The sequence below is a fragment of the Sus scrofa genome, chromosome 1 (assembly GCF_000003025.6).
Source record: "Sus scrofa isolate TJ Tabasco breed Duroc chromosome 1, Sscrofa11.1, whole genome shotgun sequence".
NCBI lineage: Eukaryota > Metazoa > Chordata > Mammalia > Artiodactyla > Suidae > Sus > Sus scrofa.
In genome coordinates, this window is record NC_010443.5 from 66,599,281 (window position 1) to 66,743,459 (window position 144,179).

Below are 144,179 nucleotides of genomic sequence, written 5' to 3' on the forward strand. Positions count from 1 at the left end.
TGTCCTTTGCCTTGATGGTATCCACCAGCTGATATCCAGCTGTTTTTCCAAAGGGCATGATTTAGTTCTTTAGGTGGAGCTGAGCTATAACAGAGGTCTTAGGTGTCCTTCCCCCTAGCTGCCCACCTTTGTGCAGAGAGTAAAGACTGGTACCCGTGTGGCAAGTTTGACCCTCAGAAACAAAGCTATTGCCCTTCCAGGAGGAAGCCTGGGAGCATTTTGCATCAATCCTCTTTCCTACTTTTTGATGAAAATAATGAGCAGTAGAGGGCTATGCTCTTAAGGAGACACTTCCTTTCTAAGTATGGTCTTTTTGTATCTTTACTGTCTCTCTTGTGTGTGTACAATGGAGAGAATAGCTCAGGAGACCCTTTGCTCAGCCTTTTATGCTGTTATTCCATCTGTCTGTGGAAAACTAGAAAAAAAAAAAACCAAAACAACAACAACAAAACCAAACCGTGTTAGGTCTTGCCTTATGGCCAATTCTGATCCACAGTTGCTGTTTTCCCACACTTACTTAAGCTTCTTTGCACATCTACTGGCACAAAAGCCTGAGGGCTTCCTTCTGAATGTGAGATACTTTTATACATCCGGGCCCTCTGGCCTTGCCTCTGGCAGATGCAAACAAACAAACAAAAGGCTGCTTGGAGCTGACTTCCAACAGTAGAAACTGGTTCCTGGCCAGAGCGGGAGAGGCCATATTAGAACTGCAAGTGTGTGCAGCTACTCGTCTGGAGATTTGCAACATTTTGTAAATTTGGGGGTGATATATCTATTTTTATGTAATCTTTTTGAAATGAATTAGCAATAAAGAAAGATCCTCATTGGGAAAAATGACTGATTTTTTAAAATTAAAACCTGCTTACAAATGTAATGTGATTTGAAAATGGAAGAATAGTTCCAATAAATTTGGAGGAGGTACTTGAAAGATGAGTATTGGGCATAAGTATATACGATACTTATAGAATGCAAAAAAATTAAGGTTCCTGTCTTACAATGTTTTAAGTTACACTGAGTTTAATTTTGGCCTCCACCGATGTAGTGTTGTAATCATCTCACTTCCTGTATCAGTGATCAGATTGGACCTGGAGAATAACTTTGTGGACAATTGAAACTTTACGAAAAACGGAGCATATATACGATTTTGGGTTATCCATTGACTTCTGTTTCTTTTGGCTGTTCATCTTTCACTCAAACATAGGATGGGCAGGCAGCTTCTATTTTGAAGCTTGGTAAAGAATAGAAGATTGACATCAATGGTTACATCTGAAACTTTTGGGAAATTGAGTTTGAAAATTTTTTCTGTTTTTTGAGTAAATAGGAACCGTATGATGCAAGAACGTCCCTCTCCCCCATGGATAAAAGTTGTTAAATGCTGTCTCTTTCCACAACCTCCAGTTTTTAAGTTATGAACTCCTTATTTAAAGAGAATGAGGACACTGGGAATTTAGTTATGAAAGTAGCATTAACTGAATTTCACCAACATTTTGAATAGTGGAAATCAATAGATGTAGTTGAGAATCGCTAGACTTTGAAGAGAAATAAAATAGATTAGAATAGTATGATTAAGTAAATATTTTTTCTATATTCTTTCAGTTTGTGTAACTTCTCTCAAGGCATTGCTATCAAGACGGTGGGATTTGCCATACGAAAGATGAGAAGGCAAAGGGGTCTTAGCTTTCCCACCCTGGCCTGTCCTCACTGTGGCTGGTCTATAGATGGCCACCTTTGGATTTAGCTCCATCCTTGGTCCATTTAGCTGTGGCCTGTGTGGTAAGGTCACTTGCCCTACAGTGTGAGGCAACATCTGTGTTGCTTTTCTTACAAGGGGGCTATTTGTACAGCAGGACTCAGAAAATCAGTAAAATCCACTGTGATTTGTTTCTCACAGTTTTACCTCCAGCTCCTGTCGGCTGACTTTCCAAGCTGTGCTGCAAATTGCTGCAATTGTTCTAGTGCTGCTGTTTTTTCTTATTTCTTCTTCTTTTTTTTCTTTTTTGTCTTTCTTTGCCTTTTCTGGGGCCGCTCCCGCGGCATATGGAGGTTCCCAGGCTAGAGGTCTAATCTGTGACCTACACCACAGCTCATGGCAACGCTGGATCCTTAACCCACTGAGCAAGGCCAGGGATCGAACCTGAAACCTCATGGTTCCTAGTCAGATTCGTTAACCACTGAGCCATGACGGGAACTCCTCTTCTTTATTTTTCTAAATTAATTCATAGGCTCCTAAGTTTTAGAAGAATTTCCTTAGAGCACTTTTGATCCATAATTTCACTTTAATTCCATTTGGAATAAAACTAGACAAACTGTTTAAAATTCTGGTGCAGTCTCACTTTCCTCTGATATTTTACTCTATCAAAAGATATGTGACCAGATAATAGCTAGCTGTTAAAATTTCCTTGGGAATGTTGCCACATTTGTGTGTTTGATTTACGCTGCTTAACTTCTCATTTCTCCTGCCCACTGAGGCAGGTTGCTTGATTGCAGCTGTTTCATCTTGGCATCCGCCACTTCTTTGTGGGGGGTTTCTGGGAAGCTGCAAGCAGACCACGCCCAGGGTTGTTGTGTCTTATAAGGGGATAAGTAGCTCTGAAGCCAGCTTAAGATTTCAGGGACTGATATCTACCTCTTCTTTCACAGACTGCTAGCTACTGACCAGCTGATTGGTTCAGGAATATCCAGTCACTTTTCAGAAAATTTAACATAGGCTTCCCAAACTATGAAAAACCATGAAAAAGCACTTTCAAATGTGTAGGTAAAATACTGCACAGATACTCCTAGGAATTTATAGTGAGTGCATGTTAACTTAGTAAAGACTCTGAGAAGTCTTGCAGGAGAGAAGCCTGTCTGTCTATATATTTTTTAAATTAAAGTATAGTTGATTTACAATGTTGTGCCAATATCAGCTGTCCAACAAAGTGACCCAGTCATATTTATATATGCCATCTTTTTCTCATATCATTATCTATATTTAATTTAGCATTTCTGAAATTTATTTGATCTCAGAACACTATAGATTACCCTCATTTATTAACATCTTCATAAATTTGTATTCAAAAGAATATATTAAAATTATGACAGCTATCTCTTTTCTTGCTATTTAAAAATTATTTAAAATGCCTTTTGCGAAGCAAATGTTCTCTCTCTTGTTATGATGAACCTCTGGACTGCATACTAATTAACCAACAAAAAAGAGATTCATAGTCATGGAGGTTATGTAAGTTGTGTGTTATTTCTGACTTAATGGAGATATTTTAAAGTAATATATATATATATATATATATATATATATATTTTCTTTTTTTTGGTCTTTTTGCTGTTTCTTGGGCTGCTCCCATGGCATATGGAGGTTCCCAGGCTAGGGGTCTAATCAGAGCTGTAGCCACCGGCCTACGCCAGAGCCACAGCAACGTGGGATCTGAGCCGCATCTGCAACCTACACCACAGCTCACGTCAATGCCTGATCCTTAACCCACTGAGCAAGGCCAGGGACTGAACCTGCAACCTCATGGTTCCTAGTCGGATTCGTTAACCACTGCGCCACGACAGGAACTCCTAAAATAATATTTTAAAGTATAGTTGATTTATGATGTTCTTTCAATTTCTGCTATACAGCAAAGTGACCCAGTCATATATATATGTGTGTGTGTGTAATATATATATTATATATATATAAGAATGTAATGTATATTATATATATACACACATTCTTTTTTTTTTAATACTGTATTCCATAATGTTCTAACTCAAGAGATTGGACATAATTCTCTGTGCTGTACATTAGGGTCCCTGATTTAATGGAGCTTTTAATGCTTAATGCTTTGAACCCTTTCCAAACTTTATTCTGCCTCTTTTATACATGACCATGACGTTGAATAAAGGTAGTGGTGGAGAAGTAAAAAATGAGATACTCTTGACCTTTCCTGCTAAGCCAGGCCTTTCAAATGGAAAGTCTCCCAGTTAGTAACAAGAGTGCCATTAGCAGCAAAACGTGCTTCAAGATTCAAATCCCACAGTGTTTTATGATGGCCCATCCAGTCCAGGGGTTTCTTGGGGGAGAATGTATCCTTTTTGACAAGTCAGTTGTATAATCTGAGTGACCATTTTGTCCCATCCTAGCCTCTTGTTAACCTCTTGTCATTCATTCATTTCTCTGAATTGGTTTATATTTTCAGTCTGTTTAATTTCTTTTCTTTTTCTTTCTTTCTTTTTTTTTTTTTTTTTTTTTTGGTCTTTTTGTCTTTTTAAGGCCACACCCATGGCATATGGAGGTTCCCAGGCTAGGGGTCCAATCGGAGCTGTAGCCATTGGCCTACACCACAGCCACAGCAACGCCAAATCTGAGCCACGTCTTCGACCTATACCACAGCTCATGACAATGCCTGATCCTTAACCCACTGAGTGAGGCCAGGGATCAAACCCCAACCTTCCTGGTCAGATTCGTTTCCCCTGCGCCACAATGGGAACTCCATCAGTCTGATTGATTTCTTAATTTGCTGGAGTGAACTCATACCTTCAATGGATGGAAGGATCAGGACCATTGTCCTCTGTGCTCTTCCTCCCTCTCTTCAGAATCCCACTGCCCCCCCACCCCCCACCACCCGGGGGGCCTTCAGAACATTTCTGGCCTTGCCCCACCTCATTCTGCTTTCACTGTTAACCATGCACTGCTGCGTCTTTAGACAAGTGTTAAGTGTATTGTCCAGGGATGCGCTCCTGCCTTCCCATATCTGTGCCTTCCCAAGCAAGGGTTATGGGCTGTTCAAGTCATTACCCATTTATTGAGCACTTACTCTTGACCAGTGTCATGTTAGGAGCTGAGGAAATTAAGAAGAGTAAGACACAATGCCTGCACATTCAGAGCTAGTCATCTAGGGGAGATAGGTAAATACTTCATTTTAATATAATGTTAGGTGATGAAGAGATAGCATAGTATTCTATGGGAGGTATAGGGAGGGTTGCCATACTTAGCCTAGGGTAGTCAGGGAAAGCTTCTTGGAGGAAGTGACCTGAACTGAAACTTGAAGGACAGGCAGGAAAGAACTAGATGGAGAGGGACATGGTACTGAGGGTGGGTTTTCCAGGCAGAGGAAAGATTATGGACATAGGCATGGAGGTGTAAACTATAGGTACTTTAGTAATGCTAAAGTATAAACTTTGAGGCCAAAGAAAGGCCGAGGATGTGTCTCTGTGTCCTGTTCACACATAGACTCACCTCAGCTGGATGACTTCCTGAAAGGCAGAAGGAACAACTTATCTTTGTCAAGACACAAGGGTGACAAGGAGGAAAATGATCTTGATCACAATATAGCAAGTTGAGGGGATGTAGGTGAGGGTCTCCATTTCCTTGGAATTTTCATGGTTTTTCACTAAACTTGTTTATCTTATTTTATTTTATTGGAGTATCGTTGACGTACAGTATTGTATTAGTTTCAGGTGTACAGCAAACTGAATCAGTTATAGATACACATATATCAATTCTTTTTTTCCTGTGTAGGTTATTACAGACTATTGAGTAGATTTCCCTGTGCTATACAGTAGGTCCTTGCAATTATCTATTTTATTAATTTTTTTAAAGATAAGGGATTTTTATTATTTTTTTTTGTCTTTTTAGGACCACGCACTGTGGCATATGGAGGTTCCCAAGCTAGGGGTCAAATTGGAGCTGCAGCTGCCTGCCACAGCCCCAGCCACAGCAACCAGTGATCTGAGCTGTGTCTGTGACCTACACCACAGCTCACAGGTGGATCCTTAACCCACTGAACGAAGCCAGGGATTGAACCTGTATCCTCATGGATGCTAGTCAGATTTGTTTCTGCTGAGCCATGATGGGAACTCCTAAACTTTTTTTATTTAAAAAATTTTAAAATTATTATTATTTTTTTTGGCTGCACCTGCATACATGGACATTCCCAGGCCAGGGATTGAACCCTTTCCATGGCAGTGGCCCACGCCACTGCAGTGACAACACTGGATCCTTAACCTGTGTACCATAGGAGAACTCCTAATTATCTATTATATACACAATAGTGTGTATATGTTATTCTCTTCCTCCTAATTTATCACCCCCCCCCATAGTTGAATGAGGTATATTTCCTGGTGATAATTTGTCCTACTAGATATTAGGCTAAGGAACACCTCAGAAGGCATTATCTTATATCCACATGCTGGACACAGATATCCTGATGATGGAAAATGAGAATTGAGGTTAATACATCATTTACTTGGTTTAACCATTTACTCGATGAATATCTCTTTTCAGAGGTAGGTATTATCTCTGGTGCTGTGCATATGTTGGAGAACAAAAGAGGTGATTCTTGTCCCATTTCCCCCTTGGAGCTTCTTGTGCATCCACAGCTAAACTGTGCTCCTGAAAGCCAACCAAATTATAAAGGTAATTCTAATTGTGTTGTGCACAGTAGGGAATTCTGACTAGTATGTGAATAAGAGTATGTGAATAAGAGTATGCTTAGCAGTGTGATTTTTCAAGTATGAGGGGTGGTCTGAGCGCTCATACCCATAAGAGAGGACACCTGCAGAGTGGTACCCTTTCCATCAGAAGAGAAGATAATAACTCTGAACTCGCACTCATTAAGGTTGGGATTTCCTAGTAAAATTTGGCCTATAAAGGACTATTACTGAGCAAAATAGATTTTATGATCATTTTAGGGGTCAGAGCAAATTGCCATTATGAAAACCAGACAGAACTTGTTTTACCAAAGCCCAAGAATATTTTAACCAAGGGCTCCATCTGTCAGTAGGGGTACTGCATTGTGGCATCAAGGAGGTTAGGTAATGTCACCAGAAGCTCACTGTGACAAATGACTGACCCCTAGGGCCACCAACTCTGGCTGCCTGGTGCTCTGCTTGGCCCCTGCCCACTGGCTCCTGTTCCCTCACTTTCATCAGACCACTCCTCTAGCCCAAGGCGTGTATTTTCATTATGATCTATAATAACGTCGAATGGACTTTGTAATTGAATGAGGGTCATAGAGTGGAGACTTTTGATGGGCTCAGCTCATCAGGATTTGAAGAGGGCTGTGCTGGGGGGGAGAGAGGGGGGAGGAGGACAGTGGGTGGTGGGGGTGGGGTCTGAGATGGCAGCCAAGGGACACACTTGCTCGCTTCTATGCTCTGCTTCTACAGCCATTTGCTGAAGCAAATCAAATGCAAGGGGTCTTATCAGTTTTACCAGAGCATGAATTACAAACAAAAATTTGTGTGTTTGGTGACAATGATGGATGAAAACAGAAAAAAAATTTCTGGTTTCAAAGAGCAGTTTGCTGTGTGCACAATGTCTTACAATTAAACTGTCCTTGGATCTCAGGATTCTTCCTCCTGGTCTGTCATGGACATCACGATCTGGCTAAAAGGCAGGCTGTCTGCCTGGGTAGGGGGTCCTTGGTGTGAACAGAAAAAGGGCTGAACCAAGATGTCCTCACCCTCCTCCCCTAAGCTAATTATGGCTCATGTTTTCTGTTGGTCCAATACTTAATGCTGTTCACCAGTGAACGATGAGACACTTTCGAATGAGGCTGTTGCATACAGTATTGTGAATAATGAATAGGGCTGAATGAATTGCAGAGTTGAAGGGGAGGGGAGGGGAGAGAGAGTGGTTGAGCGAATGAGTGTGTATTGGGTACAGTGAAAGAATTTGTCATTGTTCCGGCAGGCAATGTAAGTTTCTTCCCTAATGGACAGAATAGCTGTTTATGAATCATTCCATATAGAGAAGGAAACTTAAAAAAATTGTATCTGGAGTTCCTGTCATGTCTCAGTGGTAATGAACCCAAGTGGTATCCATGAGGACTCGGGTTCGATTCCTGGCCTTGCTCAGTGGGTTAAGGATCTGGGATTGCTGTGAGCTGTGGTTGTAGGTTGCATTTGTGGCTTGGATCTGATGGTGGCTGTGGCCGTGGCTGGCAGCTGCAGCTCCAATTTGACCCCTAGCCTGGGAAATTCCATAGGTGGTGGGTGTGGCCCTAAAAAGACCAAAAAAAAAAAATTGTATCTGATATAGGTTGTGGGTTGTAACTTCCATTTCTTATGTGTATGTCTGGATCACTGGGCATTGATTCATTCAGTGACCTCCGTACATGTTCGTTGAATTACTTGAGTGCTGGCAGAAAATTAAACTCCTGGCTAGTTTGGGTACCAAGACACATGTGCAACAGTTAGGAAACAATTGCATGGGAGATGGCATGGGGCAAGGTATGGAGATAGAATGAGGCAGGCATGTGGTACCTAAACGAAGAAGCAGAGGGTTCTTTGGGAAGTGGTGCTGCCAGGAAATGGCAAGTGTGACTTGAGGACAGTTGGGAGAAGACTTCGACATTCGACATCTCCTTCAGAAAATAAGGAGCTACTGTTAAGTCCTTGGTCAAGGAGTGATGCAGTAGACTAGAGTAGAGTGTTTGAAGCACTTGAGGGCAGAACAATATTGACAAGATGGGGAACCCAGGCATTGACCCAGAGTTGAGATTGTAGGGTCTGAACTAGAGCATGGCTACAAAAGTGAGATGTTTCAGATGAAGGACTGGAAAAGCGTGGTGAAGAATTAGATGCAGGGAGGATGGGAAAAATGTGAGTCAAAAATAACCACCAGTTATAAATCATGGAGTGGCAAGTGCAGTGGTCTAAAATGTCCACAGAAAAGTAAAGTCCTACAATGAGGGTCTGTGTAGGAATTGCCAAGGGGGGTTCTCTACCACTTAGTGAGTGGTTCAGATTATTATAAGAAAATGAAGAATGTGACCTGTGGCAGTGTTTTTAAGTAGGAGTCTTTCTTGCTACGGATCTGTGATGGATGCAAGAAGTGCTCTCCTTTAACTTAAAAAAGCACACACTAGGAGTTCCCATTGTGACTAGGTGGTTAACGAATCCAACGGGGAACCATGAGGTTGCAGGTTCGGTTCCTGGCCTTGCTCAGTGGGTTGAGGATCCGGTGTTTCCGTGAGCTGTGGTGTAGGTTGCAGACACGGCTCGGATCCGGTGTTGCTGTGGCTCCGGCCGAGGCCAGTGGCTACTGCTCCGATTCGACCCCTAGCCTGGGACCTCCATATGCTGCAGGAGTGGCCCAAGAAATGGCAAAAAGACAAAACAAAAAACAAACAAACAAACAAAAAACAAAAAACACACACTAAATGATGACTACTTATACAGGGGCCTTTTCTTTATAATTTAAAATGTTTTCTCAGAGATACAGAATTGTAAACACAAACTTCAGAAATTTTGCAGAGTGGTGCTAGGAAATGACAATGAAAACGATTATTATTTAGCTCAATAGCATATTTAGTGTTCATATGAATGGTTTCCCTTTGAAAACCCTGGTTGCACCTCCCTGGCAGCAGAACTGCGGAAATCCACACCTGCTAAACAAAAGCAAACTGTGCAAAGGATCCACAGGAACCTATTTAGGATCAATCCCTAAGATGTGGGTCAGGCTAGGTCACCTGCTCTTTTCACAAGATATTTGAGCTTTTTCTTGTAGTTTATATGATTTGTCATGTTATTAATTTATGCTTGGGTAACTTGGAAGTATTTCCATCATGCATACATTCCATTTCTTTTGTAGTGCTCTGTAAACCATATTATAACTTTCACTGTAGCAGACAGAGTAGGGTGTATGGCGTGGTTACACAAATAGTTACAACACACCCTGTATACATTTTAGTCTGGGTGTTCCCGAAAGAACAGAAGAGCAGGTGGTGATTTTCTTACACAAAATTTAATAGCCAATTTTGCTACCTATTCTGACCCAAATGTCTCCAATCATCGAACTCTTCTGATTCTCATTGCAATGTAAATTCATATATTGTAATATTTGTTTTGAAAATTTATATACCGGCTCACCATATGAACATGTTCTCATTGCCTACTCAGGCCTTTGAGCAATTTGCAGTCTTTTGTTAACGAATAAAGGCCCTCAGAGCCTTCTATTTTGAGCCCCAAGTTTACCAGCTGCTATCCACTACTGGGCCTCATTAGAGCCTGCTGCTCTGCTGAGAACCACACCACATGCTACATGCTCTCTTGTCTACATATTAGCCTGTTGCTGCTCCTTAAATTACCTGGTACAAAAGCTTGCTCTATTTCTCCACAGAGAGCTACCACTCCTATCCAGTTTGAAGAGGCTCTATATCATGATCTCTCAAACTAATTAAGGTTCGTGGGCAGGCCACAGGTTGCTACAGAGGAACTTTCCTGAAGGCTTATATCTATGAGGATTTTTTTTTTTTTTTTTTTTGCAAAAGATTACTGCTGCTGTAACTTATGTTCAAAAGTTTCTTTTTAAAGTAAAAAAATACTTTCTTATTTTTCATCTAGGGGATGTAATTAATTTTACATTTCAAAAGCTATCTCCTAAGGGGGGGTAGAATGTATTAATTAAAAACATATAAAATAAGTTATTTAAAGTATTTTCAGAGGCTGGAGCTAGTAAATATACTGAAAATGTGTTTCCATGAAGAATTATTGGAAAGTATAGGTTGTATCTGGTATTTATGTTAATTGGACAGTATTTGTTTGAATGAAAAACATTACATCTTTTTAACTTTTAAGAGGGTGTTTACAATTTAGTGATTTAAGAAATAGATTAAACAGTGTCAGTTTCCCTGTATCAAATAATGAAAATAAAGTTTCAAAAAATTTCAGAATTTCTGGGAAGACAATTTTGATATTTTTGTTACAAACTCAGAGAAAACAGCAAAATTGCAGGTGTTCTAGATTTCTAGCAAAATGAATTGATGAAAATGTATCAGCACAGAGGATAAATTAATGAGTGATTCTTTATTTAGAAAATGAAGGGGAGGGGAGGGAGTGGGATGGACTGGGAGTTTGGGCTTGGTAGATGCAATCTATTACATTTGGAATGGATGAGCAACGGGGTCCTACTGTACAGCACAGGGAACTGTGTTCAATCCCTTGGGATAGAACATGATGGGGGATGATATGAGGAAAAGAAAAAAATTAGAGTTTACCAACAGGACTACTTTAAGTGGTAAACTCCTCTCATACATTCATAAATAATACAATTGACAGAAATTCTGCTCACACATTGACTGCATTAGATAGGAAGTGTTTTTTTTTTTTTTTTTTTTTGTCTTTTTAGGGTGAGTTAGGTAGGAAGGTTTGAGTTAGGTAGGAAGGCCTGGCTTATCAATCTCCTGGACCCACTGACATATCTTTCAGAATAGTATTTTTGACCTGCTTATTTTGTTGAGCATGAGTACTGCTTATTCATTCTTTTCTTAATTAATTTTTAAAATTAAAAAAAATTTTTAAAATTATAGTTGGATTTACAATGTTGTGCCAATTTCTGCTGTATAGCAAAGTGACTCATATATATAAAACATTCCCTTTCTTATGTTATCTTTCATCATCATCTATCCCAAGAGACTGGATAGTAGTTCCCTGTGTTATATAGTTGGACCTCATTGCTTATCCATTCTAATGTAATAGTTTGTATCTGCCAACCCCAAACTCCCAGTTCATCCTGCTGTCACCCCCTTCCCCTTAGCAACCACAAGTCTGTTCTTGATGTCTGTGAGTCTGTTTCTGTTTCATAGATAGGTTCATCTGTGCCATATTTTAGATTCCACATATAGGTGATATCATATGGTATTTGTCTTTTTCTGACTTACTTCACTTAGTATGAGAATCTCTAGTTGCCTTTTCTTCTTTCTTTTGTTCCTTCTCTCCATCCTTTGTCTTTCCATATTTCTTGAGAATAATAATTACTTGCTGAAATATAATTCTTATATTTCCTCACCTGCTAATTTTTTAGGGGAATTTCATTATTGACCTATTTCATTTATCTCTTCTCTCATATTTCTTCTCTTCTTTGGTAATACCTTCCTGGTCTGCCAGGCTGGTCTTTCTGGACACTCTCTTAGCTGCTATAACAGAATGAGAATGCCCCTGGCTAGAATGAGTATTCCAGGTAAGTTTTTTTTTTGTTTTTTTTTTTTAAATTTTTTGGCCATCCTCATGACATATGGAAGTTTCTGGGCCAGGGACTGAATCCGAGCCACAGCTGTAACCTATGCTGCAACTGCAGCAACACAGGATCATTTAACCCATTGTGTCAGGCTGGGGATCCAACCCGCACCTCCTCAGCAACCTAAGCCGCTTTTTTTTTTTTCTTTTTAGTGGCATATGGAGGTTCCCAAGCTAGGGGTCAAATCGGGGCTACAGCTGCCAGTCAGAGCCACAGCAATGCCAGATCTGAGCTGTGTCTGCTACCTACACCACAGCTCATGGCAACGCTAGATCCTTAACCCACTGAGCAAGGTCAGGGATGGAACCTGCAACTACAGGGTTCCTAGTCAGATTCGTTTCTGCCACGCCACAATGGGAACTCCAGAAATGTGTTTTTGTAGGTCAGTTAACTTCTCAGTATCTGTCCTTTCACACAAGTACTTTTGAGCCTTCTGCTGTGAACTTGGTTCCAGTTTTAGGGCCTAATTCCTTGGAAGCCTTTATGTCAGATGGCAGCACGGTCTTCTTTGTCTCCCAGGGACCTCTGCAACCACCTTTCTGCTGATGTTGTAAGCCAGATGTTCTCAAGTCTGGCAGCACATTAGAGTTATCTCAGGAGATTTAGAATAGACTGATGCCTAGGTGCTACCCCAGAGATCCTGATTTGTTGGGTCTGGGGTGGGCCCTGTGCAGTCCCGGATCAGAATGATGGCTGATCATTATGGGAGTCACACAGGATCTTCCTGCAGGAACTTGGGCTGTTTTAGTTCCCATGTATTACATTACATGCATAGTGTTGATACTTAAGAACAATGAAGTCTGCAAAAGATAAATGGCTATATTTTCCCCACCCCTAAGCTTTGTGTTATATTCCACAATTACTGAAACTCTTCCATTGGAGTGTGACAGACAGGACTAAATGTAAAGTCACTTGTCTGATTTAATACATTTTAATCTAATTTGGTATTAAGGGAAAGTTTGTCTCTCTCCTTTTTTTTTTTTTTTTTTTTTTTTTTTTTTTTTTTTTTGTCTTTTTGTCTTTTTGTCTTTTCAGGGCCACAGGTCCGCACTCGCGGCATATGGAGGTTCCCAGGCTAGGGGTCATATTGGAGCTGTAGTTTCTGGCCCACACCACAGCCACAGCAACTCAGGATCCGAGCTGCATCTTGGACTCATGCCACAGCTCACTGCACCACTGGATCCTTAACCCACTGAGCGAGGCCAGGGATCAAACCCGCAACTTCGTGGTTCCTAGTCGGATTTGTTTCCGCTGTGCCATGACAGGAACTCCCAAGTTTGTTTCTTTGAGATTTTTTTTTAATGCTTCTCTTTTAAAAAAATTTTTATTATAGTTGGTTTACAATGTTCTGTCAACTTCTGCTGTGAGATATTGATATGTGCTTGTTATTAGATAATGAAAGAGACGTTATAGTTCATTATTCCCTTTTTGCCTTGGCTCTCAAGGTTTTCTATAAGGGAAGACTTTTATTGAACCATACAGGTGGCAGGCACTTTATCTATATATCTCATTTAATCCTTTTACCTTCTGATGGCATTGTCCTGTTTTACATATAAGAATATGGAGGCTCAGGGAAGTTAAATAATTTGCCCAAATCTATAGAGATAGCAGGTAGAAGAGTCTGGATTGGAAACCAAATTGCCTGATTCCAAAGTGCAGATCCTTTCCATGCTTCCACTGGCTCTAGGAGGAATGTTTGCAATGGTTTCCCACAGCATTCTTTGCTCTGGCTGATCAGTGCCCCAACTAAAGCCCACATCCCTGATTTCCAAGACTCTGTGCTCCAATATGGACAGCACGAGCAGAAAGGTCTCTAGAGCAGGGTATGGTTGGGGAAGTTGGGTACAAAGACACCTTCTGTTGCCACACCTCTGGGGAGTGTCCCCAAGCTCGTCACCCCCATTGCTATCCTTTCTTTGCTCCCTCCATCCATCTTGCTGAGCTGTGCGAGGCTCTTTCCAATACTGTTGTCTTCAGTCAGGTCTCTTCTTTTTCCCTATGGCTTTGTCTGTGAGATCCTCTGCTCTAGCCTTTTCCTGGTACATATTGCATATTTCTCTTACATATTAGCTTTTTCAAGATATTACTTGGTGGATTGTTTTGGACTAAGAGTTTGGGGGAACTTGGGAATAGAAAATAGTTGGGCATCATTGGCTGCAGGAGTGCCACTGGTCTTATGAAAGGGGAATACATAACTTACTGTGTCAGTCTGATGAATTAAGGACCAAGGACCCTTTTGTGTTAATAAGTGCTACTAAGGAGAAATCTAAGAATTAGTATATCTAAAATGAGGGATTGAACAAGGTTGGGCAGGTCCTTATATGAATGTAAAAACTTGTGCAGTTGTTCCAGAAAAAAGTCTTCCATTTCAGCTGTTGTGAGAAGGTAACGTATGAGGCAAGTAGGTCTGATGGGCTTCAGTGGTTGATTCAGAACTGACGATGATGCTAGCTTAGCCAATATATTTGATTAGACAAGAGACTGGAGTAAAGTAAGCTCTCATAAAGGATAGGGAAATAAGGGGCCTTAGGGAAATGTAACCTCGTTTAAGGTGGCAAAACAATGCCACCTTAATTAAACTGCCACAATTTGCCTCTCATTGGCAGACTGGAGGCAGGGAGAGGTAAGAGAGGACAGAGTGCTGTGATTTGTTTGGATGCCTAGACAATTTGGAATGGGACAAACCAAACCACCTGTGAACAGAATGCCCTGCTTGTTCTGGCCGAACCCTTGAACAAGATGTTGGCAGGGAATCCAGGTAGAGAGAACATGTGTAGGGGCCATTTGGGGGTCTGGGGGGGTGCTGGAGGGTAAGCTCTGCTGTTGCTCCTGTCAGGAAGTTTCCTGTGTCTCTCCTTGTGAATGCAGATGGTACACAGAGGGGTTTGTATTGACTATTTGGAGACTTGTTTGCAGGCAAAGATGTGTTTTCTCCACATGCCTCCATTCTCTGCGTGGGATAAGGTGCTTGAAGCAAAGGCAGAAAGATATTGGTTATCCAAGCTCTGGCAGGCTCATTGGGTTTGGATGGGAAACTGCACATCGCCATGTGTGAGACTTTCCTTTTGAATCCTTTTCCATCGAAAATTTGTGTTTCCTTCTAGGTAGAATATCTTTTAGACCTGGTTTGATTTCTTGGAGGCCTAGTATCTGCGGAGAGTTAATTGAAGTGAAGCATTCCACCATTCTTAATCTAGTGCCTGACTTTTTTTCAGGTCTGTGGAGGGAGGCTTGTCAGACAAATTCCCGGAATGTTAGGTCATGATAAAGAATTGCTAAGTATGGCAGTCATTATGGACTCAATTGTGCTCCTCCTAAATCCATACTTTGAAGCCCCAACCCCCAGTATCTCATAATGTGTCTATTTGGAGATAGTGCTCTAAAGGGATGGTTAAGTTAAAATGAGGTTGTTAGGATGAGCCCTCATCCAGTCTGACTGTGTGGAAACACAGCAAGAAAGCACCATCTACAAGCCAAGGAGGGAGGCCTCTGGAGAACCCCCCGCCAACACCTTGATCTCGGATTTGTAGCCTCCAGAATTGTAATGGAATACATTTCTGTTGTTTAACCCATTCAATCTGTGGTATTGGTTATGGCAGCCCTAACAAATTAATAAGGTAGCTTTTGTTGATTTTTACCCACCTTTGAAAATGAGTCATTTCCTCATAGCCTGCTGGCCAAATTTCATTTAATACTTTGTCTTGCCCAATGTTGTCTCATTTCTATTACCTTAGTAAACCAGGGCAGCCAGTTAAGTTGTTTTTTAGTTTACTAATATTTGAATTAGGAAAGCATTTCAAGATGTTCATTGTAGATAATTCCAAAATATACACAACTGATATGATAACGAATCTCCATGTACTCACCATCCAGCCCCAACAACCTGCCAACCACAGCCAATCTGCTCTGTCTGCCCCTGCATCCTTCCTCCTCAAATCATCCTGGTTATCTCCCCATCTGCAGGTACCTCTGTTCATATGTACAAAAGACAAGAGCTTAAAAAAACTTCAAATATCATTATCAATAGCTAATGCTTTAAAATAGTAATTTCTGGAGTTCCCGTAGTGGCACAGTAGAAACGAATCCGACTGGGAACCATGAGGTTGTGGGTTCCATCCCTGGCCTGCTTAGTGGGTTAAGGATCCAGCGTTGCCATGAGCTGTGGTGTAGGTCACAGATGCGGCTCAGATCCGATGCCTGTGGCTCTGACATAGGCCAGAGGCTACAGCTCTGATTTGACTCCTAGCCTGGGATTTCCATATGCCTTGGGTGAGGCCCTGAAAAGACAAAAAGACAAGTAAATAAATAAATAAATACAATAGTAATTTCTTTTTACAAAAATTATTTATTATTATTATTATTATTATTATTATTATTATTATTATTATTATTTTTGCTTTTTAGGGCCTTACCCTTGGCATATGGAAGTTCCCAGGCTAGGGGTTTGAATCCGAGCTACAGCTGCCAGCCTACGCCACAGCCACAGCAAAACCAAATCTGAGCTGCATCTGTGACCTACGCCACAGCTCACGGCAATGCCAGATCCTTAACCCACTGAGCAAGGCCAGGGATCCAACCCACATCCTCATGGATCCTAGTCGGGTTTGTTAACTGCTGAGCCATGAAGGGAATTCCAAAACGGTAATTTCTTAATGTGATAAACATCTAGCCAGTATTTAAAATATAACACAATTGTCTCATAAAGATAGTAATTAAAAAAACACCTTGTTTCTTTGAATCAGGATCCAAATAAGATCCACAATAGCTCTTATGTCACTTTTAATCTGCAAGAAAATCCATTGCTTTTTCTTCCTGTAATTTATTGGTTGAACAAACTGCTTTGTCCTACAGTTTCCCATGGTCTGTATTTGCTGATTGTGTCTCTAAGGTGTTGCATAGCATGTTATTCCACTGTATTTTTGGTAAATTTTGTAGTTAGATTTAGTGGGTTTATCAGATTCCTATCAATTTTTTTTTTCTTTTTGAGAATACTGTTTCCTAGAGGTGTTCTTTCATCAGGATGCATGTGGTATTTGGTTATCTTTTTTTTTGTAATGTTAACAGCTGTGGATGATTAATGCCTAGCTCATTAGTCCATTAGGGATTGCAAAGTTATGATATTCTAATCCTATCAGTACTTTAAAAATTATTTAGGGAAATGGAAGAGAATATTTTTATAAAGAGAAACTTCCCCTCGTCTACTATTTGGTTTTGGTACCCAGTTAAACTTCTTTGATAAAGAAGTTAATATAAGAGTGACATGATCCTGCTGGTCATCATGTTGCAGGGTACCTGGGCCTCAGTCAGGTCACTGGACACCTCAGACTCACGCAGGCTCCCATGCCGGTTACAGCTCAGAAAACACAGGTGTCTTCTCTTGAAAGAGCCCAACACTAAATGCCATCACATACACACCACAGGCCCGGAAGTCCCTCTCTGAGGTCTCTGTCCAGAGAAAACACGTACAGGACAGTTCACAGCACCTCACATAACAGCCCGCTCTGGAACCACCCGAAGGTCCCCGCTGCGACAGAGGGTGTCAGAGGCCAGCGCTGTAAAAAGCACAAGGTGACGCCCAGAAAAGCAGGCCCAGGGAGCAGCACGTATGCAGCCCCAGTCCAGGTGCAAGTGGCGATGGTGGCAGAGGCCAGGTGGCGGCTCCGGTTTGGGGTGGGGAGGGGGTGGGGGACGCTCTGTGTCTTGTTTTGGGTGGTGGTTCTGCAGGTGTGCACGGCTGTCAAACTCCCCCAGGGAACATTTGATTTGTTACAGCTTGTAAGTTACAGCAGTTTGTCTCACCTCAGTAACACGCAGAGTCACAATTCCTAAGGACCTTCAGATTGTTCACTGCAGTTTGGTTATTATTTGGAAGATGCTGGGAGCTTGCCGTGTGGACCTTGGCATGGGTGCTGATGTTCAGTGTTGATATTACGGACGAGATGCTGAAAATGTAGAATGAGTTTTTCGTCGTTTAATTTAGTGATTGCTCCAGGATAATTCACTGAAAAATATTTTCAAAGCCTAATAATGTTTCTTCAGTAAATCATAAATAAGAAAAAAAAAAGAAGTTAATATAAGAAAGTCAGGATAAATACTTGATTCTTTTCCAATCAGTTTTTACAATAATGAAGTGATACCCTAGACTCCTCTGAAGATAACTGACTTAAAGTATCATTAGGACTTTGTAATGCTAAATGCCTTTACTATGTTTCAATCTATTACAATTATTCTTCTTACTGATGTTCAATTGCCTAGTTCAAGTTTCGCCAGTGAGTCATTTCAAGTTGGATGCCGAGTTCTCTTGATATGGCCCTAGAAGTGTTTGATAGCTTCTCTTCTATTCAGTAGGACAAGAGATCCCAGGATTTTCTTGCATTCTACCTATCCTAGGCCTAGAAGGAACCCTGGATTCTTTGTGCTACTGGGTTAGTCATTGTTTTGGGGACTCTAGGACTGTTTAATATTCCTTCTCTAAGACATCAGTAACAGAAGCTTGTATTGTGAACCCAGACATTATGAGGGTCATGCAGTCCACATCCTGAATGTTTTTTTTGTCTTTTTTACTGATGCACCTGCAGCGTATGGAGGTTACCTGACTAGGGGTTGCATCAGAGTTGTAGCTGCCGGCCTACACCACAGCCACAGCAACGCCAGATCCAAGCCTCGTCTGCGACCTACACCACAGCTCGTAGCAACCTGGATCCTTAATCCACTGAGCAAAGTCAGGGATAGAGCCTGAGTCCTCATGGATACTAGTCAGATTTGTTTCTGATGAGCCATGAAACTTCCAACATTCTGAAGTTTTAAAAGCCCTATTCCTGGGGGAGAGTCAGGCTGATGCTGGATGTCCCTTCCTTTTGTCTGTTATTCCAGACAGATCCCACTGAAAAAGAGAACTCTATCTGGGTGATCATCAACACAATCAATTTGCCTTTTCATTTAGTTTCGTTCAGAGAATGATTTGGTGATTTTTATATGCTGCCTGTTCTAGCACAATATGTGTGTGCTCATTTGGGACTAGTTTTATCATAGTTTAAATAATTGGGTCTAATTTTTTCCAACAATAGTGTCATAGACATTTGAGATACAGTGGTTAAGATATACATTTCCCATTCCAGAAGTTTACTATGTGGTGGGGAAACAAATATTAATGACAATCGCAATGTAAAGTGGAACGCATTGATGTACATAGAATGGTCAGAGTACTAAGGAATAAACCAACACTGCCTAGGACTGAGCCAGGGGAGGTTTGCCAAAGGAGTAACAGATGTTCTGTGTCTTAAAGGATGATTAAAAATTTTTCAGAAGGAAAATCAGGGAAAGAACATTATAGGCATATGTGGTAGATGTTGTTTATTCAATGGCTATTCTTCTTTTTCTCTCTCTCTTTATTTTTTTGTCTGTGCTGTACCCATGGCATTTGGAAGTTCCCAGGCTAGGGGTCGAATCAGAGCTGCAGCTGCCAGCCTACACCACAGCCACAGCAATGCAGGAGCCAAGCTGCATCTGTGACCTACAACATAGCTCACGGCAATGCCAGATTCTTAACCCATTGATCGAGGCCAGGGATCTAACCTGTATCCTCATAGATATTAGGTTCATTACTATTGAGCCACGATGGGAATTCCCATTCTTCTTCTCTTTTCTCTTCCCATGAAAAATGCTGGGAGTACCAGGAATTTACTTCCCCATATTTCCTTGCAGCTAAGAGTGGCCATATTATTCAGTTCTGGTCAATCTGCTGTACTGGGGCAAGGAGTGCTTCTGGAAAAAATAGAGAGGTGTCAAAGGGGAAGCTCCTTCTCTTCCCTCATTTTTTTTGGAATATGCCATATGAGTTCATGATTTAGAACAGAGGCAGCCATTTTGTGACCATGAGGCAATAAACCTGAGGCTAGAAATGCCTGCTGAGGATGGCAGAAAGTGAGAATGGAGTAAGCCACTTACTTGTAGATTTTTTATGAAAAATGAGATATGTTTCCTGTTAATCTGCTATTGGTAAGGGATTCAGTTACTAGAACCCAAAGGTAGTTTAAGTGATTCAGTGTGGAAACTATAGTTTTTGTTACTGTATCTGCCAAATAAGTCGTGTGATTGTGGGGGCATATAGGTAAAGACTAAAATATGTGGGTTAAAATATACAGGGACTTCATCTCAGTCTTTTCTTCTTGAAGAGTATTTCTCTTCTATACTAAGTGAAATAATTTCATGTCAGATTTGCAGATATCTCAATCCTCCACTGTAGAACATTTCATTTCCTGAAGCTGAAAACTTCCAACATGTCAACATATTTCTGGGACAAACAGTTTTTGGAGTTTCTCAAGTAGAAAGGGATGGAAATGTTGTCATCCTATATTGTATCACTTTGAAGGGTGAAAACTCTAAGGTTTAGAACTGACTTGGAATTTTCAATGACTATTGCTAGCCCTTTGCAACTATTTCCCAGAAAAAATGTTTTTCTTTTGTTTTAGCCATAGTGATATTGAAGTACTAATGGGTACACTGTGTGGACTTTGAATATTACTCCTCAGCTTTGCCAATAACTGAGGATGTAGGTAGATTGCAACTGTGAGTTAAAAATTAAAAAAATATATTTTTATTAGAGTATAGTTGACTTACAGTGTTGTGTGAATTTCTGCTGTATAGCATAATGACCCAGTCATTCATATGTGTGTGTGTGTGTGTGTGTGTGTGTGTGTGTGTGTATGTGTGTGTGTATATATATATATATATATATATGTATATATATTTATTTATACACACATTCTTAAAAATTTGAAAAACAGGAATTCTCTTGTGGTGCAGTGGGTTAAGGAACCAGCATTGTCATTATAGCAGCTTGGGCTGCTGCTGTGGTGCTGGTTCAACCCCTGGCCAGGGCACTTCCACATGCTACAGGTACAGCCCTTCAGAATTTGAAAAACAAAACAAACAAGAAAATCCCAAACTGGTTAGGGGAAGGTATACAGCAATAAAAACAACACACATTGCTTATCTAATACATATTGAGCATTTAATATATACAAGGCACTTTTCTCAGCTCTTTATAGGTGTTAAGACATGTAATCCTCACATATTATTATTATTATTACTACTACTATTGTTATTATTTTTAGAGTCCCACCAGCTGCATATGGAGGTTCCCAGGCTAGGGGTCGAACTGGAGCTACAACTGCTCGCCTACGCCACAGCCACAGCAATGCCAGATCCGGGCTGCATCTGCCACCTACACCACAGCTCACGGCCATGCCAGATCCTTAGCCCAGTGATCAAGGCCAAGGATCAAACCTGTGTCCTCATGGATACTAGTCAGATTCATTTCTGCTGAGCCACAGCAGGAACTCCCCTCACGTATTACGAATTTTCACTAGCCCCATTTTATAGATGAGAAAACTGAAGCCCAAAGAGATGAATAATATGCCCCAGTCGCACAGTTGTTGGTGGAGCTGCAATTCAAACCCACGCAGTCTAACTCAAAAGGCTGTATTCTCAACCTCTTCATTCTTGGGCCTCTCAATATGGATTTACATTTAAAAGAAAAGGATAGAGAAACTCATCATTTAAGAGATAGTCTCCAAGTCCATGATTTTCTTTTCCTTTGTGCCATATATTAGATTCCAGATATAAGTGATATCATATGGTATTTGTCTTTCTCTTTCTGACTTACTTGCCAAGGTGGAAGGGGAGGGAGTGGGAGGGACTGGGAGCTTGGGGTAAATAGATCCAGAATGTTGCCTTCGGGATGGATTAGCAATGGGATCCTGCTGTGTAGCACTGGGAACTCTGTCTAGTCAATTATGATGGAACACGTAATGTGAGAAAAAAGAATGTTTACATGTATGTGTAACTGGGTCACCATGCTGTGCAGCAGAAAAAAAAATGTATGTAAAGAAATAAAAATTAAAAAAAAAAGAGATAGTCTGTGGTTTGATTTTCCAAAGGATGTGAGGGAGACCTGTTTTTCTTGAACTCCCCAAGCCCTTTCAGTTTGTTATGGCACTGTTTTATTAATAACTGTCTTAACACTTGGGCCCTCTTTCTTGAGCTGTACAGTGGCACAGCTGTGTAAGAAGAGCAATTAGAGTTTAACAAAGAGATGCTAACTGTTTATAGATGCATCAAGAAGAAAAGATTTTAGAAGTTATTGTCATCGTTGCTGAAGGCAGGCTGAGAGTTGTGGCATATATTTATAATACTTTTATCTGGTATCCCTAAGGAAAATGTACTGTCAATTATAATTGGTTGCAAATTCTCTATACAGTCTTGTTTTGCTACAATTTTGACTTTTTTTTGGCCATATATACAAGATGTTCAGCCTTTCACAGCTCAGTGAGAGCAATACAAATTTGGCCATTCTTAGGGAAGATGAGAAAATCTTCTATGTATTAGAGAGGTTTTGTTTATTTGTTAGCTGATGACTGGCATGATGTAGATTGCATGACAGTTAAAGATTAAGTCAGTCATTTCTTATGCAAAATTAATATTTGCTTCTACCTATATTTGTCAGAGACATGCTATAGCTGATGTGTTGAAAGAATGGAGAAACACTTGGAGTATTAATTCTTAGCATGAGTGGTTAGTTATTCTGAGATTTTTAAAAGAGAGGGTTTGCAGTCCTTAGGACCACTTCTAGTATTCACAATATTGTTGTGTGTGTTTAAAAGGTGCACACTCTGAGCTAAAAAATTATAGACAGTTCCTATTTAGGAGGATAATTAGGGAAAAAGGTGACACTTCCCATCAGCGAAGACACAAGGCTTGCAGCAGAGGGAGTACTGGATTTCAAAGCACATCTGCACCCTGGGCCGCGTGCAGCCAGCACAGCTGTATGTGATGGCCCTGAAATCTTGCAGACAGTTCAATAAGACTATGAAAGGGCATGGTTTTATCTACACTGGCACTTTTATATGCCTTTACACTAAGATAAAATTATAGATACTACATATGTCTTCAAGAAAGTGGGCACTTTTTGGTACAAGCACATATTTTTAAGACTTCATTCTTTAAAGCACATTAAAAACAGTGTATCATTTCTCAAATTTGCCTTATGACTCACCCCTTACAAAGATGTTTCATGTTTTTAGGAGAAATTCAAGTAACCATGTAGTTCTTGTATATAAGGTATTCGTCTAGGTGTGGAAGTTTGGGGGCAGATGAAAAGTTAATGAACTTTGTATCATTTTCCTGAATTGTTCCCTAAAGCTCAAGATGTCTTGGTATCCAAAAGAATTTTATAAAATTGAAAAGTTTTAATCTTCTTAACAACTCTTGAATAAGGATTAGAGTAAGCTTGGAATTTGGGATATTCTGAATTATTGTTAGTGGAAAGAGGTTATTGAAATTAAAATCTCAGTTTAGTGAAAGCTTTCTGCTAGACTTTTATTGCTTCGTGAGACTTCATTAGGGTAAACTTTTCCTACATCTAGGATTTTATATACACACATACATATGTATATATACTTATAAAACATGTATAAGGTGTAAGACATATATGTCATAATTGAGTGGTAAAATTATTTGAGTGGTAAAATTCTTTATATATTCTAGCATAAGTTCTTTATAAGAATGTGTTTTGTAAACATTGGCTCTCAATCTGTTTCTTGTTTTGCATTTCATTCTTTGATTTGCAGTCTAAGTATGTGGTTTGTTACAAATAGAAACTGAAGAGCATTTGCATGATAATGGCATTCATTTTTAAAATGTTTTATTATGGAAATGTAAAAATATACATACATTTAGAACAAGCTGTCCTTTCTCCATTGTATAGTCTTGCTTCCTTTGTCATAGATTAGTTGGCTGTAAGTGCATGGGTTTAATTCTGGGCTTTCTATCCTGTTCCACTGATCTATATGTCTGTCTTTGTGCCAGTACCATGCAGTTTTGACGACTGTTGCTTTGTAGTATAGTCTGAAGTCTGGGAGCCTGATGCCTCCAGCTCCATTTTTCTTTTTCAGGATGTCTTTGGCTATTCTGGGTCTTTTGTACTTCCAAACAAACTTTAAAATATTTTGTTCAAGTTCTGTGAAAAAGGTCCTTGGTAATTTGATAGGGATTGCATTGAATCTGTAGATTGCCTTGGGTAGTATAGTCATTTTGATAATATTAACTCTTCCAATCCACGAGCATGGTATATCTTTCCATCTCTTTGTGTCATCTTTGATTTCTTTCATTAGTGGCTTGTAGTTTTCAGAGTACAGGTCTTCTGTTTCTTTAGGTGGGTTTACTCCTAGGTATTTTATTCTTTTGGATGTAATGGTAAACGGGATTGCTTCTCTAATTTCCTTTTCTGCTTTTTCATTGTTAGAATATAGAAACGCTGTCGATTTCTGTGTATTGATTTTGTATCCTGCAACTTTGCCAAATTCGTGGATAAGCTCTAACAGTTTTCTGGTAGAGTCTTTAGGATTCTCCAGGTATAGTATCATGTCATCTGCAAATAGCGATAGTTTTACTTCTTCCTTTCCAATTTGGACTCCTTTTATTTCTTTTACTTCTCTGATTGCTGTGAGAGAGTACAATAAAACTCACCCTTTGTTGTGATGCATTTAAGATATGGAATATTACCATCATTCTCAACAATTTCTTTGTGCCTTTTTGTAGTCAATCCTCTCCTACTTCCTCCACGCTCTGGTAAGTGATTTCTGTTCTGTAATTTTGCTTTTCCCAGAATGTTATATAGATGAAATCAAAAGGCTGGTAACTTTTGATTCTGGCTTTGTTAACTTAGCATAATACTTTTGAGAATCATTCATGTTTCTGAAGTTTATTTCTTTTTATTGTTAAGAAGTATTCTGGAGTTCCCATTGTGGCTCAGTAGAAACAAATCTGACTAGTATCCATGAGGTTGCAGGTTTGATCCCTGGCCTCGCTCAGTGGGTTAAGGATCCGGCATTGCTGTGAGCTGTGGTATAGGTTGCAGACGTGGCTTGGATCTGGCATTGCTGTGGCTGTGGCGTAGGCCAGAAGCTACAGCTCTGATTTGACCCCTAGCCTGGGAACCTCCATATGCTGTGGGTGCGGCCATAAAAAGATAAAAAAAAAAATGAAGTATTCCATATCACAGATATAACACAACTTATTTATCTACTAGATAGTTGATGGATATTTGGATTGTGTCCAGGTTTTGGCAATTATTAATAAAGCTTCTATAGAGATTTGTATAATGATGTTTGTGTGAATATATGTTTTCATTTACCTTAGGTATGTCCTTGGGTTCACACTACCATTGGATCATATGGTAAGTGTGTGCTTAAAGTTATAAGATACTGCCAAACTCAAAGGAAACAAGACTATGCAATGCAGAAAACACAGTCTCTTCAATAAGTCATGCTAGGAAAACTGGGCGGCTACATTTAATGTGAGAAAAAAGAATGTGTACATGTATGTGTGACTGGGTCACCATACTGTACAGTAGAAAAAAAATAATGTATTGGGGAAAAAAAAAGAATAAACCGTCTCTAACTCAAAAATAAACGCAAGGTGGATTAAAGACCTAAATATAAGACTGGAAACCATAAAACTCCTAGAGGAAAACATAGATAGAACACTCTTGGACATAAATTGTAGCAATACTTTTTGGAATCTGTCTCCTAAAGCAAAGGAAATAAAGGTAAAAAAAGCAAATGGAATCTAATCAAACATAAAAAGCACAGCAAAGGATACCATAGACAAAATGAAAAGACAGCCTACTAAATGGGAGAAAATATTTGCAAGTGATATCACCAAAAAGGGGTTAATATCCAACATATATAAACAGCTCATGCAACTCAACATCAAAAAAAAAAAGCCCAATTAAAAAATGGGCATAGCTGAATAGACATTTTTCCAAAGAGGAAATGCAGATGGCTAGCAGGCACATGAAAAGATGCTCAACATTGCTAATCATCAGGGAAATGCAAATCAAAACCACAGTGAGTTATCACCTCACATCTGTGAGAATGGCTGTTGTCAAAAAGAACACAAATAACAAATGTTGGTGAGGATGTGGAGGAAAGGGAACCCTTTTGCTTGGTTGGTGGAAATGTAAATAGATGTAACTACTGTGGTAAACTGTATGGAGATTTCTCAAAAAACTGAAACTAGACCTACCATATGACCCAGAAATTCCGCTCTTAGTATGTATCCAAAAAGCCCACAAAACACTAATTCAAAGGCTGTATGTACCTCAATATTCACAGCAGGATTATTTACAATTTCCAAGATATGAAAGCAACCTAAGTGTCCACCAACAGATAAATGGATAAAGAAGATGTGATATATATGTGTGTGTGTGTGTGTATCTCACAATATATATACAATAGAATGCTAACTCAGCCATAAGAAAGAATGAAATTTTGCCACTTGCACCAACATAGATAGACTTGGAGGGTATTATGCTAAGTGATAATAAAAGTCAAACAGAGATGGACAAATACTGTATGATACCACTTATATGTGGAAACTAAAACATACAAAAAACTAGTGGATAACAAAAAAAGAAGCAGATGCACAGATATGGTGAATAAGAAATAAGTGAATGTAATTTAAATAAATAATATAATTCACTTAAATAAGGGAATATAATTTGGAGATAGAGTTGGCAGGGCTCGATGTTAGGTTGGTTGTGAAGGATGAGGGAAAGTGAGGTGCCAATAATGACATGAGAGAAGAGAAAGGGAGATTCAGTGAATAGTGAGAAAGCTGTGGGCCAACGGATTGGTCTGCATGTGGTGGGAGAGCTGTAGAGAAGAGCACTATAACAGAATGGGCTGGAAATGACTGGTTGTGGTCTAGGAAGTGATATTCGAATTGAGATTTTTGAGGTGGTGCAGTTTATGCTAATGATGAGTTCTGGAGAACAGCTACGGGTGTGTGGCTGTGGCATTAAGGAGAAAAATACCATTAGGGTGAGGAAGATGAGAAACTGAGAAGCCAGAGTGTTTATGGTTCACCCAGGGGTGAGGGGGATGGGCAGCGTTGAAATCACCATTGATGATTTCAGAAGAGAGGATAGGAGAGGAAGACGCTCAGCCAGGAATTAACGTCGTTTCTGAGCAAGAGGAGTGAATGGAAGGTTGATAGATGGGGGCAGAGCTGAATGCTTTGGGCATTGGAGGAGTTTGCAAGGGTCGAGGGAAGGAATGGCCTGGAAGTAACGTTTAGGAAGGAGGAGACTCCTTCCCCATACCTGATCCTGAGTTGTGTTTTCCTTGCAGAACAACAGCTGCACACCTGGGAGGGCTTCAGGGGAGACAGTATCCTCTGAAACAGGCATGTTTCAGATAAGACAAAGAGGCAAAGGGAACAATTTCGAAGAATGGTTGGGAATCTAGTGAAATCTAAGTTTTTGTGTGATAGGTGAGTCTATTGCTCTTGTCAAAGATAGGAGTTCATACACATTAAGCGTTACAAACATGTTCGTTCTATGGATTAGAGCAGTGCCCTGTTGCTGACATCTCTGGCTTGGAGGAGTCAGGCAAGAGGCAGAGAGCCAGGGCTGGACTCATTCTGTTTCTCCTGAAGCAACGACATTTCGTGCTGGCGCCATGGTGAGCGTTTCTGCACTAAGCCTTCGGCGCTGCCACCTGATGTCCAGACAAGCCTCCAACAACACGGCACTGATATGGGCTCCAGGTTTTACTGCGGCTGCAACAACCAGGTTGCTAATTAGGCCCAATTGTGAGGGTAGTTTTTGTGCTTTGGACACCTGTCCACTAGGAACTGGACTGAGACCACCAACTCATTTCCCACAGGTCATGGAACAGCTGTCAGATGGTATAATTTGGTCGAGTTCATTTGGAGCTGCTTGCAGAAGCTCTCTGAAGCATTATGCTCTACATAATGTGCATGATTAATGCTTGTTTATTTGGACAATCCTGTGTTGTAACTAAAGTGGTGGCCTATTTTATGCCAGTTATAATATACCATTCCATTCATGGGACGGAGCTCCATTGAGGGTATGAAGCAGAGCAATAATGTTCAATCTGTTTACCAGGGAACCAACTCATTGCTGCCATTCTGCAGGCTGCTTGCTCCGTTTGCGTGGTGATTCCATGCTTAACTCTTCCGAGGAAGGGATCCGAGCTGATTTCCACTCGGAAGGGTATGTGGAAAATATATCTGAAAGCAAAGGTCATTTTGACAGCAGGGAGGTTTTCCTCTGCCTTCTGTAGGAAGAATATAGCATGTTTTCTGTCCTTAGGGGAAAGACTTGCTGCCTTGTCAACCTTGGACCTTACTGCCAGCCAAGCACACGTTGTTTGCAGTGTTAAAAACCTTCCAGAAGCTGTCACATGCCACTATTTCCTGCATTTCCTGATGCACACACACCAATTTTTTTTTTTTCAAATAATAAACAGCATTGAACTAGAAATCCTAACTCAATTCAAATTTGGCCTCTGCCTCTAATCGGGTGTGACCTTGGGCAGGTCACCAAGGCTCTTTATTTTGCTTTTTGCACAATGTTGCAGCTGGTTAGGGGGTCTCTTGGGTCCCTTTCAGCTGCTCTATCCTGTGGCCCCATGATTGTGTTTAGTTAGTTGTATGTTATAGTGATTGCATATAGTTACATGGCAGCAATTTTCTGGATGTTGGTGTTGACTCAGTCTTTCCTTCTCATCTCTTATTCTGTTCAACTGCTTCCTGGGCGCCAGATCCTCAGGTGCATGCTAATTCCGAAGGGGGCAAGTACATTTACATTATTTGCAAGTATTTTCTTTCTTTCTTTTCTTTACTTTTTTTTTTTTTTGTCTTTTGTCTTTTTTGAGGGCTGCATACATGGCATATGGAGGTTCCCAGGCTAGGGGTCCACTTGGAGCCATGGCTGCTGGCCTACGCCACAGCCACAGCAACATCAGATCTGAGTTGCATCTCTGACCTACACCACAGCTCGTGGCAATGCTGGATCCTTAACCCACTGAGTGAGGCCAGGGATCGAACCCACAACCTCATGGTTCCTAGTCAGATTTGTTTCCGCTGTGCTACTACGGGAACTCCTGCAAGTATTTTCTTTATCCTAAACATTCTTTAGGCAAGAGTATGTGTTCGGCCTATTTTGTCTTCACTTTTTGTGCCTTATGAGTAATATCTTCCTCTTTTAAACTTTCTGCTTTCTTCCCTTCTCAGAAATTGCTGTGATATCAGTTAATTAGATCATAGTGAAAATTTGAATTAGTATGTTTATTCTCCTGGGAATATATATCTACATGTATAAATGTTATACACATAAACATTTATAATTTATTGAATGCTGACCATAATGCCTAATCACTGTGTTGGCCACTTGTATTCACTTAATGGTATACCTGTCTTGGGAAGGAGATCTCATTTTACAAACGTAGAAAGTGAAACTTAGAGGGTTTAATCAGAACCCAATTGTGACTGACTGCCCATGATGTTAACGGTGGACAGAAAGACTTCTTTATTGTTAGGGGCTTTCAGATTGCAGCCAGCACAACTGACGCAAGTGACGGGGGTGGAGGGGGCAGTGGGAGAGGTCTCTGGAACCTGGGACATTAACTGTCTATAAACCACTGTCTCTTGAATACTTTTGACTTATGAATCCCTTTCACCATCACTTATCATCTGGCAAATCTCTTTAAGAACTTCAATTTTTTTTTGGTTATTGTTACATGAATATTCTATAGAAATTTAATTTTTTATAATGGTTTTTATTTTTTCCATTATAGTTGATTTACAGTGTTCTGTCAATTTTCTATTGCACAGGAAGATGACCCAGTCACACATACATGTGTATATTCTTTTTTCTCACATTATCATGTTCCATCACAAGTGACCAGACATAGTTCCCAGTGCTATACAGCAGGATCCCATTGCGTATCCATTTCAAAGGCAATAGTTTGCACCTATTAACCTCAAATTCCCAGTCCTTCCCACTCCCTCCCCCTCTCTCTTGGCAACCACAAGTCTGTTCTCCATGTCCATGATTTTCTTTTCTGTGGGAAGGTTCATTTGTGCCATTTATTAGATTCCAGATATAAGTGAAACATATGGTATTTGACTTTCTCTTTCTTTTTTTTTTTGTCTTTTTGCTATTTCTTGGGCCGCTCCCACGGCATATGGAGGTTCCCAGGCTAGGGGTCGAATCGGAGCTGTAGCCACTGGCCTACGCCAGAGCCACAGCAACACGGGATCCAAGCCGTGTCTGCAACCTACACCACAGCTCACGGCAACGCCGGATCGTTAACCCACTGAGCAAGGGCAGGGACCGAACCCGCAACCTCATGGTTCCTAGTCGGATTCGTTAACCACTGCGCCACGACGGGAACTCCCTGACTTTCTCTTTCTGACTTACTTCACTTAGTATGAGCATCTCTAATTCCATCCATGGTGCTGCAAATGGCATTTCTTTTTTTAATGGCTGAGTAGTATTCCATTGTGTATATATACACCACATCTTCCTAAGCCAATCATCCGTCAGTGGACATTTGGGTTGTTTCCATGTCTTGGCTATTGTGAATAGAGCTGCAATGAATATGCGGGTGCATGTGTCTCTTTGAAGGAAAGTTTTGTCTGGATATACGCCCAAGAGTGGGATTGCTGGGTCATATGGTAGTTTTATGTATAGATTTCTAAGGTATCTCCATACTGATCTCCATAGTGGTTGTACCAAGTTACATTCCCACCCACAGTGCAGGAGGGTTCCCTTTTCTCCTCACCCTCTCCAGCATTTGTTATTTGTGGACTTCTTAATGATGGCCATTCTGACTGGTGTGAGATGGTATCTCGTGGTAGTTTTGATTTGCCTTACTCTAATAATCAGGGATGTTGAGCATTTTTTCATGTGTGTGTTGGCCATCTGTACATCTTCCTTGGAGAAATGTCTATTCAGGTCTTTTGCCCATTTTTTCCATTGGGTTGTTGGCTTTTTTTGCTATTGAGTTGTATAAGTTGCTTATATATTCTAGAGATTAAGCCCTTGTCCGTTGCATCATTTGAAACTATTTTCTCCCATTCTGTAAGTTGTCTTTTTGGTTTCCTTTGCTGTGCAAAAGCTTGTCAGTTTGATTAGGTCCCATTGGTTTATTTTTCTTTTATTTCTGTTGCTTTGGGAGACTGACCTGGGAAAAGATTTGTAAAGTTGATATCAGAGAAGGTTTTGCCTATATTCTCTTTCAGGAGTTTGATGGTGTCTTGTTTCACATTTAAGTCTTTAAGCCATTTTGAGTTTATTTTTGTGCATGGTATGAGGGTGTGTTCCAGTTTCATTGATTTACATGTGGCTGTCCAGGTTTCCCAGCAATACTTTCTGAGAAGACTGTCTTTTTCCCATTTTATAGTCTTGTCTCCTCTGTTGAAGATTAATTGACCATAAGTGTCTGAGTTTGTTTCTGGGTTCTCTTTTCTGTTCCATTGGTCTTTATGTCTGTTTTGGTACCAATACCACACTGTCTTGATTACTGTGGTTTTGTAAAAAATGCACTAATTTAGAAGAGTATATTATTTAAGATTAGATTAAAGTTCATTTACAATTCAGTGCTAATGACTTTAGTTGTATAAAGGAAAATTTTGACATATTTCTTCTTTATGTGTGGTACATGTGGATAAATTTACTTTATGTGACAAAAAATGATTTATTGACAAATAAGTGACTTTTTCATATAGCTTTACTTTTGGCTTAAGGTACTGAATATGTGTTTACTTGTATAAATCTAATTTTTTAGGTCACACCTATGGCATGTGGAGGTTCCTGGGCCAGAAATCAAACCCATGCCAATGCAGGGACCCAAGCCACTACAGTGACAGTGCCAGCTGAGACACATGGAAACTCAATAAAAATCTAATTTTATCTTAAAGCATGACAATAGATGAAACTGCTTTTATGGCTGTTATAATTCTTGTATTTTGGACTTAAAAAAATTTAACCTGTTTTTAATATTTGGAATTTTATTTCTAAGAGATAAAACAGAAAAGAATAATTTAGCCTGCTTCCTGCAAACTTTCCAATTCAAAAAGCTCATTTATAATGTGATTAGTCTTTATATCCAACAAATGCAAAGACAGTTTGATAGTTAATATGTTTTATCGCTTTGACATTTTAAAAACATTTTAGAGACATCTTGATGTGCTTTGTGAGAATTATAAACAGATGGTTGCAATGTATTAATTGGGTAAAAAGCATCTTAATACAATTACATTTTCATTTTTATGCTCCTTATATCAACTTAACTGTAGTCAATAGCAGTGTTCTTTAAACTTTTGATTAATTAAGTATTTTTTAGGGCTGCACCTGAGGCATATGGAAGTTCCCAGGCTAGGGGTCAAATTGGAGCTGCAGCTGCTGGCCTACACCACAGCCACAGCAACGCAGGATCCAAGCTGTGTCTGTGACCTGCACTACACTCATGGCAACTCGGGATCCTTAACCCACTGAGCGAGGCCAGGGATTGAACCCGCGTCCTCATAGATACTAGTTGTGTTCATTACCATGAACTTCTATACTTGTTATTAATGACTTTTTTATTTGTAAATTAAATAATATGTGACTAAGATTGAAAGTATCTAAAACTGAGTAATAGTCAAAACCTCAAGGTAGAGATTGGCATTTAGAGACTTGATAAATGACTAACTAGGGCTTTAGCAACTGTATTCACTATCAATCTTGCTCATTTGATGTGTGACAGGCTCTCCAGTCATTCTGCTTTACTGGGGAAATGATTTAGATTAATATTTCATGTATTGATATTCTTACAAAATAGAAACAGAGCCGATGCCATTATTGTCTTAAAAATCTAGGCGTTTGAAAAATATAGGTTGGGAAAACACTACTGTAGTCTGTCATGTATTTACTCAGGTGTGAGGTAAGCCTGCTGTGGGGGCTGATGTGAGATTAAGATCTGCATACAAGCAGGGAGATCTCCCCCACTTCTCAATTCCATTTCCCCCCCCCCCTTTTTTTTTTGCTTTTTAGTGCCACATTGGCAGCATATGGAGGTTCCCAGGCCAGGGGTTGAATCAGAGCTAAAGCTTCTGGCCTACACCACAGCCATAGCAATGAGGGATCTGAGCCGCATCTGTGACCTACACCACAGCTCATGGCAACACCAGATCCTTAACCCACTGAGCAAGGCCAGGAATCGAACCGCCAACCTCATGGTTACGAGTCAGATTCATTTCTGCTGTACCACAGTGGGAACTCCTCCTCTCCCTGTTTCTAAATTGGCTTCCATCTCCCAGGGCGGTTGGGAGGAGACTAGTTGGGGCAAGGCCAATTCGGTCAAAACGTCTTTTCCTTTCCTGCAGCACAGAGAGCCCAGGTTCCTCTGCTGCTCCAGGTGCCCCTGGCTTGGCTTCTCAGGCAGCCCTTTCTTCTGTACATTTCCACCCTTCTGTACAGTGCTCTTTCTGCTTTCCTGGATGACAAGCAATCAGTCAGGCAAACTGGTCCTAAAGGATGTACTTATAACCTTGACACATGCTTTCTGAGATCAGCATTTTAAGCCAGAGAAATATCTCCAAAGGTAAGAATTGCAGCACTATCCCCAGACCACAGTGAGAGGATTCTCCACTCTGGACCTGTGCCCTGCTCTGGTTCTCCTCCATCCTCTTCCCACCACATAGGATGAAGAGTTTGGGGGCACCAAGGAGATGCTCATCCAGCACAGTGGGAAATCTCCTTGGCCTCTTTACTAAGGGCACTAATGCGGTTCATGAGGGCTCTGCTTCCTAATACCGTCACATTGGGGGTTAGTATTCAATTTATGAGTTTTAAGAGGACACATTCAGAGCTGGTGGTTAACTATTTTCTTCTCTCATCTCCTGGCCAAATTCTGACATGCATCTCATAAGGCTTCTTAGACACTCTTTCTGGGTCAAGAAGAACAGTGGTCCATAGCTAAGGCTAGCTAGGAGCCTGTCTTTGGAATGGCTTCCCCTCCTGTCTTTAGCTGCCCTCTCCTGTGTTCTGCAAGCTGGGATTACTTCTCAAATCAACTGCTTACACTAAGCCTTTGTTTTAGGTTTCACTTTCAGAAGAACCCAGCTTAAGAAAAATTAAAAATTCTCTATGATGCTACTTTTTATGATGTACTTTAAATAGAAACCAGTGCAAAGCTACTGTGAGAAAAAAACTGTGGCGTGAAAAGCCTGGGGTTCTTTCTCCTATCAGGGAGCCCCGTGCTAGCGTATTTGCAACTGCACTGGTAACAAGTTATCCCAGAGTAACTGCAAAGAATTTTTTCAAGTAGGTAATATATGTCCATGGCATAAAAATCCAAAAGTACAAAAGTAAATTTAGTGAAAACAAGGTCTCCCTCCCATCCTGTCTCTCTTGGCCCCCTGGTTCCCCTTGCCAGAGTCAACAGCTCCCTCCAGTTTGTTATGTGCCTGCTCAGGCAGATGTTCTATGTACATAACAGCATATACATTCACTGGACAAGTATTTATTGGTTGAAAGAATATCAGATGTGGTTACATACTCTATTATGAAGCTTGCTTTTTTCACTGAGAAATACCACATGAGTAATTTTGATTACTAATAGCTGATAGAGTTCTCTGATGCCAACAGTGATGACTGTCTAAAGTAATGACAGCCTCAAGAAACTTTCTGATATTTACCTTGCTGAGGGGGCTGAGATGAGAAGAGAGACTGTGAAGGAGATAGGAGAATAGTTTGAGAATATTGGGTCTTAGGTAGGTATTAGAACCCAACTTCCTTTAATGAGGTACACATACTGGAACCCCCAACCCCTTGTTCAGTTCATTCTGTATGATTTGGCTTAGATAGAGTCCTGAGCCCTGGAAACCTCTTTTCATCCACCGACCGAACCAGCAAGCATTTTGGGCCTGGGCAATATTTCTCTCTCCTTTCTTTTATCCTCTTTAATTTTGTGGCCGCTCCTCCAGTGTAAGGACGTTTGTAAGTCAAAAGCTAAAATTCAGGATCTGTATAATTAATTGCCTTAAAATTTTAACACTTTGACTCATTAGGGGAATCCCACTGACTCTTAGAATCCCAATTTCCTAGAACTTATAGAAACTTTAAATATCATTTTGACTCCCAAATAAGGCAACTCCCTCATATTAATTCTGTTGATTTAGTAGAAAATCTAAGACTTACATCTGGGTTCTCCTAAACTGCAGAAAAGGAAAAGACGTAATTAAGTCCAGGTGAGTTTTTATTTTATTTTTTTAGAAATGGGACAAAAGAAATGTATAAACCTTTCCTTTTAGATTTTGGTATAAAAAAAAGATTTTGGTATCAATACTATCCTACTGGTATTTGAGTAAAGATGTCTTCTGTGCTATTACTACTACCTATCTCCCTCTTTTAAAAAATTTTTTTATTATAGTCAATTTACAGTGTTCTGTCAATTTCTGCTGTATAGCAAAGTGACCCAGTTGTACATATATATGTATACATTCTTTTTTTCACATTATCCTCCATCATGTTCCATCACAAGTGATCAGATATAGTTCCTGGGGCTGTACAAAAGAATCTCATTGCTTATCCACTCCAAATGCAATAGTTTGCATCTACTAACCCCAGACTTCCAGTCCCTCTCACTCCCTCTCCCTTCCTCTACGCAACCACAAGTCTGTTCTCCATGTCCATGAGTTTGTTTCTTTTCTGTATATAGGTTTATTTGTGGTGTATATTAGATTCCACATTGATATAAGTGATATCATATGGTATTTGTCTTTCTCCTTCTGACTTATTTCATTTAGTATGAGAGCCTCTAGTTCCATCCATGTTGCTGTGAATGGCATTATTTTGTTCTTTTTTATGGCTGAGTAGTTTATCACATCTTAATCCATTCATCTGTCATTGGACATTTAGGTTGTTTCCATGTCTTGGCTATTGTGAGTAGTGCTGCAATGAACATAGGGGTGCATGTATATTTTTCAGTGAATGCTTTGTCGAGATACATGCCCAGGAATGGGATTGCTGGATCATACGGTAGTTCTATATTTAGTTTTCTGAGGTACTGCCATAATGTTTTCCATAGTGGTTGCACCAACAGTGTAGGAGGGTTCCCTTTTCTCCACACCCTCTCCAGCATTTGTTATTTGTAGACTTACTAATGATGGCCATTTTGACTGGTGTGAGGTGGTACTTCATTGTAGTTTTGATTTGCATCTCCCTCTTAATTAAAGTTCACTATGTCCCTTTAACCTCATCTTTAGATGCTACTTCCTATAATAAACTGAAATAAAATAGATATAGCATTTATTATTACTATGTAATAAAAATTACTAACATTTATATAGTGCCATACAGCTTATAAAATGACTGTGAATGGTTTCATTTCATCCTTATATCAAGCTTGTACGGCATGGAAGTTGGTATTTTCTGAAGATGGAGAATATATATCTCATCCCTTATGCTCTTCTTTTTCTCTCTTTTTTTCCTATTTTTTAAATTAAGGTATAGTTGATTTACAGTTTTGTGCCAATTTCTGCTGTACAGCAAAGTGACCCCTTCATACATATATATAATATACATTCCTTTTAAAAAATATTATTTTCTATCATGGTCTATCCTAGGAGATTGGCTATAGTGCCTCATGCTTTTTTTTTTTTTTTTGTCTTTTGTTGTTGTTGTTGCTATTTCTTGGGCCGCTCCCGCGGCATATGGAGGTTCCCAGGCTAGGGGTTGAATCGGAGCTGTAGCCACCAGCCTACGCCAGAGCTACAGCAACGCGGGATCCGAGCCTCGTCTGCAACCTACACCACAGCTCACGGCAATGCTGGATCGTTAACCCACTGAGCAAGGGCAGGGACCGAACCTGCAACCTCATGGTTCCTAGTCGGATTCGTTAACCACTGCGCCACGACGGGAACTCCGCCTCATGCTTTCTTATAACTCATTGTTGACATTTCTCCTTGAGTCAGTGGGATAGAGCATTGTAACTACTTTTGCCAGTAGAATGTATGAAAGTGATGTCATGTGACCTCCAAGGCTGGGTCATAAAATGTAATGTTGAAAATGCTGAGATTCAGAGGCTGCCTGAGCTCTCATCAAGGAGCAGAGTTGGGTCACACACTCATGTCTTTGGCTTTAACTCCCATGTTACTTCTCTCTGCTGTAGGTTAAGGCAGGGCTACACACACAGTTCATATTTCCTTCCTTGATTTTAAATAAATCTGGGGGTCGGGGTGGGGGTGGGAATAATTTCTTTCCTTTCAGATTCCTAGGGTCTGTGTCTACTCCACACCTCTCCCTGCACCATTGCTAGCACAGCTGCTGTTGCTCTGCTCTATGACCCCTCCTCCCTCAGGGTTCGATGCTTGATGATATTTCCTTCAGTTCCCCTATGTCTTTGGCCTTAATCAAGCTTCAGATGCCATATAGTGACACACCTTTAAGGCTGTCATGGGGAAGGATCTTCCTGAAGGCAAGAGGAACATTTTGCTGTATTATGTGTGCTCCTCATTCAGACCCATGGTAGCCTGGCACCTGTGCCCTAGTGAAACAATTCAGTGAGCTTGTGAGTGGGCAGAAAGCCAGTCTAGCAGATGGTCATAGAGAAGGGACCGTGTACTGTGTGATCATCAAGTGTGCTTGCCCAGGGCAGGAGTTCCTGCCAGAAAGGTCCAAATGCCTGCCCTTAGAGCTGAAGTCTTATTTTTATAAGGATGTCTGAAATAGAAAAGAGGTACCTGGAAAAAAAAAAGAACAAGGACAACACATTTTTTTCTTTGAGCTGGGAACACAGGAGAGAGGTGAGCTACAGTAAAAGATCTTTTGGGAGTTGAAGTGCTTGGTCATAGGAGCTTTCTTTATTGGGTTGACAAGGGCTCTCTATGAAACAGGAGAGTGTGGCTATTCAGTGCACATGCTCAGAAGTTGTATCCCAGACCTATAGCTTTACCAATGGGATGATGCTGGGAGCACCTGAGGCAAGAGGAGGCCAGTGTGTGTGGCTCACCTGGAAATAGGAGTTGTAGCAGATTATCAGGCAGTAGGCTGGGAGGCTCACTGAGACCTTAGCAAGGAACACCCCACTGCCAGAGCCCCCTTTCCTTTCCTCTGCTCTTTAGCAATCTAGAAGCCCCCTAGTTTAGAGCTGCTTAACCCTCTTCTTTCCAGAACTAAGCCTCATGCAATGTTTTAGATGTCGAACACCCATGATATCTTAGATACTACCAAGGGATTTTTCTTTTGATAAAAGTTTATCCTCATTTAATCTAACCTTCATAGACATTCATTTACTCCTTCCTTTTCCCAGAAATTATTTCTGTATCTTCTTTCATATGATAAGATAAGATGCTTCATAGTGGTGGAGATATATATAGAGCTGTAAAATCCAATCTCAGACTTCAAAGACTCTTTAGTAAAAAAGTAGAATCACCTTGAGGCATATATGAAGCAGGATGTGAAAGGGCTATAAGAAAGTTAGAACAAAATACAATGGAGAGTAAGAAGAGAAGAAGAGGAATAGGTCATTTGTACAATGTTGGTAGTTTCAGCCATGCCTGTAGGAATAGACAGTGTTTACAATAGTGTTATTGCTGTTTCTCCTTATAAAATACATGGGCATTGAATACTAATTAGAAAATATAGGTAATCAAATAGAATGAAATAAATTTCCTTTAATTTAATCATGCATAGACAATCACTGCCTTTTTTTTTTCCTTTTTGCCCCCCTCTGTGGCATATGGAGTTCTGGGGCAAGGGATCAGATCCAATTCACAGTTGTGACCTAAGCTGCAGCTGTGGCAACACTGTATCCTTAACCCACTGTGCTGGGCAGGGGATTGAACCTGTATCCCAGCACTCCCAAGATGTTGTCAATCCTGTTGTGCTACAGTGGAAACTCCCACTCTGCCTATTTTGATATATACATTTTAGTTATTTGTGTGCTCGAGCGTGTGTGCAGGTGTACACCCCCCCCATAGGAATGTATTAGGTATTCTGTTTTGTAACCTGCCTTTTTTCCCAAATTGTGTTAAACTTTCTAGGATATTAAACATTTTACAACATCATTTTAAGTGGTTGCATAGTATTCCATTGTATAGATGTACATGTAATGAATCTTCTGTTTTGGGGCTTTTAGCATGTTTTTATTCCCTATTATAAACATGCTGAGTAAATGTACTGGTAGTTATATGTTTGTGCATATCCATGATAACCTGAGGATAAATTCCTGGAAGAAGAACTATTGGAACAAAGCAAGTCTATGTTTTTCAAGGCTTTAGAGACTTCTGCCAGATTGCCATCAAGAAAGGCCACCTTTAGTTGCATGAAAGTCTGATGTCCCTACAGACTTCTCAACAACACTAGAAATTACCACAAACTGAACATTTTGTAGGTAAAAGATGGACTATCACTTCTCTTCTAACTTGCATTTCTTTCATTACTAAGCAGATTGGGTAAGTTATACAATAGATTTTGTAAAATTGACATAGTTGCACTTAGAATCAAGGTTTACCAGGTACCAGTTAGAGTGCATTGTTGAGTTCCCATTGTGGCTCAATGGGTTAAGGAGCTGATCTTGTCTCTGTGAAGATGTGGGTTCCATTCCTGGCCTTGCTCAGTGGGTTAAGGATCCTCACTGCCAGTGTAGGTTGCAGATGTGGCTTGGATTTAGTGTTGCCATGGCTGTGGCATGGCTGCTGGCAGTGGCAGCTCTGATTCAACCCCTAACCCAGCATATGCTGCAGGTGCAGTGGTAAAAAGAAAAAAAAAAAAATGAATGCATCGAAAAGAATATGTTGATTAAAAACAAGCTGGGTCAGACTATTTCATTTAACTTTGTTAGAGTTAGTGGACAAATGGGTCAGAAAAAATATGGCAGGTATAGTCTAATTGCCTGTCATTTGACATTAATATATCTTAAAAAAATTCCTGCTATCAGAATAGAGCAATATTGGTTGTCGGACAGTTTCATTAATTGGACTTCTCCCTGGTTGGATGACTGTCCCTGTCCGCTAAAGCGAGGTCTCCAGGAGCAAGCCTCCGAACTTTGTTTTCAGACCAATCTTTTCAGTAGTTTTGTCAATGACGTGATGAAGTCATGCTGGTTAGTCAGAGATGATGTAAAACTGGAATAAATAAAATCACAATCCAAAAAAAAAAAAAAAAAAAAAGCATGACAGGGAAAAGAAAAAGCCTTTACCACCAATTGGACTTGGAGGATGGAAGTTGAATATTGTGATTTGGTATTAGCATGTGTATTAAAAAAATATAGGCATTTTGGAGTTCCTTTGTGGCTCAGTGGGTTAAGGATCTGACTTTGTCACTCTTGTGGCATGGGTTGGATCCCTGGCCCAGGAACTTCCACATGTCATGGCTGTAGCAAAAAAAAAAAAAAAAAAAAGTAGGCATTTTAGTGAAATCAGCATGCTTTGAATCTTCCAAGTGATAGATATAACTGGGAAAAAAGTGAAAGTAGAAGAAAACTGCGTTAATAGAAATAGGAAGACACCTTTTTTTTCCTCTTTTACACTTTAAAGAATTTTGTTGTGTTTTTTTCTGAGTATAGAAGTAATATAGCCTCTTTCTAAAAATATGGAATATACAGAAAAGTATTTTTAAAATCCAGGATTAGGGAGTTCCCCTCGTGGCTCAGTGGTTAATGAACCCGACTAGTATCCATGAGGGTTTGATCCCTGGCCTCACTTAGTGGGTTAAGGATCTGGTGTTGCTGTGAGCAGTGGTGTAGGTTGCAGACATGGTTAGGATCCCGAGTTGCTGTAGTTGTGGTGTAGGCCAGCAGCTGTAGCTCCAATTTGACCCTTAGCCTGGGAACCTCCATTTGCCACAGGTGCGGCCCTAAAAAGTCAAAAGCCAAAAAACAAAAATCCAGAATTGTGCACAACCCAGAAACCTTTGATAACTACAGTTCCATTTCCTCCACTCTAGTTTAAATGGAATTACATACATGTGTTTTTATATAACTGTGATTATGCTATTATGTAAGCCTTTCAAATTGCTTCTTCACTCAATATAATATTCTGAACATTTTCTCAAATCTTTAAAAGTTCTTCAAAGAAATTCCTTCCAGGGGCTGCATAGCACTCCATTGTGTAGGTGTATCATGATTATTTTCTGTGGTTAAATATTTAAATTATTTCCAAGTTTTCACCTTTATAAAGAATATTGAAGAAACATCTTTGTATGCAACAAACATCTTTGTCCTCCCTTCCTCTTACCTCCTTAGAAGAAACTCTCAGAAATGAAATTACTACACCGAAAATTAAAAATTTTAAAGGTTCTCAAAGAGTTACCGTTGTGGCTCAGTGGAAACGAATCTGACTAGTATCCATGAGGTTGCGCATTCGATCCTTGGCCTCACTCAGTGGGTTAAGGATCAGGCTTTGCCATGAGCTATGGTGTGTAGGTCACAGACATGGCTTGGATCTTGCGTTGCTGTGCTGTGACATAGGCTGGCAGCTGCAGCTCCAATTCAACTCCTAGCCTGGGAAATTCCATATGCTGCAGGTACGGCCCTAAAAAGCAAGCAAGCAAACAAACAAGCCAAAAAACCCCCCAAAAAACTTTTAAAGGTTCTGATACAAGTTGCAAGCTGCACTTCAGAAAGTCTTAACCAATGGGGATACACTTACTTCTGGCACTTTACCATTCAACCCTGACCAGACTCCATTTAGGGTATTGTCTTACCTCCTGGTTTCCACATTTTCAAAATCTTGTGAGTCCCTTTCTCCTTTCCAAACCTCAGAAGCCTCCATGCAAGTCATTCAGTATATTTGGGCCCATAATTCAGTGTCCCTAATGGAAAATCCTAAGGGAAATCACAGATAGACTTTAGAATTTAGTTAGGCATTTCAAGATTTCAAGGCCCATCTTATTTGTTAAAGATATTGTATCTTTTAATTTCTGCTACTTCCAGGGATGGAGAGATTTCTTCTTCAAGAAGATCATTAATAGCAAATGCCCTTTCAATGTTTTTATGTTTATGTAATATCAGGATGGTAACAATGTTTCTGTGGAGCATAGGGACAAAGAAGGACTAGAGAAAATGATTAACTTTTACTTTTTAACATCTTTGCTTTCACTGCTTACAATGAGCATGTATTAATTTTCTTTCTTTTTTAAAATGTCAATATTTATTAAAGTATAATTTACATATAATATAGTACAATTGGATTAGTTTTGACAAATGCATATAGTTTTGGAACCATCACCATAGTGCAGATATAAATATTTTCATCACTCCAAAAACATGTATCAGGGCCCTTTGCAGCCAATCTCCTTCTCTATGCTTCAGGCAAACTGCACAGAGGGCACAGGAAGTTCTAGGGTCCAGTAACTAGAACTAAGTGCAGGTGCAAAAAAAACCAAACCAGTCATTTAATCCACCAAACCACAAAATGCACAAGAAAAAGAACTGCAATAAAGGAATTCTCACTGTGCAGCATGCCATTTTGTGAACTTGTAGCACAACTACCGCTGGGCCTTCTCACTTTCTTGGTTGAATTCAACACCTATGGAATTTAAGCCATCTTCATCCTTTAAGGGAATAAGTCCCCCAAAAGGAGGCTTACACTAGAGAAATTATTTTTGCACAAACATACTCCTTGGGCCCTATCACACATCTACAAAAAAACTTGCAATACTCCTGTATAAGGCTCCCTAGGCTAAGGAAACACTGCTCTATAACAATGCTAGTCTTACAAAGCCCATAGAACTTTTAGGTATATTAAGCTTCTGTAAAGTGTTAGTTTCTGCTAACAAAAATGACAATAAACTATATAAGGTTTGTTCTACTCTCCCCTTTTCACTTCTTGAGCTCAAGTCAGAATACCAACATAAGTTTGGCAAAAGTATTTTGTCACCTACTGTAGCTGAAATACTTTTTATTACTATATCTAATTCATAACAAGCTGACTGAAAAAAAAAAAAGCACATTTACATGAAAAAGTTGCTTGAATTGTGAATTCCCTAGGATACTTGCAAACATTGTGGTCCAAATGAAGGCTCTGTCCTGGGATGCTTGAAATTCAAATGACTTTTATTTAAATTGAAAACAGGAGTTCCCATCGTAGCGCAGTGGTTAACGAATCTGACTAGGAACCATGAGGTTGCAGGTTCGGTCCCTGCCCTTGCTCAGTGGGTTAATGATCCGGCGTTGCCGTGAGCTGTGGTGTAGGTTGCAGACGCGGCTCGGATCCCGCGTTGCTGTGGCTCTGGCGTAGGCCGGTGGCTACAGCTCCGATTTGACCCCTAGCCTGGGAACCTCCATATGCCACAGGAGCGGCCCAAGAAATAGCAACAACAACAAAGACAAAAAAAAAAAAAAAAAAAAAAAATTGAAAACAATATTTAAAACTTCATTTAGAGTCAAAATCTTTTGGTTGTAAAAATCATTAATGAGAGTTTCTAGGTTAAAGCAGAAGTATTTCTAGGCTAACAAGACCAGATTTGACTTTGGACTTTATTCTTTAAACAAATTGTAGAGAATGGAGGAAAAAAACAGGTTATTTACAGAAAACAATATCTACATATGTTCAGCTGGTATCTCCGAAGCAGTTCTCAAAGAGCTTAGTTTAATTTTCTTGGAATTTAAGAATGTCTAAGAGCCTTCTTCATCTTCGATCTTGGGAGCCAAATAGTGCTTTAAATGTCCCATATCAGCAATTTTATACTCTACAACAAGGGGTACATCTGCAGACATACTGAGTGTTACTGTAGGAGAGAGTGGAATGGCTTTTGTGAAGAAGTTCAGGTACCTCAGTGCAAAAGTTAGCTGAACTGGTTCATTCATCTCTATGGTAACAGCTTCCTCCTCTTTATCAACATTACTCATTTGTGACAACTTAGCATTTCCATTTCCAAGTTCTCCACTTGCAGAAAATTTCACTCCATCTTTTGCACAGGAAATTACAACGGCATCTCCAATATGACTGAGATCTCGGTATATACATGCAAACTCACCAGAAGGCATCTTTACTACACAGCTGTACTCTTGTTCGGGAATTCCAAGTTGCTCAACATCTAAATTCATTAACTTCATTTCATAGGCTGAAACCTTTTCTTGATTTGGAGCTTCAAACACTAGTGCCAAGGTGTCTGCCTTATCTTCAACCCTTAGTGTAATGATGTCTTCATTGCCAGCACATTTTAGTGTTTTGGACATGCTGGTGAGGTTCACACCTATGGCCAAATTGCGGTCGCAGCAGTACGTGTGGAAGCCCTCAAGCCCTCGGAGTGCAGGGTGAGCTGCACCAAAGAGACATGAGATGATTCCATGCTCTGCAGGTTCACGCCACTGGAGCTGATGTCCCAACAGACCTTGTTGATGAGGTCCTTAAGCGCCTCCAGCGCCTTCTTCAGGATAGAGCCCTGGACCAGGCACCCCTTGAATATGGTGGCAGAATCACAACGATGCAGCTACAGGTGGAAGAAAGAAGGAAGGAGTAGTGGCTTATGCTTCAGAAGTTGAGAGAGAGCAGGAAAATACAGCAACAGAGCCTGACCTGGAGGATGCACACTCAATTTTCTTTTTGGAAAAAAAGAAAAGGTTGATGAATTAATCTTTTGAAACAATCATAAAATTATAAAAGTTGGAAGTACAGTGGAAAGAAATCTTTTAAAGCCCTGAAGCATTTGAGAATAAGTTGCCAAACTGAAGACCCACCATTCCTGAATACTTTAGTGTATATTTCCAATAAATAAGGGTATTTCCTCATATGACCACTGTACAACCATTAAAGTCAGGAAATTAACATTCATAGGTAACTACATTAAATGTCCATACCCCATTGAAATTTTAGCAATTGTCCCAGTGATGTCTTTCATAGAAAAATCTTTGGTTCAGAATCACATGTTGCATTTAATGTCATATATCCTCAGTCTTCTTCAGTTTGTAATAATTTTGCAGCTCTGATTCGACCCCTAGCATGGGAATTTCCACATGCCATGGGTACACCCCTAAAAAGACAAACAAAAAAAGAATGAAATAATACCATTTGCAGTAACATGGATGGACCTAGAGATTATCATACTAGGTGAAGTAAGCCAGGCAGATAAAGGCAAGTATCATATGATATCATTTACATGTGGAATCTAAAATTTGACACAGATAAACTTATTTAAAAAACAGAAACAGGCTCACAGAAATAGAAAACAAAGGGGAAAGGAATGGTGGAGGGATAAATTAGGGGTTTGGAATTAGCAGAAACAAACTACTATATATATATAATAGATAAACAACAAGGTCCTACTGTATAGCACAGGGAACTATATTCAATATTCTGTAATAAACCATAATGGGAGAGAATATTTTATTAAAATAATAAACTGGAGTTCCCGTCATGGCACAGTGGTTAACAAATCCGACTGGGGACCATGAGGTTGCGGGTTCGATCCCTGGCCTTGCTCAGTGGGTTAAGGATCTGGCATTACTGTGAGCTGTGGTGTGGGTTGCAGGCTTGGATCCCGCATTGCTGTGGCTCTGGCGTAGGCTGGTGGCTACGGCTCCGATTAGACCCCTAGCCTGGGAATCTCCATATGCCGTGGGAGTGGTTCAAGAAAGAAGGCAAAAAGACAAAAAAAAAAAAAAAAAAAAAGCAAAAAAACCCCCAAAAAAACCCAAAACCCATAATGGAAGAGAATATTAATATATATATATATAAAACTGAATCACTTTGATGTACACCAGCAAAACATTGTAAATCAACTATACTTCAATCTTTTTTTAATTTTTAAAAGACTATCACCAGTGAAAATCAAAATTGTGTATCACCCAATAATATGCAGTGAGAAGAACAGTGTCACTTCTTCAAAGAATATTTTTGATATTCCTGCCAAAGATGCACAGCTCGAATCTAATCATGGGGAAACATTAGACAAATCCTAATTGAGGGATATTCTACAAAATAACTGTCCTATAATCCTCAAAAGTTTCAGGTCATGGAAAAGAGTATGGAGATTCCTCAGAAAACTAAATATAGAACTAACGTACGATCCAGCAATCCCACTCCTGGGTTGTATCCATGTCTTGGCTATTGTGAATAGAGCTGCAAGGAACATGCGGGTGCATGTGTCTCTTTTAAGGAAAGTTTTGTCCAGATATATGCCCAAGAGTGGGATTGCTGGGTCATGTGGTAGTTCTATATATAGATTTCTAAGGTACCTCCATACTGTTCTCCAAGGGTTTAATCTCTAAAATTATACTAACAACTTATACATCTCAACAGCAAAAAAACCCAACAACACTGTATCTTTTTAAATTAGTGTTTTTTTCTTTTCTTTTCTTTTTTTCCCCCAGATCTATACCCAAGAGTAGAAGTGCTGGGTCATATGGGAGTTCTATTTAAAGTTTTTATTTGTTTGCTTGTTTGTTTGTTTTTGAGAAACCTCCATACTGTTTTCCACAGTGACTGTACCAATTTACATCCCCATCAACAGTATATGAGGGTTCTCTTTCCACATCCTTGCCAATATTTGTTATTTGTTGTTGTTTTGATAATAGCCATTCTGACAGGTGTTGGGTGATATCTCATTGTGGTTTTGACTTGCATTTCCCTAATGATTAGTGATTCTGAGCATCTTTTCATGTGCCTGTGGGCCATCTGCATTTCCTCTTTGGAAAAATGCCTATTTAGTTCTTCTGCCCATTTTCTTTTTCTTTTTTTTTTTTTTTTTGTCTTTTTGCCATTTCTTGGGCGGCTCCCGTGGCATATGGAGGTTCCCAGGCTAGGGGTCGAATCGGAGCTGTAGCTGCCAGCCTATGCCAGAGCCACAGCAACTCAGGATCTGAGCCGCGTCTGCAACCTACACCACAGCTCACGGCAACGCCGGATCGTTAACCCACTGAGCAAGGGCAGGGACCGAACCCGAAACCTCATGGTTCCTAGTCGGATTCGTTAACCACTGCGCCACGACGGGAACTCCTCTTCTGCCCATTTTCTAATCGAGTTGTTTGTTTTTTGATGTTGAGTTGTATGAGCTTTTTATATATGTTGGATATTAACCCCTTATTGGTCATATCGTTTGCAAATATTTTTCCCATTCAGTGGGTTTTCTTTTTGCTTTGCTGATGGTTTCCTTTGCCATGAAAACACTTTTACTTTAAATAGATTCCATTTTAAAATTTTTGCTTTTATTTCTTTTGCTTTAGGAAGGAGATTCCAAAAAATATTGTTTCTATTTATGTCAAAGAGCATTCTGCCTATGTTTTCCTCAAGGAGTTTTATGGTATCTGGTCTTATATTTGGGTCTTTATCGATTTTAAGTTTATTTTTGTCTGTGATGTTAGAGAATGTTCTAATTTCATTCTTTTACATGTAGCTGCCCAGTTTTCCTGGCATCGCTTATTTAAGGGACTGTCTTTTCTCCATCGTATATTCTTGCCTTCTTTGTCATAGATTAATTGACCAATTTTAAAGCTCTCTCTCACTCTATTTTCCTGAGATTAGACATGAATAGATGAACATCCCCGATGACAGCCACTAATGTGAATAGATGGATTGAGGTAGTTCTCAACTGGGAAAATAGGAGAAGTTAGGTCTTTATAGGAGAAACCAAGACTGAGGTGAAATATGATAGCAGAAACAGTAGGTGAATGCTGGACAGACCTCAGACAGGACTATATGTCAAGGAAACATGTGGGAAGGGATGGCTTTGTGTAGACAAACAGGCCAGTAGAAGAATCCAAGAACTCTGTAGTTGAATTTTCAGAGGTAGAAAGTTTTGTTTTTTGTTTTGCTTTTTAGGGTCACATCTGCAGCATATGGAGGTTCCCAGGCTAGGGGTCAAATCAGAGCTGTAGCTGCCAGCCTACACCACAGCCACAGCAACACAGGATCTGAACCGCGTCTGCAACCTATACCACGCCTCAGTGGCAACTTTGGATCCCTAACCCACAGGGCAAGGCCAGGGATCGAACCTGCGTCCTCATGGATACTAGTCAGATTCCTCAACTGCTGAACCACGACGGGAACTCCCAGAGGTAGATGGTTTATATAGGAGTTCCCTTGTGCTGCAGTATATTAAGGATCTGGCATTGTCACTGCTGTGGCTAGGGTTTAGTCTCAGGCCCCAGAACTTCCACATGTCACAGGCATGGCCAAAGAAAAAAAACAGATTTATGTAGAGGAATTTTTAGAAGAGTTAGAATGGTGGCAAAAGGTGGTCAGTATTGCTGTTCTTTTTTTTTTTTTTTTTTTTTTTACAGGTTAGCTGTTATTTATTTATTTTTACATATTTCTTTATTTATTTTTATTACTCAATGAATTTATTACATTTATAGTTGTACAATGATCATAAAAACCCAATTTTATAGCACTTCCATCCCAAACCCCCAGCACATCCCCCCACCCTCCAACCTGTCTCCTTTGGGAACCATAAGTTTTTCAAAGTCTGTGAGTCAATATCTGTTCTGCAAAGAAATTTTTCTGTGTCCTTTTTTCAGATTCCACATGTCAGTGAAAGCATCTGATGTTGGTGTCTCATTGTCTGATGTCAATTAGCATGGTAATTTCTAGGTCCATCCATGTTGCTAAAAATGCTGGTGTTTAATTCCTTTTAATGGCTGAGTAATATTCCATTGTGTATATGTACCACATCTTCTTGATCCACTCCTCTGCCGATGGACATTTAGGTTGTTTCCATGTCTTGGCTATTGCAAATAGCGCTGCAATGAAAATGGAGTACCTGTGTCTTTTGAGTCATGGTTTTCTCTGGATAGATGTCCAGGAGTGGTATTGCTGGATCAAATGGTAGTTCTATGTTTAGTTTTCTGAGGAATCTCCATACTGTTTTCCACAGTGGTTGCACCAATTTGCAATCCCACCAATGGTGTAATAGGGTTAGTATATCGGTTCTTGATTCAGGAGTGAATGGTATGACACAGTCCTTCACAAAGAGCAAATTCACTGTATTTGACAATCTAGGGCTTCCTGCTTCATCATTTATTTTTGAAAGGATCAGTCTTTGAATAAGCTGTAACCAAGTTCAGGAATAGTTTCTACCCTTCTTCTGATTTCTTCTTCGGTGTGCTGATATTTGCATACAATATTTCAGATGTGCAGAGAATTCAGGAAGGGATTGGGGCTGAAGACTGTGGGCTCATCAGTGACTCAATTGTAGCTCATTATCCAAATGCACCACTTCTTTGGGGATTCAGGTTTTAGAGCACTGTTTCTCATGGACCATCTGTATTAAAATGGCCTTAAATAGGTCTTAAAAATGGAGCTTCTATTACATCTAAGACCCCTAATTAAGAGTCTCAAGGGTGGAGGCAGGGACTGGAAATGCAAATTTTCAGCAATTTTCTCTTGCTGTCATAAGCACTCTCAAATTTGAGGTGCTTAGTAAGGTAAACAGCACAGCCAACTTGCTTAGAGCATTTTTTTTCTTTAAAATCTTCCTCCTTTACATAGTATTTTTCTTACGCTTTGCTTATGTGTTTTTTATTCACGAAGGTATCTATTTATAATGATAGCAAATAGTCCACCTTCTGAGTCTGGTACCAAATTTGAAGAGCTAACTTATAAGCAGTTCGGTATTCGACCCACACTGCCATCTAGTGACAGCTAGCTGCAGCAGAAGTACTTCCAACTTTGGGGAGTTTATGGCTGGGCAATTTCATCTTTTATTCAAATGAATCCACTTGCTGAATAGGTGCTGTTTTGAGTGTAAAATCATTGACATTCACATTTGTTAGTCTCACTGTCAGTTGGCCATGGCATTATGTTACAAGGTTGCTTGGTAGGTATTTAGTTTTTTGAATTTTCCCTCTTTATTTATGTTGTATCTGTCTGTTAAGTCATTCTGGTGGTGATTAATTATAACTTGCTTAGAACATCTTGAATACAAACCCTAGGTACTTACTAAGTAAGTAAATGTAATGATTTTTTATTGAAATCAAATAAGTTATAAGAAGTAATCTTTAGATACTTTTTATTAATTTAAGGGGGAACAATCTTATGACATTAGGAAAATATTGAGAGAGTACCAATCAGATTTTAATTAAATTGAAGCATATGAATTAATATTAACCTTTGTACATTTTACAATAAACTTACAGTAGTTTTATGGAATTGTCTACATTCTTGCAATATTAACATAAATCTTAAACTTCTAATAAATGTAAATGGTAAATTGACTATAGTATTGAAATATTACAGGAATTCCCATTGTGGCTCAGTGGGTTAAGACTCTGACTAGTATCCATGAGGATGTGGGTTCGATCCCTGGCCTTGCTTAGTGGGTTAAGGATCCAGTGTTGCTGTGAGCTGTGGTGTGGGTTATGGAGGAGGCCCGGATCTGGTGTTGCTGTGGCTATGACTGGCAGCTGTAGCTCTGATTCGACCCCTAGCCTGAGAATTTCTATAAGCCACAGGTGTGGCCCTAAAAAGACAAAAAAAAAAAAAAAAGAGGAAATACTATAGACCCATGAATTTAATATTATCTTGTGGTTATATAGGTGAAAATACCTATGGTTATTATTTAAGGCCTATTAAAATACTCACAGGTATGGTTACATAGTCATATTTATGTATATCAGTTATCCTATTATTTTCATATAAAGTATTTCTAATGAACTCTCAAGTGCATTTTGTTACTTTTATACAATTGCATGTTGGGATAGTTACGAAGAAAACTAAGTTTTGGATGATAAAATATTATACAATCCTTTTAAAATAAAAGTGTTGGACCTAGTAGAGATTGTTTTAATGATGGCTTCTGTTATTGAGATCTGGCCATAATTAGTCTAATATTAGAAAAAAGTTTTGAGCAACAAAAAGACAAGAATAACGAATTTCAACAGGAATAATGAGTGAATGTTTCTTGCTTCTTTATTTTCTTGTAATAGTTGAAATTCCGGAAATTTCTCTATAAATTTTATTGTTTCTTTTGATTTTAAGAGCATCACAAGCTCATGACTTCGTTTTGTTCACTGCCATATCCCTGGCACCCAGAATACTACTTGGTATGTTATAGGTGCTTAATAAATATTGATTGGATGAATGAATGAATCAGAAGTGTTCAAACAATATGGAATGGAGCTCTTTAATTCCATAGAGATGATCACTGTTAACAATTTGCTGTATATTCCTCTAGGTTTGTAACACGTGCGTTTACCTATATTATTATGTACTGCTTTTTGGAAGGAGACTACAGTCCATGTACTTTGTGCAGCTTTATCTTTCACTTAACAATACATCTGTGCCTATATACTTGGTTTGTTATTAGTGCTTTTCTTTGCAAATATAGAGTGTGCTGCAACAAACATCTGCATATATGTATCTGTGTACACAAACATCTGTGTATGTGTATGTGTGTGTGTGTGAGTGTGCACAGATGTTCAGTTTAAGGATATATTCATGGAAGCGGATTGCTGAGTCAAAAGGAACGACCATTAAAATAACCAATATTGTTAAATTCCCTTCCAAAATTTTGTAACAATATGAGACCCTTTCCCCCTTAACTTTTGCTAATAATAAGTATAAATTTATCTTAACTGAAATGGAACTAAATAATCATTATTTAATCTGATGAATGATATCTCAACTCTGACTATTCCATTTTAGGAAAAACATTTATAATGGCAAGATGCTTAACCTCCTTTATGATTTATGAAATTATGGATATTTCAATGGTGGACTAACTTTTACACTTAGATTTTAATTAAAGTTCTACATTATCAAATAGTTTTTATTTGTTTAAGCTTTAATTGAGTTATGTTTGAAAGCTCCAAAATATAAAATAATAATTCACAGCACTCACACAATTTCAAAGATTATTGTAATTCATTTTGCAGATCAATTTTGCAAACTCAAACTCTCAGCATAAATATTATTTTACAAGTGACATTCATTTAATCCTTAAACAGCTTATGTAGTTTTGTGGGGGAATTTTTTTTTTTTTTTTCTTTTTAGGGCTGCACCTGTGGCATATGGAAATTCCCAGGCTAGGGGTTGAATCGGAGCTGTGGCCACTGGCCTACACCACAGCCACAGCAATGCAGGATCCGAGCCGCGTCTGCGACCTACATCACAGCTCATGGCAACACCCAATCCTTAACCCACTGAGCGAGGCCAGGGAGGGAGCCCTCATCCTCATGGATACTAGTCGGATTGTTTCTGAGGAGCCACGACGGAAATTCCCATTGGGGAAAAATTTTGCATTTTATAAAAATAGATTAATTAATAAGAAGAAAGATATCAATCTTACTTTGCAGTCTTACTGAAAATCATTAACACTGATACTTGTTAGTCCTATTTCCTGTTTTCTAAAACATTGAACAAATAACACTAAATTGTAAGAAAAGGTACAGATAAAAACAAGACATTTTTGGTGTGCTTATTTTCTTGGACTTGCAGTTTGGTGAGAAGGGTGACTGGAACATTTGCATCTTGTATTGCATAATGAGACCAACGCAAAATGATTGCAACTCATGTAAAAGACAGGGTGGCATGTTTTCAGTTTTAATGGGGACACTCAGAAAAGTTCCAATTCTTCCTGACATTTCTTATAGCCGAATAAACGTGGTCTAGGTTGGAGTGTCTATTATGAAAATAAGAGGAGAGCAAGTCAATTATACTTCAATGACTGAATAGCCAGGGGTCCTCATTAAAATGATCAGAAAGATTGCAGTGTTGCTTTGCTCTGTGTAGCCGATGATTAAGTTGTATAAGAATGACATGGCCTTTTGGGGCGCAAGTCAGAATGTGCCTTACTATTTGGAGCCGGAAATTGCTGACCCCTCCTAGAGTGAGATATGTACTACCTTGAGAAAGAAAATTATTTTTTCTCTTATCAGATGGTCGACTTAAGGTGAAATTCGTTAAGGTTATTGTATAAATTCGTTAAGGTTATTGTATAAAAGCTTTAATTTGCACTTTGCTGTAAAAAAAATGCCCTTTAATACGGTAATGATAAGAGATACTTGTCTTTACATTTTCTTCAGTCAATCAGGTCTAGTTTAGTGGAGTAATGTTTATATAATGCAAGTAAATGAATATGTTTAAGGAATTTTTAGTTTATGAATACACTGCTGTTCCTTTCCTTTTAAAAATGTTACTTACAAGTGGGGTTTTTTTTGTTTGTTTTTTGGTTTTTTTTTTTTTTTTTGAGGGAAGAGGTTCAAATACTTTAAGGAAAATTGCTATTCCTGTTTCTCCTTTCCACTTGCACACAGAGACAATATAGCTTAACATAGCAACATAATTTAAGAAGAACAAAGCCACTGCTTAAGAGAATAGACCCTTGCTTGGTTTTGATATATATATTTTTTAACATTTGACTATAACAGCTTCAGATTCTAAGTCAGGTCTCAAAAATCAAGACACCAATGTAATTGGACTCCTCAGGTAAGCGTTGAATACACATTAAGGTACATAAGAACCCAAACCTTCATTTAGTTTAGTTTCTAATATTGTGTATTTTTTTTTTTTTAAATGAGAGATGATCTACAACATTTACAACAAGACTCAAGCTCATGGAATAAAGTGATTGAGTTTTTAATTCTTCGATAACAATAAAATGAACAATAATTGCCTTTTCTAATATTATCTATCCCTTCTCAATCAATGAATTGTATTTTAATTGATTACCTATGGTTGGCATATCATCCTAAGAAAGAAAGATTTACTATAAACATAAACCACACTAAATCATGTTAGAGCTATATCAGCTCCAGTTGGAGTGTATCAAATAAGGAAAAAAACTCAATGGTCAGATTAGATTAAATAATGAGCTCAAGATCTTTTTGTGTACATGAGATATGAGTACACACTTTTCCTTTTTTTTTCTTCCTTCCTTCCTTCCTTCCTCCCTCTCTCTCTTTCTCTCTCTCTCTCTTTCTTTCTTTCTTTCTTTCTTTCTTCCCTGTTGCTTACTTGATGGTCAACCCAGTAAAAATGGTCAAACCCATTTATTAATATAGATGTCATAAAAAAAGGACTATAGCTGCATTTTATTCTCAATTGGGTTCAAAATATCATTTACATTATAATTATCTAAGATAGATGTTTGATGTTTAATACTATATTATAAATGTTGTCATACTTAGGGTGGTGTTGTGGGAATTACAAATTTCAAGCGATTTAAGTTTTGGGATTACTTTTTCTTGTATAAGTCAGGACTTTTATATTATAGTGTTATAATTTCACTTCTATGGAATAACCACACTGCAAAGTTGACTGCACTATCAAGCACGTTTCAGAATAGCAGAGAAAAACAGGGCTATCATGGTGCCCCCCCCTTTTTTTGGTGGCTATTCTGATGTGCAATTCACTGTGAAAGAAAGAACACAATGGTTTGCAGCCTGGATTAAAGGAACCCAATTATGTGCCTCTCAAATACACCGCAGAATTTAGCAACACACAGATTTATGATAATATTATTCTGTCCTGTAGTTTTCATTAAATTTATGCCCTCACCAAATAAAATTTGAAAAATGTCCATATCTCTTTTGTATACAAAGGCAATCAAATATTTATGGAAAGCATTAAAATAGATTCCTTTCCATAGCTACATCGCTTCTGGTTTTAGGATATAAAAGCTGTTTCCTTTACTGACAGATGTTGCATAGAATCAAGCAAATTGTTACAGAATCACTCTTCACAAAAGTGCTGGTTTAGGGGTGGCAAGGACAGATGCAAGGCCTGTATTTCCCCACATTATTCACAGTGTATATTATACATATACACACAGGAGCAGATACAACTATATCTAACACAGGCCCAGCCTCCCCAAGCTCACTCTCTCTCAACACACTCATGTACCTCAAAACCAAATTTTGATCAACATGTGGAATTATATTGTTTAACAACTGAGAGCGTATATGACACTGTCCTGCCATATATATGTCAGAAGAAACATTGAACTGAAACAGGATATAGTGTGGCATGCAGTTTGCTATGAATAAGGGTAAGAGGCATTGTCTAGGGTCAGGTCAGTGCCAAGTTCATCAGCACAGGTGAGAACTTAGCCTGGTGAGCATATGATAGAGAGGTCTGGAATAGACAGCTCTACCAGTATCCAAGAAAAATAAAGTAATATAATGTAGTTACTATGAATTCATGTTTAGACATTATAGATAGTATGTTGCATTAGTGATGGTTTGTAATTGTTGCAGTCTTGTTTTTCTGCTCTTTAAGTCAGCAGTGTTCTAGTATTGCCTATCATTTACAAATATTAGAAACCATTTTGATGGGGAATGTTCTTTATATTGATATACATGATCCGTGACTTAGGATGGGTTAATTTTTGATTTTTCGACTTTAAGATGGTGTGAAAGCATGCGTTTGGTGGAACCCATGCATCCAGTAGAAACCATGCTTTGAATTTTGAATTTTGATCTTTTCCCAGGCTAGTGATATGCAGTCAGATATTCTCTTTTGATGCTGGGCAGTGGCCACAAGCCTCAACTCCTAGTCAGCCATGTGATCACGGGGAGGAGGGGGGGGGATACACTTACAACAATTCTGTTCCCATGCAACCATTATGATTTTCAGTTTTAGTACAGTATCCAATAATTACATGAACTCTTCAACACTTCATTATAAAATGGACTTTGTATTAGGTGATTTTGCCCTATAGTAGGATAATGTGGGCATTCTGAGCACTTTTAAGGGAGGCTAGGCTAAACTCTGATATTGTGTAGGTTAGGGTAATTAAATGCATTTTCAAACTACAGTATTTTCAGTTTGCAATGGATTTGTCTGGGTATATTAAGTCGAGGGAGATCTGGATAGTCAATAAGTCTTGGAAACAAATAAGTTGAACAGTTTCTTGATTGCAGGATTTCCGAAATTTTTAAGTATTCCAGCATTCATTTTGATTCTGGATAAGGGACTTAGGTTTTCTGAAACTTCTTTAGCCCCAGCCTCCTTCTTTTAGGAACAAGTTGTTTTTGGTAAACAGTCTGGGAAACTGGTTGGAAAAGCAAAATAATGTCATTTTCAGCAACATGGATGGAACTAGAGACTCTCACATTGAGTGAAGTAAGTCAGAAAGAGAAAGACAAATACCAGATGATATCACTTATATCTGGAATCTTATATATGGCACAAATGAACATTTCCACAGAAGAGAAACTCATGGACAGACTTGTGGTTGCCATGGGGGAGTTGGAGGGGGAGGGAATGGGATGGACTGGGAATCTGGGGTTAATAGATGCAAACTATTGCATTTGGAATGGATAAGCAATGAGATCCTGCTGTATAGCACTGGGAACTATATCTAGTCACTTGTGATGGAGCATGATGGAGGATAATGTGAGAAAAAAATATATATGTATGTGTGACTGGGTCACTTTGCTGTGTAGTAGAAAATTGACAGAACACTGTAAACCAACTATAATGGAAAAAATAAAAGTAATTTAAAAAAAAAGAGAAAAGACTGTGGTCTCTCCTCTCCTCTCCCTCATTCCCATTCAATAAACAGAATTGGGGAGTTCCTGTCGTGGCGCAGTGGTTAACGAATCCGACTAGGAACCATGAGGTTGCGGGTTCGTCCCCTGCCCTTGCTCAGTGGGTTAAGGATCCGGCGATGCCGTGAGCTGTGGTGTAGGCTGCAGACGCGGCTCGGATCCCGTGTTGCTGTGGCTCTGGTGTAGGCCAGTGGCTACAGCTCCGATTCGACCCCTAGCCTGGGAACCTCCATATGCCTCGAGAGCGGCCCAAAGAAATAGCAAAAAAGACAAAAAAAAAAAAAAAAAAAAAAAAAAAACAAACAGAATTTGTTGTGGGGAAAATTAACCTTCTCCATGTACTTACAGTGGCTCTCAACCCGGCTTCAGAGTAGAATCATTTGGAAAGATTAAAAGAATTTTTTTTAATTGTAAAAAACAACATATAAATTTTTTTATCATCTTAACTGTTTTTAAGTGTACAGCTTAGTAGTGTTAAATATACGTACATTGTTGTGAAACAGATCTCCTGTATGCTTTAATCTTGCAGAACTGAAACTCTATATCTCTTAAATAACAACCTCCCTTTCCACCTCCCCTCAGCCCCTGTTATCTAGCAAGATTTTAAAAACAGATTCCCAAGAGAGATTGTGATTTAAGTTGTATGGGCATCAACATTTAAAAAGCTCTCCAGGTAATTTTACTATGAAGCTAGATTTGAGAACCACTGAATATTATGTTTTGGGGCATTTATTTGATTTAATCTAATACATTTGTATTAAGAGCTGGGATGCTGGAGTTAGAGCAATGCATAAATCAGGGTCTGGGGTACAGTCCACAGAGGAGATTGACAGGAAGACGGTGACAACCTGGTGCAAAATGCCCCGGTGGAGCAGTGAATAGGGACCCCAGGTAGTATCCAGGAGGGAGTGACTGTCCAAAGCTACTTCTGACTGAGCTAATATTTAAAATAGCCTGATGCTGAATTCAGGCAGAGCCTAGGGAAGGAATTTTACATACCAGGGGTGCTGACATACCAGGGCTGCTGCATAATTTAAATTCTGAGATGAGGGAAGACATAAATATATCATCTCAGTTTTAGACATTTGGCATTTTCTGCTCCTGATACTTATATTAAGCTTTCTAATGTGTGGTAATTTAGTACTTTTTCTATTTTCAAAACCCTTCCTAATTTTATTTTTGTATTCTTACAATGCATTATTTTAACGTATACCTGCGAGTGTAATTCCGTGTTGGGAAGTCTCATGGTTATAATTATTAAGTTGAATGAAAACTTGTCCTTTGATGTCGAGTTTCTTAAGTTATATAGATGATGAAACTAGAAAAAATGGAAATATTTCTAACTTAGTCTGAAATTTTTATTATCTATTTTTCTTTTACTGTCTTACTTGCATTTTAAAGGTAATACTGCTTTTCTCTCCAAATGTTAAAGATTTAAAGTATGGTCATAGCATATGAAGTTATATGCCAGATGTTTTTGCTGGGAAATTAATTTACTATAAAAAGGAACCGTAACTATCTCAAAATGACCTAATGCCAACATGAGCTTTCCATTCTGGGTATCCTCGGAATAATTGGCCTTTTAGTTGATTTGACTAACTGACAGCTAAGCCAGTAATAATTACCTATGGCATGCTTTACCTTTGGTTTTATATTAGAATACTCTGCTAATGAATGAATGTATGGTATCTTTAAACAATTATATTTGACTATATTTGAATGCTTTGCTCTTCATTTTAATAATTCTCTATGGAAATATGTTCACACATCAATAACTACAGAGGAGACTTTTTAATTTAATTAAAAGAAAAGCAGCACACCCATGAGCCCCCTTTATGGTTAAACAATTGTGACTTAAAATTGTATATTAATTTTGTCAATTTATAAGAATATCATTTCAACTTTATGACAAGCTTTCAGGTTTATTTAGGGACAGTCACAATCCATAATACTATACTGTTAATAACAGCTTTATGATGTTCTCCAGTAAACAGGGAATTCGAACCATTGGGAATCTTTTATTCATTTATGATAAGGGTTTTTAGTAGTAATGTTTTCTCAATAATCAGTAGGTCTAAACTGAGTCTTGTGGTTGGTCTTAGCTCAGTAGAAATGCCCTGTAAAGTAATATATGGACTTATTATATTGGCTAAATCAGAAGTGAGGTAAGTTGCTTTGAAGAAAAAAAATATTGGGCTACTATTATTTGTAATGATTCTATTTTTACTATTTTATTTCACCAAAATTTTATTGCAGTTGTGTATTTAATAGAGTTGTAATGTGAATTTGTCACAAGGGATTTTTAGTTAAGTATATACTCAGGAAAAAAATAGGTAACTGGAAAGAAATTTTAAATCTTAGGAAATGTATTGCTTACTTGATTAAAGTCTAGTTCCTGACAGACTGTGATGGTAGATTAAAAAAATATATAGCATTTCCATAGAAATCTGAATGTTAAAGGTGAGTAATGCAAGACACTATGTATTGAGTTTAAAAGTCCTGCTGTATAGCACTGGGAACTATGTCTAGTCACTTATGATGGAGCATGATAATGTGTACATGTATGTGTAACTGGGTCACCATGCTGTAGAGAAAAAATTTTATTGGGGAAATAACTATTAAAAAATAATAAAAATATTCTATAGTCAAAAAAAAAAAGTCACAGGAGGGTTCTATATAAATGGCTACCATGTGCGTTTTGTCTAGTTTTCCCTAATGAGAGGTCATTTTAAATTTATTTATTGATTGATTATAACAATGCATACTATTCTAGAGTCTGAGGGTTGTTAAACAGGAATTAAATGATCATATTGTTTTGAGGAATTCTTTGCTAAAAGTATAGAATTATAGATTTACACAATATATTTATATCTCTAAATGTGTATATATGTGTATATTAATACGAATCTTAATATTGTTAGTGTATTACTAAGCTGTGCCTTATGACAGTACATTTTAGACATATTCATTTATATTATTACAAAGTTGTTTTTGAATATATAAGTAGAAAAATTATAATAATATTAATTCTTCATACCTATTAATTTAGTTTTGGATATTTAGAATGTGTAATAGTGTTCTCTACATGTATTTTATATTGTTTCTCTTGGGGTGGAAAGGACATTTCCTATTACTCAATCCAGTGGTTCTCAGTTAAGGGTGATTTTGTCTCTCAGAAGACATTTGGTAATGTCTGGAGATTTTTGATGGTCACATCTGAGGGGGTGCTACTGGCATCTAGTGGGTAGAAGCCAAGGATGCTGAAACAGTCTTCAGTACAGAGGGCAGCCCTGACGGCAGTCTTCCAGCCCCAAAGGTCAATAGTATTGAGACTGAGAAACAGTGACTGGGTCAGGCTGCCGATCTCTAATGTAGCTCATCTTTCTTGTTACAAAATAAGTTTCAATATGTAGGAAATCAATAAGTCATAGTTATAGAGAACACCAGAGGATGTTTATCTCATTTTCCTCCTTCTTATTATGTATTATGTTAGGCATTTGTTTGAGACAGAAGGTAATGAAATTTGAAGGAAAGTTTCTAGATGAATATTCTTTTTAAGGTGACCATTGTAGGAAGCTAGAAACTTACTCTAGTAATTCAAATATCTCAAAAAATTTCTAGAAATGCCTTAAAACTACTTTAGGAAGGGCACAAAAATTTTTTTATCTTATTCCAGTATAAAAATTTGTGTTGATTTGATAATTTGTTCCATCAAATTTGGTTGTTGAAGATGTATTATTATATTTAGAATGGATAAGGAATGAGGTCTTACTGTACAGCACACGGAACTATATCCAATTTCTTGGGCTAGAACATGATGGAAGATAGTATAAGAAAAAGAATGTATAGATATGTATGATTAGGTTATTATGCTGTACAGCAGAAATTCACACAACTCTGTAAATCAACTATATGCTAATAAAAATAAAATAAAATTAAAAAATAAAAGGAATAGAGAAAATAGAAAAAAAAAGATGTATGATCTTTTCTAAATCAAATCCTCTTGCAAAGACTGAGATTTGCCACTATTTAAAAGGGGAGGAATGTTCCAAAATGTTTTGTGCGATGGCAAATCATGGCAGTAAGTGCAGCCTCCTCAGACAACTCTGTCCAAGGCTAACATTATTTTGACTGTGCACCTTCTGAGTAGGATCGATTTTTAAAGGTCTAATTTAATTCTGTACTTTTCATGTGTCCAAATAGTGTTTATATAAAACATAAGGCTATCTGTATTTATGCTTATATTCTATTTTATGCTACAAATTCATTGTTGTTTTAAACCTGCAAATCAAGTGTGTTATTATTTTGTTAAAATAAAATTACAAACTGTAAGGAAACCTAACCTATACAAAGAGCTGTGACATAAAAATTTTATTAGGATCTCAGACAATGTCATAATCTCATGATAGAACACTTTTCATGGTGATAATCTTTGTTCTGAGTTTCATGTATCTTTTTCCTTAAATAATAAATATTCTTGGAAAAAATAACTTTTTATAGGATACTGGAGAAGTGTAGATAAAAGATTCAGTTTTAAAATTAATTTTATTTATATTCTTATAATTATTGGCAACTTGAATAATATGCTTCCTATATATAAAACTTTATAATTTTACTATTTTCTAAAGTCATCAGGTTATGGAGGTACATACTGGTGTTCAAATATGCAAGGAAAGAAATAAAAAGTTCTAAATCTTTTGCCTTAGATATTAGGACACAAATTCTTGAGTTGGGGTGAATATAAAAAGTATTCAAATTGCTGCATAATGATCTTATCTGTTTGTATCTGAATGTGACTAAAATTTTCACTTTTCATTAGTAAGCGATGGCCTTGAATAGTAGTCACCGAGTTTCTTGGCAGCTTTTTAGAGGGAAAACCTCTGTGATAGTAATAGTAGGTGATTAAATCATTTTCATATAACATAAGATCAGGATCTGAATATATGATAATGCAGCTGTATGTTGCTCCTAAATATGAATGCTATCATCTTACTATAGTCTTCATGGTTTTATGTCTAGATTTAAAAAAAATAGTAAAATGATTTTAAGTTCCTCTAATATATAATAATTTATATCTAGAATTATTTAATATGTAGCTTTTAGGTGCTACCACGTCTGTGTACTAAGGATCTTTAACAGAAATAAAGGGTATGAAAGAGAAACAAAATAAATATTTATTTTTGTTGACATAAAAATAAGTACAATGAACATTTCATGATATTAAAATACAAATGCATATTTGTATTTCAACACATTACTTACAGTGATATCTAGAAACTATTGGCATTTCATAGCAGTTTGTAATAAGAATATGAGATATAATAACATTTTTTATGAAAATTGTTTTTGAGGTAAAAATATCAATGAATTGATAAGCTTAAAAGTGAAACCAGAAGTTCCCTTCATGGCTCAGTGGTTAATGAACCAGACTAGGATCCATGAGGACACAGGTTCAATCCCTGGCCTTGCTCAGTGGGTTAAGGATCTGGCATTGCAGTGAGCTGTGGTGTAGGTTGCAGATGTGGCTTAAATTTCATATTGCTGTGGCTATGGCTGGCAGCTGTAGCTCCAATTCAACCCCTAGCCTGGGAACCTCATATGCTATGGATGCGGCCCTAAAATAGCAAAAAAAAAAAAAAAAAAAAGAAAAGTGAAACCACCTATAAGTGTATGGAAAGCCAAATTAAATAGATTTTTGATGCGTTTCCTTAAAATCTCAGGTAGTTTTGAACCCTTCCATGGAAATATGAGATATAAAAAGTGGAAAATTGAATTAATTTAGCAGTTTTAACTTTGATGTGTGAGATGATTCTGGGAAAAAAATTTGAGAGCAAGGTATGATGAAAAACTGACAAGTTGTAAAGTGAAATGTTCAAAACAAAATCCCCAAATTATTTTTCACATGGGGAGAAATTTCTGGAGAAATGGCCTACATTCAAACACCAACTGGAAACAAAATTAAATCTCTGGTCAGTTGACTCATTGTCTTGTGTACTAACAACCTATCTGGGTTGAGTGGTTACCCTTTTCTTGGTTGTAGATACACAAGATGAAATGTGCAAAATTCTATCATAATTATTTCCAAGCAATTGAGGTCTTCAGAGTCAGATTCCAGGGTGATTACTCTTTTCACTTGATATCAGCAGGCTTTTCTTCTAGTGTAGACACCCATATCCTTTATCTTGACTATCTTCCAGGCCTTATTTTTTTCATGAAAAGTTCAGTTTGGAAAATGTGAGAGGTATTTGTGGAATCATAGAAAATTAATGTTATATGAACTAGGCTGATGCTAGAAAATCAAAGCAATTTTAGCAATAATTATTTAAAAGGGGATATTGCAAACTGACTTAAGAGTGTTTGTAAGGAAACATGATATATGAATTCCAATTCTGTTCAAGCTCATTGGTGCAATAATAATCACTTTCTAAAACCAGTAGAGGAGGCAGGCTTCACTTGTTCCTTCTGTGATAGCAGACCATTCACATGTAAATTCATTTAGGTCAGTATCTGCAGGTTGAAGGGCTGCTCTCAATGCATTTCTAACACCATCGTTAGATGTTACCATTGAAAAATGAGAAAAGGTCATATTTGTCATTCCCCAAATGTGTACAATTAACATGAGGGCTTACAAGAGAATACCAATTTAAAATTTATCCTCTTCCTAAAAAAGAAAAACAAGTTGGAAAATTGAGGCAACTTTTGCATTTCTTAAAAAAGGAATAATATCTAGATTTTCAAAGCCACAGAAGTCTCCCTCTTTAAATCTTTAGATTTATAAGAATCTTACAGCAACAGATTTACAGGGGTTTAAGGGACGTGATCCAATTCCCCATCCGGTGTTTAACATCCCCACCACAACCTTACAATTAAGACCTTACTTTCCCACCACAACCTTACAATTAAGAGCTTGGCTGGTCTCAGGCTTGAACACTGCCTGTGAAAGGGAATTCACAACTTCTTGACGCAGGTCATGCTGTTTGGGGGCACTTCTTATAATTTTTCTGACTAAATCCAGATGTTAAGTATGCAATCTCAAAAAACCTGACAGTTCTAGGCAAAGGAGGTCCTGAGTGAGGGAATGTGATGTATGCCACGTGTGCAAACAGCTGGCAAGCAGGCTGCCAGGCATGATCTCCACTTCCCAAAGCTTCATGAAGGATTTCTATGTAGACGGAGTTATTTTTCCAAACAGAATTGCAGAAGTGGCATAGCATTTTTATGTACCCCACTGTTGTGGTGTTATTTGTGAGTTATCTTTGATAATTTAATAAAAGGTTGTGAACATTAATTTATGGAGAGCCACCTCATTATCTTGCTTTTAGTCATTTAATCATTTAACACAGCATGGGGGTAATTTGCTCACTCATTGTATATTTAGATATTTTAAACAAAATTCAAACTCACTGTACATTAGACTGAAAATTTTTATGTGAGATTACTGAATACGTTTTTATGTTTATACATTTCAAAGCAAAGGTGGAGAATTCTGCAATTCTGTCATAAAACATTACTTCTTCCTGACTTTTATATCCTTTCCCCCAAAGACTATTTTATGCTAATGTTTGTCTACTCCCTAAATTGAAATTCACTTTCCATAGTAAAAAGAATTCAGAAATTTGGTTCTTGCATTCTTAAGCAAACTGGAGTAACTTGAAATATACTTTATGGGTAAAACTGTGTATACAAAGCAAATATATCTGTATGTACTGCTCACCCTCAGTGTTGAGTACTGTGCAAAATGGAACACATGCCTTGAGGAATGTGTGTGTACACAAATACATCTGTATCCCCAAACTGGCTTTTGCGCTGCTCTGCAGCTGCATCAGCACTGTGGAGTGACAAAGGTGTACAGAGCTGAACACTATGCCTCCCCTCTATCCTCTGCCCTGCACATTGGCTGTATAAACGCCTTTATTTCATGGTTTGAGCTAATCCTAATTTTTTGAGGCTATTCACTGAAGAACATCTATGGGTAGTACTGGTTTCTCTGAGAAAAATTGATCTCTGTTGGATTAATGTTTGTAGTATACTACAGTGAATGGCAATTTCATAGCAAAACTGAAACTAAAATATTAATACAAAAAAACCATGTGTATCGCACAGAGAGAGATGGTTACATCAAATCTGGAATTCGTTATCAAACTCTACCAACAAATGTATGCAGAGCAGTGTGATACTAATGTGGCAGAGGGAAGACAAAGGGTGCAAAATTTTTAACTAAAAGAAAGAGTGCAAAAACTTTAACCTCATTTTTTTTTCACCAGGCATATATAGTAGTTACCAGCAAGTATGCAAAGATTGTTCATGAATCCCTTCCATTTATCATTTAAGCCTGAAATTTCTTGTAATTCTTTTCATTCCATTTGTGTTAAAATTGAATTTAATAAAGAATATATTTTTATTTTTATACTGCTTATTTTGAAACACTTCAGATATAATGAATAGTTGAAAGAACAGTAGAATGAATACTTGTCTTCACCTCAATTTAATAATTGTTAACATTTTGCTACATTTGAGCACTATTTCTCTATTTCTCCTCCCCCTCTTCCTCTCTTCCTCTCTTCTCGCTTTTTCTCTCCCTCCTCTGCCCCTTATGCCCTCCTGTATATATATGTATATATATATATATGTGTATATATATATATAAATATATATATATATTTAAAGTTAGTTGCAGACATCATGACATTTGCATCCTGTCAGAATAAAGAAATTTCCTAAATAATATCATCATACTTAAGAAATGAACAATAATTTCATAAAGCAGTCTATTTCATATTTAAATTTCTCTCAGTTAACCCCCAAATATCTTTTATAGCTATTGTAATTTTTTCCTGATCCAAAGTACAATCAAGGCTCATGCATTGCACGGACAGACTGCTTTTTCTTGATTTTCATTGGGAGAAGAAATAATTTTATGATAAACTCTAAATGAGGTGATATTATGTTCTCAGGTTTTGAACCAATTATACATCTGTATCTTGATATTTGCAGTACTATGTGACCTTTGACAATATACCAATTTTTTTCTATTTTTCATAACATCTTCAGACTGAGCACAAAATTACCCAGCAGAAGGGTGACGCATATGGAGCTGATCACAGAACAGTGGCTTAATAGAGTTAGTCGTGTGACCTGCCAGAAGTTGACCTCATTTCAGAATTCCATTGGAGCAGGATACATCCAATTCCACATAGAATTTGAAAAGCATGCTAACATTCATGGTAGTTCTCATTTTGACTTTGGTTCAGATAATAAAGTATAATGATTTTATACTTTTCCCAACACTATTTCTACTTCCATTAATACATGCAAAGAAAAAAGAAAAAGAAACTGCTAAACATAAGGGCAAAATTGTATCTATTTTGTAATTAATTTTTCCACAATGTCTGGGTCCCATTCTCATAGAGAAATTATGAAAAGATCTGTATCACCTTTTACTTTCTTATTTTTTTCTCCTTGACCTTTGCACCCACTTCTCCACCTCTCTCCTCTAATGCCTGTCTGGAATACTATGTCTTTCACAAACAGGGGTGTGGTTTTCATTTTACCTTCCAGTGGACTTAGACTGTGGTTGATCTTTACTGATCTTTATTTCTGCTAGGGCCCCATCAGTTATGTATGTAGACGTTATCATGCTGTTTCTTGCTCTTATTTCCCATACTGCATGGTGAAGTTATGAATTCACCAAGCACCTGCTCTGAGCTAGCTGCTGCCCCTTCATCCTAGGTTCATGAATGAATATGTGTGATGTAGACCAGAGCTCAAGTGGAAGAAAGGACACTTCTACCTATACTTGGAGCTCTTTGCCAGCTTCATTAGGATGTAAAAATATGATAATAAATGCAATAAGACTTTTATCATAACAGAATCCATAAATAAGTCCCTCAAAAATGTATAGTTTCTTTTGTTACTATTTATTATTAGTGTATAGAAAAACAACAGATTTCTGTATATTAATTTGTTCCTGTACTTTATTGAATTCATCTATTAATTCTAATAATTTTTTTGTGGAGGCTTTGGAGTTTTCTATGTAAAGTATCATATCATCTGCAAACGAGTTTTACTTCTTACTTTCCAATTTAGGGGATTTTACTTCTCTTTCTTGTCTGATGGCTGTGGCCTGGGCTTCCAATACTGTGTTAAATAGAAGTGATGAGAGTGGGCATCTTTGTCTTGTCCTTGAATTTAGAAGGAAGGCTTTCAGCTTTTCACCATTGAGTTTTTGTTAGCTGTGATTTTGTTATAAATGGTTTTTAGAGATATGTTCCCTCTACAATAACATTATGAGAGTTTTTATCATGGATGGATGCTGAATTTTATCAGACGCCTTTTCTGCATCTATTGAGATGATCATGTGATTTTTACACTCTCTTTTGTTAATGTGGTGTATCATGTTGATTGATTTGTGAATATTGTAACCATCCTTTTATCCTTAGAATAAATCCCACTTGTACGTGATCCTTTTTATATATTACTGGATTAAATTTGCTAATATTTTGTTGAGGATTTTTGCATTTCTATTCATCAAAGATGTTGGCCTATAATTTTCTTTCTTTCTTTCTTTCTTTCTTTCTTTCTTTCTTTCTTTCTTGCTTGCTTGCTTGCTTGCTTGCTTGCTTTCTTGCTTTCTTGCTTTCTTGCTTTCTCTCTCTGTCTCTCTCTGTCTCTCTCTGTCTGTGTCTCTCTCTCTCTGTCTCTGTCTCTCTCTCTCGGTAGCGTCCTTGTCTGGTTTTGGTGTTTTTGTGGGTAATTGTGGCCTCATAAAATGAATTTGGGAGTGTTTTGTCCTCTCCAATTTTTTTGAATAGTTGGAGGAGGACAGGTATTTGCTCTTCATTGAATATCTGGTAGAATTTCCCAGTGATGCTGTTCAGTCCTGGACTTTTGTTTGCAGGGAGTTTTTAAATTACAAATTCATTTTCACTACTAGTGATCTATCTGTTCAAATTGTCTATTTCTTCTTGATTCAGTTTTTGGTAGGATGTATGATTCTAGAAATTTGTCAATTTCTTCTAAGTTGGCCAATTTGTTAGTATATAACTGTAGTATTCTCTTATTTTTTTTGTATCTCTGTAGTATTGCTTGTTATATTTCTTGCCTTCATTTCTTTTCCTCCCTTTCCTCCTTTCTTCTTTCCTTCCTTTTCTTTCTTCCTCCCTCCCCCCTTCCTTCTTCTCTTTCTTCTTTTCTTCTTCTTCTTCTTTTTTTGACTTCACTTGCAGCACATGGAAGTTTCTTGGTCAAGGATGGAATCCAAGTCACAGCTGCGACCTATGCCACAGTTGTAGCAACACTGGATCTTAAATGTGCTGTACCACAGCAGAAACTCCTGCTTTCATTTCTTATTTTGTTTATTTGGGTCCTCTCTCTTTTCTTCTTGGTGAACGTGGCTAAAGTATATCAAATTTTTTTATCTTTAAAAAAATAGCTCTCTGTTTCATTGGTATTTTTGGTCTCTATTTTATTTATTTCCTTGCTGATCTTAATATAAACCTCTCTCTTTATGTCTGTTAGTATTTGCTTTATATATTTAAGTGCTCCTATATTGGGTGCATATGTGTTAGTGAGTTTATTATCCTCTTATTGATGCCTTTATCATTATATAGTGCCCTTCTTTGTTTTTTGGTTTTGGCATCAGGATAATGCTGGCTTTGTTAAATGAGTTTGGAAGCATTCCTTTGTCTTCAGTTTTTGGGAAGAGTTTGAAAAGGACAGTGAAGGATTAATGAAGCCACTTAGTTGTGGAATTTTGTTTGTTGGGAGGTTTTTGATTACTGCTTTAATCTCCTTCATAGTAACTTGTCTATTCAGATATTCTGTTTCTTCATAATTCAGTCTTGGAAGATTGCATTTTCTAGAAATTTTTTCTGTTTCCAGAAGTTCTTAATTTGATGAGGTCCAGTATGTCCGTTTTTTTCTTTTATGGATTGTGGTTTTGGTGCCTTATTTAAGAAAATATTCCCTCTACATTTTCTCATGGAAGTTTGATAATTTAAGTTTTTATATTTAAGTCAATAATCCAGTCAGAGTTAATCTCTTATATTGGTATGAGGGTAGGAATAGGTAGGGATTATAGTTCATTTTTGCATGTAGATGTCTGATTGTTCTATGACCATTTGCTGAAAAAAATTGTTCTTTCCCACTGCATTTCTTTTTTTTTTTTGTCTTTTTGCCTTTTCTTAGGCCACTCCTGTGGCATATGGAGGTTCCCAGGCTAGGGGTCCAATAGGAGCTGTAGCCACCGGCCTACGCCAGAGCCACAGCAACTCGGGATCCAAGCCGCGTCTGCAAACTACACCATAGCTCACAGCGACGCCGGATCGTTAACCCACTGAGCAAGGGCAGGGACCGAACCCGCAACGTTATGGTTCCTAGTCGGATTCGTTAACCACTGCGCCACGACGGGAACTCCTTCCCACTGCATTTCTTTGTACCCTTGTAAAAACTCAGTTGTTCTTATAGGTATGGATCTTCTTTTTGACTCTGTATTTTTTCCCAATGATATGTCATTATGCCATCTGATTATTGCATTGTTGTAAAATTTGGAAGTAGATCTTGCTAGTTCTCTAATTTTGTTCTTTCCAAAGCTGTTTTGGCTATTTTATGTATTTTGCATTAATATGGATTTTAGAATTAGTTTGTCAATTTCTACAAAAAAGCCTTCTTGAATCTTGACTGGGATTGCATTCAATCTACAGATCAATTTGGGAAAAATTGATATCTTAACAATATTGAGTATTCAACTTATGTACATAGTATAGCTCTTTATCTAGGTCCTCTTTAATATCTATGAGCAATGTTCATAGTTTTCAGTGAACAGGTTTGCACACCTTTTGTTAGCTCTATCATTTAGTATTTTTGATGGCATTATAAATGACATTTAAAAATTTATCTACTTTTTTTGGCTAGTATATAGAAGTGCAATTGATTTTTGTGTCTTAAACGTGTATCCTACAGCCTTGCTAAATTCATTTCTTAGTTCTAATAGCTTTTTGGTAGATTTCATCTTATATAGACAAACACATTGTCTGAAAATAAAGACAGTTTTAATTTTTTTTCCTTCCAATCTGGATGCCTTTTTCCCTCTCCATCCCTTCCTCCTTCCCTTCCTGTCTCATTCACCCTTTACTTTGGTCTTTTTGAACTGGCCAACATATCCAGTACAAATATTGAATAGAAGTGAGGAGATAAAATGTCTCGTGTTATGCTTCTATTAGGGGATAAACATTTAACTTTTTTACTGTTAAGTGTGTTATAAGCTGTAGGTTTTTAATAGATCCTTTTTATCAGGTTAAGGAAATACTCTTATTCCTGCTTTTTAGCGTTTTTAAAAAATCAGGAATGTGTATTTCACCAAATGTTTTTTCTATATTTATTGACATACATTTCTATCTATATCTTAATGTAACTATGTATAGTTTATTAATATGATGAATTTTATTAACTTCTGAATGTCCAATCTTGCATTCATGACATTGACCCCATTTCATCATGACGTATTAACCTTATTATATATTGTTAAATTCAATTTCCTAAATTTTTATATCTCATTTGATGAGAAATATTGGTTTGTGGTTTTCTCTTTTGGTAATGCTTTTTCTGGATTTAACGTCAAGGTAATATTTGCCTCATAGAATGAGTCGGGAAGTATTACTTCAACAATATTCTGAAAGAGTGTGTTGAATTTTTCCTAAATGTTTGGTAGAATTCACCACTGAACCCATCTTTTTAGGAATATTTTAAATTGCAAATTCATTTTTATTAATAGATATAGAGCTGTTCAGGCTATCTAGTACATCTTTTTTTTATTTTTAAAAATTTATTGTTATTACTCCCAACACACTTCTTTCCCCCGCTGTACATCTTTTAATCATTTTGTTTTCATACAATTTTTTACTAATATATAATTCACATACTATAAATTTTACCATTTTAAAGTATACAATTCAGTGGATTTTACTATGTATACAAAGTTTTACAACTATAATCATTATCTAAATCCAGAATTTTTTATTACCCTAGAAAGAAATTTCACACCCATTAGCAGTCATTTCCCATTCCCCCTTTCTCCTTCAGCCTGTAGAGACAACTAATTTACTATTACTTTCTGTATCTATGGATTTGCCTATTCTGGAAATTTCAAATAAATGGAATCATGTAATATGTGGCATTTTTGTGTTTGGGTTCTTTCGCTTAGCATAATATTTTCAGTGTTCATTCATGTTATATTATATACCAATACTTTATCTCTTTTTATATCTGAGTAATATTCCATTGTATGGATAAGCCACATGTTTTATCCATTCATCAATTTATATACATTGGGTTGTTTCTTCTTTTTGGCCCTACAAGTCTCAGAGTAGACTCTGTTCATTTTTCTTCATTCTCTTTTCTTTTTGTTCCTTAGATTGGATAATTTCAATTAGCATAACTTCAGGTTCACTGATTCTTCTGCCTTTTCAAATCTACTTGAGATCTTTTGGTAAATTTTTCATTTTAGTTATTGTATTTTTCAATGACAGAATTTTAATTTTGTTCTCTTAAATATAATTTCTACTTTGTTGCTGATATTCTCTCTTTGGTGAATCATCATTTTCACACTTCCTTTAGTTTTTTAGATATGATTTCATTTAGCTATTTGAACATCTTTAATATAGCTAAAGTCTTTGTTTAGTATGTTTCACTGAGCTTCCTCAGGGACAGTTTCTATGCAATGCTTTTTTCTTCTCTGTGTGAAATCTTTCCTGTTTCTATGGATGTTTTGTTATTTTGTTGTTGTTATTTAAAAGTACACAGCTTAAATAATGTAAAGTATCAATTTCGTAAATCAGATTCGCCCCTGCCATGCCATCAGGGTGTGTTGTTATTGCTGTTTGTTTAATGACTTTTATGAACGAATTCTGTGAAGTCTTTTCTTTGTCATGTGTCACCACTGAAATTGAATTCAACAATATAGAATAAGGTTAATACGTCATGATGAAATGGGGTCAATTTCATGAATGCAAGATTGGACATTCAGAAATTAATAAAATTCATCCTATTAATACATAGTTACATTAAGATATAGATAGAAATGTATATCAATATCTTAAAGGTCAGCTAGTGATTAAATGGTGCTTTCCTTAAACTCCTGGAACCAATAAATCTTTGTCTTTCCTAAGGGAGTCTGTGTGCATATTGGGGCATACCTTCAACAATGGGCAATTTACAACTCTGCATTAGCCTTCACTTCTGTTATTTATTTATTTACTTATTTATTTACTTTTTTAGGGCCATATCCATGGCATATGGAACTTCCCAGGCTGGGGTCAAATTGAAGCTGCAGCTGCCGACCTATGCCACAGCCACAGTGATGTGGGATCCAAGCCATGCCTGCGACCTACATCACAGCTCATGGCAACACTGGATCCCCAACCCACTGAGTGAGGCCAGGGATCAAACCTGCATCCTCATGGTTACTAGTTAGATTCGTTTCTGCTGCACCACAATGGGATTAAGGCAGCTAGGGATTAGAACTTTCTCAGATCTTTCCTGAGCATGTAAACAGCTCTGGGCATGTGCACAATTTTACATATATGCATGGCTTTTCCAAAGCCCCTGCATTAATTTGCTAAGGCTATTGTAACAAATACCATAGACTGAGTTGCTTAACCAATAGAAATTTATTTTCTCATAATTATGGAGGCTAGAAATCCAAGATTAAGGTGTTGATAGGTTTGATTTCTCCTGGGGCATTTCTCCTTGGCTTGCAGATAGCTGCATTCTCACTATGTCCTCATATGACCTTTTCATCTATGTGTACATATCCCTAGTGCCTGTTCATTTTGTTATAAGGACATCAGTCTTACTGCATTAAGGTCCCATCCTTATGAGGTCCTACCCTTTTTTTTTTCCATTTTTTTTATTACTCAAATGAATTTATCACATCTGTAGTTGTATAATGATCGTAACAATCTGATTTCACAGGATTTCCATCCCACAGCCCAAGCACATCCCCCCACCCCCAAACTGTCTCCTCCAGAGACCATAAGTTTTTCAATGTCTGTGAGTCAGCATCTGTTCTGCAAAGAAGTTCAATCTGTCCTTTTTTCAGATTCCACATGTCAGTGAAAGCATTGAATGTTGGTGTCTCATTGGATGGCTGACTTCACTTAGCATGATAGTTTCTAGGTCCATCCATGTTGCTAAAAATGCTGGTATTTCATTCTTTTTGATGGCTGAGTAATATTCCATTGTGTATATGTACCACATCTTCTGGATCCACTCCTCTGTCAATGGACATTTAGGTTGTTTCCATGTTTTGGCTATTGTAAATAGTGCTGCGATGAACATTGGAGTACATGTGTCTTTGCGAGTCATGGTTTTCTCTGGGTAGATGCCCAGGAGTGGGATTTCTGGATCAAATGGTAGTTCTATGTTTAGTTTTCTGAGGAATCTCCATACTGCTTTGCACAGTGGTTGCACCAATTTACAATCCCACCAACAGTGTACTAGTGTTCCTTTTTCTCCACACCCTCTCCAGCACTTACTGTTTGTCGACTTTTGGATGATGGCCATTCTGGCTGGTATAAGGTGGTACCTCATCGTGGTTTTGATTTGCATCTCTCTAATAATGAGTGACATTGAACATCTTTTCATGTGTTTCTCGGCCATCCGTATGTCTTCTTTGGAGAACTGTCTGTTTAGATCTTCTGCCCATTTTTTGATGGGGTTGTTTGTTTTTTTTTGGTATGGAGCTGAAGAAGTTGTTTATAAATTTTGGAGATTAATCCCTTGTCAGTCGATTCATTTGCAAAGATTTTCTCTCATTCCATGGGTTGTCTGTTTGTGTTGTTTAGGGTTTCCTTTGCTGTGCAGAAACGTTGAAGTTTGAGTAGGTCCCATTTGTTTATTTTTCTTTTTATTGTCAATACTCTGATAGGTGGATCTGAGAAGATGTTGCTGTCGTTTATGTCAGAGTGTGTTTGGCCTATGTTTTCCTCTAGGAGTTTGATAGTGTCTGGTCTTATATCTAGGTCTTTAATCCATGTTGAGTTTATTTTTGTGTATGGTGTTAGGGAGTGTTCTAATTTCATTCTTTTCCATGTGGCTGTCCAGTTTTCCCAGCACCACTTATTGAACAAGCTGTCCTTTCTCCATTGTATAGTCTTGCTTCCTTTGTCATAGATTAGCTGGCTATAAGTGCACAGGTTTAATTCTGGGCTTTCTATCATGTTCCACTGATCTATATGTCTGTCTTTGTGCCAGTACCATGCAGTTTTGACGACTGTTGCTTTGTAGTATAGTCTGAAGTCCGGGAGCCTGATGCCTCCAGCTCCATTTTTCTTTTTCAGGATGTCTTTGGCTATTCTGGGTCTTTTGTGCTTCCAAAAAACTTTAAAATATTTTGTTCAAGTTCTGTGAAAAAGGTCCTTGGTAATTTGATAAGGATTGCATTGAATCTGTAGATTGCCTTGGGTAGTATAGTCATTTTGATAATATTAACTCTTCTAATCCACGAGCATGGTATATCTTTCCATCTCTTTGTGTCATCTTTGATTTCTTTCATCAGTGGCTTGTAGTTTTCAGAGTACAGGTCTTCTGTTTCTTTAGGTGGGTTTACTCCTAGGTATTTTATTCTTTTGGATGTGATGGTAAACGGGATTGCTTCTCTAATTTCCTTTTCTGCTTTTTCATTGTTAGAATATAGAAACACTGTCGATTTCTGTGTATTGATTTTGTATCCTGCAACTTTGCCAAATTCGTGGATAAGCTCTAACAGTTTTCTGGTAGAGTCTTTAGGATTCTCCAGGTATAGTATCATGTCATCTGCAAATAGTGATAGTTTTACTTCTTCCTTTCCAATTTGGATTCCTTTTATTTCTTTTGCTTCTCTGATTGCTGTGGCTAGGACTTCCAGAACTATGTTGAAGGGTAGTGGTGAGAGCGGACATCCTTGTCTTGTTCCTGATCTCAGTGGGAATTCTTTCAGCATTTCACCATTGAGAATGATGTTTGCTGTGGGTTTGTCATATATGGCCTTTATCATGTTGAGGTAGGTTCCTGTTATGCCCACTTTCTGAAGGGTTTTTATCAGAAATGGGTGTTGGATTTTGTCAAAGGCTTTTTCTGTGTCTATTGAGAGGATCATATGGTTTTTATTCTTCAGTTTGTTAATGTGGTGAATCACACTGATGGATTTGCGGATATTGAAGAACTCTTGCATCCCTGGGATAAATCCCACTTGATCATGATGTACAATCCTTTTAATGTATTGTTGGATGAGGTTTGCTAGTATTTTGTTGAGGATTTTTGCATCAATGTTCATCAGTGATATTGGCCTGTAGTTTTCTTTTTTTGTGGTATCTTTGTCTGGTTTTGGTATCAGGGTGACGGTGGCCTCATAGAATGAGTTTGGGAGTATCTCTTCCTCTGCAATTTTTTGAAATAGTTTCAGAAGGAGAGGTGTTAGCTCTTCTCTAAATGTTTGATAGAATTCATCTGTGAAGCCGTCTGGTCCTGGACTTTTGTTTGTTGGAAGTTTTTTAATCACAGTTTCAATTTCAGTTCTCGTGATGGGTCCATTCATCTTTTCTATTTCATCTTGGTTTAGTCTTGGAAGATTGTAGTTTTCTAAGAATTTGTCCATTTCTTCTAAGCCTAGAAGAAGCCATTTTATTGGCGTATAGTTGCATATAGTAGTCTCTTATGATCCTTTGTATTTCTGTGGTGTCCGTTGTTACTTCTCCTTTTGCATTTCTAATTTTATTGATTTGAGTCCTCTCTCTTTTTTGCTTGATAAGTCTGGCTAGGGGTTTATCAATTTTGTTGATCTTTTCAAAGAACCAGCTTTTCGTTTCATTGATCTTTTCTATGCTTTTCTTTTTTTCTATTTCATTGATATCTGCTCTGATCTTTATGATTTCTTTCCTTCTACTAACTTTAGGTCTTGTCTGTTCTTCTCTCTCGAGCTGCTTTAGATGTAAAGTTAGCTTGTTTATTTGGGCTTTTTCTTGTTTCATGAGGTGGACTTGTATTGCTATAAACTTTCCTCTTAGAACAGCTTTTGCTGCATCCCATAGGTTTTGGAGTGTCGTATCTTCATTGTCATTTGCTGCTAGGTATTTTTTAATTTCCTCTTTGATTTCTTCAGTGATCCATTGGTTGTTTAGTAGCATGTTGTTTAGTCTCCACGTGTTTGTGTTTTTTGTGGGTTTTTTTTCTTGTTGATTTCCAGTCGTATAGCATTGTGGTTGGAAAAGATGCTTGATATGATTTCAATTTTCTTAAAGTTACTGAGGTTGGATTTGTAGCCCAGGATATGGTCAATCTTAGAGAATGTTCCCTGTGCACTTGAGAAGAATGTGTATTCTGCTGCTTTTGGATGAAATGTCCTATAAATACCTATTAGGTCCATCTGGTCTAATGCTTCATTCAGGGCCTGTGTTTCCTTATTGATTTTCTGTCTGGTTGATCTGTCTATTGCTGTAAGTGGGGTGTTAAAGTCCCCCACTATGATTGTGTTATTGTCAATTTCTCCTTTTAAGGTTGTTAGCAGTTGCCTCATATATTGTGGTGAACCTGCGTTGGGTGCGTAGATATTTAAAATTGCTATAACATCTTCTTGGATTGATGCTTTGATCATTGTGTAATGTCCTTCTTTGTCCCTGAAAATATTCTTCATTTTCAAGTCTATTTTGTCTGATATGAGTATTGCTACTCCAGCTTTCTTTTGATCCCCGTTTGCATGAAATATTTTCTTCCATCCTCTCACTTTCAATTTGTATGTGTCCCTAGGAGTGAAGTGGGTCTCTTGAAGACGGCATATATATGGGTCTTGTTTTTGTATCCATTCAGCCAGTCTATGTCTTTTGGCTGGGGCGTTTAGTCCATTCACATTTAAGGTAATTATTATTATTATTATTATTATTCGGCTTTTTGGAAGAGTTTTTATTTTTATTTATTTATTTTTATATAATTTTTTTAAATTTTCCCACTGTACAGCAAGGGGGTCAGGTTATCCTTACATGTATACATTACAATTACATTTTTCCCCCACCCTTTCTTCTGTTGCAACATGAGTATCTAGACAAAGTTCTCAATGCTATTCAGCAGGATCTCCTTGTAAATCTATTCTAAGTTGTGTCTGATAAGCCCAAGCTCCTGATCCCTCCCACTCCCTCCCCCTCCCCCTCCCATCAGGCAGCCACAAGTCTCTTCTCCAAGTCCATGATTTTCTTTTCTAAGGAGATGTTCATTTGTGCTGGATATTAGATTCCAGTTATAAGTGATATCATATGGTATTTGTCTTTGTCTTTCTGGCTCATTTCACTCAGGATGAGATTCTCTGGTTCCATCCATGTTGCTGCAAATGGCATTATGTCATTTTTTTATGGCTGAGTAGTATTCCATTGTGTATATATACCACATCTTCCGAATCCAATCAACTGTCGATGGACATTTGGGTTGTTTCCATGTCTTGGCTATTGTGAATAGTGCTGCAATGAACATGCGGGTGCACGTGTCTCTTTTAAGTAGAGTTTTGTCCGGATAGATGCCCAAGAGTGGGATTGCGGGGTCATATGGAAGTTCTATGTATAGATTTCTAAGGTATCTCCAAACTGTTCTCCATAGTGGCTGTACCAGTTGACATTCCCACCAACAGTGCAGGAGGGTTCCCTTTTCTCCACACCCCCTCCAGCACTTGTTATTTGTGGATTTATTAATGATGGCCATTCTGACTGGTGTGAGGTGATATCTCATGGTAGTTTTGATTTGCATTTCTCTTATAATCAACGATGTTGAGCATTTTTTCATGTGTTTGATGGCCATCTGTATATCTTCTTTGGAGAAATGTCTATTCAGGTCTTTTGCCCATTTTTCCATTGATTGATTGGTTTTTTTGCTGTTGGGTTGTATAAGTTGTTTATATATTCTAGAGATTAAGCCCTTGTCAGTTGCATCATTTGAAACTATTTTCTCCCATTCTGTAAGTTGTCTTTTTGTTTTCTTTTGGGTTTCCTTTGCTGTGCAAAAGCTTTTCAGTTTGATGAGGTCCCATGGGTTTATTTTTGCTCTAATTTCTATTGCTTTGGGAGACTGACCTGAGAAAATATTCATGATGTTGATGTCAGAGAGTGTTTTGCCTATGTTTTCTTCTAGGAGGTTGGTAGTGTCCTGTCGTATATGTAAGTCTTTCAGCCATTTGGAGTTTATTTTTGTGCATGGTGTGAGGGTGTGTTCTAGTTTCATTGCTTTGCATGTGGCTATCCAGGTTTCCCAGCAATGCTTGCTGAATAGACTTTCTTTTTCCCATTTTATGTTCTTGCCTCCCTTGTCAAAGATTGATTGACCATAGGTGTCAGGGTTTATTTCTGGGTTCTCTATTCTGTTCCATTGGTCTGTCTGTCTGTTTTGGTACCAACCAGTACCACACTGTTTTGATGACTGTGGCTTTGTAGTATTTCTTGAAGTCTGGGAGAGTTATGCCTCCTGCTTGGTTTTTGTTTCTCAGGATTGCTTTGGCGATTCTGGGACTTTTGTGGTTCCATATAAATGTTTGGATTGTTTGTTCTAGTTCTGTGAAAAATGTCATGGGTAATCTGATAGGGATTGCATTGAATCTGTAGATTGCTTTGGGTAGTATGGCCATTTTTACAATATTGATTTTTCCAATCCAGGAACATGGAATATCTTTCCATTTCTTTACATCTTCTTTGATTTCTTTGACTAAAGTTTTATAGTTCTCGGCATATAGGTCCTTTACCTCCTTGGTCAGGTGTATTCTGAGGTATTTGACTTTGTGAGGTGCAATTTAACAAGGTATCATATTTTTGTATTCCTTTTCTAATATTTCATTGCTGGTATACAGAAATGCAACTGACTTCTGAATGTTAATCTTATATCCTGCTACTTTGCTGAATTTATTAATCAGTTCAAGTAGTTTTGGGGTTGAGTCCTTAGGGTTTTCTATGTATAGCATCATGTCATCTGCATACAGTGACAGTTTGATCTCTTCTCTTCCTATATGGATGGCTTTTATTTCTTTTGTTTGTCTAATTGCTGTGGCCAGGACTTCCAAAATTATGTTGAAGAGCAGTGGTGAGAGTGGGCATCCCTGTCTTGTTCCAGATTTGAGTGAGAAGGCTTTCCGTTTTTCCCCATTGAGGATTATATTTGCTGTGGGTTTATCATAAATGGCTTTGATTATATTCAGGAATGTTCCCTCTATACCCACTTTGGTGAGGGTCTTGATCATGAATGGATGTTGGACTTTATCAAATGCTTTTTCTGCGTCTATTGAGATGATCATATGATTTTTGACTTTTTTTTTGTTAATGTGGTGTATGATGCTGATTGATTTGCGTATGTTGAACCATCCTTGTGAACCTGGGATGAACCCAACCTGGTCATGGTGTATAATTTTTTTGATATGTTGTTGGATTCAGTTGGCTAAGATTTTGTTGAGAATTTTTGCATCTATATTCATCAATGATATTGGCTGATAGTTTTCTTTTTTGGTGGTATCTCTGCCTGGTTTTGGAATGAGGGTGATGGTGGCCTCATAGAATGTCTTTGGGAGTATTCCTTCTTCTTCAACCTTTTGAAAGAGTTTAAGGAGGATGGGCACCAATTCCTCTTTATATGTTTGATAAAATTCACCTGTGAAGCCATCTGGTCCTGGACTTTTATTTGTAGGGAGTGATTTTATGACCTCTTCAATTTCATTTCTAGTGATCGGTCTGTTCAGTTGGTCTGTTTCTACTTGATTCAGTTTTGGCAGGCTGTAAGATTCTAGAAAATTGTCCATTTCTTCCAGATTGTCAAACTTGTTGCCATACAGTTGTTCATAGTATTCTCTTATGGTTTTTTGTATTTCTGCTGTATCTGTTGTGATTTCTCCTTTTTCATTTATAATTTTGGTTATTTGGGTTCTTTCTCTCCTCTTTTTAGTGAGTCTGGCCAGGGGTTTGTCAATTTTGTTCACCTTTTCAAAGAACCAGCTCTTGGTTTTATTAATTTTCTCTATTGTTTTTTGAGTCTCTATTTTATTGATTTCTTCTTTGATCTTTATAATTTCCTTCCTTCTGCTGACTTTAGGACTTTCTTGTACTTCTTTTTCTAATTCGTTTAGGTGGAGGGTTAAGTTGTCAATTTGGGATCTTTCTTCTTTTTTGAGAAAGGCCTGGATTGCTATAAATTTCCCTCTGAGCACTGCTTTCACAGCATCCCATTGATTTTGAGAGGTTGTGTCTTCATTATCATTTGTTTCAAGGTAGTTTTTAATTTCCTTCTTGATTTCCCATTGACCCATTGGTTTTTTAGTAGCATGTTGTTTAGTCTCCATGTAGTAGGTTTTTTCTCTTTGCTTTTCCCATGGTTGATTTCCAATTTCATGGCATTGTGGTCAGAGAAGATACTTGAGATAATTTCTACGCTCCTAAATTTATTGCGGTCGATTCTTGAGAATGTTCCATGAGCATTTGAGAAGAATGTGTATTCTGCTTTTTTTGGATGTAGTGTCCTGAAGATATCAATGAAGTCTAACTTTTCTATTGTTTCCTTTAGGATCTCTGTTGCTTTATTGGTTTTCTGTCTAGAGGATCTGTCCATTGATGTGAGGGGGGTATTTAGGTCTCCTACTATGATTGTATTCTCATCAATATCTCCCTTTATGTCTGTTAATATTTGTTGTATGTATCTGGGTGCTCCTGTATTTGGGGCATATATGTTGACGATAGTAACATCCTCTCCTTGGATGGATCCCTTAATCATTTAGTAGTGTCCTTCTTTGTCTTTCTTTATATCTTTTGTTTTAAAGTCTATTTTGTCTGATATGAGTGTTGCGACTCCTGCTTTTCTGTCTTGTCTATTGGCGTGAAATATTTTTCCCCACCCTTTCACTTTCAATCTATATGTATCTTTTGTCCTAAGGTGAGTTTCTTGTAGGCAGCATATTGAAGGTTTTTGCCTTTTTATCCACTCAGCCACTCTGTGTCTTTTGATTGGGGCATTCAGCCCATTGACATTTAAGGTGATAATTGATAGATGATTATTTATTGCCATTTGAACCTCGTGTTCCAGTTGATTCTATGGTTCTCCATTCTTCCTTTCTTTTTTTTTTTGGTTGGATGGTCTCCTGTTATTATCTGCTTGAGTGTATTTTTTTTTTTCATTTTTTGCGATTGCAATATTTGCTTTTGGCTTGTGGTTGCCCTGTTTTTTAAGTATGCTAACCCCTTCCCATAATTGTGTGTTTTAGCCTGATGGTCCTGTAAGTTCAAACACTTCATTACTATATTAAAATTAAGAAGAGAAACATACAAACTAACAAACAAAAAGGGTTATTTACTTCCTAACATCCCTTGCCCACATTTGATGACTCTTTTTTATTTTTTTCTTTTTAATTTTATTTTGTTTGAAGCATGTTCATGATTAAATCTGTATGCTGGCTTATTTGAGTGACTGCTCTCTGATTGCGGTTTCCTCAGTCCTAGTTCTTCCTCTTCGTCTTTTTTTTTTCCTTTTCTTTTTTCTTCCCTTTCCTTCCTTTCTTTTTGGTTTAGAGAAGCCTTTTCAATATTTCCTTTAACCTGGGTTTTGTGTTGCTGTATTCTTTAAGTTTTTGTTTGTTGGGAAACATTTTTATTTCCCCTTCTATTTTAAATGATATTCTTGCTGGATAGAGTATTCTAGGTTGCATATTTTTTCCTTTTAGCACTTTAAATATCTCTTGCCATTCCCTCCTGGCCTGTAGTGTTTCTGTAGAGAAATCAGCTGATATTCTTATGGGGGTTCCCTTGTAGGTAACATTCTGCTTTTCTCTTGCTGCCTTTAGGATCCTCTCTTTATCACTAACTTTTGCCATTTTTATTATGATGTGTCTTGGTGTGGGTCTGTTTGGGTTCAGTTTGTTTGGGGCCCTCTGTGCTTCTTGTATCTTGAACCCAGTATCCTTTAGATTTGGGAAGTTTCCATCGATTATTTCTTCAAATATATTTTCCATCTCCTTATCTTTTTCTACTCCTTCTGGAATTCCTATTATGCGTAGATTGGTCCGCTTTATATTATCCCATAGGTCTCTTATATTGCTTTCCAGTTTTTTGATTCGGTTTTCTGTCTGTTGACTGGATTGAGTGATTTCCATTATTCTATCTTCCATATCACTGATTCGTTCTTCTGCATTATTCATTCTGGTTTTTACTGCCCTTAGTTCCGTTTGCATCTCTACAAAGGAATGTTCTAGTTTTTCTTGGCTCCTCCTTATATTTTCTAGTTCCTTTCTGAGGGTATCTGCATTACTGTTCATATCTTCTCTTAATTCCTTCAGTATTTTCACTGTTTCTCTTTTGAACTGCAGGTCTGTCTGACTGCAGAGATCTGTTTCATTGTTGACTGTTTTAGGTGAGTTCTCCTGTTGGTTTGACTGGGGGTGGTTTCTCAGCTTCTTCATCTTGCTTGTTGTTTTCTTTCTCCTGAGGGAGTTGTACTCTCCGTTATCGGGCAGTGTTTGCCTTGTCACTGCCGTGGACTATTTCCTGAGTGCTGGCGTTGTTGGTCAATCTTTTTTGAGGCAGTGTGGCTTTTCTGGAGTGTTGATGGGGCTAACAGTGTTTCTTTGAAGCAAAGGAGGGCTTCCTGAGGGCAGACAGGACTGGGAGGTCCACACCACGATGGTAGCAGATTTCACTTGGTCATGCAGAGCCTGCTCTGGTATTTTTAGGCTGTGGGGTTCTTGCAGGGGGTTGGCAGTGTTGGGCAGCTGTTCCTCAGGAGTGCAGCACCCCCTGGGGGCTGGAGCAGCTATCTGGGGCACTGAGAACCTAAGAGGCTCTTCCCTAGGGCAGCCCAACTCAGAAGGACGGCCTGAGAATGTAGGTGGATCTTTTCACAGTCTGGCCGAGCTCATTGCAGCTTTTCTGGGCTGCAGGGGCTCTTCCAGGGGGCTGGTGGTGCTGAGCAGCTATTCCGTGGGAGTGGGGCACCCCCTGGGGGCTTGGGCGGGTAGCAGGGCCACTGGAAACCCAAGAGGCTCCTCCCCAGGGCAGCCTGACTCAGAAAAACCATCTGAGATCTTTTCCCGACTTGGCCAGGCTTGTTGCAGCTTTTCTGGGCTGCAGGGAGTCCTGCCTGGAGCTGGCAGTCCTATGCAGCTGATCCACTAGGGCACCCCCTGGGGGCTTGGGCCGGTAGCAGGGCTGTTGGAAACCAAAGAGGCTTCTCCCCGGAGGAGAATTAGGCAGATCTATTCATGGCCTGGCTAGGCTTGTTCTAGCTTTTCTGGGCTGCAGGCCTTTTCTCGGGGGCTGGTGGTGTTTGGTGCTACTCTGCAGAAGTGTAGCTTCTCCAAAGGGCAAGCAGGCCTGTGCAGGGACAGCCCCTGCAGTGGTAGGCTTCAGGCAATTGTTGAGGCCAGCCCTCCTGGATGGCAGGCAGCCCTAGGTTCGGGAGAGCATAGGGGGTGTTGGGGGTGGGGGGAGGGGATGCACTGGGAAGCACAGCTTTCAGCTAGCTAGCGGGCCTGTAAGCTTGCTGTGGCGTGGGAGGTATTGTATGGGGACCCACCCCTTCTTCTCTCCCCTCCCCAGCATGGGCGCAGACCAGGCTCTTCTCCCAGGTTCCCTCTGATGGGGCTTTCCACTTCCCCGCCCCTAGAGTATTGCTCCCTTCCTCTGTGACAGCTTTGTTTTCTAGTCTCCCAGGCAGTCTCTGCCCTGTCAAATGGTTTCTAGACCTCCCAAGCAGTTTCCGCTCCACCCCGCCCCCCCAGCCTGGGGAATAACCTCTGGAGGCGAGGTCTTGGTGCCCAGCCCCCATCCAGGCATCCCCCGTCCCTTTCCCGGGGACTAACCTCTGGAGCAGAGGTCTCGGTGCCCAGCCCCCACCCAGGCGTCCCCTGTCCCTTTCCCAGGGACTAACCTCTGGAGCCAAGGATTCGGTGCCCAGCCCCCACCCAGGCGTCTCAATTTTTGGTGACTGTGCCCATAGTTCACATGGTCCGTTGGGTTCTTGATCGGCTTTTCCGTACTCCAACTTACTGCTACACTCTTCTCTGCATCTGGAGATTCCTCCGTTCGTTTGATCTTTCCCCCAGTAGGTGACTTTCCAGGATGCGGGATCCCTTTCTCCTCCGCAGTTCCCTTTCGGGAGCGCCCGTCCCACTCGGATTCACCTTCTCTCACTCTCCTCTTTTCTCCCGTTCTGCCCAGTAATGTCATGAACTTCTTGCCGTTATTGGAGTTTAGGTTCCTCTGCCAGCAATTGGTTGCTGTTCTGTGCAAGTCATTTATTCTGTAGATGTGCTTTTTTTGTTGTGTTTGTGGGAGAGGGCGAGCGTGTCCCCCTACTCCTCTGCCATCTTGTCCTTAAGGTAATTATTGATATGTATGTTCTTATTGCCATTTTATTAATTACTTTGTTTTTTCTTTCCTTCTTCTCTTGTTCTTTTCTGCCTATAGAAGTTCCTTTAGTATTTGTTGTAAGGCTGGTTTAGTGTTGCTGAATTCTCTCAGCTTTTGCTTATCTGTGAAGGTTTTGATTTCCCCTTCAAATCTGAAGGAGAGCCTTGCTGGGTAGAGTAATCTTGGTTGGAGGTTTTTTCCTTTCATCACATTGAGTATATCATGCCACTCCCTTCTGGCCTGCAGAGTTTCTGTTGGAAAATCTGCCGATAGCCTTATCGGGGTTCCCTTGTATGTTATTTGTTTCTTTTCCCTAGCTGCTTTCAAGATTTTCTCTTTGTCTTTAATTTTGGTCAGTTTGATTAGTATGTGTCTCGGGGTGTTCCTCCTTGGGTTTTATTTTGTATGGTGCTCGTTGTGCTTCCTGGATTTGAGTGAGTGATTCCTTCCTCATAATAGAGAAGTTTTTGGCTGTTATCTCTTGGAATATTTTTTGTGTCTCCTCCTCTCTCTCCTCCTTCTGGCACCCCTATAATACGGATGTTAGTGCGTTTCACGTTGTCCCAGAGTTCTCTGAGACTCTCTTCATTTGTTTTCAATCTTTTTTCTCTTTTCTGTTCTGCATCCGTAATTTCTACTTATCTGTCCTCCACCTCACTTATTCGTTCTTCTGCCTCCTGTATTCTGCTGTTAGCTGCTTCTAGTGAATTTTTTATTTCAGTTATTGTATTTGGCATCTCTTCTAGTTTAAGTTTTCTATCTTGTATCTCTTTGGTCAGTGTTTCCTGCAAGTTATCCATCTTTGCCTCCAGTTTATTTCCAATGTCTTGCCTCTTCTTCAGCATCAACAGTCTAAAGTCTTTTTCCTGGAGGCTGAGAATCTCCTCATGGCTTAGCTGTTTTTCTGGGGTTTTTCCTTTCTCCCTCATCTGAGTTATAGTCCTCTGCCTTTTCATTTTTATAGGTTTTTGGTGTGGTGACCTTCTTACAGATAATAGAGTTGTAGCCTCTCTTACTTCTGGTGTCTGTCCCCCTGTGGCTGAAATCGGTATGACGGGCTTGCTGTAGGCTTCCTGATGGGAGGGGCTGATGCCTGCCCCCGGTAGGAGGAGCTGATTCTAATCCCTCTGGTGGGTGGGGCTCAGTCTCTGGATGGGATTAGAGGCAGCTGTGTGCCTGAGGGGTCTTTAGGTAGCCTGTTTACTGAGGGGTGGGGCTGTGATCCCACCTGGGTTGTTGTTTGCCCTGGGGCTTCTCAGCTCTGATTGATGGGTGGGGCCAGATTTCCCCAAAATGGCCACCTCCAGAGAAAGGCACTGCTGCTGAATATTCCCGAGAGCTTTGCTTTCAATGTCCTTCCCTCACAACAAGCCACATTCACCCCTGTTTTCCCAGGATGTCCTCCAAGAACTGCGGTCAGGTTTGACCCAGATTCCCTTGGAGACTTTGCTTTGCCCTGGGACCCAGTGCACGTGAGAATCTGTGTGCACCTTTTAAGAATGGGGTCTCCATTTCCCCCAGTCCTGTGGAGCTCTTGCACACAAGCCCCACTGGCCTTCAATGCCAGATGCTCCGGGGCTCTTTCTCCCTGTGCCAGATCCCCACACGTGAGAGTTTGATGTGTGGCTCAGAACTCTCACTCCTGTAGGTGAGTCTCTGTGAACCAGTTAGTTTCCAGTCTGTGGAGCTTCCCACCCAGGAGGTATGGGGTTGTTTATATCATGAAATCGCCCCTCCTACCTCTTGATGTGGCCTCCTCTTTTTCTTCTGGAGTAGGGTATCTTTTTTAAGGTTTCCAGTCCATTTGGGTGAAGAGTGCTCAGTCTTTAGTTGTGAATTTTGTTGTTTTTAGGAGAGAAGTTGAGCTCTAGTCCTTCTATTCCACCATCTTAATCCCTCTTGAGGTCCTACCCTTATGACTCTTGTTGAACTTTACTTAACTCTAAAAGGGCCCTTTGTCCAAATACAGTTACATTCTAAGTTATTGGAGGTTAGGACCTCAATATATGAATTTTTGGGGGAGGTGTTACACAATTAAGTTCATAACATCCCCTATGGATATATCCTTTTTCAGATTTCCCTTTTAAGTGTTTTGATTAGCATATTTTTTACCTAACTATAGTCTAACTTAATTAGGCAGCCATGATGTCAAACTATTTGCTGCTATTTTTCTCAGCAAATACCCCTGGAGAAAGCACTGGTTACACTAGGTGAGCTCTGAGTCAGGACAAATGAAGACAAACCTTGTAAGTGTTATCTTCCATTGAATCACCAGACAGGTAAAATAATGAAAGTCCCTAAGAATGAGGCTTTGGAGGAACTTCAAACCTATTCTGTCCCCCTCCACTGACTTCTAGGTGTGATTTTAGACTATTATTTTTCAAGGCTACTGCAGAATTGGAAAGGAGTTTATGGAAATACAGCAAGTTAAAATACCACAGAGCTCATTGTCCTTACTGGTATTCAGCCATTTGTCTTAAATAAATGGACTGCAGATTGCTACAAGCCTTTGGTTAACTGCCAGTGTTGTGAAATGCTGATTTTTTTGTGTTCTTGTTGCTTTTACAGAGGAGAGAATTTTGAAGTCCTCGCTCCTTTATTCCTACTAATGTCCTATTTCTTTTGAGTTAAATTTTGTACTTTGTGTTGTTCAAGGAATATGTCCTTTTCATCCATGTTGTTGAATTATTGGCCTTAAATTTTTCATAATATTCCCTTATTATCCTTTTAGTATCCATAGAGTTGGTAGTGATTTCACTTTTCTCATTCCCATCTCTTCTATTTTTTGATACTGATCAGTCTGGCTAGAAGTTTATCAAATTTAAAAAATATTCTCAAAGAAGCAGCTTTGGCTTCATTGAATTTCTCTATTATTTTTGTTTTCTACTTTATTGATTTCTTGTCCAATTTTTATTATTTCCTTTCCACTGATTTGGATTTAATTTTCCCTCATCCTCTTTATTCTTTCTTATGAAACCTGTCTTGGAGTTTCTGTTGTGGCTCAATGGTAATGAACCTGACTATCATCCATAAGGATCTGGGTTGGAACTCTGGCCTTGCTCAGTGGATTAAAGATCCAGTGTTGCTGTGAGCTGTGGTGTAGGTCACAGATGTGGGTCAGATCCCATGTTGCTGTGGCTGTGATGTAGGTTGGCAGTTGCAGCTCCACTTTGACCACTAGCCTGGGAACCTCCATATGCCATGGGTGTGGCCCCCCCCCCCAAAAAAAAAGAGAAACCTTTCTTATGAGACCTGTCTTTTCTAACATAGGTTATTATTCCTTTAAAATTTCATATTAATACTATGTTACAGCATCCACAAATTTAGAAATGTTGTATTTTCATTTATATGTAGTTTAAAATATTTAAAAATTTCCCTTTTGATTTCTTTGACCTATGGTTTCTTTAGTGTATTATTTAGTTTCCTAATATTTGGGGATATTTTAGACATTTTTTCTGCTATTGATTTATAATTTAATTTCATTGTTGTTAGAGAACATACTTTACTTGATTTGAGTCCTTTTATATTTCTAATACTTGTATTATGACCCTGAATATGATTTATCTTGGTAAAAGTTATGAGTGCACTTGAAAAGAATGTGCATTCTGCTATTGTTGGGTGGAGTGTTTTATGAATGTCAATTAGGTCAAGTTGTTGGCTAGTATTGTTCAAATCTTCTATATCCTTACTGATTTTTCTGTATACTTGTATCAATTATTGAGAGAAGCGTTTTGAAACCTCTGACAGTAATTGTGGGTTTGTCTATTTCTCCAAACAGTTTTATCAGCTTTTACTTCATGTACTTTGAAACTATTGTTAGATATACAAATATTTAGAATTTTTAACTTCTTTTTGATCAATTGACAATTTTATAATTATGAAATTACCCTCTTTATCTTTGGTAAGATTTTTTGTCCTGAAATTTACTTTGTCTAACATTAAAATAGCCACACTAGCATTATTTTGATTAGATTTATCATGATATATAATTTTCCATACTTTTAATCTATTTGTGTCTTTATATTTGATGTTTTTTTCTTTTAGGCAGCCTGTAGTTGGGTCTTATATTTTTATGTAATTTGACAGTCTCTGCTTTTAATTGGGGTTTAGATTACATTGTAATTACTGATATGATTAGGTTTAAATTTATCTTTTTTAAAAAAATTGAAGTATAATTGACTTACAATATTATATTAGTTCAAGTGTACAACAGTGATTCACTATTTTTATAGATTATATTCCATATAAAGTTATAAGATATTATTTTACCTGTGCTGTACCTTACATTCTTGTATCTTATTAATTTATACCTAGTAGGTTGTAACTCTTAATTTTCATCCTCTATTTTGTCTCTCCCCCCACTGCTTTCTCCACTAGTAACCACTACTTTGTTCTCTGTATCGGTGAGTCTGTTTCTGTTTTATTATATTCATTCATTTGTTTTGTTTTAAAGATTCTTCATGTAAGTGAAAACATATAGTATTTGTCTTTTTCTATCTGACTTACGTCACTAAGCATGATACCCTTCAGGTCAAGTCCATCTTTTGCCCCATGTATTCTTTATTCCCTCTTCTCTTTTTCACTGTTTTCTTCTGGATTAAACAAATTTTTAAAGTGACTCAATTTTATCTCCTTTGTTGACTTATTAGGCCATTGTTTTTTCTTTTGTTATTTTAGTGGTTGCTTTAGAGTTTATAGTACACATCTTTCCTTCAAGTGATACTATGCCATGTCGCACACAGTATAAGGATTTTATAACAGTATACTTCCATTTCTCCCCTCCTCATCTTTGTGCTATTGCCATTAATTTTACTTTTACAAATCTTACATGCCCTAAACTACTTTATTACTTTTGTTCAAACATTTTAAATAGATTTGAATAATAATAAAAATTACGTATTTATCTATGTGATTGCTCTTTCTGCTATTGTTCACTACTTTGTGTAAACCCACATTTCCATATGATATCATTTTCCTTCTTCCAGAAGGACTTACATTACTATTGCTTTATTGTGGATCTGTTGGTAGTGAATTCTTTCAGTTTTAGGGTGTCTCAAAAAGTTTTTTTTCCCCTTATTTTTTGAAAGATATATTCATTGGGTATAGAATTCCAAGTTAAGAATTTTTATTTGTTTTATACTTTATTGATTTCTTATCCAATTTGTATTACTTCCTTTACACTTAATTTGGGTTTCTTTAAAGGTTTTCCATTGTCATCTTGCACATATCTCTGATGAGAAAGCTACTGTCATTTTTATCCTTATTTCTCTGTATGTAATGTCTTTCATCTCTGATTGCTTCTATCTGATTTTCTTTTTTTAAAATTGTACACTTTTATTTTATTTTTGTCTTTTTGCCATTTCTTGGGCCGCTCCTGCGGCATGTGGAGTTTCCCAGGCTAGGAGTCAAATCAGAGCTGTAGCCACCAGCCTACACCAGAGTCACAGCAACGCGGGATCCGAGTCGCACCTGGGACCCACACCACAGCTCACGGCAACGCCAGATCCCCAACCCATTGAGCAAGGCCAGGGATCGAACTCTCAACCCCATGGTTCCTAGTCAGATTCGTCAACCACTGTGCCACGACGGGAACTCCTGCACTTTTATTTTTTAAAAATTATTTTATTGAAGTATTGAATAAAATAAAATTATTTTGGGAGTTCCCATCGTGGCACAGTGGAAACGAATCCACCTAGGAATCATGAGGTTGCTGGTTCAATCCCTGGCTTCGCTCAGTGGGTTAAGGATCTGACATTGCGTGAGCTGTGGTGTAGGTTGCTGATGTGGCTTGGATCCTTTGTTGCTGTGGCTGTGGCATAGGATGGCAGCTGTAGCTCTGATTTGACCCCTAGTCTGGGAACCTCTATATGCCATGGGTGCGGCCCTAAAAAGCAAAAAAAAAAAAAAAAAAAAAAAAGAAAAATTACTTTATTGAAGTTGATTTACAATATTATGTTAACTTCTACTGTACAGTAAAATGATTCAGTTATATATATATATACACACACACACATTCTTTTTCATATTCTTTTCCATTATGGTTTATAACAGGATATAGAATAGAGTTCCCTGTGTTATACAGTAGGACCTTGTTGTTTATCCATTCTATACATAATAGTTTGTGCTATCTGATTTTCTATTTATTGTTGGTTTGGAACAGTTTGATTATGATGTATCTTGATAGAGTTTTCCTTATGTTTCTTATGCTTCAAGTTTTTTGACCTTTTTGAATATGTGGGCTTATGTTTTCATCAGATTTGGAGAAATTTCTGCTACTAGTTCTTCAAATATTTTTTATGTCTTCTACTTTGGAGACAATTTCCATGTTATGTTAGCTTTATATGATTTTCCACAGCTCACCAATAGTTTGTTTATTTTTAAAATTCTCTTTTCTATTTGTGTTTCATTTTGGATTTTTTGTTGTCTTCATATTCTCTAATCTTTTCTTCTACAATATCTAAATTATCATGAGTCCCTTTAATATATTTTTTATCTCAAACATTGTATTTTTCATTTCTAGAAGTTCACTTTGGGTGTTTGAAAATATCTTCTGTGTCTATAAATCCTTTTGAACATATATTCAGACTCAGAATAAGCTATGTAATTTGTGGGACCTAGTGAAAAATGAGAATGTAATTCTTCTTGTTAAAAATTATTAAAAATTTCAGGATGATGACAGCAGAGCATAAACCAAAGGTAGTGTTCTTCTAAGTGTGACTTTGTTCTGTGTGACTGCACAGTTCTCATGGTCATGAATATGGCCTTCTATGGAATGGAGTTAATGAACTGATTTAATGTTCTTGTTGGAACATCCCTATATTTGTGCCAGCTCTAGGTTAGTTTCCATTAATTGACTTTTCTCTTCATTTGAATATCTGGAAATTTTTGATTGAGTACTAGACGCTGGATTTTACCTTGTTGGGTGCTGAACAGTTTTTCATTCGTATAAATATTCTGGAGTTTTGCCTTGGGATACAGTTAATTTACTTGAAAACATTTGGTCCTTTTTTATTTGCCTTTAATATTTGTTTGATGGGAACATGGATCCCATTTGTCAATGTAGGAATGGTAGCAGGTGTCAGTTGCTCTGAGGTTACTAAAATGAAGGGGTGTAACTCTACTATAATGATATAATAAATAAGAAAGCATAACTAAAATACAAGGCAGATACATACAAAATACTATGGAATATCAAAGGGAAAGTCATCATTTGGTGGGGTTAATGGAAAGGAGACATTTAAGAATAACTTAGAGGGATGAGCAGGGTTTAGTCAGATGTGGTTGAAAAGGGTAAAGGGATGCCAAATGGAGGGAATATTACAAGCAGATATATTTGGGAGAAGTAGTATGTAGTCTAATATGGGTAAAGTAGGTCTATCCATAAATACCAGCAAATAAAATTTCTAATCTTTATTAGCCTATTTTTCAATGAGTGCTGAGGCTACATTTCAATATTCTTCCTATCTGGATTTTCATCACAGGTTATTTTGGTGTTAAAAATCAAGGCATTCTATCATATGACTGACAGTGAGTGCTCTGGAGCTGGATATACTGGGTTGAATTAAAATCCTGGCTCCACATTGATAAGCTGAATTCTGGTAAATTTTTTTCTATTTGAGCCTCATTTTCTTTATCTGGAAAAAATGGTTGTCATTCACTAATACTCAGGGTTTTAGAAGATGAAATGAAATAATACAGTTGAAGAGCCTGCCACACAGTAAGTAACCATGCAGGTAGACATTCCACAGGTTTCACTAAATATTCTCTCTGACATTATTATTATTATTATTATTATTATTATTATTTGTCTTTTTGCCTTTTCTAGGGCCACTCCTGTGGCGTATGGAGATTCCCAGGCTGGGGGTCAAATCGGAGCTGTAGCCACTGGCCTCAACGCCAGATCCATGCCACATCTGCAACCTATACCACAGCTCATGGCAATGCCGGATCCTTAACCCACTGAGTGAGGCCAGGGATCGAACCTGCAACCTCATGGTTCCTAGTCGGATTCATTAGCCACTGCGCCACGATGGGAACTCCTATCTATGACATTATTTTGTCATAGCTTCATGGTAGCACTAATGACGATCCTGTTTTCAATGCATAATGTCATAATAAACTTGTTTTTTCCAAGTAGCTGTGATAGGAGTGTTGGGTCTGTTCCTGAGACCTGATGCTAGTTTATGGCAAAGTTTTTTGTTGCTACTGTTGTCTACTGATGCATGTGATGTAGATCAGTGGAAAAGATCACACGAGCCTCTGTTTGTCATTTACATTTCATTTTTAATTACAAAATGGTAGTCATTGTAGAGTCATTAACTGAGTTTATTTTCAACATCAGTAAGTCCCACAATTTACAAGATGCTCTGTTTAAACTACACATGTAGTAGCTAAGGTATGTGATGATTTCCTATTGTTGGATTATTTTACTTTTTAATTTAGTGAAACATTTTATCGTCATTATTTTTCAAAATAGTCTCTAATATTAAATACACATATTAGCTTGTTTGAAAGCTCTCAAAGGCACACTTTATTGCAGTTATTTTTCAAAATAGTCTCTAATATTAAATACACATATTAGCTTTGCTTGAAAGCTCTCAAAATAGTCTCTAATATTAAATACACTTATTAGCTTGTTTGAAAGCTCTCAAAGGCACAGAGACTCCATCTGGGCCTGTGAGGTGGCCATGGAAAAGGCATTTGTTTTTTTCTCTTCTGGGCATGTAAGGCAGGCCATTCTACTGGGTAGGGTGTGTTGTGAGTCTGCACTGGGTTGGATAGGACAGAGCTGGAGGGGCCCCAGCTTCTCTTAGGAGATTGTTGGACTTCAGAGGGACCTGTATCTGTTGCTGAGATTCAGCATCATCACTATCTATTGATTTACGTATTTAAAAAAAAATCTAATCTCATTACCCTAAAATAAATACTGGTATTTTGGGGAATATTTCCTTCTAATTCTTTCTCATATTCAAATTTTAAATCAATTTATTTTTTTGATTAAAAATAATGCCAATAAATCACAAAGGTTGGAAAGTAAAATCTCAGATAATACATATATGAAATATAAATTAAGATCACTGTGCCTATTAATTTGTAGCCTAATCTTTTTACTTTATATATTATCATTTCTTCATGTGTGTTTTATACTTTATGAATTTAATGGAATTTAAAGCAAGTATACACTTTTGTATTTTTCTTTTTCCATCAAACATTTTTGGATAACCATTTTCTAGTTTACTTCCTATTCTTTATAAGGCATTATTAATGCTAGTAATGCAACAGAATGATTTTGCTATAATATAAATAAACATACTCCTACTATTTAATATTTATGTTATTTCTACTTTTATGTTATTAAAGATAGTGGGAATCTCCTTTTAATTAAATAGCTTTCTCCATATTTTGGATTACTTTGTTGGGATATGTTCTCAAAAGTGGAATCACTAATCAAATGTTATATACCTTGAAAGTGGTTATAAATATTACTAATCAGTTTCTGAAAGAGAGGCTCTTAGACCACAGCAAGTTGCAAATTTATACTTGCAGTGGTAGTGTATGAGACAGCCAATTTCAACATCCTCAAAACATTTAAATAAAATTAGTTAACAGTTCAGAAATAATATCTTCTAGTTTTAATCTATATTTCTTTGATGACAAAATAGACTTGTTTAATATGTTTTTAGGCAAGCTATGTATTTGCTTATGGAAATTATATTTCTGTGTCTTTGTTTTTTTTCTATTGGATTTTTAATATTTTTATTATTAAACCGTATAATTAAGAAAAAGCTCAATGTCATGTTTGTTCCAAGTGTTTTCCTCTCAATTCCCATCCTTTAAGCATCTTCTTGTATTTAATCTTTATTAAAAGGAAAATGTATTGCAAATAATTTCAACTAATATACACAGTAAATACTTGATTCCTTATGGAGAACTGATAGGATTTTTTTTTTAGGGGGAAACAAGGCAAAAAGTTTAGGTAATATCACAGTGACATATGTGCATTTTATCTCTATTTCCTTTTTCATATGAAAAGTATGAGAACTTTGTGGTTGGTTGCTAATCTGCACTTTAATAGACAATTTTTATTTTTAAACAGAACATATATATGTCAAATGTTATGTTGACAATTTAATTGACCATAATTGTCAAAATTGCTGGTTATTAATTTATTTTCAGTTTTTGTGTGTGAAAATGTAAACCTGCACAAGTGCCATGGTCAATTACGGCACATTTGATGTGACCTAATTAGTATTGTGAAGAACCAACACATGGACAAGCAAATGGGGACACATGCTAGGGACAAAATTGGATGTGACATGAATACTAATTTTGGCTTTGTATTGTTTTATTCATTAAAAATCGCTCTTCTATAAAAGAAGAGAAAACAGAACCAGACAGTTATTGAATCCTTATGTGGCAAGGGCTATGCAAGGTGCTTTTGTGGGCATTTATTTAATCCTCATGAGTCTATGAAGGAGGCAATTATCCCCATTTTACAGATAAGGAAATAGACTAAGTGAATTGAACTTCTCAAAGCTATATATCCTTTTTGGAACAGCTATGATTTCAATTCATCCCTCTGGCTACAAAGTAACCCTAGTAAATTTTTTTTTTTCAGTTTTAGTCTTAATGGGATAATTAATTCCATCCAAAATTTTTAAAAAGGAAAGGAAATTTTTAAAAAGGATAAGAGAAAAGGACATTTTTTAAGAACCCAGATATTAGTAGATGAGATATTGTCCCTAATCCCTAGATGTGATATCACGAAAATAAATCATAGCTCTTTGAGAAAAGTTTTGTATTCATCAGAAAGTCTCAAGTTTCCCTCTACGTGACAACTCCTAGTATGATACTAGTACCACATTTAAACCTGAGCAGGGGGTGCCTATCCTAAGCCCTGGATGTCAGAAGGCCTGATACTTTGTAGAGCCTTTATGGAAAATTTCTAAGTTCCCCTCTAGGTGACTCTTGTGTGGGCCCTGTCCCATTTCTATGCCCTCTCCCTATACCAGCCATATGTGAAGTTGACCAGATGTCCAGAGGAGCTCCAGGATTTGCATCTGTAGGGTCATCTTCAGGCCCTAAGTTTGGGCCTTTTTCCAGGAGGGAGGCCTGGTGAGTGGAAATTAATTTCCCATCTCCTTCTGGCTGCTCTGTCATTTCTTTCACAAGATAGTGCCCAGTGGACATGGAAGGAGTTCAGACCCTGGACTACTGATAGCCAGCTTCCAACTCTTGGACCTGTATGGACTGGTGTGTCAGTCCTTGCCTGTATTCTGATTGCAGTGCTATCTTCTGGCTACATCACCTGGGGACAAGAGTGACAGGGATAGTGGCAGGATCCTATAACCTGTCTATTCCCTGAATCTGGCACCCAGATGGTGACCACATTCTCTGCAGGCAGTCTTCCTGGGGTGGTCCTACCTATTTGCTTTCAAGATTATAACTCTGCAGTGCTAACAAGCCTTTCAGGTGACATCCTTTCATGCCTCCGACTGATTTGGTGATATTAGTCTTCCAAGTCTGTTGTAAGCCATGCCAAATGATGAACAAATAATCTTTGAGCAAATGAAATCGCTCTTTTCTTTTGCTCAAGGGTCCCTTGCCTCTCTTTCTGCCTGGTGGCCTGTGTTGAAGGCAGGAGTACATTTAGAAAGAGATAACCCTCTAGGAATGCAGTGATCATGGTCTAAAGAATTTGAGAAGATATGAAGGAAAGATATATTGTTTTATATTTATCCTACAAAGTTCCAAAAAGTAAAGTTTTAATGACCATAAGATAAATTTTCCTGTGTGTCTATGTAACTTGCATTTGTAGTTATTGGCAATTAAGCATATTAACAGATGTTAAGAGAGTCATTGGAAACCAGTATTCACAGGGGTATGGTAAATGAATCACCATGAAGTGTAATGATGTAACCAGCATTAGTTAATGCTGGGACAAATCTATATATATATATTTTTTTATTGCCACACCTGTGGCATGTGGAAGTTCCAAGGATAGGGGTCAAATTAGAGATGCAGCTGCTGTGCTGTGCCACAGCCACTGCAACATTGGATCTGAGCCTCATCTGTGACCTACACCACAGCTTGTGGCAATGCCAGATCCTTAACCCACTGAGCAAGGCTGGGATCAGACCTCATTCTCCTGGACAGTATGTTGGGTTCTTAACCTGCTGAGTCATAATGGGAAGCCCAAATCTATATTGTTTTAATCAAACATTCTGAAAATCCACATTATTGTGAGTAAAAGTAACACTGTTACATTTTTCAGTGGCATATGTATGATTAGTCAGCAGTGGTGCATTTAGCAATAAAGAACACAGAGATGGTTCCTGGATATGGGTAGGAAGGGATGGTGACTAGACATTATGAAGAATCTTCATGTACTAAATGAGCAGTGAACAAATATATAAGTACTTTTTCTCAACCCATTATTCTAAATCTACATCATTAAATTACTATGCTTCACATAGGCTCTGAATTTAGTTATACATTTAAAAATTAAATTGTTTAGGAGTTCCCTGGTGGCTCAATGGGTTAAAGATTTGGTATTGTCACTGCTGTCACTCTGGTTACTGCTGTGGTGAGGGTTTGGTCCCTAGCCTGGGAACTTCTACATGCATGCCATAGGTGCAGGCCTCCCCCACCCCAAATCAAACTATTTACATAGATAGAGGTCCGCAAGAAATATGTGACCAGGGCCCTGCACACCCTAGGGGCAACCTTGTAAAATATCATCCAAAATTTAGTTTGGATCATAAAAATTATTCTTCATGGCATTTTTCCTTTAAGTGAAGATTTCATCATGGAGTGTCCATTATTTTAGGAAAAAAAGGAAATCTTCCTCTTTGTATCTTGAGTTTTACCCAGCACCATTTTTCATCATGTACTTGTTGTGTTGAGGTGAACTTACACTAGGTTGGATCTTCCCCATCGTGGAACTAAATGCTGCCCATGTTCATTGTTGTTGGTATAAAAGTGTGTTTGTAAGTCTTGGTGTTTTAACGTTTCATTGTGTGACCCTGAGAATTCCAACTCAAGTGCTTCTTCATGGGAAAAAAAGCACCAGAGAGAAGACACAAGCCTATTAGTGTGAACTCAGCAGAGCTAGGTAATTTATTATGAGATTTTCCTGTTGCTGTTGGGTTGCTGGGCCTCCTGGGTTAACGTGTCTGTCTAGGAAGAAGGAAAGCACCTGTAAGTGGTCAGATATGTAAAGTAGCTTATATACTTTGGTTCAGAAGCATATTCTCTCTTTGTTCTCTCTGGCTTAATCCCAAAGCCCTGGTCTTCCAACTCTGATTTCTTTTGGTCATTACTTTGGATTAGAATTTTGACTTGACCATTTATGTTTCTGATTTCTACAGGAGCCAAATTCACACTCAGTACAGCTCAATGGCACTCATTCATTTATTTAGTTTTATTGAGATATAATTGGCATACAGCACTGTATGAATTTGAGGTACACAGCATAATAACTTGACTTATATACATCATGAAATGACTATAGTGGATATCCCTTATCTCATATATATACAACATTAAAGAAATAGAAAATATTTTTTTCCTTGAGATGAGAATTCTTAGGATTTGCTCTCTTAGCAATTTTCATGTATAATACATGGCACTGTTAATTATATTGATCATGTTGTACATTATATCCTTAATACATATTTATCTTATAACTAGAAGTTTGTACCTTTGACTACCTTTATCTAATTCCCCACCCCCCAGCTCTACCTCTAGCAACTACAAATCTGATCTCTTTTTCTATGAGTTTGTTTTTAAAGTATAATTGACCTAAAACACTACGTTAGTTCCTGTTTTACAACATAGTGATTCATATTTCTGTACATTTCAAAGTGATCACTATAAGTCTAGTTACTGTCACCATACAAAGATATTACATAATTATTGACTATATTCCTCACACTGTACATTTCATGCTTTTGACACATTTGTTTTGTAACTGGAAGTTTGTGCCTCTTAATCTCTCTTACCTATTTCTCTCCTCCCCACACTGCCCTCCCCCTTTGGGTACCACTTGTTTGGTAATTATATCTCTAACTCTATTCCTGTTATGTTTATCAGTTGCTTTTTTTAACGAAAGGATTCCACATATAAGGGAAATCATGCAGTATTTGTCATTCTATGACTAATTTCACTTAGCATAATCCCCTCCAAGTCTATCCATGTTGTCACAAATGGAAAGATTTCATTCTTTTTTTTTATGGCTGAGTAATATTCCATTTGTTCCACCCCTTCTTTATCTACTCATATATTGATGGGCACTTAGGCTGTTTCTATATCTTGGCTATTGTAAATAATGCTGCAGTGAACATTAGGGTGCATATATTGTTTCAAAGTAGTGCTTTCATTTTCTTTGGTTGAATACCCAGAAGTAGAATTATTGGATGGTATGGTAATTCTATTTTTAATTTTTGGAGGAATCTCCCTACTGTTTTCTGTAGTGGCTGCATCAGTTTTCATTCCTACCAGCAGTGTATGAGGGTTCACTTTCTCTGCATTCTCACCAACACTTATTTATTTATTTATTTATTTATTTATTTAGATAATAGCCCTTCTGAACAGATGTGAGGTGATATCTCATTGTGGTTCTGATGACTAGTGATTTTCAGCATCTTATTATGTGTCTGTTGTCTATCTGTGTGTCTTCTTTGAAAAAATGTCTATTCATATTCTTTGCCCATTTTTTAATCAGGTTATTTGTTTTTTGATGTTAAGATGTGTGAGTTATTTGTATATTTTGGATATTAATTCCTTATCAGATATATCATTTACAAATATTTTCTCCAATTCAGTAGGTAAACTTTCATTGTGTTGAAAGTTTACTTTGCTGTGCAAAAGCTTTTTAGTTTGATGTAATCACATTTGTTTACTTTTGCTTTTGTTTCTCTTGCCAGAGGAGACATATCCAAAAAATATTTTTAAGACTAGTGTCAAAGAACATATTGCCTATTTTTTTCTAACATTTTTATGAATTCAGGTCTTACAGTTAAGTTGTTAATGCATTTTGAATTTATTTTGGGGCCTGGTGTGAGAGAGTGGTCCAAGTTGATTCTTTTGCGTGTAGCTATGCAGTTTTCCTAGCACCACTTTTTGAAGAGTCAGTCTTTTCTCCAGTTATATATTCTTGCCACCTTTGTCATAGATTAATTGACCTTGTAAGTGTAAGCTCATTTCTGAGCTCTGTATTCTGTTCCATTGATCTATGTGTCTGTTTTTGTGTTAGTACCATACTATTTTGATTACTATAGCTTAGTAGTATAATTTGATATTAGAGCGCTTCATACCTCTAGCTTTGCTCTTCTTTTACAAAATTTTTTGGCTATCCAGGGTTATCTGTGTTTCCACACAAATTTTAGAATTACTTGTTCTAGTTCTGCGAAAATGCTATTGGTGTTTTGATAGTAATTGCATTGAATTTCTATAGACTGTCTCAGGTTGTATGGTCATTTTTTTGGGGGGGTCTTTTTGCCTTTTCTAGGGCAGCTCCCGCGACATATGGAGGTTCCCAGGCTAGGGGTCTAATTGAGGCTGCAGCTGCCAGCCTACGCCAGAGCCACAGCAATGCGGGATCTGAGCTGCATCTGCGACCTACACCACAGCTCACGGCAATGCCAGATCTTTAACCCACTGAGCAAGGCCAGGGATTGAACCTGCAACCTCATGGTTCCTAGTCAGATTCTTTAACCACTGTACCAGGACGGGAACTCATGTTGTATGGTCATTTTGAAAGTATTCTTCTAATTCATAATCATGGTGTGTCCTTTTATTTGTGTTGTCTTCCATTTCTTTCATCAGTGTCTTAGTCTTATAGTTTTCCAAGAACTAGACTTTTTCCTCTTAATTAGATTTATTCTTAGGTATTTTATTCTTTATCATATGATTGTAAATGAGATTGTTTTCTTAATTTGTCTTTTTGATAGTTCATTTTTAGTGTATAGAAATTCAGCAATTTTCTGTATATTTTGTATACTGTAACTTTATTAATTTATGATTTTGGTAGTTTTTGGTGGCATCTTTAAGATTCTCTATGTATAGTATCATGTCATCTACAAACAGTGACAGTTTTATTTTATTTTATTTTTTAGGCCACACTGGTGGCATATGGAAGTTCCCAGGCAAGGGGTTGAATTGGAGCTATAGCTGATGGCCCATGCCACAGCCACAGCAGTGGGGGATTTGAGCAATGTCTGGGACATACACCACAGCTCATAGCAATGCTGGATCCTTAACCCTTTGAGTGGGGCCAAGGATAGAACCCATGTCCTCATGGATCCTAGTCAAGTTCGTTACCTCTAAGCCCCAATGGGAACTCCAACAGTGACTTCTTCTTTTCCAATTTGGATTCCTTTTATTTCTTTTTCTTGTCTGATTGCAGGGGATAGGACTTTCAGTACTATGTTGAATAAAAATGGCAAGAATGGACATCCTTTACTTGCTCCCAATCTTAGCAGAAATTCTTTCAACTTTTCACTGTTGAGAATGATGTTAGCTATGGGCTTGTCAGATATGACCTTTCTTATGTCCCTCTATACCAACTTTATTGAGAGTTTTTTTTTAATTATAAATGGATGTTAAATTTTATCAAAAGCTTCTGCATCTATTAAGATGATCATGTGATTTTTATTCTTCAGTTTGTTTTTTTATTTTATTTTATTTTTAAAAATTTTTTTTGTCTTTTTGCCATTTCTTGGGCCGCTCCCGCAGCATATGGAGGTTCCTAGGCTAGGGGTCTAATCGGAGCTGTCGCTGCCAGCCTACGCCAGAGCCACAGCAACGCGGGATCCGAGCCGCGTCTGCAACCTACACCACAGCTCACGGCAACGCCGGATCATTAACCCACTGAGCAAGGGCAGGGACCGAACCCGCAACCTCATGGTTCCTAGTCGGATTCGTTAACCACTGCGCCATGACGGGAACTCCCTATTCTTCAGTTTGTTAATGTGATATATAACATTGGTTGATACTGAACCCTTCTTGCATCCTTGGGATAGATTTATGGTGGTATTTATTATATAGCACTTGAACATGTTGTATTATCCTTTTAATGTGTTGTTGAATTTGGTTTTCTCACATTTTGTTGAGGAGTTTTTGCATCTATGTTCTTCAGTGATATTGGCCTAGAATTTACTTTTTTTGGTGATATTTTTGCCTGGCTTTTGTATCACAGTGATGCTGGCTAGTAGAATGAGTTTGGAAGTGTTCTCTCCTATGAAGTTTTTGAAGTTTGAGAGGATAAATGTTAACTTTTCTCAAAATGTGTGGTGAAATTCACCTCCGAAGTTGTCTAGTGATGGACTTTTGTTTGTTATGAGTTTTTTTTTTTTAATTACTGATTCACTTTCATTAATGGTAATTGTTCTGTTCATATTTTCTCTTTCTTCCTGGGTCAGTTTTGGGATATTGTACATTTCTAGGACTTTGTCCATTTCTTGCAGATTGTTCATTTTATTGGCATGTACTTGTTCATAGTAATTTCTGTGTTGTCTGTTGTAATTTCTTCCTTTGATTCTGACTTTATTTATTTGGTCCTTCTCTTTTTTTTCTTGATGAGTTTGGCTAAAGGGTTGTCAATTTTGTTTATCTTTTCAAAGAATCATCTTTTAGTTTCCTTGAGTTTTTTTTAATTGCTTTTTCTCTCTATTTCATGTATTTTGCTCTGATCTGATTTCTTTCCTTTTACTAACTTTGGGTTTTGTTTGTTCTTCTTTCTGTCATTCCTTTAGTTGAAAGGTTAGGTTGTTCATTTGAGATTTTTTTTGTTTATTTCCTGAGGTAGACTTGTATTGCTATAAACATCTCTCTTAGAGTTGCTTTTACTGAGTCCTATAGATCTTGAACCATTGTGTTTTCATTTTCATTTTTATTCAGATATTTTTTTTTTTCTTTTTGGGGCTACACCCATGGCATATGGAAGTTTCCAGGATAGGGGTTGAATTGGAGCTGCAGCTGCTGGCCTACACCACAGCCACAGCAATGCAGGATCTGAGCTACATCTGTGACCTATGCCATGGCTTGCAGCAATGCCGGATTCTTAACCCATTGAGCAAGGCCAGGGATGAAACCCGCATCCTCATGGATACTAGTTGGACTCTAACCTGCTGGGCCACAACAGAAAATCCTACTCAGGTATTCTTGATTTCCTCTTTGGTTTCTTCAGTGATTCATTGATTGTTTACCAGCATATTGTTTAGCCTCCACATGTTTGTGTTTTTTGCAGTTGCTTTCTAGTCTCATAATATTGTGGTATAAAAAGAGGCTTGATATGATTCTGGTTTCCTTAAATTTACTGATACTTATGGCATAGCATGTGTTCTATCCTGGAGAATGTTCCATGTGTGCTTGAAAAAATGTGCATTCTGCTTTTGGATGGTATGTTCTTTATATGTCTTTTAAGTCTATCTTGTTTAATGTATCATTTAAGGCTAAAGTCTCCTTGTTGATTTTCTACCTGAAAGATCTGTCCATTGATATAACTGGGGTGTTAAAGTCCTTTCTTTACTATAAATATGTTATGCCTAATTTTTTCCCTTTATGTCTGGTAATATTTGTTTCATGTATTTATGTGCTTCTCTGTTGAGAATATATATATTTGCAATTGCTATGTTGTTGGATTTATCTCTTAATTATTATAAAATGTCCTTCTTTGTTACAGTTTTTGTTTTAAAGTCTTTTTTGTTTGATGTAGTATTGCTATCCAAGCTGGTTTTTCATTTGCATTGCATGGAATAACTTTTTCCATTCTCTCACTTTTAGTCTGTGTGTGAGGTTTTAGATCTGAAGTGAGTTTGTTATAGGCAGTATATGTATTGTTTTTGTTTTTTTGTTTCCATTCAGGCATTCTGTATCTTTGGATTGGAGAATTTAGTCCATTTATATTCGAAATAATTATTTTTTATTTTTTATCTTTTTTTTTTTTTTTTTTTTTTTTGCTTTTTCTAGGGCCACTCCCATGGCATATGGAGGTTCCCAGGCTAGGGGTCTAATTGGAGCTGTAGCCACTGGCATACACCAGAGCCATAGCAATGTGGGATCCAAGCTGAGTCTGTGACCTACACCATAGCTCACGGCAACGCCGGATCCTTAACCCACTGAGCAAGGCCAAGGATCGAACCCACAACCTCATGGTTCCTATTCAGATTCATTAACCACTGCACCACGACGGGAACTCCTAAAATAATTATTGATAGGTATGTACTTATTACCATTTTGTTAATTGTCTCTGGTTGTTTTTGTATTCCTTTTTCATTCCTTTGTTCTTTTTTAAAAATAATTATTCTATTGAGGTATGGTTGATTTACAATGTGTTAATTTCTGCTATACAGCAAAGCAATTCAGTTATACATATATATGTGTGTATGTATTCTTTTTTCATATTCTTTTCTATTATGATTTATCAAAGGATATTGAATATAGTTCCCTGTGCTCTACAGTAGGATCTTGTTATTTATCCATTCGATATATAATATTTTGCCTCTGCTAAGCCTGAATATTCCTTTACTCTTCTTTTGTTCTTTTTCCTTGTAATTTGGTGACTATCTTTACTGTTATGTTTGGATTCCTTTGTCTTTTTTTTGGTGTATGTATCTATTATAGATTTTTGGATTATAGTTACCATGAAGTTTATATGTAGCAATCTGTATATGTGATTAAGTTGCTGATTTCTTAAGTTTGCATGTATTTTTACAACTCTGCATTTTTACTTCTCTCCCATTATAAGTACAGTTTTGACACAATATTTATTTTGTGTCTTTTTTGTTTTGTATCTACCTTAATTACTTATTGTGGACATAGATGATTTTACCTTTTTTTTTTTTTTTTTTTTTTTTTTTTTTTTTTTTTTTTTTTTGCTTTTTAGTGCCTCACCTATGGCATATAGAGTTTCCCAGGCAAGTGGTCAAATCCGAGCTGTTGCCACTGGCCTACATCACAGCCACGGCAATGCCAGATCTGAGCCAAATCTGCAACCTACACCACAGCTCATGGCAATGCTAGATCCTTAACCCACTGAGTAAGGCCAGGGATGGAACCCACAACCTCATGGTTACCAGTTAGATTCATTTCTGCTGCACCACAACGGGAACTTCTAGATGATTTTACTAATTTTGTCCTTTAACCTTCCTTCTAGTTTTATACATGATTGATTTACTACCTTCCAATAGCATTTATTTTTAATGGAATAAAGTTTGGCAATTTTAACTCTGGTTTTCCTTTTGTACTCAATTTCATGTACAGGGAGACTTTCTACCCATTGTTAAAGTAGAATTCATTATCCTAAATGGAGGACAGATTCAGCCAAGAACTAAATAGTAATTTCTAGCTCTCAGTTCCAAAAAAGCCTTTAAATGTCCGCAGCAGAAATAATAGTTAGGGAGCCAGTGTACTATTGCTTTTTAAGAGTTAGGTCCTTGAGAAGAAAAGATCTTTAGAATTCTGAAAACATAATCTTCAAATTAAGCAATTCTGTTGGACTCAAAAGAGATGAATTTCTTCACTGAATGAGTGGAAAGTTTTTTTTTTTTTTTTAAACTTATGAATGGAAGGGGTTGTGTTGTGACTATATATTAGATTCCTAAAGGACAATAACTCTGACTCCACAGCTTGGAAGATGGAGGAACAAGAGGTACCCTCAGTCATGAGAAATGTGACTCATGACTATCCAGGATATGGCCAGTGTTAAAGGATATTCAGAGCGCTTGGCTTGATATGAATATTTTATTGAGTAAGTAAGAAACTTTTCATGAACAGAGACTTTCAACCTGAAACTGTTATGAAGCTCAGAGGCATGGTGTTACAGGATGGCTTATAAAGGTTAAAGTATTTAACCTTTACAATGATTGATTATCACATGGAGTTTCTAGATGACAGAGGATCAGTTTAAAGTAATTATACAATTTTAGGAAGATGACTTCAATTTTGTTAATGATTATCAGAGGCATTAACAATAAGTTAAATTTTACATTCATGAAATAAGCTAGACTAAGTTTTGTTTATGTAGCTTTACTAGTTTTGTTTGCTTTGGGATCATCTAGTCTCGTCTCCATTTAATTTTGCTTTAATCCAGCCAGAGAAAGTCTGATATAATGAAAACGTGAATTTATCTTCATTCCTTCCTGACCATGTCTTCATAATATTAATGAATAAAAGCACATAAACCCATAAGGACAAAAGACAGGATAACCATAATAAATTGAGGACCTTCAGTGGAATGAACCAGGAATTTCAATGAGGCTTGTCTCCAGACACGGAGTTTTATTTTAGTTTTTAAGTGTCTCTCCTACTTAGAGAATCAGAGTTATTTGAAGAATGCCTCAGAGTTCTGTCATGTCTCAGTGGATTGAGGATCTGGTGTTATCACTGCTGTGGCTCTGATTATAGCTGTGGTGTGGATTTGATCCTTGGCGTGGGAACATCAACATGCCACAGACACAGCCAAAAAAAAAAAAAAAAAAAGAATGCCTCTAACATGACAGTGACCAAGACAGGGAAAAAAAAAGAAACTCTGAGGAGAAAAAGATAGTGTAGGGGAAAGAAGAAAACTTAAAAACAAATTGTAGGAGTTCCCATTGTGGTGCAGCGGAAATGAATCTGAGTAGTAACCTTGAGGCTTTGGGTTTGATCCCTGGCCTCACTCAGTGGGTTAAGGATCTGGTGGTGTTGTGAACTGTGGTGTAGGTCGCAGACGCGGCTTGGATCTGTCATTGCTGTGGCTGTGGTGTAGGCCAGCAGCTGTAGCTCCGATTCAACCCCTAGCCTGGGAACCTCCATATGCTATGGGTGCAGCTCTAAAAAGCAAAAAAAAAAAAAAAAAAGTATTCTCAGAGTATGATATTTTGTCACTGAAACAAGAACAGGATCCAGTTTTTTATAAAAGAAAAATTCAGAACATAACGAGTTCCTGTCAGTTAAAAATATTATATACAAATAAAAATTTAGGCAGATTGGATGATAAAGCTGAGTCTGTCTTATGATAAGGGGAATCAGAAGATGAAAGAATTGAAAAATAGGAGAGAAAAGCATAGTAATGGCTGGAGCATGTACAGACAGAAGGGCCAGAGGACCTCAAATTCCAGTCTCTCAAATAGTATGCTGGAAAGCAGCTAAATGACCTGCCCTCTCCTCACACCCAAAGACTACTGTGGGAATGGCTGAGAGAGTCGATACTCCCTGGTGGGGAGCTGTTTGGTTAGAAGGAATTGGATGAAGGCGGTGTGGACTGATGCCTGAAGGTTATGTCAGGATTGGGACCATTAACAAAGATGCAATGAACAAAGATACTATGACCCAAATCTAATTAAAACCATCAGTGGAGATCAGATAAAACATAGGTTAGCATGGAACTGGATATTCCTCCCTCAGGCCCCCACATGGTGATGTCATGGAAGCCACTCCACTACCCCGATGCCAAGAAGGAGAAAAGGAGGAGCAGGAGCCAGGGGCTGGGTGGGACTGGCAAAAACTTTAAAGGCCAAGTTTAAGTGGGAAGTATGAATTGAATTGAATTGAATTGGCCAGTATGAGTTTTACTGTTATGAGGTAGAAATGGGGGCTTGAGAACTAATTTAGTAAAATTATAAAATGTTACTCCTTCTCCACCCAACATATGTGCTTGAAAACCGCACTGGTTACTTAGTCACTAAGGATAAAGAAAATAATGTACATGGCTATCATGCATATATAATTGATAAAAGATCATCTTCCTTTATTTCTAATAGCAAATAATCATTAACTTTTTTTTTCTAACGGCATTCTACCTCAATATTAAGCAGCCCAGATGATTTATTTTAATATTCAGAATACATAAATGTGCATATATCATGCATCACACACTGCCAGAGCCACAGCCACTGCTACAGCAACTTGGGATCCGAGCTCTGTCTGCAACCTACACCACAGCTCAGGGGAATGCTGGACCCCTGGCCCACTGAGCAAGGCCAGGGATTGAGCCTGCATCCTCATGGATACTAGTTAGATTCATTTCTGCTGTGCCACAACAGGAACTCCACAAAAGTGCTCACTTTGAAATGTGTATAGTGTATCCTGGGCCTGGCAGAGAATTTCACTGCGTAGAATAGTAATGAAAAGTGAGAAGGAACATGTCAAGGCCAGGTGGAAAGAGCCTTTGAAAGCCAAGTTAAGAAGTTAACCTATTATCTGTAGGTGATGCAGAGCCATTAGGAAAATGGCATGATCAAATTTGAGGCAGATAGAATGAATGGTGTTTAGAGATCTGAAAAGAACTGGAGGCAGTAAAGACACTCAACTTGGGGAATGAATAACTGATAAATTTGAGTTTGATGTGTATGTCTTTGTGATCTTTGTCACTGAAGTGTTCAGAGTTCTTTAACACCAGTTTGCTGAAAGTTCAACTTCTCTCTCCTAAGTATTTAGAAACAAATTTCTGCCCCTAACTAGCTATGTGACCTTAAGAAAAATTGCTTAATCTCTCTGGGATTTAGGTTTCTCGTCTGTTAAATGAGCTGGTGAAATATAGTTTCTAGAGTCTCTCCTAGTGTTGATTGTTTATCCAGTAACATTAGTAACTGGTGACTTGGTTTTCTGCCTCATCTCTCCTTCAGAAATAGTTCTCTTGAAAATAAACCTGCTTCCTGAGGAGGAGGTGGGTTTATTTGCTTGTACGTGCCCATGTCAAGGAGCATTTGTGATATTTATAATCAAATCCTTAATGGGAATCTAAACCTAAAATGGTAGTAGACATCTCTGGTGATAATGTTCTGTGCATGTAATATATGATGGATTTCATAATTTCCAAGCAGATTTGAGAAATATGATTTACTGAGTCCATGATCAGTGTTCAAATGCAGCTTCAGTTCCTGGCACCTGAAATGAAAGCACATTGTTTCCCTTGCCTTTCAGTACCCCGTTTTCATACCTCGATTACTACAAAAGCAGAACCATTTATTTTGCAAAAGGTTTATCAGAAAACTAATTATAACCTCAAGTGGGTGGTGTTCAGAACAGTCTGAATGATACATAGTGAGGAAAAAAATAATCCAATAATTATTTAAAGTCGTGGGTGTCAGCTTCCACTCCCTCTGATCTGATGATGGTGGTAGCTGAGCAAAGCTCCCAAGTAACAATATGCATCCAGCCATTGATGATATTTTATTCTTCTATTCATAGTTTATTTCATTACAAAAGTCCCATGGATTTAGTCTGTTTTTCGATTCCCCTGGCCACTTACTTGCGGGTATTGTGCACGGTTGCTTCCTGTGTGCTGCGCGCCCCCTGTGCTATTATCCTGGGCAACAAAAGGCAATTATTAAATTCTAAAAAAGCTTTAGATGAAACTGCCATGACAATAGGCGAAGGTAATCAGAGGTATAATCACGTTCTGCTGGAAAGCTGCGCCCGCAGAATGAGCAGGAACACAGTATAGTCTTTGATGTCTGTCTTCATGTAAACATCAAATGGTGCTGTCGGGTTTTTCGCCCCAGGTTTGAAGTGTAGATGCACATCATTGGGTCCAGGTCAAGAAATGACTTACGGTCGGGCCTCAGTTTTAGTGTGACTATATTTGCAGAATACATCATTTTCCAGTTCTAGGGCCAAATCTATTAAGGATATTGGAATATTATGTCTTTTCTGTTTGTAGAAGCGAAGGGCCTCACAGTATCCCCTGCCACCCAGAGGGGTTTAATGTGAATTGAACCACATGCTCAGAAAAACAGCAACTCAGAAAAAGAACCTGATTAATAATAGGCTGGAGCAAGAGGCTGGTATGAGTCCTGTGTCCAAACAGGAGCTGCCTCAAAAGGGCTTGCGTCGCTGTATTTCTGAGGAAGAGCATTTTTTGAAGCAGCTGTGTTGTGATCCTTTCAATGTCTGGATGACTCCTGTGAGCAGTGAGAGACTGGGGCTGTGCCGTGTGTTCAGCTAACTCGAAGGCTACTTTTTCATACTAAAAATTAACAATGGCAGAGACTAGGCTGTGCCTTTATTGCCAGGAGTTAGGACAGGCATGGATAAGTGTGAATTTAAGAATGCCACAAACCTCCACTTCTTGAAATTGTTCCTTTTGCCTGCCTGACACAGAGTCTTCTGTCTCCACTGGTTGAGACATTCCTTCTAGACAGGGTTTCTTTTCCTTTCTTTCTTTTTTCTTTTTCTTTTGTCTTTTTAGAGCTGCAAACGCATATTGGAGGGTCCCAGGCTAAGGGTCGAATCAGAGCTGCAGCTCCCAGCTTACGACACAGCCACAGCAATACCAGATCTCAGGCATGTCTGTGACCTACACCACATCTCATAGCAAGGTCAGATCTCTGAGCCACTGAGCAAGGCCAGGGACTGAACCTGCATCCTCATGGATACTAGTTGGGTTCATTACCACTGAGCCACAACAGGAACTTCAAGGCAGGGTTTCTTAGTTTCATGATGGATGAACTGGACCAGACGCTTCTTTGTTGTGGGGACTATTCTGTGAACTGTGGGGTGTTAGCTGCACCTGTAGCCTCTACCTGCTAGATGCCAGTAGCAGGTCCCCATGCCCCCAGTTGTGAACAAGCATATCTCCACATTGTTAAACATTTCCTCCACATTATTAAAATCACCCTGGTAAAGGACCACAGCTTTAAGAGAAGCTCTAAGAGTCCTTGTTCAAAGGCAAACATGTCACCTGGTGGGAAAATCCACTACTCCAACCAAGAGCACCTTTGCAGCCATCAATTGCCTCATGTTCCAGTGTAAGAATTGGGCCAGGTATGGGATGTGAGTCAAGCTGATGAATGGAACCAGGTTAGTCCAGGTCAGGGACAGCGTGGTGTGGGAGGGATCCTTGTGCAACCTGGAAATTTCCTGTCAGAATAGAAAAGCGAGATGGCTATTGTGGGGAGAATGGCATCAAAGGAGACAAGGAATCATCCAGCCTGCCAAGGGACGCTCCTGTACTGCAAACCCTTTACAGGCAAGGGAAAAAAGGTTAGTTTATTTGGATAATGAATTTCTGCCGCAGTTGAGCAGGCGTATGTTTATGTTGCCGTCTCTCAGACCAAGGCAGAGCTGAGGAGGTGCAGCAGCCTGCTGTTCCCTCTGAGTGGGTGGTGGGAGGCACAGTTTGAGTCATGCAGGTGTCAAAGAAAGAATGCCTTTGCCTCTGGAGAATGTAGGAGCCCAGGGTCCAGACTTTCACACTCAATTCCCTCCACCTGCTCCGGGTTCATGGCGAAGAGCCTGCGATCAACACAGTGGGGGCAGATCCGCCCTTTTGAGTGTACTGATTGAAACCCTGCTGTTTGCAAGTTTGCCAAGCACACAACAAAGAAGGAGAACCACTGGCTTAGGGGCCCCAAGGTAAATGTTGACTGTCTCAAAACATAGCCAGGCTCAATGTACATGGGAAATACATTAACTCAGGGTTTAAATGCAAACAACTGAGAAATTCTGGATTCCTCCTCCATTTCTCTTCCTTCTAACGCCTAATAGCGTTTTCCAGATTTATTTTCCATGGCTTCTCCCTCACCAATCTCAATATTTGGATTATTTTAGAAAATGTAGAAATACATATTAAAAATATGTCCTTGTGTTCTGGTCTACTCTTCTCTTGCCCCACCCTTTCCAATCTCTTTTTTAATTCACATTTCCCTTTCTGCTCCCATCTCCTCTCTCTCTATATATTTTTTTTTAACCATCTTGTGGGGTTTCCTTTTTCTCTACTTTTCTAAAACTTGAAATCTCTTAGTCTCCATATGTATGGATCCTGGTGGCCCAGGTTTTGGGGGGCAGTCTTAAGTTCAAATACCGTATTATTCCTATGAGTACCTTTGCACCTGTCAACCACAAGTCACAACTTTTTGTTTGGGACATAGTGTCATGTATCCACCTGAAATGTAAAGTTCCAGGGGAGGGGAATGACTGTCAAGACTCATGAGGAAACTCTTTGGGAATGATGGAGATGCTCTATAACCTGGTTATGTGTGGTTATACATAACCTGGTTATGTGTGCAGTTATACCATTGCAAACATCTGTCAAAACTCATCAAATGTACTCTTAAAAATGAATGAATTTTGGAGTTCCTTGGTGGCCTAGTGGGTTAAGGATCTGGGGTTGTCACTACTGTGGCTTGGGTTTGATTCCTGGCCTGGGAACCTTTGTGTGCTTCTGATGTGCCCTCCCCCAAAAGGGACAAATTTTATTCCATGTCAACTATACTTCCAAAAAAAGTGACTAAAAATGTAGAACTAGAAACAACACATTGATGATGTTGACCCCCTTGCCACTAACAATTTCCATGTGGAGTGATTGTACTTTGTGCATTCTCGTCCTTTCAGGCTTTTCATCTTTTCTGAGAATTAGTATGTGACCTGTGATGGCCTCATTTTCTCCCTGCCAGCTCAGAGAGCATGCCCCAGGACATCTGCACATCCCTGCTCTTGAAGGAAATCAGAGTATATGCATCAGTGTGGCAAAGGATAAAACATAAATGCAGCGATTTCTCTCTTTTTTGATCTTTTTAAAAAATATTTTTTTAGGACTGCATTCGTAGCATATGGAAGTTCCCAGATTAGGGTCAAATCAGAGCCATGGGTGTGGCTCTATAAAGAAAAAAGAAAGAAAAAAAAAGAAAAAAAAAAAGAGGTGCAAAAAATTTATGAAAACCACCCATAGCCTCACTATCCAGAGACAATCAATGTCAACATGTTGATATCTTTCCAAGTTCTTACTCTGTGCACATGTGCAATTTTTATAAATATTGTCAAATTGATTTTGTATTTTACTTTTTCCCTTGAGCATTTCCCCATATCATTAAAAAAATCTGCGAATATTATTTTTAACATGTAGTATTCTTCTGTATGAATGTATTGTAATTTAACTCCTTTCTATTTTTAGATACTTAAATATGTAGTTAATATATGCAGATATATATTTATATATGCAAATATGTATTTGCTTCAAGTACGTAAATGTAATGAATAGTTTTTGGTGATTTGTTTTCTTTTTATATTTATATAGGTGACTTTTGTAGGTATTTTTCTAAAAGCTTAATTTTAATGTCTACTTTTATAGTATATATCCATAAATTATTATAAAATGTCACCTTGATTTCAGTTTTGATTTCAGAATAAATATAGTTTGTTCTTTATAACAGAAAGCGAGATTAGTGCAAGGAACAAAAAGAGGTACAAGCTGTCAAACAGATTCTATGATTTAATATTAGAGCCCCACCTACTGGTAGATTTTTAAATGGCATAGCACAGACCTTGAGCGCTCATATTCTTGAAGATATTAGAATCTCACTGTTGCTTAAATTTTTTTAGTCAGCATTAAGGTAATTGATAACAAGAGAAAAGTCATAGCTTTAGCTTTTCTTTGTTAACTTTATCAATGAAAAATGTCAATATTTGCAGTATTTTAACAGACTAAAAAATGGAAAGCCTCATTGTTAGATATTTAAAATGAATAGACTAACAAACAAAGAATAAGTTGAAAATAAATAGAAAATTTAGTAAAATATCTATGGTGAATGAAGCCACCAGGCAAGGATGATTTTATGGGTAAGTTCTAACAACATGGAGTTTCCTAGGCTAGGGGTCAAATCGGAGCTACAGCTGCTGGCCTTACACCATAGCCAGAGAAATGCGGGATCTGAGCCTCGTCTGCAGCCTGCACAGCTCACAGCAATGTCAGATCCTTAACTCACTGAATGAGGCCAGGGATCGAACCTGAATCCTCAGATTCGTTTCCATTGCACCACAATGGGGAATTCCAGTTTCTCTTCTCAAGAGGGAAGCAAGAAGGTGAGAACAGAAGCTCAAGACCTCTGGAGCCCTAGATTTGGAAGTCACACAAGATCTTGATGCATTTGGTTGGTCAAAGCAAGTCACAAGGTAGCCCAGTTTCAAAGGATGGAGAAAAGGGACTCCCTCTTAATAGGGGGGATGACAGTATCACCTTGTAAAGGGGTGTACTTACAGGCATGGGGGGAATTGTAACCATCTTTGAAAACAATCTACCAAAATCATTAAATGAGTTAACCTTTGTAAAGCACTGGCACCTCATATTACATAAGTATTTGTCACATAAAGAAGGCATCAATACAGTTAATTCCAGGCTTGCAAAGAAAGTTCGCCATTTGAAAAATCCACTAATTGTGATTTTATTAAAAAAATCTGCCTCTTAGAAAGGAGCTAATATAGGTAATTTAGATAGATATCTCTCATTAAAGAATTTCAAAGAGAAAAGAAAATCTACTACTTCCCCAGTTTTTTGAGCTTTGAAAAATTATGGTGATTTTTGGTCAAGATGGTGTGTTGCATAATCTTCTTCACTCTATTCCATAGACATAGGAATAGTTGAAAAAGATACTTAAAAAAATATCAAGTATGTATACAAGCTTACAAACAAGAGGACAAGAGAAGAACACAATCCCAGCTCTTTCAGGCTAACAGAGCTGAGATGGACCTCATTCCGAGCTAGAAAACTGGAGCTGAAGTCATTATGCTGTATTACCTGGCGTGCAGCTGGAAATGGATTCCTATTTGTAGCTTCAGCTCTCTCTCTCTCTTTTTTTCACTTTTCCTATGTGCCTTTACCCCTCATATTTCTTATATTTATTTTTTTTAGGGCCATACCCACAGCATATGGAAGTTCCCAGGCTAGGGGTTGAATCAGAGCTATAGCTGCCAGCCTACACCACAGCCATGGAATCCAAGCCACATTTGCAACCTGCACCATAGCTCATGGCAATGCTGGATCCCTGACCCACTGAGCAAGGCCAGGGATTAAACCTGTGTCCTCATGGATGCTAGTCAGGTTTGTTACCGCTGAGCCACAGTGGGAACTCCTAGGCCTTAATACTTCCAACTCTTCCTATGATGTAGACTTCCAGATTTACATTTCTAGTTCTGACATCTCTGAGCTTTAGAACCCTGTGTCCAGTGCCAAACCAGCTCTCTCACCCTGTTGTATGCCTAACGGATACATTTTTCTTTTTTTCATTTTTAAAATTTTTATTGAAGTGTAGTTGATTTATAAGGTGGTGGTAATTTCTGCTGTACAAGAAAGTGATTCATTTATGCCTATAGCAACACCCATTCTTTTTCAAATTCTTTTCCCATGTAGGTTATATCAGAACATTGAGTAGAGTTCCCTGTTCTGTACAGCATAATGGATACATCTTGTTTGTTGTCAACCTCTCAGGTGACACCACCATCCCCTGAGAGTCACCCAAGCTGGAAACCTGAATGTGGTCCTTGATTCTCTTCTCTGACCCACAATGTCCAATCAGTTGCCAAATAAGTTTTTTGATTCTAGCACCCGAAGATCTCTCCCTTCACTCTCTCCTATTCCCTTCTACTGTCATTGCCTTAGTTCAGGCCCTCAGACCCTCTCCTGAATTATTGAACTCAGCCCATAGTCTGGCCCTGCCTCCAGATCTCCCATGACACTGTCGCTAGAATTGTCTCTAATATGCAAATCCAGCCATGTCATTCCTCTGCATAAAATGCTTTGTGGTGCCCATGACTTCTCTGATGAAGGAAAGTTCTGCATCTTGGTAGTCAAGGTCTTTCGTGATTAGCTTCTCTGGACTTCTTCAAGCCCACCTTTCATTTCATCTTCTTCCCATCCTTACCTCCCCTGGGCAGCCTCCCCATGTAGTCTTATCCTTATGTGAATATTTGTAGACTCCTGAACAGGCTGGGCTCATTCATCCCTTTGGGCTTTTACACATCCTGTTCTCTGTCTGGAATCCCAGCACCAGCCATGCTTATCAATTTTTCAACTTCTTTCATAATTTTCAAGGCTCAATTCAATATCCTCTGGGATGCTTTCCCTCTCAGGTAGAGTCAGATGCCTCTCATCTCTGCTGGCTCCGATCTTACACATCCTTTTATAATTTTCCATGCATTGCATTGTAATTATGTCCTTACTCAGTGTCTGCCCTATGAGATTGACAATCTCTTGAGAGCAGAGACTATGTCCACCCAACCTTTTTCTTCCCCAGGACCAGGCATCATGCAGGAGTTCAGTAAATATGACATTGAATTGAACAGCTAGCCCTATAAGATAAAAGTTCCATGCGATGTCCCTCGTGTAATGTTGACATTCTGCCCAGTCCCTCCGTTAACCCCTGTAAGAGCAAAAACAGTTTCTCTGTAGCCCCATCTAACACAGTTGGTACAAGAACAAATAGGATAATAGACTAATGTGTACCCTCCATTCAACCACTCTGTGTGTCTCTGACAGGACAACCTGCCCCTTCTTGTTTCATTTTACGGGTGTTGTTATAGCTAAATATTTTGCAGTTGAGGAGAAATCACTTCGAATAGGCAGAGAGATAAGGCTTGATAATTTTAGTGAAGGATTTGTTACTTGAACTGTACAAAACTACTGGGAAATGTTAGCCAATAACTGGGCCTCAGGGGCGATAATTACTTTCATTCTATGATTGCAGATGATGTTAAAGAAAAGCAGCAGAAATTGAAGTTTTAGATACTAATATAACATAAATAGGAAGCAGGGCTAGATAAAATCTGCCAAACAATTTTCTGTTCTCAAAAACTAATGGGGGGGAGGGGTGATACCATCTATTCCTGTGAACCAATGACTTCTGGCGTATCTGCTTGACAGAATTCCTCAGTAGAGCATACCGCTGAAGTTTATCAACCTTTTAATCTATTCCTGCAATCCCATCTCTGAAGGCTTTTAAAAATCACTTTATGACCAATTTGATATAAAGTGTTATGGTCTCAGTTGAATCTAGCCTGCATTACCACCAGGGTCACTTGCTTTGTCTAGCTGTACTAAATATTCTAGAAATCTAGGAGCATCCTTTTAAAAAAATATGTCACAGATACAATATCCTTTTGGATTTAATAATGAGTTTTTCCTCTCATGTCACCCTGGTAGTAAATGAAAGCAGAGCAAGGCTGAATGTGAGTGAGAAGGCCTCTTTGTCAATGTCTTACGGAGAGTTTAAGCTATTTCCTTTAGAAGACATTTTTTTTTTTTTTTTGGTAAATGAAATAAAAAAGGCAGGGAGGAAAACTAAATATTTTATATCTTAGCAGGGATGCTCTTGATATAATTTCTACTCACACATAAAGGTATTCTCTTTGGGGGTCTATGAAGGCATTGTTGAATTGTTGGTATGCTACAAGAGTCCTCTCTTCTGAAGTCTGGAAAGTTCTTCACTTGTAGGAGGAAGATTGTCATGAGAATGAAGCATCTGTTACATCCCAACTCTTCCACTCTTTCCCCATTTACGCCTCTCTGGGAGGTTTTTCTTGTCAATTAGCTACTGAAAGTCTCTGCCTGAAACAGAAACCCCAAACTCCCTTCCCTGGAGATTCTCAGTAAAACCAAGAAACAGATGCCTGCCTGCTGAGGGGACCGTGTGAACTGTGCTAGGAGAGATGGTGCTCTCAACTCTAACTTCCTGTCCCTCAAGTAGAGCAGTTTTCCCAACATGTTCGTTGACATATATTTTCTTTGTTTCTTCTCCTTCCCTTCGTTTGTACTGTCAGTCAATTAACTACTGAGTTACCATCATCATTTTTTAGTAAAATACCATCTGGAGAATTACACGGCTCCCTCAGAAATGTGGTTCTCTGTCTCTTCTCAGGTACAGCAGATCCTTCTCTCCTGTGACAGGTTCAGGCCACAAGTCCCCAGAAAGAACAATTTGTTCCTCGTGATTCGCCTTTTCCTCACATGTGATCTCTGCCCTCATTTCTTCTTTGGGTAATTTTCTGGGTGAGTTTTCTTTAGGACCTCATGGTCACTTTATTTACCTCGCAGTGATTTTTACATACATGGTGGCAATTTGGATTGCTTACCAGACATTGCAAATGAAGTGTTTTGAGGGGCTGAAGGTTTTTGCATCTGTTTCTATATATATATTTGCTTTTTAGGGCTGCACCCATGGCATATGGAGGTCCTCAGGCTACAGGTTGAATTGGGTCTACAGCTGCCAGCCTACGCCACAGCCACAACAACATAGGATCTGAGCCATGTCTGCGACCTACACCACAGCTCACAGCAATGCCAGCTCCTTAACTCACTGATCAAGGCCAGGGATTGAACCTGCAACCTCATGGCTACTAGTTGGATTCATTCCGCTGCTCCACAAAGGGAACTTCCATTTCAGTATTTTTGTGCTTTGTTTTGAGATGCAGTTAAATCACTCGGAAACCATTGCATGCTTCAGGACCTGGCATTTAAGGTTTATTAGACAAATCTAGAACAATCTTTAGTCAAGGGCTAATTTGTCCCCATTACTGTGATGATATCTGTTGAAGGACTTCCCCTGTTGCAGGGGATCTTTCCACTCTGGCTGGGGTGAGGGACACGTGATTTCCCACCCCACGTAATCTCAGGAAATTGTTCTGCCTGCTCCTCTGAGTGGAAGTGTCCTGGCTTCTGGGAGTTTCCTCACACACTCGGGCTGCTGGTCTCTGGAGCTCCCTCCTTTTGGGAGCATTACTCCATGCATTCTGGTGACCTGGGCTCCCTTGAGCTCTGAGCTCAGTCTCCTTGGCTCAGGGAGACTGCTGGGCTGTTTGGGAGTCCTATGCCCCTGCTGACACCTGGAAACTCTCCCCTGGCTGTGAGTGGTGGCCCTTGCTCAGCTGGCCTTTCTTGTCACCCTTCTTTCTGGGATTTCTGTTCTCTGCTACCCATTGTCCAATGTCTGAAAACCATTGCTTCATATGTTTTCAAACTTGTTTAGGGCATGCTGGTAAATCGAGTCCCCATCACTCCCTCATGGCCTGTAGCTGATTTTGTCCAAGTGGAAAATTTGGGATTCTGATTGGCAGAGCACGGGCACATGGTGAATTCCAGACTGTCATTAGGCTGCCTGCCTTCAGATCCTGATGCTTGAGAGTAGAATAGGGCAAGTTACATAGATCTTCTCTGCCTCAGTTCCTCATCTGAAAATGGAGATAATAAGTGTGCCACAAACCCTAAAAGTAAAGGCAATGACTAGAAGTTGAAAAAACTTTCAGTCATGGTGGGCTTAATGGAATAAGTATATAACCCTCCCAGATCTTTGAAGGCTAATGATTATTTAGATATATAAATTCTGAAAAATTTGTTGATAAATCTTATTATTTCCTAAGTGAAATCTCATATACTTCCTGAGAAAATAAAACTTTATTTTAAAAAAGAGACTATTTTCTCACTTTTGGAAGGCCACAGAACTAGTCATTTTGCATGGGCAATATTATTATTATTGTTATTATTATTATTATTATTTTTGCTTTTTTAAGGGCTGCACCCACGGTATATGGAAGTTCCCAGGCCAGGGGTCAAATCGGAGCTACAGCTACCAGGCTAGAACACAGCCACAGTAACGCAGGATCTGAGCCGTGTCTGTGACCTACACCACAGCTCGTGGTAATGCTGGATCCTTAACCCACTGAGCAAAGCCAGGGATCAAACTCGCATCCTCATAGATCCTAGTCGGGTTCCTTACCACTGAGCCATGATGGGAACTCCTAGACTAGTCATTTTGAATTATAGTGATTGGATCTAGATGAGCAATTCTTTGTTTTAAAAATATTTCAGTGAACTAACCTCTGGTAATGGAACCTGCCATGCTGGGTGATGATGTATATGAACATGGGAATTATAATAGTTTTTGTGACATACCAATCGACCTCATAATCTCAGTAGTTTACAACAGTAAATCTTCACTTCTGTGATCATGGGTCTGCAGCTCTGCTTCTGGTTGGCCAGTGTACACTGGGCTTGGCTGGGCTAAGCTGGACTCCAGGCTTCTAATCAGGTTCAAGCCTGAAGCCCATGTTGAACGGGCATTAGTCACCTGGGATATGCTCTCTTCAGAATGGATCACAGGAAGACAAGGGAGTGAGCCAAACCATGAATGCAGATTTAAATCTTCTGCTCGTGCCTTGTCTGCTAACGTTCATTGGTCAAAACAAGTTATGCAGTTAAGCTCATTGCCAATGGGTGGTAGCAATAAACTCTGTCCATAGTGGGAAGCCCTAGAAAATAATATAGCAGAGAGCATGGATATATCCTCTGCATGGAGGTAGTCAAGATTGGGGGATAATTATCCAATCTAATAGAATGTTTACAGAGACTGAAAAATGCTTCTTTGAGATGGTTTGTTCTGATTAGGTTAGTATTTAATTTAATAGGGAAAAGCACTTGATGTAGATTTTCAAGTGTTGGATGTGTTCATCAAACCTATTTCTTTTTCCTCTTGGGCATTTAGAGAAATGGCATTTCTTCTTCTCCCCTGCAGTCAGGTGGAACTATGTGACTGACCTCTGGCAGTGGAATGTGGGCAGGAATGATGCACAGACCTGCCTGGCACTTAAAGCTCCCATGAGCTTCTCTACCTCTCCCTCTTCTTCTGTCTCCCAGCTTGATGCCAGGAATCTAGGTGAAGACTCCAAGGCTCTAGAAGAAAGGGGTGGGGGCACCCAGATGGAAGCAGCCTGAGTTCCTGAATCACCACGTTGGAGGTTCCCCCAAACAACTATGTGGGTTGTGACCTGAAAAATAAATGTCTTCTAGGCCACTGAGTTTGGGGACCATTTGTTATAGTGGGTAGCCTATACTCACTGTTAAATATCATGAGGTTTCATGTTTGATCAGAATATCTTTGGTTCTTAGGTCATTTAGACTGAGGGTAGGGACAGGGTGTTGGATATCTTTTTATTTTCTTATACACCAGAATGTATTAGGTTTAAAACATGTTTATTGCATTCTGTCTTATCTAAGCAAATGTTAGCACCAAAAAATTTTTGGGAGGAAGTATCTGTTGTGTTTCTGTACCTGCTGAAACTTCAGCCCATAGGAGTTGCTGTACTATGTGTCTCCCAGATAATGAATGTGAATCTGAAAGATTCCTGATTCAGCTTTAGATTTTCCTTTACTATCTGTTTCATGTCTCAGAATCAGACATAGAGCTGATTCCAAAAATTCTGGACCTTTTTTGGAATCTGTCCTTCCCTAAAAAATCATTATATATACATTATATAAATACATTATATATATACATACATACATATATATACACATACATACATATATATATATGTTTTGCCTGCACCCATGGCATGTAGAAGTTTCCCAGCCAGGGACTGAATCCAAGCCACAGCTGCAACCTATGCCACAACTGAGGCAATGCTGGATCCTTTAATCCACTGTGCCACAGCAGGAATTCTTCATCATATCTTTATTAAAGTCTTTAATATTATGACTATAATTTTTTGCTTCTTAGGGCTGCACCTGTGGCATATGGAAGTTCTCTGGCTGGGAGTCAAATCCAAGCTACGGCTGCTGGCCTACACCACAGCCAAAAGCAATGCAGGATCCAAGCCTTGTCTGCAACCTATACCACAGCTCATGGCAATGCCAGATCATTTAACCCGCTGAGCAAGGCCAGAGATTGAATCCACACCCTCATGGATACTAGTCGGGCTCATTACTTCCTATTAAAGTCTTTAGTTAAGTTTTGTATATACAATAGAGCCTAAGAATTGTTGCCTTTGGCATTTTTGAGTTCCTTTTGGGAGAACTGATGAACTGAGCCAGTGTTTTCAGGTTCATTATTTGTTCACTGTAAAAGATTCATCTTTAAATTCTGGAATGGAGTCACTTCACTTATCAGAACTATCTCCAGGTAAAATTATGAAATGGACCTGTCTTTGATGCCCTTTTACAGCCCTTCTAATTCTCTTCCTTCCTTTTCTAAGGGCCAATAGTCTTTGAGCCCTATTGGGGTCAAGTGTGTTTCTCTTCTTAGAGGTAAATTCTTTATCTTGAAGTTTCCAAAGTTTTCAAGCCACTCAGACTCCTGTAGAGTGAATCTAAATGGGTAGACATTCAGTTATTATGAAAAGGCATGGAATGATTGCATATATATGTGTGTATGATACATGTGTATGATTTGTATTCTGGTTGATGTGGATTTCTAGTGTGGAGACAGAGGGCCCTTCATAGTGATTCTTTGACAACACAGCCCTAAGCATAGCCCTTAGTGGGGTGAGAGGGGTATCTGCCTCTCTGCACATAATCAATCACCAGACTCATCCTTGAAAATCAAGAGCTTGCTCCTGTCTCTCTTGGCCTGTTCTCTGCTCACTGTAGGAATATATCACCAGAATGAGAGCTTTCTTGTGTCATCATGTGTCTAGTAGATGATAATTCTAAGTGGTTGTGGTTTTTGTTTGTGAAAAGCCAACCTCAAAAAAACCACCTTAATTCCAGCCTAAATGGTGCCAGATGCAAGGTCTGGGGACAGACTCTGTGTACAATGCTATGTGGTGGCCACTCACTCACACATGGCTCCAAGAAAGCCCCTGAAGGGGAGGGGGACTTACCTTCAGGGGGCTGAACCAAAATGGGGAGGGGCAGTCCCAGAATGGGTGTAGGGGCAGGCATGGGCACAAGGGTGCTACTTCTTGCATAGGAGATATTCATGCATTGTTCTGGTTGATCTTGAAGACCTGCAAAATGTCATGCTAGTAAGAACAGCAGCTGAATCTTGGGAAGGTAGTTTTGGTTTCTTAGTTTTGAGCAAATGGCCTGACTGGTAGGCTTAGGACAGCAGTGTGGTGAAGACACCCTGCTTTTTTTTTTTTTTTTCTGAGTCATAGAACTTTTTTTTTTCTTTCAGAGTTCCTGGGCCAGGGATCAGATCCCAGCTGCAGCTGTGACCTAAGCCACAACTGCAGCAATGCCACATCCTTAATCCATTGGGCTGGGCTGGGGCTCATGATTTACATGTGACTATCTAGCTTTCCCAACACTACTGTTGAAGAAAGAAACTGTCTTTTTCCTTGTATATTCTTTCCTCCTTTGTCATAGATTAGTTGACCATAGGTGTGGGTTAATTTTTGGGCTCTCTATTCTGTTCCATTGATCTAGACGTCTGTTTTTAATGCCAATTACCATGCTGTTTTGATTACTGAGCTTTGTGGTATAGTCTAAAGTCTGCAAGGGTTATGCCTCCAGCTTTGTTCTTTTTCCTTGGGATTGCTTTGGCAATTCTGAATCTTTTCTGGTTCCATATAAGTTTTAGGATTTTTTGTTCTGGTTCTGTGGAAAACGTCATGGATATTTTGATAGAGATTACATTAAGTCTGTTGATTGCTTTGGGTATTACAGCCATTTAAAAAATATTGATTCTTCCAATCCAAGAGCATGTGTTACCTTTCTATTTCTTTGTATCATTTTCAGTATTCTTTATAAGTGTTTTATAGTTTCCATTGTATAAGTGTTTCACCTTTTTGGTTAAGATTATTTCTTGATATTTTATTTTTTTGATGTGACTTTTAAGCAAGATTTTAATAAATTTTCTCTTTCTGATATTTCATTGTTGGGACAAAGAATGCAACATATTTCTGTATATTAATCTTGTATCCTGATACTTTTCTGAAATCATTTATTAGTTCTAATAATTTTTGTGTGGAGACTTTAGGGTTCTCTATATAGAGTGTCATGTCATGTGCAGATAGTGACAGTTTTAGCTCTTCACTTCTAATTTGGATGTCTTTTATTTATTTATTTTTCTTGTCCAATTGCTCAGGCTAGGCTTTCCAGTACTGTGTTGAATAGAAGTGTTGAGAGTGACCAAGAAAACTTGGTCCTGAATTTAGCAGGAAGGCTTTCAGCTTTTCACATGAGTACTATGTTTGCTGTGGGTTTGTCATAACAAGATTTTATTGCATTGAGATGTGTTCCTCATATACCCACTTTGGTGAGAACTTTCATCATAAATGGATGCTGAATTTTTTTTTTGTCAAATGTCTTTTCTGTGTCTACTTGAGATGATAATGTAGTTTTTTGTCTTTTCTTTTGTTAATGTGGTATATCATACTGATTGATTTACTGATCACAAGGTTGAACCATTCTTGCAATCCTGGAATGAATCAAACTATGTAAGATCTTTTTAATGTATTATTGGATTTGGTTTGCTAGCATTTCGCTGAGGATTTTTGTATCTATATTCATCAAAGATATTGGCTTACAACTTTCTTCTTTTGTAGTGTCTTTGTCTGGTTTTGGTATCAGGGTGATGGTGGCTTCATAGAATGAATTTGGGATTGTTCCCTCTTCTTCAATTTTTTTTTGGAAAAGTTTGGGAAGGATAGGTCTAAGTTCTTCTTTGTATGTTGGATAGAATTTCACAATGAAGTTGTCCAGTCCTGGACTTGTGTTTGAAGGTTTTTTGTTTTGTTTTGTTTTTTAAAATTACAGATTCTATTTCACATCTGATGGTCAATCTGTTGAAATTATCTGTTTCTTTTGACTCAGTTTTGGCAGGCTATGTTTCTAGAAACTTGTCCATTTCTTTTAGGTTGTCCAGTTTGTTGGCATATACCTGTTCATGGTATTCTTTTATGATTTTTTTTGTATTTCAGTGATATTAGTTGTTATTTATCCTCTTTCATTTCTTATTTTGTTTATTTTGGTCCTCTCTCTTTTCTTGGTAAGCCTGGCTACAGCTTTGTTTATTTTGTTTACCTTTTCAAAAAGCCATCTCTTGGTTTTAATGATCTTTTCTGTTTTTTAAAATCTCTATTTTATTTCCTTTCTGATCTTTCCTTTTTCCTTTTTCCTTTTTTTTTTGTTGACTTTGGTTTTATTTCTTTTTCTTTTTCTAATTCTTTTAGGTGGTAGGTTAGGTTTTTATTTGAGAGTTTTCTTGTTTTTTTTTCTTGTGTGTGGTTTTTGCTCTTTTTGTTGTTGTTGTTGGCATATTGTTTAGTCTTTATGTGCCTGTTCTTTTCCTGCTTTATATTTTTGTGGTTAACTTCTAATTTCATACTCTTGTGGTCAGAAAAGATGATTGAAATAATTTTTGTCCTCTTAAATTTGTTGGGACTTGTTTTGTGACCTGGAGAATGTTCCATGGGCAATTGAAAAGGATGTGTATTCTGGCTGTTTTTTGGGGGGAAGGGGACTGTAGTATCCTGTATATATCAATTAAGTCCAATTGGTCTATTTTGTCATTTAGAACTTCTGTTTTTGGATTGATTTTCTGCCTGGATGATCTGTCCATTGATGTCAGTAGGGTGTTAAATCTCCTACTATTACTGTATTCCTGTCAGTCTCTCCCTTTATGTCTCTATTTGTTTTATATATTTAGGTGGACCTATATTGGGTGCATATGTATTAGTGAGTGTAATATCCTCTTCTTGAGTTTATCTATTTATCATTTTATAATTTCCTTCTTTGTCTTTCTTTATGGCCTTTGTTTTAAGGTCTATTTTGTCTGATATGAGTATTGTGACCCTTGTTTTCTTGTTCTTATGTGCATGAAATATCTTTTTCTCTGAGGGTAAATCATTATCCAGTGTTTGATCAGTGATAAAGTACTTTCCAATCCTGAAGAAACCTGAAATTGGCACATTTCTACCTCTTCGCACAATGACTGCAAAGAAGAAGAGAAATAAACCCTCTTATGGAGGTTTATCTATAATATAGCTTCTTCTTACTAAGGTACTCCTTAGTAGGGGCTAGAAGCTAGGTACACATACAAAGAGAGTATTTCCCATGTGACTTTCATCTTTCAGACTTAAATTATTTCTCTGGTGGAAGCAGTTGCATAGTTTACAATGTTCAATAGCTGGGTGTGAAAGTAATATTTGGTTGAAGCCAAACAGAATGAACTTATGGGATATAAAAAAAAATCTGAAATTTCATAATAAATGTACATATTAATTAAAATTTTATTATTAAGAACTTTAGTTAATGAAAATTAAAATCTTTGACATTAACATTTGGAAATAGCCATTTATCTGCTAAATTGCTTCTGCAAGTTTCTTATTTTGTAATATGTAAAGACTCTCACATTCAAGGGACACCAGTAAAAGAAAAGAAATAATTTTGTAATCTCATTTTTCTCTAACACTTTCTTTCCCTTCCTTTTTTTTGGGTTCATATTCTTTATATTCTTTATAATGTCTGGACCAAAAGTGATCAGTTATGGATATTGTCTTACTTGACTTTGCAATTTTTCCTCATCACAAAATTTTGAGGTAACAAAGTTGTTCTACTTTTAGTTTATTTTTACAAGATGTGAAGAAGTTTAAAAAGCACTTTTTATTAAGAAACACATTTTAATTACCAAGTAACATTTAAAAATATAAATTAATAACTAAATAACATTTTAAAAATATAAATTAAATATCTTTCTTAAAATTCATGTTGTGTTATTCATGCTTATATACCAAATAACTAGATTATATCTCACAGCTACTGTTCAGTCCTTCATTACTAAGTCATATGAATATTTTTTGACTCAAGATATCATATTCTTTCTAGATTATTTAGTTAACATACTTTCTTAATATTTGCATTAATTATAAATCAATTCCCTTATCATTTTTGATAGTTGAACAGCCTTAATATTTTTATGCAGAAAGTTAACAGCCAACTCAATTTTCATTAATTATTGCAGAATTTTATTTTTGCAGTAACGTACATTTTTGATTCAACTAGGTGGAATTTCAATTTATAGATGATATAAGATATTTTCACTTTAATTTATATCTGAAAAGCTTATCTATATTTGAAAGAAAATATACAGATAATAATGATAAATCAGAATGACATGCCTTGTAGCTATTACTGATGTTGTCATGATGACTAGATATATTAACCTATGTCATCTTGTGATCATTGACCAGGCACAAATTCAGGGATAACTGAAACGATGCTCAAGTGGGCATTTGGCTCTTCAAACTTCCAAAGCCTGCAGCCAGAGATGAAGCCAACAAGCAGATTTTTGGCTGAATATCAAGGATGATTGGTGCATCTCTACATAGATTGCAAATCATGTGTCTGAATCAGGTCGTTCAGCATGAAATACTCTGATTGCATTTGTAAAGTAAGCCAGAAATAATTTTCACTTTCTTTGGAATAAAGAGATAGAGCAGCCTATTTCCTAAAAGAAACACCAGGAATAGTTTCTGGGTTAGGCAGTACATGAATTTAAATGCATGATCAATTTTAAAGACTAAGTGATTTTACCTGTTTCCTTTGATAACTAGGCATAATTAAATGCAAAATGATTTTTAAGAACTGGTATTATCCCTTCCACGACATAAAATTTAATACAATTTTTAGTTAGAAGACTCAGTGTGACTTTAAGATTAGAGTTATTACAATTAGATATATGGTCTTCTTGTTATTTAGAAAAATGCCTTTAAGATTATAAATATTTACCTTAATAAAGTCCTACTATTGCAAAGTCTTAAAATTATTTACTGAAATGTAATATAGTCAAAATTCTTCTACCATCATTATAATCAGCATGTGTGTATAAATGACAACATTGACACATAAGAGTAAATTTTATTTTTTTGCTTTTTACTTACAGTATTTAGGCAATGCTATAGTTATTATACAGTATACAATAAAAATAATTTAAAAATAAACATATATCATGTGACAGGCTTTCAGTAGGTCTTTAACAAATATCAAATTGATAAACCTGACTAGCACCAGTGGGTCAAATGGTCTTTGAAATTGCTATTTCCACAGAGTGGCAAGTCCCATTAACCATTTACTAGTTGATAATTAAAGTGCTTTATTTAAGGGCAATTTCTGGATTACTCAGTGAGAATTAGCTCCATGAAAAATGAATTATGACTAAACTTATTTAGTCATGAAGTAAAGTCATTAATGGGAATTGTTCAAATTTTTAACAATTGCTGTAGTGAGATCTCAGTGGCATGAAATAACTATGGCATTATTCTCAAGTCATTTTGACATAAATAAGCTGACTTGAATAAAAATAGTAAAAGTGCTATATCTATAGAATTCTTATTTATTTTTATCTATGAATATAGAAACTGGGAAAAAAAAAACCTAAATGTTTAACAATGGGGTGTGACAGATACAGCCAGTTCTTCACCAAAAATTATTCTTCTCACTCATAGTATAGAATTGACTCTGGGATGTTGTTATCCACCCAGGGACTACATTTTCCAGCCTCTCTTGCATCTGTATATCTCCATGTGGCTGGTTCTTGCTGAAGGGATGTGAGTGGAACTGATGTCACTTCCGTGCCAAGACTAAGGAAGTGGGTGTGACTTCTCCACACTCTCTTTTCCCCTTCTGTTGGCTGGATGCAGAGGACTTCAAGGCATCTGATTCATGAGCCAGTTCATAGCTGGTTAGCAACATCTGTTTTGACCTGAAAACAGAAAAAGGTGAACTGAGTCTGTCAGATTCTTCTCTTTGAGATCTAAATGGAAAGTACAGAAAGGAATCTGTTATCCACACTAGAAGCTGAAGTTTCTGGAAAGAAGCGATTATTAATATCAGGCGAGTTGGTTTCTGAGTCTCTAAGACAGAGGTCTGTGTGAGGTAGCTGTGAAATATACCAGAGCCAGATACAGTCTTGGGAAGAATTAGAGCTGGCTGAAATTGGAGACCAGTGAGGGCTATGCTCTAAAAGGACATGGTTCAGGGCTACAGGAAACAAGGCACAAGAGAAGGTCATTCAAGACAAGTGCTAACACATAATGGATTTTTTGACATGGAGCAGATGCAGTCCAGTAAGCAAACTCCCTGAACCCAGGGAGACAATATAGTATAGCAATAAACAGCATTGGCTTTAGAGTCAAACTATCTGGCTCTACAGCTTACTAGAAATGTCATCTTAGTCAATTTCTCTTTCTCTTTTTTTTCTTTTGGCTGCACCTGTGGCATGTGGAAGTTCCTTGGCCAGGGATGGAACCTGCTGCAGTGCTAGTGGCAGATCCTTAACACACTGTGCCGCAAGGGAAGTCCTTAGTCACTTTCTTAGTATCTTTTTAAGTTTCCTCATCTGAAGAAGCAGAGTCATACATAACTTGGTGGGCATGGTTGGGAGTTTGAATCTTATCTTAGAAGTAGTGCAAGACCTTTGGGAGCTTAGGCAGAGAAGCAGTATGATCTGTTTTAGAAAGGTCACTGGGGCCTCTGTGTAGTAGACAAAAAGTAGAGAGAAGAATGAATTAAGAAGACCAGTTAGGATGGAAATCCAGATGGCAGACTATGATGGCTTGGATGTCGGTTGTGGCAAGGGAGTTGGTGGGATGTGGTTAAATTTTGGCTGTTTTGGGGTTAGAGCTGAGAACGGCATGGAGTGCAAGAGAAAAAGAGGAATCAAGTATGCATCCTGATTTTGGCCTAATCAACTGGGTGAATATTGCACCGTTTATTAGAGTGTAAGATCTCCTTATTTTATTCCTTGAGTACCTAGAACATACCTGGAAAATGGTAGGTGCTCAATAAATATTTGTTTAATAAATAAATGGAGAAGGCTTGGTAGTAGGAATATGTATGTAGCTATCTTTATGTCTGTTTCTTTACCTATATCTGTATCATCTGTATTTGAATCAATCTAGATCTAAGTCTGTGGCCATATTTTGACATGGGATAGTCAACGTTTCTGTTTTATCCATGGCAAGTTTTAGGTACTTATTAGATATCCAAATGGATACGTTGGGCAGGCAATGGAATACTTGGAGGTAAGGTGAGATATTTGGAGAGAGTGATATAAATTTGGAGATCATTAGCATATGAATTATATCTGAATCCATGAAACTAAAGGAGGACGTATATACAAAAAAGTGGCCTGAGAACCAAGCCCTGGGGCCCTTCACCATGTAGCAGTCCAATAGTCTAGCAAAAGAGAATGAGAAAGAATGCCTAAAGAATGAGAGAAATAGCTGATCAATGAGATTCAGAGAAGCCTAGAGAGAGAGTGGTCAGTTCTGTTAACTCTTCCTGAGAAGTCAGGTCAGTTGAATACGGTGACTTTGACAAGATGATATCATCAGGGCAGTTGTTAATTGGAGTCATTTCACTGGGATGATGGAGACAAAACTGTATTTCCTGATCAGAGTAGGTTGAGGAAAAAATGGGAGATTTAGAAAGGGGAGAAGCTTCTTTGGAGGAGTTTTGTTTTGAATAGACACAGGCCAGAGGGGAAGGGATTGTGTCTTTGAGGTAGGCCTGGGTTTTGGAGCAGGGCTACTTACTCTGTTTTAGAAGGGGAAGTCAAGCATGTGGGCTCAGCTGCTGAAAGATGGGTGGAACTGTGAGGATGATTGTGAGGTGTGGTTAGAGGCATGTTGAGGATTTGAAGAAGGACAAAGACAGACAAAGATCTCGGAGAAGAGAGTGACTAATTAGGAAAATGCAGTAGAATTTTCTGGCAATTTCAAGCCTGTTTGAGATTTGCAGGCAGAAATCTGAAGTGAGTTCAGTCAGCATGGTTGTGAATCTTCAGCAATATTGGCTATTCAGATTTAGGCACCAAACTGATTATAGATCCACCAAACTGCAACCACTAGTGGGGACGGAACTCCCAATACACTGCTAGGGTGGTGATCGCTGGCTTAGGATCTGGCTGGAGTTTCTGTGATGTCTCTGATGGTGGCTGGGTGCATAGAAACATTGCTAATTTGGCGACTACTTAGTGCAGAGGTCAGCAGACCCTGTGATGGGGCAACGATGTAAAGGAAGTGGTCTGGACTAGGACAATAAGGGGTGGATATTATGCTGCAAATTGGAGAGTGCATCATCTCTAAGGACTGGCTGCTACTTAGCCCAGCCCATGTTTGCCATATGGGTATGTGAGGCCAGCAGATCAGACCTTGATATTATTCAAGAGAAGCTGAAAATAGGGATTTTTATTTGAAATGCTCTTATTAAAAAAAAAAATCCATGTGCCAGGAAGAAAACCAGTCAATGGGCTATGAGTTTTCAATCTCTGTCATCGCATAAGTTTTAAGTACTCTGTAGATTCATTGTAATCATACATTGCATCTTATAAAGGTGCTATAAAGTGCTTTCGTATACATTGCTTCTTTTAACCTTAAAAAAAGTCTAATTTGGCAAATATTACTTACTTCATTTCAAAAACAAGGGAAGCAAGGCTTAGAAACTTTCACGCGTAGGACTTCATCGGAGCTCCCGTGTGCCGAAGCTGTCTTTATGTTCATTTCTGTCTCTTCATGCTTCTTGTGCTTGGCTGAACTAGCCATGTTTCCTTGAACTTGCCAGGATGATCTTGCTACAGATCCCTTGGCTAGTGTTACAGATGCCTTGGCTTTGAATCCCTCCTTCTCTCCTGTCTCCCTACTTTATTACTTCTCTACATTCTACCCATGCCTTAAGGCTAAACTTAAATGTCTCCTCCACATGAATGAATATCCTCAGCTGGCTTTGGGCTCCCATTCTGTTAGTAATGCATAGATCATATTTTACTGGGATTTTATATGATCGTGTGTGTCTCCCTAACCAGGCTTTTGAGGTCAGGGAGCAAGTCTTACTTCTCTTTACAACACTCCATGGCATCCTCGCAGGTCTCTACATAAAATAGATATTCAGTAATATTTATCGAATTAAAATTTGTGCTTATTCTTAATGCCTATATTAAAAATTATGTATTTACTGTGTAGTCCATAATGTGAGTAGAGCCTTGAGTTGAATGTAATGAGCCCTCTGAATCAGCATAATAAGGAAGCAGAATTTCCATCTACAGAAGGGTTAAGGGCTCATCCTGTGAGCCAGAGGACAGCTGCCACAGAGGCTCATAGCGGGTATAAATTGATGACACACCACATCTCACCCACAAATGACTGGCAGTGATTGCCGCTGACAGACTTTGCTGTGGTTTAGTTCCTTTCTTCAACTGTAGATCAAGATTTTCAGGGTTTATTAAACAATTCCTTAAAGAGTATATGTTATATTGCAAAGAGGCTCCAGCTGATAGAACGTTTTCTTTCAGCTCTTGAGATAGTAAAGAGGTAAAATGCAGTCAGATATTTTCATGCCACCACTGAATCAGAAAAAAGGAGCCACTGTGCTTAACAGCAAGATGAAAGCAGGTCCATCCATTAACTGGGCTAAAGTATTCATTTCTATTAGCTCTGACTGAGAATGAGCACAGAGAATGTTCAGAGTTGTATTTCTTAGTTGTTGCTTTCTTCTCATTTTCAAGCTGCTTTTGTTCACTTCTGTGTGTCTGGATAGTAGGTACTTTACCCGTGCTAATTTAATGCCTTTTTTCCTCCCAATTTTTTAATGTGTGAAAGAACTATAGGTGTATTTTGCATTAATGTTGTTAACTTGAACTAGTTAGGAATTAATAAAGGAAACTGGGAAAAGAGAACTGTTTCTGTTTTAAACAAATTCATGTTAATTTATGTGCTTCTGATTGTTGAAAGTCTTTAGTATGTGTATGATTAAAATAAAAATTCATGAACCCAACAAAATTTAGACAGATGGATGACTCAAGAGGAGAACTGCACCTTCAGCATATGGAAGTTCTCAGGCTAGGGGTCGAATAGTAGCTGCAGCTGCTGGCCTTTGCCACAGACACAGCAATACAGGATCCTAACCATGTCTGAAATCTACATCACAGCTCACGGCAACGCCAGATCCTTAACCCACTGAGTGAGGCCAGGGATGGAACCCGCATCCTCATGGATGCTAGTCGGGTTCATTACTGCTGACCTGCAACAGGAACTCCCTCTTCTGCCATACTTTAGGCTGTGCTCAGCATCTCAGTGGGAACAAAAACATTCCTGGTAGAACAGAAGTCTCCCCAGCTATCGGATTAGTTGGTAGTACCAGCTGGCTTTGAAATTGGCTTTTAATCCTAATTTTAACATAAAATAAATACACCTAATGTAGTTTAACTTTTTGAAAAATGGTAAACCACAAGAGCCAGACCTAGTAAATCAGCAGGACACCTGATAATTTTGAATCAATGGACACTCAATAAACAAAGATAAAAAACAAAATACTCTATTGTATTTAAAACTTTGTATTTGTTCACCATAGTCCATTAAAAAAAGTAGCTCTTTCCCTCTCCTTCACAAAGTAATACATATAATTTAGTGCAGGAACTCTTGAGGCTGACAGACTGGCAATTGGCATTTCTCTCTGTGTCCATCTGCTGAAGGTGTAAGAGCAACTTACTGGTCCAGATTTTCATTTCTTGGCAAGTAAATGGTACTAAGACCTCAGAGTTCTCAAGAGTAGCCCTAGACCTGACACATAGGCTATAGTGCCACAAATAACAGTGCTACTATTATTACATTGTTGTTTACAGTAAATAAATGAGATAAAATTAATAATTAACACAATCCCACAATATTTGTATATTTTCTTTTGTTTTGCTATGCTTATTTTCACCAAAATGAGAATATGTTTTATCTGTTGCTTCATTCTCACTTGAAAAATATTGGTGATGTCATTATATATTAGAGGAAATTTAAAAAATATTTTATTCATTATAAGTGTTTGTGGGATGGGTTTGGGATAATATATCACAGTTTTAGAACTTCCATTCTCTTTGATAACAAAAACTTCTACCTGTAGGACTAATTAGGTAGGGGCTGCCACTGCTGGCTGTAGCCTAGTCAATAAAATCTGTTTCTTTCCATCAATAAGCAGTTATTAAAAATATGAGAGAGAGAGTGGAATTCCTGTCATGACTCAGTGGTTAACGAACCTGACTAGTATCCATGAGGATGCGGGTTCGATCCCTGGCCTCGCTCAGTGGGTTAAGGATCTGGCATTGCCGTGAGCTGTGGTGTAGATTGTAGACATGGCTCGGATACCACATTGCTGTGGCTGTGGTTTGGGCTGGCAGCTATAGCTCCGATTCAACTGTAGCCTGGGAACCTCCATATGCCAAGGGTGCAATCCTAAAAAGACAAGACACACACACACACACACACACACACAAAGAGAGCGAGAAAGAGAGAGGGTGATTCTTGAGAACCAACATCTTTCTTTGGTAGCTTGAAAGCCAATTTTCATAAACAACCAAATGCTAATGAAAATCTGAATTATTATTTTTTCCTAACCCTAGACACAGGGTTGAACTGAGAAGTCGAAGGCAGATGTTAAAGATGAAAACATAGTGTTTCCCTAGTTGTCAATCCAGTCCCAGACTGCTCTTCTTTTCCTGATAAGGTTAATAATCTAATTTTCCTTTAATCCCTTTCTTGGGCCATTTTTGCATAAGAGGATGCATTGTGTTTTGGTGAAATACTATGACTGCACTGGAAACTTTATACAGGCAGGGGAAACAAGATTAAGTATATTAGGATCCTCTGAAAATGTGGGACAATGCTGGGCTGGTTTATGATTACTGGGCTTTAAACACTTTGTATACTCTGCTTTGTGATGCTGGAACTTCTCCTTTGCCATTTGGATCCCTGTTACACCCTGTCTAAAGGAGACCTGGGGTGTTCCCACTGTGGCACAGCAGAAACAAATCTGACTAGTATCCCTGAGGATGTGGGTTTAATCCCTGGCCTCACTCATTGGGTGGGAGATCTGGCGTTGCCGTGAGCTGGGGTATAGGGTGCAGGCAAGGCTTGGATCCTGCATTGCTGAGACTGTGGTATAGGCTGGCAGCTGCAGCTCCAATTCAACTCCTAGTCTGGGAACTTCTATATACTGTGGGTGTGGCCCTTTAAAAAATAATAATAAAAAAAATAAAGGAGACCAGAAGTCAGGATTTTGCTTCTTCCTGTTCCTGTCAGCATTCCCACAGCAATGGTTCTTCGTGGTTGGCTAATCCAAGCAGCATCTCCCTCCTCAGAAGTCTGGGAGCCAGCTCTGAGGGGTTCTCCCTTCAAGCTTCTGGGTTTTAATACTTCAAAACTTCTCCCTTTGTCTTCCCACCCAAGGGGTGGTCATTGCTCCTTACAGTTACATTTCTGTTTTATCTCAGTATTGTCCTTCTGGCATTTAAATTTTTTTAAAATTAAAGTATAGTTGATTTACAGTGTTATGTCAATTTCTGCTGTACAGCAAATTGACCCAGTCATACGTTTGTGTACATTCTTTTTCTCATATTATTTTCCATCATGTTCTATCCCAAGAGATTGGTCCCAGTTCCCTTGCTATATACTAGGACCTCATTGCTTACCCATTCTAAATGTAATAATTTGCATCTACTAACCCCAAACTCCCAGTCCATCCCACTCCTTCTCCCTCCCCCTTGGCAACCACAAGTCTGTTCTCTATGTCTGTAAGTCTGTTTCTGTTCTGTAGATAGGTTCATGTGTGCCACATTTTAGATTCCAGATATAAGTGATATCATATGGTATTTCTCTTTCTGACTTAACTTCACTTAGTATGAGAATCCCTAGTTGCATCCATGTTGCTGCAAATGGCATTAGTTTGTTCTTTTTTATGGCTGAGTAGTATTCCCCTGCCATTTTTGATTCTCCAATACCTGGGTTAACTAATCTTTATGTTAAATTCTCTTCACTAAAATACCTAGTGTATTTCTGTGTCCTGAATGGGCCCTGGCTAATACAAGCAACAGCACCAGGCTGGCTTTGTTACTTCTTTTATACCTTTATTTTATGTGGCTGTTAACTTCTTCAGTGCTTCTCTACTGGTGGAGGGTGACCACTGGTGGAATGCTAGGTTAACATAACATTTGCTAAGAATTTAAAATAGCATTCATGCCCAAAAATACTCCAAAAATTTCAATTTCTTTGAGAAAATCTCAAAGAGTTGTATATAATCATTCAAAAACTGTGAATAAAAATGCCTTAGGAATGAACAGACTTTTGTTTCTTTTCTAGAATAACTCCATGTAGTATACTAAAAGTCACTTTCTGGTAGGCATGGTTTGATCCATGTTTTATTTATTTATCTATAAAAATAATTTAAAAAATCTCTTGCTGCATTTCCATATGGAAAACAACATACTGGCCTAAACCAAATATTGTATTTCATCATGTGATTTAAATGGAACATCCTGTCAAATTGACTTTTTCAACCTAAAATCGTCTAAATATGCTGAACTGCCTCCTTCAAAGTGATCAATTCCTTTCACCTAGGAAAGAGCTCTCCTTGAGGGCAGAATTGTTGGACATGAACAAAGCTTCTAATTGCTCCTGAAAGAATCTCTGAAGAGCTAAGATCAATGAACTAGATGAGAATTCTTCATCTTCTATTTGTTATCGGAAAAATAAAAGTAGTCTTTTCCCTCTTTTTCCCCAAGTCCTCTCTTTGGCCTTTCGCTCCCTCTCTCCCCTCACTGCTTAATTCTAAAGCAGACATTTAAGGAGAATTCGTGGACTAAGAACAAAGCAAGTTGGGCTTTCTTTTAGTACTGTTCTGTCGGTAAATGGGAGTTATGGCTGCTACAGTTTGAAGTGACTCCTGTGCTTCTTTCCTCATCTTCTCCAGGCATTTCTAAAGTGTGCTTTCTTTCAGGTGCTGTTGTTTTCTGAGAGCTAAGTTGGAGCTGGAGCAATTATGGGTTGTTGGAGGGCATGAACAGGGGAGCTGGGATAGACATGGCAGGGAAAAAAAGAGAGCCATGGGTGGGTAGGAAGGTAAGGCAGACGGGTGAAGGGCAAAAGCAAGTGCTTCCAGATTATCTTTTGGTTATTTTGAACCATCTTCCAGCCAAGACTGTAAGGCTATGCCTGCTTGAGGGAGATGTAATTCAGAGGTTCTCCCTGGGACCCGGAAAGGCCACACCGCTGCTTATAGAGAAGCAGAGCTTTCAGATGAGGTGATCTTTTTTCAAGGCTTCCTGACATCAAGTTAAAAAGTAAGTTCCTTTGAGCACTTTCCATAGCTTGGACATTCTATTATTTTCCTCTCTAAAATAAGGTTGGCGGCACTCAATGTGGTCACCAGATTGCTGTTTTTATTTAGCGGAAGGTCATGCACCAGGATCTAGTTCATCTCTGCTGTTTGTTAGTTTGTTTCTTTTCTTTTTTTTTTTGGCTGTGCCCACAACATGGGGAAGTTCCCGGCCAGGGATAGAACCCACACCACAGCTGTAACTCAAGCCTCAGCAGTGACAATGCTGGATCCTTAATCCACTGAGCCACCAGGGAACTCTCTCTCTCTCTCTCTTTTTTTTTGGCCAGGCCCTTTTGCTGTTTTTATGATTCAGAGAGTTTCCTTTTTATTCTGATTCAAGGTTGAGTCTATTTTTCTTAATAGTCATTTTCTCATGACTGCTCTTTCAGGTTTTATTGGTGGTGTCGATATATGAATTCAACCTCCACCTTGAAACTTTTCCCTGATGACTCCTATGGCTTTCTGAACATTTCTGCTTGTATATTCCAGCACTGCTTACACTGATCACATGCAACATATCTGCTCACTAAGCCCCATCCCTTCCTGCCATCCCTGTTTCTGCTAAGAGTGTCATGATCACCAGGCAGACCTGCCTTTCTCCTCCCACCATGTTCAACCATTCTCTTCATCCTTGCATGTTCTCCTCCATCGTCTCCAGGCTCTCCTCTCACTATTCTCGCCAGTGCCCTCTTGTTACCTAGATTGTTGCAGTGCCCTCTTAACTGGACTTTCTCCTTCTGGTTTCTTTTTCTATTCAGTTCTGCATTCCACCTCAAATTAATCTTCTCAAACATGACTTCCCTTGCTTCTCACCCCAATTCCAAAAATGCTGGTTCCCCCTTTTTTCAAGACACCTCCACCTGGCTTTTAAGTTCCTCCACAGTCTACCAACCTTTTCATATTTGCTTTTAACCACTTGCTCCTCAACATGAAGCATTTCTGTCCATTTAGACCAGTAGAAGTAAACTAAGCTTTTTTTGTGGGGGTGGGGGTGGGGAGTCTAGATGTGATTGAGAGTATATTTATATGTTTGTGCATTTTTTCCAAAAAACTGAACAAAAACATCAATAAAAAAAAAACCCTCACACAAACAAAAAAATAAGACAAAACATAGTCAACATTTGCATGAACTTTGGGGATTCATGGATTTCCAAAGGTTGTATTGAGAAGCCCATTCTAGGAGCTGGGTCCCTGAATGACTTCCCAACTGCATGCCTTAGCAAGTCCTTTGTCATCTTCTTCCCTCCCCTCTCAAGTTATGTCTCTTAACTGCACCACCAGCCTCCTTTGCCACTAGCTAGAAAAGCTGATTTCTCCATAGTGGCTTATTATACTCTGCCATATCTCTCTTACTCTTCACCTCCTGGCTGTTCATTTGGCATTGACTTTAAAAGCCTTCCATTTTTCTACTTTAATATTTTCAGTAAGGTTCTTAACTCATCTTTGCATCCGTAGATAAATGCACTCTCCACTCTTGTTTTCTACACCATGCACTATTTTCAGATCTCCCCCCTCAAACTCCTCCCCCCAAAAAAACCCCTCAGCTCAGATTCTATAGCTTGCTCTTCAGGGAATCTCTACTGCTTGCAGAACAAAGCCCACAGTCTTGGGATTCAAGTTTTTCCACAGCTTGAGCCTGGCCTAATGTTCTTATCCTGTCTCCTACCATGTTCCTGGTCCATCTAAGCAATAGGTGTAATTTCTGGGACACATCCTGTATATTTACTTATGTTCTTTCTTTTGCATGAGATTCTCTTTTTCCTATTTGTGCCTGTTTCCTATTTATATCCTGTTTTCCTATTTCCTATTCTTCTAGGTCCAACGTTAATATCACCTCCTCCTTACAGCTTTTTGTCACCTCTTCCTCTGAATATTGACACTGTTAAATGTGGTAGATACAGTATTTTCTGCATTTAACAGACCTTATCTAAGATAGACTTTAAGCTACAGAGGGCAGAGTCCTACCCTAATGATCTGTGTATCTCCAAGTGCTAGCATAGTACCTGCACATATTCATTAGACGTGTGAACACAGTCCTGCCTCTACAGCTTTCATTCTGCAGATTAATTTTCCTGGAACTCCTCCTGCTTTTAACCGCTCTGGGTACCTTGGCCACACAAGGATCTTTAAAGATCCTTAGTTTTGGACAGTTTCTCCTTAACGATAGTACTCTTTTTAATCTGTGAATGTGTATATTAATTGTTGTCTCTATTATATGTTCATAATTTCACAAATTGCTACTTTATTATTTTAAATGTTTATCTGGGGTGTAATGAGAGTGGTGAGCAGGGTGGTCACAGTTTGAATTCCAATGTGATTCAGTTACATCCATGTAAATCCAGTGGACATTGGCTGGTGGACATGATCATACTAGAGGTCCATTCACATGAGAACTGAAATTCTTTTGGGTGAGAACTCATTCTAAGAAAAAGGCAATACTGAGCTTGCCCCATAAGGGAGTTTTATTTGTCAATTTGCTTATGGCCTGGGCATTATTTCAAGCCACTGTGTAGTTCTATAAGGACTTGGTCCCTGGAGGTGATCATTGGAGCAGTGGAGCCTAGCAGGATTAGACACATTGTGTACACATGTGAGCCTTCCTTTGGCAACTTCTCAAATAACGAAGGGGCACCCCACCAGGGCTGGGGTCCTGGTTGAGCAGGTGGGGAAACTGGTGACATTGAGATGTTATTCTTCAAACGGTTCCTTTTTTTCCCTATTTTTTATTTTTTTTTTCACTGCCCCATAGGATATGGAGTTCCTGGGCCAGGGATCAGATCTGAGCTACAGTTGCAGTCAATACTTAAGCTGCAGCCATGGCAATGCCGGATCCTTAACCCATTATGCTGAGCTGTGGATGGAACCTGTGAACCAGTGCTTCCAAGATGTCGTCAATCCCATTGCACCACAGCGGGAACTCTTGTATGGTCTTTATATGACCTATAATAGGCTGATAAAAAGCATGAGAAAGACAGTTTGTGTTTTGACTTTCCACAAACCCAGTAAATTTCCTCAAAAACAGGAATCAGTATATTCCCTCCTTTCCATCGCATTTATGTGGGTCTGATTCTGGCTTTCACTATTTCTCATCTGGCTTGTCAAGGAAGCCTGTTACCTGGTCTCCAGTCTTACATTCATTCTCTTCACTGCTGCTAGAGTTCTCTCTAAATGAGAAGCATCTACTCCCAAATCAGCAGACGTGTCAAACCCATCACAGGAATGACCCCAGGAAGAGAATAAATATCAGAAGAGAAGAAATGTTGAGGAATTTCTGGAACATATAAGGCAATCCATTCAGAACTGAGATACTCATTCAACACAAGCAAAGGCAGGGACTCCTGGAAAACTAATTGTAAAAGAGCAGGGATTTCCTTAAAAAGATTATTACCTTTCTTTTTTAAGGATAAGAAATTAAAAGTCACACTGAATTTTCTTGGTTGAGAATATGATGTTTTGAAAAAAAAAATGAGTTATAGGTGATTTTGTACCAGTCATCATAACCTAGTCACATAAAATATTTTTATTCCTAGTATTGTTTAAACTTTGTGTCCCTAAGTGAGATAAATGGCTGAGCTAATAATATTAATCAGCTCCTATTTTTCTGAGTGGGTCTTAGAAATCAATGTACCAATAAAAAGCCAGCTTCCATTCCGTTGTGTGTGGAGCTTGCAGAGTTGCACCTGCAGGGAGTTGGCCCTTCTCTGGTGGTCTGTGGGGAAGGGGTATGGAGCCCTAGAAAAGGACTGAGCTCTCAGGCTGGGGGAGATTGTTGTGGTGGTTGATGCCTTGGGGTTCAGCCCACCCCTCGGCCTCTTACCATCTTGAAGAGAGAGGTGTCTGGACTCTGAAGGTATCCTGCTCTGGTGACCAAAGATTAGAAGGAAGGGGTAGAGGTGCCATTTTGTTTTCAATCCCCCATACTTTAGGAAGACCGCCCCTTTCACTTAAAAATTTTTTAATTACAGTTTTTTTTACAATGTTCTGTCAATTTCTGCTATACAGCAAAGTAACCCATTTATACATATATATACATACATTCTTTTTTTTATTAACATTATCCTCCATCATGTTCCATAACAAATGTTCAGATATAGTTCCCTGGGCTATCCAGCAGGATCTCATTGCTTATCCACTCAAAATGCAATAGTTTGCGTCTACTAACTCCAGACTCCAAGTCCATCCCACTCACTTTTTATATTTATGGTGAGTAATATTTTCTGACATGCATAAATGGAAGTATTTAAAATTAAGTAAATCAAGCATAGTACAAACAAAATGGTCAATATAATTTCAAGATATATAACCTCATCTATTTAGTTGAGATTTTGACTGTAAATATATGATTGCATTATTCTTGCTTTACCTAACTTTTGATCATATACATTTTCCTAAATCACAACGTGTATATGTGTAGTTTTTACAATAGCATATATTCTCATCCCTGTACACTGAAATACAGAGGGGAAAGGAAGCTTCTCAGAAGCTCATAAGAACATCAGTGATTTTACTCTTTATAGTATACACTGTCCAGTATTTTTGGCATGTATTTTCCAATCGGGGATCAAACAATATAAAGTAATTTTTATAATAAAATAATCAGTTTTCTTATGAATTTAGGTGATTTTTTTTCTTCTGCATTTCTGCATTTACATTTTTTCCTTTTTTTCTGCTTTTTAGAGCCGCACCTGTGGGATGTGGAGGTTCCCAGGCTAGGGGTCGAATCAGAGCTTCAGATACAGGCCTAGCCACAGCCACAGCAACTCAGGATCTGAGCCGCATCTGCCACCTACACCACAGCTCATGGCAATGCTGGATCTGTAACCCATTGAGTGAGGCCAGGGATAGAACCCTCATCCTCATGGATACTAATCAGATTCGTTTCTGCTGTGCCACAACAGAAACTCCCTGCATTTACATTTTTTTGAAAACAACTTTACTACTTCTAATAAATAAAAACTTTATTTTTTATAGAAAAAACTAAAAATATAAATTTTTGTTATGTTAAAAGTTCATTCTCATGAGTATAGGTGATTTTTCCCCTTGCCTTTTAAATTGAGAGAACACATGACTTTTCTATTGTGCATTACTGCACTTCACAAATTTCTAAATTTGGATAAAATGCTTTCTATGGAAAAAACTTATTTTTTTAAAAAACAAATCTTTTGGTGTCTCACTTCCTTATAAAGTGTTTTAGTTTATTTTCTGTTTTTAATTTTCACTTTTTAACTTCTGGTATTATTTGAAAAAAAATTTTTTTTTACTTTGTGCATATGTTATTGAAAAAATAAAAAGTTTGCTCATTATCTGAACCCATACAAGTACATCATATATATTTCCACATATATGGAGGTTTTGTGGCCTTCGCTTTTTGTTTTTGTTTTTAATTAACTTTTAATTTTAGAACAGTTTTGAACTTAGAGGAAAATTGCAAAGTAAGTACAAAATATTCCTATATGCCCCATACTCAGTTTCCCTTATTAGTAGCATTTTGTATTCATATGGTATATTTGTCACAATTAATGAATCAATATTCTTTTTTTTTTTTTTTTTTTTTTTTTTGTCTTTTGTCCTTTTGTCTTTTGTTGTTGTTGTTGCTATTTCTTGGGCCGCTCCCGCGGCATATGGAGGTTCCCAGGCTAGGGGTTGAATCGGAGCTGTAGCCACCGGCCTACGCCAGAGGCACAGCAACGCAGGATCCGAGCCGCGTCTGCAACCTACACCACAGCTCACGGCAATGCCGGATCATTAACCCACTGAGCAAGGGCAGGGACCGAACCCGCAACCTCATGGTTCCTAGTCGGATTCGTTAACCACTGCGCCACGACGGGAACTCCAATGAACCAATATTCTTAACTAAAATCTACATTTAGTTATATTCTTAACTAAAATCTACATTTTATTTAGTTTTCCCCAGTCTCTACCCACTGTCTTTTTTTTCTGGCCTAGGATCCCATCCAGAATACCACATTACATTTAGCTGTTACATCTCCTTAGGCTCTTTTGGACTGTGACACTTTCTAAGGCTTTTCTTGTTTTTGATAGCTTTGACAGTTTTGAGAAATGTTGGTTGCGTACTTTGTAGAATGTCCCTAAGTTGGGATTTGTCTGATTTTTTTTTTTTCATGATTAGACTGGGGCTATATGTTTTGGGAAGAAGGCCATGGAAGTAATGTGCCATTTTCAGCCCTTCGTATCAAGACTGTCTATATGTCTTATCCTGTCAATATTAACTCTGTCCACCTGGCTTGAGATAGTGTTTGTCAGGTTTCTCCAATATTACATTACTCTGTTTCCTCCCTTTTCACACTATATTCTTTGGAAAGATGACCCTTTTCACAGCCCACACTTAAGGGGTGGGGAATTATGCTCCCCTTCCTTAAGGGTAGATAATTGACTGTCCTTTGGGTTTTCATTCTGTTTATCCCTGTATTCTATTTGAGGAAGGAATATAGAGAGTTGGTTGGATTTAAGTTTAACTCAGAAAACCAAGGTGCATCTATATAGGTCAGCAAGTCATTGTAGACAGTCATGCTGAAGAGGTAGAGACTATGGAATATTTCAATAGCAAAAAATCAAATAATCCAATTACAAATTAGACAAAATTCTGGAATAGACATTTTTTCCAAAGAAGACATACAAATGGGCAACAAGTACATGAAAAAGTACTCAACATCACTGATTAGCAGGGAAATGCAAGTCAAAACCACAATGAGCTATGCCCTCACACTTGTTAGGATGTCTGTTATTAAAGAGGTAGGAGATAACAAGTTGATGAGGATGTGGAGAAAGGGAACACTGGTGGGAATGTAAGCTGGTAGAGACATTATAGAAAACAGTATGGAGATGCCTCAGGAAATTATAAATAGGGAGTTCCTGTCGTGGCGCAGTTGTTAATGAATCCGACTAGGAAACATGAGGTCCCGGCTCTTGCTCAGTGGGTTGACGATCCGGCGTTGCCGTGAGCTGTGGTGTAGGTTGCAGACGTGGCTTGGATCCCGAGTTGCTGTGGCTCTGGAGTAGGCCAGTGGCTACAGCTCTGATTGGACCCCTAGCCTGAGAATCTCCATATGCCACGGGGGCGGCCCAAGATATAGCAAAAAGACAAAACAAAACAAAACAAGACAAAAAAAAAAAAAAAAAACCCAAAAGAAACAAACCAAAAAAAAAAAAAAAAGAAATTATAAATAAAACTACTATATGATCTAGCAAGTCTGCTTCTGAGTGTATATCCAAAGGAAATGAAAGCATTATCTTGAAGAGATATCTGTACTTTCATGTTCATTATAGCATTATTCACAAGAGCCAAAACATGGAAACAATCTAAGTATCCATCAGTGGACGAATGGGTCAAGAAAATGTGGGATATAGTCAACAGCATATTATTCAGCTTTAAAAAGAAGGAACCCAGTCATTTGCAACAACATAGATGAACATGGAGGGCATTATGCTAAGTGAAATAAACCAGACAGAGAAAGATATTGCATAGCGACACTTACATCTAGAATCTAAAAAACCAACAAACGAAGTCAAACTCAGAAACAGAGAGTGGAAAGTTGTTTCTAGGGGCCATAGGGGTGAAGGAAGTAGGGAGAGGTTGGCTAAAGGATGTGAACATTCAGTTAGAAGATGAGTAAGGTCTGAGGATCTAAAGTATAACATGGTGACTGTAGTGGAGAACACTGTATTTTATAACTGAAGTTTGCTAAGAGAGTAGAACTTAAATGTTCTTACACATACAAAAGTAAGTATGTGAGGTGACGGATGTGTTAATTAACTTGGGGGAAGGGGTTCTTTCATGATGTAGTCAATCATTGCTTTAAATATATTACAACTTTGTCAATTATAGAAATGAAATTAAAATTCAATTAAATATAGCTAACACTGAAAACTTAATATAAAGGATGGCATATCCAAATTGAGAATCATGTTTAATGTTCAGAACTGTAGAAGGGTGAAGAATAGCTCTGCTATGGAGTTCTCACTCCCTCAGATTTCATAGTCATAGGTAACCGTTTCATGGATTAAGATGGAAGAAAATATTTAATAAAGCAACTCCCCAGAAGTTAGTGTTTGCTCAACATGTTTTGTGAAGGAAGAATCACATTTTCCTATGTTTCAAATTACAGAGAACTTTAACCTTGCAACGCCAAGCTATTAAATCATTATGTCCATTTTATACATATACAAATTAGAGTTTTGCTGGTCAGAATTTCTATTTTTAATTTAATTTTATTGGAGTATAGTTGACTTACAATGTTGTATTCATTTCAGGTGTACAGAAAAGTGAATCAGTCATACATATAGGGTATATTCATTTTTCCCCATATAGGTTATTACAAACTATTGACTAGATTTTTCTGTGCTGTACAGTAGGTTCTCATTAATCATCTATTTTATACAGTAGTGTGTATGTTATTCCCACCCTCCCAGTTCTTCCCTCCCCTCAATGGTTTCACCTATGGGAACAATAAGATTGGTTTTGAAATCTGTGAGTTTGCTTCTGCTTTATAAATAAGTTCTTTTGTATCATTTTTATTAGATTCCACATATAAGTAATATACAATATTTATCTTTCTCTGATTTACTTAACTTCCTAGGAGAAACTCTAGTTGCATCCATGTTGCTACAAATGGCCTTATTTCATTCTTTTTATGGCTGAATAATATTACATTGTATATATGTACCACATTTTCTTTATTCATTTCTCTGTCAGTGGGCATTTAGGTTGCTGCCATGTCTTGGCTATTGTAGATAGTGCTGCAGTGAACACTGGGGTGCATATATCTTTTTGAATTATGTTTTTCTTTGGGTAGGTGCCTAAGAGTGAGATTGCTGGATCATATGGTAGTTCTATATTTAGTTTTTAAAGGAAGCTCCATAGGGTTTTCCATAGTGGTTGTGGC

At 38.2% G+C, this 144,179-nt stretch overlaps 1 pseudogene; it reads right to left on the reverse strand.

The window, feature by feature from the left end:
• LOC100155246 lies at window positions 43,437–110,053 on the reverse strand (annotated as a pseudogene).